This window comes from Bos taurus, chromosome 1 (genome assembly GCF_002263795.3).
Source record: "Bos taurus isolate L1 Dominette 01449 registration number 42190680 breed Hereford chromosome 1, ARS-UCD2.0, whole genome shotgun sequence".
NCBI classification, from domain to species: domain Eukaryota; kingdom Metazoa; phylum Chordata; class Mammalia; order Artiodactyla; family Bovidae; genus Bos; species Bos taurus.
This window is the reverse complement of record NC_037328.1, coordinates 135,468,502-135,570,131: the sequence shown is the minus strand read 5'-3', so window position 1 is coordinate 135,570,131 and position 101,630 is coordinate 135,468,502. Positions and strand designations below refer to the sequence as shown.

Here is a 101,630-nt window from a genome sequence, read left to right as displayed (position 1 = left end):
TGACTACCATACACTTTTTTTTTTCTTTCTTAAAGCCTTTACTTATGAGACATGACAGAAAAATCTTGTAGGTACACATGGAAAAGTAAATCATAATCATAGTTGAAAGTGAAAGCAGATTGATCGGAAAACTTACTTTTTAATTTCAGTTCATGTTGAGTTTTTATTTAATAAGAGCCCTATTAATACACATTTAGGTTTTTTGTTATTACAGTCTTGCTTTTACAAATGGAGTTGCAGTAGAAATCTTAAAGAGTGTATATGAGTATATTTAAGAAATACCAAGAAGAAATCATGAGGAGGACTTTTTATGTACCTGTATGTCTCTAGAATGTAGACAGTGACTGCCAAGCTGATTTTACTGCTTAATAAGTATTTAGTGAGGGATCAAAGATAAAGAGACATCCTTTTAAATGTCTTACGGATATTTTTTCTTTTTTCAGTAATGACAGTGTTTCTAACTCAGACCTTTTTAAATTCTCAAGGATTCAGATTTTGAAATTTAAGATCTGAGAGAACTTTAATTCTTAGGACACATGTACTAGATATTTTAAGTAGAGTATTCCAGGGTATGGTTTAGACCTGTGCTTTCCAACGCAGTAGCCATTGGCTGTTTGTGACTAATGAACATCTGAAATGTGACTAGTCCAAATTGAGGGCTGCTGTTAAGTATAAAATATACACCCAATCTTGAAGACTTGGGATGAAAGAAAGAATGTAAAATATCAATTTTTTGATTTTTTTATTATATGTTTAAAAAGATAATTTAGATATATTAGATTATATAATATATATTATTAAAATTTTACCTGTTTCTTTTTACTTTTTTTAATATGACTATCAGAAAACTTAACATTACATATGAGAGTTGCATGTTTCTATTGAATATGTAAAGCATTCTTCTTTTTAACTTCTTTTCCCACCCCTTTTATGTTTTAGATCAGCAGTCCCCAACCTTTTTGGTACCAGGGACCGGTTCCGTGGAAGACAGTTTTTCCACGCACTGGTACTGTATCCCTGTACCCAGGGTTCCCAGTTTTAGATCTTGTCTCTCAAAATAGTAATGTATGTCTTTTTTTTTTAACCTTTTGAATTCACACTTTTTATTTTTTTAAATAGTCAGAATTGTTTGATGCTCTATTCAGTTCAGTCGCTCAGTCGTGTCTGACTCTTTGCGACCCCATGAATCGCAGCACGCCAGGCCTCCCTGTCCATCACCAACTCTATCACTCAGACTCACGTCCATCGAGTCAGTGATGCCATCCAGCCATTTCATCCTCTGTTGTCCCCTTCTCCTCCTGCCCCCAATCCCTCCCAGCATCAGAGTCTTTTCCAATGAGTCAACTCTTCGCATGAGGTGGCCAAAGTACTGGAGTTTCAGCTTTAGCATCATTCCTTCCAAAGAAATCCCAGGGCTGATCTCCTTCAGAATGGACTGGTTGGATCTCCTTGCAGTCCAGGGGACTCTCAAGAGTCTCTATTACACAAATACAAATGAAATTACTGTTGATGGGAACTTGACATGAACATAGACAGTGCGTTTGACTATTTTCTGACTTTTTTTTGGACATTTCTATATTTATTATTACACAATAAAAATGTTTTCAGTTACCCATTGAGAATTCTTAACTGATATTTTTGTTAATTGCTACCTCTGATTTCCCTAGTCTCCAATATTGGGAGATTGTTAAGAAAATTTTTATTGGAGTATACTTGATATCAGGACTTCCCTGTTAGCTCAGTTCATAAAGAATCCGCCTGCAGTGGAGGAGACCCTGGTTCGATTCCTGGGTTGGGAAGATAGCTGGAGAAGGGATCAGCTACCCACTCCAGTATTCTTGGGTTTCCCTCGTGGCTCAGCTGGTAAAGAATCCACCTGCCATGTGGGACACCTGGGTTCACTCCAGGTGAAGTTGGGAAGATCCCCTGGAAAAGGGAAAGGCTACTCACTCCAGTATTCTGGCCTAGGGAATTCCATGGACTATAGTCCATGGGGTCGCAGAGTCGGGCACAACTGAGCGACTTTCACTTTCACTTTTATACTTGATTTATAATGTTGTGTTATTTCAGGTGTAGTAAAGTGAATCAGTTGTACATATACATATAGCCACTCTTCTTGTTTTTATTTTTAGATTATTTTCCCATATAGGTCATTACAGAGTATTGAGTAGGATTCCCTGTGCTATACAACAGGTTCTGACTAGTTATCAATTTTACATATAGTAGTGTGTGTATGTCAATCCCAGTCTCCCAGTTTTTTCCTATCCCCCCATTATCCCCTGGTAACCATAAGTTTGCTTTCTACGTCGTGATTCTACTTCAGTATTTTAAATAAGTTTATTTCTACCCTCTTTTTAGATTTCATATATAAGCAATATCATGATATTTGTCTTTCTGTATCTGACTTACTTCACTTAGTATGACAATCTCTAGGTCCATCCATGTTGCTGCAAATGACATTATTTTGTTCTTTTTTTATAACTGAGTAATATATCTTATGGATTGTTTATATTGAAAGTATGTGATGTGATACTGATTATGCAGTGTGATAGTGGGTCCAACCCGAGGTCCCTAGACTTACTGGTATTAAAAAAAAACAAAAAAAAGTCTTACATACTTTGTATATTACCTATAAAAGATCACACAGGCTAAATTACAAGTCACAATGTATTTAGCAGTAATTATGTCAAATCTATGCATAATGCTGACTCCTTCCTCCTAAATAGTGGTTGAGGCTCGCTGTAGAGAAAGTAGGAACATCTGAGAAATGATCCATTGGTCTGATACATGTACCAGGGCTATACTCAAATCTTAGCATTGAGCATGGCCTCATCTGCCTTGAACTTGAGCTCAAGAATGAAAGCTTAGAATGAGTAGCATGTAAGTGGGCAATAGTCAGTCTGCTCAGTGGGGCACAACTCTGCCTTGTTCAGTGATTGTCACCTGAATCAACAATTGACACAAAGTATTAACAGAACAAAAAAATGGTGTGTCTGGTGGACATATATTTTAAAATTAGATTGCAGTAGAAATATAAAAAGGTGTTTTGTTTTTATAAAGGTTGGATGTCCTGTAACATGCTATCTGATAAAGTATAGGTTCTTCTATCACATTCTTTAGCTTGTGAGTATTTGTTACTGTTTTTCACATGTTTTTGCTTTTATTCATACTGGTATATTTCCCCAGCTCCAGATGGACTTTCCTGACTTCCCCATACAGGGTCAAGTCTCTCACATACCCTTAGAACATTTATCAGAGTTGTAATTTTACATTTTCCACAGCCTTCTGTGGTTTATAGAGGATGCTCTGTGAACATTTGATTCATTAATCAATTGCATTGACATTTTTGATTAATTAATTCGGTACCATTCACATACCTGAGATATGTTGTGAAAAATTTATGTTGTGAATGTGAATCAGTACCAAAACATTAATATTACTGCTGCTGTCCTTAGGGCACTAACCTGACCTTGATTGACCTCCCTGGACATGAGAGCCTGAGACTTCAGTTCTTGGAGCGATTTAAGGCTTCAGCCAGGTATGTTGGAAGTGGGATGGGCTTGTCTGAAATCTGTGTCTCAAGGCCAGCCATGTAGTTTGCCCTTGTGGTATGCTGGAGGCAGCAGCCTGGTGTCCTGGAGTACGAAGAGCATGCACCCTGGGGTCAGCATTTCTGGGCTGCAAGCCTGCCTTCACTTGGATTATATTAATGTTTGAAAGTATTTCTCAGGAGGTTCAGAAAGTATTTACCCCTTTTATCGTGTCAGTAAATTTTTCATTTACTCTGAGGACAAATTTAATAATGTGTAGAACTATTAAAATCTGAAAAAGAATTTAAAAGCTAGATGGAATCCTAGAAGATATTAAAATCAACATTATATATTTCTATCCTTAAATTACCTAAAATCGATGGTTGAAAAGTATGGAAGAATATTTTCATATTTCTTTTAGTATTGTCCTAATGTTACTGTCTCTTATTTCCTAAATTTCTTTTGTTTCAGTTTAAATGCTTTGTTCTTATTTAGTCTCCAACACTGATAGAAACTTGAAGAAAATCAGAATACTACATTTCATTGATTTTTAAAATCTATGACATTGGAATGCCACTAACAGTTGATGGTATCATAGTTCAGTTGGCAGTATTTTCTTTCTTAGTCAAACCTGAAATAATGTCTTTTAATTGATGGAAGCTTTGTTTTGATGGAATAAGTGAAAATTTCCTTATTTTTGAAAATGTCATATATTTTGTTGTTGCTTCCTTGCCCACAAGGTGGTGATGATGAGCAGTCTGTCAAAATTGAGATTGTTACTCGATTTTTTTTTTTTTAAACCTATTTTTTAGAGAATTTCAGGTTCACAGCAAAATTGAGCAGAAGGTACAGAGATTTCCCATATAACCCAACCCCTACACCTAGCATCCTTCGCCTATTATCAGCATCCTTCACCTAGTGAAATTACAAATGTTCACCCATTTGTTACAAATGATGTACCTACACTGACATATCAAAACCACACCGTCTGTATTTTACATTAGGGTTCACTGTTGGTGTTATATGTTCTAGGAGTTTGAACAAATGTAGAGTGATACGTATTCTCCATTATAGTATCAGAGAGTAGTGTCACTGCCCTGGAAATCCTCTGTCCTCTGCCAGTTCATCCCTGTCTCCCCTAACCCCTGACAACCACTCATCTTTTTACTGTTTCCATAGTTTTGCTTTCTTTAGAATTTCAAATAGTTGGAAACATACAGTATGTTGCCTTTTCATGTTGGCTTCTTTCACTTAGTAAAATGTGATCAAGTCTCTTCCATGTCTTTTCACTGTTTGATAGCTTATTTCTTTGTGGTGCAGAATAACATGTATTGTCTGGGTTTACCACAGTTTATTCATTCATCTATTGAAGGGCACTGTGGTTGTTTCCAAGCTTTGACAGTGAATAAAGCTGATTTTGTGTGAATATACATTTCTGGGTAAATATCAAGGAGCACAATTGCAGAATCATATGGTAAGAATATGTTTAGTTTTGTGAGAAATTCCCACACTGTCTTCCAAAGTGGCCGTGCCATTTTGCATTCCCACCAGTGATGAATGAGTGTTCCAGCTGATGTGCATCCTCACCAGGATTTAGTGGTGTCAGTGTTCTGGATTTTGACTATTCTAAATGGGTATATCAGTCAGTTCAGTTCAGTTCAGTCACTCAGTCGTGTCCGACTCTTTGCAACCCCATGAATTGCAGCACGCCAGGCCTCCCTGTCCATCACAAACTCCCAGAGTTCAGTTGTACCTAATTGTTGTTTAAATTTGCATTTCCCTAATGACACAGGATCGGAGAAGGCAATGGCACCTCACTCCAGTACTCTTGCCTGGAAAATCCCATGGACGGAGGAGCCTGGTAGGCTGCAGTCCATGAGGTCGCTAAGAGTTGGGCACGACTGAGCGACTTCCCTTTCACTTTTCATTTTCATGCACCGGAGAAGGAAATGGTAACCCACTCCAGTGTTCTTGCCTGGAGAATCCCAGGGACGGGGGAGCCTGGTGGGCTGCCGTCCATGGGGTCGCATAGAGTCCGACATGACTGAAGTGACTTAGCAGCAGCAATGACATAGGATATGGAGCATCTTTTCGTATACTGATTTGCTGTTTACAAATAAATTTGCTGTTTTAAATCTTGTTTGGTGAGGTGTCTGTAAAGATCTTTGACCCACTTTTTAAATTGGGTTGTTTGTTTTCTTACTGTTGAGTTCCAGAAATTCTGATCATCTAATGCTTTTTACACTGGTGTTTCAACACTGGTTTTCTCCAGTGTGGAGTTTTATAGTTTTGGTTTACATTTAAGTATGTGATCCATTTTAAGCTGTTGCTACTGCTACTGCTAAGTCGCTTCAGTCGTGTCCGACTCTGTGCGACCCCATAGACGGCAGCCCATCAGGCTCCCCAGTCCCTGGGATTCTCCAGGCAAGAACACTGGAGTGGGTTGACGTTTCCTTCTCCAATGCATGAAAGTGAAAAGTCAAAGTGAAGTCATTCAGTTGTGTCTGACTCTTAGCGACCCCATGGACTGCAGCCTTCCAGGCTCCTCCATCCATGGGATTTTCCAGGCAAGAGTACTGGGGTGGGGTGCCATTGCCTTCTCCGCCATTTCAAGCTAATTTTTGTGAAAAGTATAAGTTCTGTATCTAAATTCATTTTGTGTGTGTGAGTAGCTGTCTCTTCCAGCACTGTGTGTTGGAAACACTATCTTTTCTTCATTTGTTGCCTTTGTTCCTCTGTCAAAGATCACTTGACTGTATAGATGAGGGTTTCTTTCTGGACTCTGTTCTGTCCTGTTGATCTATTCTCTCATCAGTACCATGCTGTCTTCATTACTATGGTTTCAGAGTAAGTTGGTAATGTCAGCTCTCCAACTTTGTTCTTCTTCAGGATTCTCTTGGCTATTCTGGATCTTTTGCCTCTCCATATAAACTTTAGAATCATTTTGTTAGTATCCACAAGCTTAGTTGCTGAGATTTTGATTGGGGTTGCATTGAATCTATAAATCAAGTTGGGGAGAACTGACCTCTTGACACTATTTAGCTTCCCTATCCATTTTCTTAGTTCTACTTCAGTTTTGTGGATCAGAGTTTTATAGTTCTCATGTAGATCTCGTATGTATTTGTATCTCTTTCATGTTGTAGGATGCTAATGTAAGTGATATTGTGTTTTTAGTATTAAATTTCATTTGTTCATTCCTGATATTTGGGTAAGCAATTCACTTGTGTATCAACCTTGTATTCTGCAATTCTGCTATAATTGTGTGTATTAGTTCCTAAGCTTTTTGGTTGATCATTTTCAGATCTTCTACATAGACAGCCAGTTCATGTGAGAACACAGACATTTTATTTCTTCCTTTCTCATATACCTTTTCTTGTCCTAATGAATTAGCTTGAAATTTTAGTATTATGCTGCAAAACCAATAGTGAGATTGGGACATCTTTGCTGTGTTCCTAGTGTTAGCAGGAAATCTTCAATTTTTTCTACCATTAAATATATTAGCGCTATGATTTTTGTAGATATTCTGTATCATGTTGGGGAACTTCCCTTTTAAGTTTACTAGGAGTTTTTATATCATGAATGTTTGTTAAATTTTGTCAAATGCTTTTTTGGATCTGTTGATATCATGTGAGTTTTCTCTTTTAGTTTATTGATGTGATTATGTGAATTGATTTTTGAATGTTGAATCAGCCTTGCATACCACTTGGTTGTTTTGATACTGTGATTTATAATGAGAAGTATGTATTTGATCTTTGTCCCTATTTCTGGAGCAGAGCTCCTAAAATCCTTGAAATTTCCTAAGTGATGAGAATGATAAAGTTGTCTTTTGTTATGTTATTGAGGTGAGTTTTGGATGGGGGCTGGGTGCCAAGAAAACCAACCATGTGAGTGAGAACTTTTCATTCCCATCCAGGGAAGGGAGAGGAGAGAGACTGGAGGTTGAATTGTGGTCAGTTTTTCAGTCAGTCATGCCTGTATTTATTATGCCCTCTGTAAAATCACCAAAGGATGAGATTTGTAGGGCTTCTGTGTTGGGGAATCAGAATGCTTCCACGTGCCACCCTGCAAGGCCCAAACTCCATGGGGATAGAAGCTCCTTTGTTCAGGAACTTGCCATATGTGTCTCTTCATCTGGCTGTTGATTGATATCCTTTAATAATTTTGCAATTAACTGGTAATTTAGTGAGTAAATGAGCTTCCTGAGTTCTGTGAGCTGCTGCTGCTGCGTTGCTTCAGTCGTGTCTGACTCTGTGTGACCACATAGACAGCAGCCCACCAGGCTCCTCTGTCCCTGAGGTTCTCCAGGCAAGAACACTGGAGTGGGTTGCCATTTCCTTCTCCAATGCATGCATGCATGCAGAGTCCTTTCAGTTGTGTCTGACTCTGGGCGACCCGATGGACAGCAGCCCACCGGGCTCCTCTGTCCACCGGATTCTCTAGGCAAGAATACTGGAGTGGGTTGCCATTTCCTTCTCCATCTGTGAGCTGCTCTAACAAATTAATTGAATCTAAGAAGGGGGTCATGGGAACCTCTGATTTATAGCCAGTTAGTCAGAAGTACAGGTTAACAACATTGACTTTTGACTGGCTTCTTAGGTCCTTTCTACCAGACTAACCAAACCAAAGGAAGGAATTGTGAGACCTTCCAATCTGTAGCCCGTTACTCAGAAGCACAGGTAAAAACCTGGACTTGTGATTGGCATCTGTAGTGGAGTCAGTCTTGTGGCACTGAGCCCTTAGGCTGTGGAACCTGATGCTATCTCCAGGTATCAGAATTGAGTTGAGTTGTAGGACACCCAGCTGGTGTCAAGAGAATTGCTTGGTGGTAGGGGAAATCTCCATCCACCACATTGATATTGGGTCCAAAACCTGTTTATCATGGTGTATAATTCTTATAAATTGTTGGATTTGATTTGCCAGTATTTTCTTGAGGATTTTTACATATATGTTCATGAAAGATGGGCTTCCCTCATAGCTCAGTTCATAAAGAATCCGCCTACAATGCAGGAGACCGTGATTCGATTGCTGGGTCGGGAAGATCTGCTGGAGAAGGGATAGGCTACCCACTCCAGTATTCTTGGACTTCCCTTGTGGCTCAGCTGATAAAGAATCCACCTGCAATGTGGGAGACCTGGGTTCAATCCCTGGGTTGGAAAGGTCCCCTGGAGAAGGAAAAGGCTACCCACTCCAGTATTCTGGCCTGGAGAATCATGGACTGTATAGTCCATGGGGTTGCAAAGAGTTGGACATGACTGAGCAACTCTCACTTTCACTTTCATGAAAGATATTTGTATATAGTTTTCTCGTAATGTCTTGGTTTGTATTTTAAAGTAATTCTGACCTCATAGAATAAACAAGAAAATATTCCTTGTTTCTATTTTCTGAAAGAAATTGTAAAGAATTGGTGTGTTTTCTTCCTTAATTTTTTAAATTGAATATATTTGACACAATAACATTGTATAAATGTCCTTAAATATTTGGTAGAATTCACTAGTGATCCCGCTTGTGCCTAGTGCTTTCTGTTTTGGAAGGTTTTTAATTTTTGATTCAGTTTCATTAATAGATACAGGGCTATTCAGATTGTCTGTTTCTTATATGAGTTTTGGCAGATTGTATCTTTCAAGGCATTGGACCATTTCACCTAGCTTATCAAATTTGTAGGCATAGAGTAATTTATAATATTCCTTGATTATTCTTTTCACGTCCATTTTGTGTCCTCTCTTTTTCTTAGTTAGACTGGCTCAGATCAGATCAGATTATTTGCTCAGTCGTGTCCAGCTCTTTGCGACCCCATGAATCGCAGCACGCCAGGCCTCCCTGTCCATCACCAACTCCTGGAGTTCACTCAGACTCACGTCCATCGAGTCAGTGATGCCATCCAGCCATCTCATCCTCTGTCGTCCCTTTCTCCTCCTGCCCCCAACCCCTCCCAGCATCAGAGTCTTTTCCAATGAGTCAACTGTTCACATGAGGTGGCCAAAGTAGTGGAGTTTCAGCTTTAGCATCATTCCTTCCAAAGAAATCCCAGGGCTGATCTCCTTCAGAATGGACTGGTTGGATCTCCTTGCAGTCCAAGGGACTCTCAAGAGTCTTCTCCAACACCACAGTTCAAAAGCATCAATTCTTCGGTGCTCAGCCTTCTTCACAGTCCAACTCTCACATCCATACATGACCACAGGAAAAACCATAGCCTTGACTAGACGAACCTTTGTTGGCAAAGTAATGTCTCTGCTTTTGAATATGCTATCTAGGTTGGTCATAACTTTCCTTCCAAGGAGTAAGTGTCTTTTAATTTCATGGCTGCAGTAACCATCTGCAGTGATTTTGGAGCCCAGAAAAATAAAGTCTGACACAGTTTCCACTGTTTCCCCATCTATTTCCCATGAAGTGATGGGACCAGATGCCATGATCTTCGTTTTCTGAATGTTGAGCTTTAAGCCAACTTTTTCACTCTCCACTTTCACTTTCATCAAGAGGCTTTTTAGTTCCTCTTCACTCTACAAGTTTATAAATTTTATTGATCTTTTCAAGGACCAGCTTTTGGTTTTGTTGACGTTCTCCATTTATGTCCTATTTTCAATTTCATTGATTTCTGCTCTTTTATTCTTTTTTCTATTTACTTTAAATTGCTCTACTTTTTCTAGCTTCCTAAAATGGAAGCTTAGATTATTGATTTTAGGTCTTTCTTCTCTTCTAATAAATGCATTCAGTGTTATCAACATCACAGGGTATACAATTGTAGGTTTGGGGATTTTTCTTTTAACACTTAAATATTTCTCTTCACTTGCTTCTTGCTTGCATGGTATCTGAGAAATTGGATATAATTCTTATATTGCTCATCTATACATAATGTCTTTTCCCTTCTGGCTTATTTTGAGATTTTTTTCCTTTATCTTTCATTTTCTGTAGTTTAAAAATGATACGGCTAGCTATAGTCCTTTGGTATTAATCCTGCTTGGTGTTTCCGGAGCTTCCTGTGGTTTCTGTCGATCTGTGGTTTGGTGTCTGACGTTAATTTGGGGAAGTTTTCAGCCAATATTGTTTTATATATTTCTTCTTTTTTCTCTTTCCTCTCTTTCTGAAATTCCCTGTACATATATGTTACACTTTTTGTAGTTCTCCCACAGTTCTCAGGTATTCTCTTCTGGTTTTTTAAGTCTTTGTCTTCTCTGCTTTTCAGTTTTGGAGGCTTCTATTGAGATATCTGAAGCTAGAGGTTCTTTCCTTCAGTTGTATGCAGTCTACTAACAGTTTCATCAGAGGTGTTCTTCATTTGTTAGTTTACTTTTGATCTGTATCATTTCTGTTTTTATATATAATTTTATTTTTTTACGGCTGTGCTGGGTCTTTATTGCTGCACAGGTTTTTCGCTAGTTGCGGCGAGCAGGGCTCCTCTCTAGCTGTGATGCACGGGCCTTTGGTGGTTTCTCTTGTTGCAGAGCACAGGCTCTAGGCACATGGGCTTCAGTAGTTACGTCCTGTGGGCTCAGTGGTTGTGGCATGTGGGCTCAATAGGTGCAGCTCCCCTATTCTGCACAGGCTTGGTAGTTGTTTTGGGCCAGCTCAATTGCTCTGCTGCACATGGGATCTTCCCAGACTAGGGTTTGAACCCATGACTCCTGCATGGCAGGTGGATTCTTTACCACTGAGCCACTAGGGACGCTGTGTAGCATTTCTTTTTAGTTATTTTTTTGAATTTCATCTCTCTCCTTACGTTTCCCATCTGTTTTTGCATGTTGTCTTCTTTATCTTCTAGAACACTTAGCACCACAGTCACAATTATTTTAAATTCCTGGTCTGACAATTCCAACGTGTCTTCCATATCTGAGTCAAGTTCTGTTGCTTGCCCCTTCTCTTCAAACTTTTTTACTTTTTAGTGTGTCATGTAATTTTTCTTGATAGACATGCAGTAAACTGGGTAAGAACTGCCATTAGTAACGTGGTGAGGTGTGAGAGTAAAGAAAGCGTCCTTTGACTAGATCTTAGTCTTAATGGGCCTGTATCTGGACTGTGAGCTTTACACTTGATTCTCAATTGATTCCCATTGCCCCCTTAAATCAGAGAAGGCAATGGCAGCCCACTCCAGTACTCTTGCCTGGAAAATCCCGTGGATGGAGGAGCCTGGTAGGCTGCAGTCCATGTGGTCGCTAAGAGTTGGACACGACTGAGCGACTTCACTTTCACTTTTCACTTTCATGCATTGGAGAAGGAAATGGCAACCCACTCCAGTGTTCCTGCCTGGAGAATCCCAGGGACGGCGGAGCCTGGTGGGCTGCCGTCTATGGGGACACGACTGAAGTGACTTAGCAGCAGCCCCCTTAAATGGGATAGGATTGGTAGTGTAGGCGGGAGATGGGTATTTTTCTTCTCCCACTTGGAATGCTAGAGCTGTGTGGAGTTGGATGTTTCCCTTTCTGCAGGTCAGTTAGGCTCTTATAAAATCCCAGCAAATTAGGCTCTGGTTAAATAGTTTCTCCTGAGAGTAGACTTCATTTGTAGTTGTTGTTTAGTCGTCTTATCCTACTCTCTGTGACCCCATGGATTGTAGCCCACCAAGCTCCTCTGTCCATGGGATTTCCCAGGCGGGAATACTGGAGTGCATTGCCATTTCCTTCTCCAAGACCTCATCAAGGTCTGGCATATTTCAAAATGATTTCTTTTCCCTTCCCCCTGCCAGAAGCATGAGGGGATTTTTCTCTACTATATACCACAAGAACCTAGTCAAGCTTCTGGAGGTAAAATTTACAAAAGTGTGGGTCTCCCTGGGGTTTTATAACTCCGACTTGTTCATGCTGACCTTCTAGCAATTCATCAGTTACGGATCAGGTTTTCACACTAGGTGCCACAGAGATTTGTGCTCATGAGTGTATACTCCAGTAAGTTGTACTTTTCCGTGTATATATGTTGTTTTCTCCAGTTTGAGGGGGCAGTGCTTTGCCCTGTAACCTCACTTCTCTGATGAACTTAAGTGCTGTGGATTTTCCAGTCTGGTTAGCTCTTTACTTCTTAGAGTGCAGTGGTGACTTTCAGCTTCTTTCATCCCAGACTGGAAACTGGAAGGTGTGTGATACATTTTTTTTTATTCCTCAAACAATTGATACAAATCTAGAACTGGTAAATTTTACTGTAATTGGGTTTTAATTTCTAATTAAAAATTCTTTTCTCACTTTCAGCTACAAATTTTTTACATTTCACAGTGTAATTATAATTACTCTTTGATCCAAGTATTTTGGGTTACTAAAACATTCAAAGTATGAAGATACAAATGAGCTCAAATCATAATCACAATAAATACAAATTCAAAAGATACTGCAATGAACCCTTGAACAAAATGGGTTTTAATTATGTGCATCTGCTTATAGGAGGAATTTTTTCACTTAAAATTTACCACCCAATCTGTGGTTGCTTTGAATCAACCAGTGTCAAACCTCAGATATGGAGGGCCAGCTGAAGTTATACACAGATTTTTGATTAGAAGGTCAGGCTCCTAAACCCCATGCTGTTCAAGGATAGGTATCATATATTGATCTGTGATTTCTTGTTTTTTAATTGTACCTTCTGAGTTTTTAATCATACCTGATGATCAGGTTTCCCTAATCATCTCATTTTTCTCCCTCAACTGATTTGAAACTATGTTGTTATTTTTCATTGTTATCCTCTACACTTCTTTTTTTAAACACTGACCGCTTAACAAAAGTTAAAAATCAATAATACTAGTTTCTTTAACTGAATCTTAAAATACCTTACTTTGATCTTCCTTACATCTTTCATTTTAATTTTCTTTCCTTTTTTTTTAGCCCCCAACAGTGATTTTTTTTCTCCTCCATTCAGTGACTGCCTAGAATTACTAGGATGTTTATGGATTTTTTTTCAGTCCATTGCATTTTGCCTCTTACTCTTTCCTTTTGATTCAATTTTCTTTCACATATTTCTTTTAGATATGTTTGCAGAATGGTGAACAAGAGATAAAATTTCTCATTTTTGTTCATTTGAAACTTTTTTCATTGGCCTTCATTTTTGAATAATTTTCTTAGCTCTGTTTTCACACTGAAGACATTACTCCTGACTTCAAGTATCTATTGTTGTAGATTAGAAAGCACTGCTCAATCTACTTGTCATTTCATAATATAGAATCTTATTTTTATCCTGTGTTGAGGGGTAGATTCTTCTTCTGTTCAGGGATGATTTAGCTTTATTGAGGTAGGAATTCAAGTGTACTATTTCAGTTGAAATATTTGCATCTTCAGTTCTGGAAAATTCTCAGCAGTATCTTTTCAGGTAGTTCTGTTTCTACTCAGTTTCTTCTAGAACTCTCATTAGCATCATTAAGCCACATCTTTTCTGCTCTTCTTATCTCTTCTCTGTCATACCTTCCAGGTCTTTTCACCTTGCATATATTAAGATATTTTTACCTTTATTTTGTAGTTTACTATATCCTTTTTAGCTGTAGAAGTCTCTGCTTATCTGTTCCATTGCTGCTGCTGCTAAGTCGCTTCAGTCGTATCCGACTCTGTGCGACCCCATAGACGGCAGCCGACCAGGCTCCCCTGTCCCTGGGATTCTCCAGGCAAGAACACTGGAGTGGGTTGCCACCTCCATCCATTAGTTCAGTTCAATTCAGTTGCTCATTCGTGTCTGACTCTTTGCAACCCCATGGACTGCAGCAAGCCAGGCTTACCTGTCCATCACCAACTCCTGGAGCTTGCTCAAACTCATGTCCATTGAGTCGGTGATGCCCATCCAACCATCTCTTCCTCTGTCATCCCCTTCTCCTCATGCCTTCAATCTTCCCCAGCATCAGGGTCTTTTCCAAGGAGTCCGTTCTTTGCATCAGGTGGCCAGAGTATTGGAGTTTCAGGTTTAGCATCAGTCCTTCCAGTGAATATTCGGGACTGATTTCTTTAGGATTGACTGATCTGATCTCTTTATAGTCCAAGGGCCTCTCAAGAATCTTCTCCAACACCACAGTTCAAAAGCATCAATTCTTCAGTGCTCAGCTTTCTTTATGATCCAACTCTCACATCCATACATGGCTACTGGAAAAATCATGGCTTTGACTAGTTGGACCTTTGTTGGCAAAGTAATGTCTCTGCTTTTTAATATGCTGTCTAGGTTGGTCATAGCTTTTCTTCCAAGGAGCAAGTGTTTTTTAATTTCATGGCTGCAGTCACCATCTGCAGTGATTTTGGAGCCCCCAAAAATAAAGTCTGTTACGGTTTCCATTCTTTCCCCATTTATTTGCCATGAAGTGATGGGACTGGATACCATGATCTTTGTTTTTTGAATGTTGAGTTTTAAGCCAGCTTTTTCACTCTCCTGTTTCACTTTCATCAAGAGGCTCTTTAGTTCTTCACTTTCTGCCATAAGGGTGGTGTCATCTGCCTATCTGAGGTTATTCATATTATTCTTGGCAATCTTGATTTTAGCTTGTGCTGCATCCAGCCCGGCATTTCATATGATGTATTCTGCATATAACATAAATAAACAGGGTGACAATATACAGCTTTGACGTACTCCTTTTCCAGTTTGGAACCAGTCTCTTGTTCCGTGTCCAGTTCTAACTGTTGTTTCCTGACCTGCATACAGATTTCTCAAGAGGCAGGTTAGGTGGTCTGGTATTCCCATCTCTTTAAGAATTTTCCACAATTTGTTGTGGTCGACACAGTCAAAGGCTTTGCCATTAAGCCACTTAATCTTTTCTATTAAGTTGTTATTTTGTTCTTTGCTTCTAAAAACCTATCTTTTAAAATTAGTCTAGTATTTTTTTTAGTACTATGTTTATTCTTTTCTTATGGTATCTAGTATTCTATTAAATAGTTTAAAATATTTTATTTACTACTTATTATTGTCTTTGTAGTTTAGATCCAGAACCCCTGTTCAAGGGGATGAGATTTTGTTGTTGATATTGTGGTTGCTGGGTTAGTTTTGTTCTTTTTTTTTTTGCTTTAGGTTATAAAAGCCTCTCTCCAGAAAGGATTCATATTTCCTTCTATTGGAGGCCATGGGGGTTCATTGAGGCTGGCCCAGTCTTCCTGCCTCAGGATCTTACACTGTGAGAAAATGTAAATTCATACTGTGTTTCTGTGTGTGGCACAAGAGGCCTAGTGATTCAGTTCTTGGATTATTTTCCCACACCACCCTCTGTTAGACTGCTTTTAAGTTCTAGGCTTTACACAGAGCATTCATGTGTTGGTCATTGCACATCTCCTAGGCATTCAAATACTTGTCCCTAAAGTCTCTTGTCTGCTCTTTTCCTGGGTTGCTTTGCTTTAGCTCTGATGCCTCTTTATTTCTGGCAAATGAGGATTCTCATGTTGCTGCCTTAGGTTAGGCCCTGCCTGATCACTCTGCTTCTAGTTTGATTATCCTCTTAGTTTTATCTTTCATTTAGGCACCAATATTCTTTGTAAGAGGCAGTAAAGATCCACCTGCCAAAGTGGGAGACACAGGTTCAATCCCTAGGTCGGGAAGATACCATGGGAAGGAAATGGCAACCCACTCAAGTATTCTTGTCAGGTAAATCCATGGACAGAAGAACATGAGGGGCTACAATCCATGGGGTCACCAAAGAGTTGGACATGACTTAACAACTAAACAACAACATTCTTTGTAAGACAGAAAAACATAAACTCTGTAGGTCAGTATGTCACATCCCTCTTCTCTCTGACCTGACTTTCCTTCATTTCCCCACCTATCTGCATATTAGCTTACATTGAGTTCTCCAGAGCATTTGTGCCTTGCACAAACTACTTTCTAGACAACCTGTGCCACAGTGATATTTTGTCTGGCTAAAATTCACTCAACTATTACACTCTCCTTTAAGTCATCTTGATCTAGTTTTATGTAAATGATTTTCTTCTCTGTTTCCTAGCAGATACAATGTCTGTCCTAGTGTCTTACCACATGATTTTGTATATGACAATTTCCTGGACTTGAGAGGATGCATCATTTCCTATTGTCTTTTTAGATACAGTCATTGATTCATTTTTGTTATTCAGTCGTTGAGTCAGGTCCAACTTTGCAACCCCATGGACTACAGCATGCCAGGCTCCTCTGTTGTTCACTGTCTCCTGGAGTTTGCTCATATTCATGTCCACTGAGTCATTGATGGTATCTAACCATCTCATCCTCTGCCACCCCTTCTCCTTTTGCCTTCAATCTTTCCCAGCATCAGGGTCTTTTCCAGTAAGTCGTCTCTTTGCATCAGGTAGCCAGAGTTTTGGAACTTTAGCTTTGGCATCTGTCCTTCCAAAGAATATTCAGATTTGATTTCCTTTAGGATTGACTGGTTTGATCTTGTAGTTCAAGGGACTCTCAAGAGTCTTCTCCAGCACCACAATTTGAAAGCATCGATTTTTCAGCACTCAGCATTCTTTATGGTCCAACTCTGTACATGACTACTGGAAAAACCATAGCTTTAATTACATGGACCTTTGTCAGTAAAATGATGTTTCTACTTTTTAATACACAGTCTAGGTTTCTCATAGCTTTTCTTCAAAGTAACAAGTACCTTTTAATTTCATGGCTGCTGTTACCATCTGCAGTGATTTTGGAACCCAAGAAAATAGAATCTGTCACTGCTTCCACTTTTTTCCCCTTCTGTTTGCCATGAAGTGATGGGACCAGATGCCATGATCATTTTTTGAATGTTGAGTTTTAAGCCAGCTTTTTCATGCTCCTCTTTCACCCTTATCATGAGGCTCTTCAGTTCCTCTTCACTTTCTGCCGTTAGAATAGTGTCATCTGTGTATCTGAGGTTGTTGATATTTTTCCTGGCAATCTTGATTCCAGCTTGTGTTCATTCAGTCAGTCATTTCTGCATATAAATTAAACAAGCAGGGTGACAATATACAACCTTGATGTACTGCTTTCCAATTTTGAACCAGTCCATTTTTCTATGTCCTGTTCTAACTGTTGCTTCTTGACCTACATACAGGTTTTACATGAGGCAGGTAAGGTGGTCTGCTATTCCCATCTCTTTCAGAATTTTCCACAGTTTGTTGTGATCCACACAGTCAAAGGCTTCAACGTAGTCAGTAAAGCAGAAGTAGATGTTTTTCTGGAACTCCCTTGCTTTCTCTATGATCCAGTGAATGTTGACAGTTTGCTGTCTGGTTCCTTTACCTTTTCTAAACCCAGCTTGTACATCTGGAAATTCTCAGTTCATGTACTGCTGAAGCCTAGCTTGAAGGATTTTGAGCATGTGAAATGAATGCAGTTGTATGGTAGTTGGAACATTCTTTGGCATTGTCCTTCTTTGGGATTGAAATGAAAGCTGATTTTTCTAGTTCTGTGGCCGCTGTAGAGTTTTCCAAATTTGCTGACATATTGAATGTAGCACTTTAACAGGATCATCTTCTAGGATTTTAAATATCGATATGTGGTAGCTCTGACTAGTCCTTTGTTAAATACATATGTTTTATGATTACTTGTGCACATACTTGTATGTGAGCTTATTTTGTGTTATTCATTAGGATTGAATTGAACAAAATTAAGGATATCGTTTTTTCAACATAGTGCTGCACTATTGCATGCTCACATGCCAGTTTTTCTCTTTTTCCCCTCCAGGGCTATTGTGTTTGTTGTGGATAGTGCAGCCTTCCAGCGAGAGGTGAAAGACGTGGCTGAGTTTCTGTATCAAGTCCTCCTTGACAGTATAGGTCTGAAGAACACACCGTCATTCTTAATCGCTTGTAATAAGCAAGGTACTGTCATGTTTTCTGGCAATAATAATTGAGATTTTTTTCTGGGATTCCTACTGTGAATTAATAGTTATCTACAGTTGTTATTACTGAGGATGAGAGACAATTGCTAATAAACTATAAATTCAGGATTTTAAATCTTAAAATTTGCTTATACTCCAACATTTTCTTTAGTCTCCTTTACCAGGCTATTCTAAAGAATGACAAAGGAATAATTATTACCATTCATTTATACAGTGTTTTCTTTTTTTTAATCATAAATAATTTTAATTTATCAAGTTCATCAGATCAGCAGTATGTCTTATCAGATACACAATCGAGGAAGGACAGGGTAGAGTCTCTCCTTTTAAATAAGTTTGCCATGTAGCACATTTCGTCAAGGAGAGTTTGCAGAAGTGTTTTTCTTTAGCTTCATAAGAATGAAAAACTATTTAGTCTCAGCCAATAAAACTAGGCTTTAGTTTCATTACTTTTAAAACCAGATTAGAAGTGATGTCAGCATCATGAGGTATTAGACACCCTCTTTGCCTCTCCCCTTCATTCTACAACTTGTAAAACATTTGATAACTCAACAAAGGTTCCTCTGCCTAGCACACTAGGACCGGAGAGATCCAGAAGTCTACTTCTGAAGGTGGATGGACTGGAATACATAAAGGAGGTAGAACTCAGGGAACAGTGAGGCAAGTGCTGGCAGTCTTGGCTCTTGGCCACAGTGGCTGAGCCGGAAGCCCTAGAGATCCCTGTAGCAACAGGGAAGACAGCACACATGACTCCAGCCTCCTGGCTGCAGTGGCTCCTTTGACCACAGGGAACCTAGTAGCAGCAGTGATGGTGGGTCCTGTGACCATAATCCCCTGGGTCACAGCAGTGGTAGGTTGTAAACCTGACAACCCTAGATGTGGAGAAGGTGCCCATGACCCTGCCTCCTCCACCTTCGCCAACCCCTCCCTGTAGCAGCAGTGGCCGTCCAGGCCACCCTGGAGCACAAGCAGTGACAGTGATGGTACAATCAGGCAGAGGTAGTAGAGGGTGGAAAGTGTCAATTCTCAAATATAGCCAGAGGCAGCTCAAGTATGAAAAGGGAAAAACTTGTGTTATAGCAAGAAAAATAAAAGAAAAGCCTCTAATTTCCAACTTAGAGGTGATAAAAACAAAAACCCTTTACCTACATAAGAAAGGTATTTGCTACTTTAAATGCACTGGCAGAGGAATAACTTGTCAAGTACCATGTGAAACCACGTACACAGTGCCACAAAAAGTTATGAAAGTTCTTCAGAAACCAAACTTAAGTCATGGAAGATTGCACTCTTAACTGATAGAGAATTCAAAATAGTTGTTATGAAAAAACTTACCAAGCTACAAGAAAACTCAGGAAGGCAGTTCAGTGAGCTTAGAAATACAATTAATGAAAAGATGAAATACTTTGACAAAGATATTAAAAGTCTAAAAAAAAACCACACAGAAGTTCTGGAGCTGACTGTGTCGATAAATGAGATGAAGATGCATTAGTAAGCACTGGAAACTAGAGCAGACCTATGGAAGTGTGAATTAGTGAGCTTGAAGATAGATCTAGAATCTTACGTTAATTCTCCTACTTCATTATCCTTCATAAGAATAATGGTTATCCCAGAGGAAGAAGAGAGAATGGAGCAGAGAGTTTACTTAAAGAAATAATAGAATTTCACAAACCTGGGGAAGGAACTGTATATACAAGTCCATAAAGTTAATACAACACTTAATATCTCAATGGTAAAAGACCTTCTCGAGGGCACATTGTGTTAAAATTGTCAAAATTCAATGATAAAGAATTTTAAAGGCATCCAGGGAAAAAAACAGTAACCTACAAAGGAACCCCTATTAGGCCATCAGATTTTTCAGCAGAAACTCTATAGGCAGGAGAGAATGGAATGACCTATGCAAAATATTAAAAGATAAAAACTGCTGAAAATCCTTGTAGCAAAGTTGCCCTTCAGATATAAAGGAGAAATAAAGCTTTTCTGAGACAAAAGCTGAAGTAGTTCATTACCACTAGGCTTGTCTTACAAGAAATATTGGAAGGAGCTTTTCTACCTGAAATGAAGAGGCAAAAGTAAATAAAACTTAAGAGTAAGATGATAGGTAGGTAGATTCAGAAAACTGCAACTTTACATCAGAATAGGCTGCTAAACAATTATTGCATAAAGATTAATGGAGAAAAAGCAGTAAAAATACCCACAGCTACTGGAATTTGGTAATGAACTCACAGTATAAAAAGAGATAATTTGAGATGACAAAATATAAAAGGGGAAGAGAAAAGGAACTCATAAATGGCAAATGAATATTAGATGCTATCAACAGAAAAAGGACTAAGTTATCTATGAGATGTTTTATACAAATCTAATGGTAACCACGAAATATAAGTCTGCTGCTGCTGCTGCTAAGTCGCTTCAGTCGTGTCCAATTCTGTGCGACCCCAGAGATGGCAGCCCACCAGGCTCCCCCGTCCCTGGGATTCTCCAGGCAAGAACACTGGAGTGGGTTGCCATTTCCTTCTCCAATGCATGAAAGTGAAAAGTGAAAGTGAAGTTGCCCGGTCGTGTCCAACTCTTCACGACCCCAGGGACTGCAGCCTAAGGGGCTCCTCTGTCCATGGGATTTTCCAGGCAAGAGTATAATAGAGGAGGAAGCTAAGAAAAACATGATAGTAAACCATCAACTAAGATATCAGGCAGGAACAGTGGAGATATAGAACAACCAGAAAACTAAAGATAAAATGGCAGTACTAAGTCCTCATTTACCGGTGAAAAAGTGAAAGTGTTAGGTCACTCATTCATGTCCCAACTTGTTGCGACCCCATGGACTGTAGCCTGCCAGACTCAGTCTATGGAACTCTCCGGGCAAGAGTACTGGAATTGATTGCCATATCCTCCTCCAGGGTATCTTCCTGACCCAGAGATGAACTTGGGTTTCCTCCATTGCAGGTGAACTCTTTACCTACTGAGCCACCAGGGGAGCCCCATTCATCAGTAATCATACTAAATATAAGTGGATTGAATTTACCAATCAAAAGATACAGGCTGGATGTATTGAGAAACAAGATCCAACTACATCCTGCCTCCCAGGCTCTCTGCTCTGAAGAAGAAACATAGGCTCAAAGTGAATGGATGGGAAATGATACTCCAAGAAATAGCAGGCAAAACAAAGCAGGTGTAGCCATCTCAGATCAGATCAAATTGACTTCAAGTCAAACAAGAGAACAGGATGAACTTATATAATGATGAAGGGGACAGTCCATCAGGATGTAATTTTTATTAATATTTAAGCATGTAAGCAGAAGCACCAGAGTATAAAAGGAATTATTAACAGATATAAATGAAGAAGTCAACAGCAATAACAGTAGGGAGCTTTACTACCGACTGACATCAATAAATTGATCATCTAGACAAAAAATTAACAAAGTACCATTGGCCTTTAAGTGAAACGTTAGAGCAGAACACGAAACATTCCTTTCCAAAGCAGCAGAATATACATTGTTCTCAAGTGCGTATGGAACATTCTCAAGAAGAGACAATATGTTGGGATACAAAACAAGCTTCAATAAATTTAAGAGTGAAATCATATCAAGCATCTTTTTGAACCACAAAGATATGAGACTAGAAATCAACTACAAAAAGAAAGCTGATAAAATCACAAATATGTGAAGAATAACTGTTATGCATTGTTGAACTTTGCTGTTTGATATTGGAATACATTCTTTATATGTGGTTATCTTATACATCATTTTAATCTGCATTTCTCACTTTATTATTATTTTTTACTAATGACATTACTTGCTGTTTATATTTAGTTTAAACTAGGGAAGTGAGTGTTAGACAAAAAGCATATTCAGGCTGTTTTCTTATTTGAGTTCAAAATGGGTTGTAAAGCAGCATAGATAACTTGCAACATCGACAACACATTTGGCCCATGAACTGCTAGCAAACGTACAGTGCTGTGGTGGTTCAAGAAGTTTTGCAAAGGAGACAAGAGCCTTGAAGATGAGAAATGCAGTGGTCAGCCATTGGAAATTGACAGCAACTAGTAGAGAAGATCATTGAAGGTGATCCTCTTACAAACAACTACACAGGGAGTTACAGAAGAATTCATTGTCAACCATTCTACAGTTATTTGGTGTCTGGCGCAAATTGGAAAGGTGAAAAAGCTTGATAAGTGGATGCCCCATGAGCCAACTGAAAATCAAAAAAATCATCGTTTTGAAGTGTCATCTTTTATTCTATGCAGCAACAACAAACCATTTCTCAATCAGATTGTGATGTGCGATAAAAAGTGGATTTTACATGACAACCAGTGATGACCAAATCAGTGGTTGGACGGAGAAGAAACTCCAAAACACTTCCCAAAGCAAACTTGCACCAAAAAAATTTATGGTCACTGTTTGGTTATCCACTACAGCCTGGTGAAAGCATTGAATCTGAGAAGTATGCTCAGCAAGTTGATGTGAAGCACTGGAAACTGCAACGCCTGCAGCCAGTATATGGGTCAACAGAATGGGCCCAGTTCTTCACAACACCAAGCACATGTTGCGCAACACTTCAAAAGTTGAATGAATTGGGCTACAAAGTTTTGCCTCATCCACCATGTTCACCTGACCTCTTGCCAACTGACTACAACTTCTTTGAGCATCTCGAGAACTTTTTGCAGGGGAGATGCTTCCACAACCAGCAGGAGGCAGAAAATGCTTTCCAAGAGTTTGTTGAATCTCAAAGCACAGATTTTTATGCTACAGAAATAAACATTTCTTGTTGGCAAAAATGCATTGACTGTAATGGTTCCTATTTTGATTAATAAAGATGTGTTTGAACCTAGCTTTAGAATGGAAAGACTAGAGATCTCTTCAAGAAAATTAGAGATACCAAGAGCACATTTCATGCAAAGATGGGCTCGATAAAGGACAGAAATGGTATGGACCTAACAGAAGCAGAAGATATTAAGAAGAGATGGCAAGAATACACGAAGAACTATACAAAAAAGATCTTCACAACCCAGATAATCACGACGGTGTGATCACTGACCTAGAGCCAGACATCCTGGAATGTGAAGTCAAGTGGGCCTTAGAAAGCATCACTACAAACAAAGCTAGTGGAGGTGATGGAATTCCAGTTGAGCTATTTCAAATCCTGGAAGATGATGCTGTGAAAGTGCTGCACTCAATATGCCAGCAAATTTGGAAAACTCAGCAGTGGCCACAGGACTGGAAAAGGTCAGTTTTCATTCCAGTCCCAAAGAAAGGCAATGCCAAAGAATGCTCAAACTAGCACACAATTGCACTCATCTCACACACTAGTAAAGTCATGCTCAAAATTCTCCAAGCCAGGCTTCAGCAATACGTGAACCATGAACTTCCTGATGTTCAAGCTTGTTTTAGAAAAGGCAGAGGAACCAGAGATCAAATTGCCAACATCCGCTGGATCATGGAAAAAGCAAGAGAGTTGCAGAAAAACATCTATTTCTGCTTTATTGACTATGCCAAAACCTTTGACTGTGTGGATCACAATAAACTGGAAAATTCTGAAAGATGTGGGAATAGTAGACCACCTGACCTGCCTCTTGAGAAATTTGTATGCAGGTCAGGAAGTAACAGTTAGAACTGGACATGGAACAACAAACTGGTTCCAAATAGGAAAAGGTGTACGTCAAGGCTGTATATTGTCACCCTGCTTATTTAACTTATATGCAGAGTACATCATGAGAAACGTTGGACTGGAAGAAGCACAAGCTGGAATCAAGATTGCCAGGAGAAATATCAATAACCTCAGATATGCAGATGACACCACCCTTATGGCAGAAAGTGAAGAGGAACTAAAAAGCCTCTTGATGAAAGTGAAAGTGGAGAGTGAAAAAGTTGGCTTAAAGCTCAACATTCAGAAAATGAAGATCATGGCATCCAGTCCCATCACTGCATGGGAAATAGATGGGAAAACAGTGGAAACAGTGTCAGACTTTATTTTTTGGGGCTCCAAAATCACTGCAGATGGTGACTTCAGCCATGAAATTAAAAGACGCTTACTCCTTGGAAGGAAAGTTATGACCAACCTAGATAGCATATTCAAAAGCAGAGACATTACTTTGCCAACAAAGGTCTGTCTAGTCAAGGCTATGGTTTTTCCAGTGGTCATGTATGGATGTGAGAGTTGGACTGTGAAGAAGACTGAGTGCCGAAGAATTGATGCTTTTGAATTGTGGTGTTGAAGAAGACTCTTGAGAGTCCCTTGGACTGCAAGGAGATCCAACCAGTCCATTCTGAAGGAGATCAGCCCTGGGATTTCTTTGGAAGGAATGATGCTGAAGCTGAAACTCCAGTACTTTGGGCACCTCATGCGAAGAGTTGACTCATTGGAAAAGACTCTGATGCTGGGAGGGATTGGGGGCAGGAAGAGAAGGGGACGACAGAGGATGAGATGGCTGGATGGTATCACTGACTGGATGGATGTGAGTCTGAGTGAACTCCGGGACTTGGTGATGGACAGGGATGCCTGGCGTGCTGCAATTCATGGGGTCGCAAAGAGTCAACACGACTGAGCGACTTAACTGAACTGATAGTGATTTAAAGTTCACTGTCTGAAACCGCAGTTACTTTTTCACCAACCTAATACTAGGTTAATGAGGAAATCAAAGAAGGAAAAAGTACACCTGAAGATAAATGAAAATATGGAATACCAAAATCAGTGGGATACATCAAAAGCAGAACAAGTTTATAGCAATACTTGCCTACCTCAAGAAACAAGAGAAATGAAAAAGCCCCAACAGTCCTTACACCTAAAGGAACTATAAAAAGAACTTCAAATTAAGTCCAGAGTCAGTAAGTAGAAGGAAGGAAATACTAAAAGTCAAACAATAGTAAAGATGAATGAAACTAAGAGCTGGTTCTTTGAAAAGATAAACAAAATCAATAAACCTTTAGCTAAATTCACTAAGAAAAAATGAGAAGACTCAGATAAATAAAATTAGAAATGAAAAAATAGAAATTGCAAGAGGTCCCACAGAAATGCAGAGAGTCATAAGAGAATACCGTGAGTAGCTATGTGCGAACAAATTAGACAACATAGAATAAATGAATACATTCTTAACAATCAGCCCTCCAAGATGGAATCTTAAAGAAGTAGAAAATCTGAATAGATGGATCACTAGTAAGGAGGTTAAAACAGTCATCAAAAACCTTCCAAAAAACGAGAGTCCAGGACCAGACAGCTTCACTCTACCAGATGTTCAAAGATGACCTAATATCTATTCTTGAAAGTGAAAGTGAAGTCACTCAGTCATGTCGGACTTTTCGGGACCCCGTGGGCTGTAGACTGCCAGGCGTCTCCATCCATGGGATTTTCCAGGCAAGAATACTGGAGAGGTTTGCCATTTTCTTCTCCAGGGGATCTTTCCAACCCAGGAATCGAACCTGGGTCTCCCACACTGCAAGGCAGACTCTTTACCATCTGAGTCAAACTCTTCCAAAAGGTTGAAGAGGAGGGAACACTTCCCAACTCATTTTTTAAGGTCAACAGTACCGTGATATCAAAGCCAGACAAGGATAATACAAAAAAAGAAAATTACAGGTGAGTATCTTTGATGTACGTAGATGCAGAAACTCTCAACAAAGTATTAGCAAAGAAAATAATACATTAAATGGATCATACAATATAATCTAGTAGAATTTATTTCAGGGTTGCAGGGATGATTCAACATCTGCAAATCAACATGCTACAACATTTTTAAAATAGTGATCAACTCAATAAATGCAGAGAAAGCATTTGACAAAATTCAACATCCATGTGTGATAAAAACTCAATGAAATTGGTATAGAAAGAATGTATGTCAACATAATAAAGGCTATGCATGTCAGACCCACAGCTGACATACTCAACTATGAAAAACTGAAAGCTGTCCCTCTAAGATCAGGAACAAGACAAGTGTGCCCACTCTTACCAGTCTCATACCTGAAGACTCCACCAAAAGCCTGTTAAAAATAATAAATGAGTATGGTAAAGTTGCACGATGCAAAATCAAAATGCAAGATCTGTTGTGTTTCTGTACACCAACAAAAAACAAGCAGAAAGAGAAATTAAGAAAACCCTATCATTTAAAATTGCAGCAAAAAGAATGAAAAAATACCCAAGAATAAATTTAATCAAGGATGGGAATTTCCTGCCAGTGATTAGGCCTCTGTGTTTTCACTGCTTGAGGGCGCAGGTTCAATCCCTGGCTGGGGAGCTAGGATTCCGCAATATGCTATAAAACTTGGTTTAAAGAAATGGAAAGATAAAGGATGTTTCATGCTTATGGACTGTAAGAATTAACATGGTTAAAAATGTCCATTTTTTTCTATAGCAATCTATAAATTCATTGTAAAAATCCCTATCAAAATCCTTGATGACATTTTTCACATAAATAGAACAAAAGTTCCTTACATTTATATAGAACCATAAAAAACTATGAATAGCCAAAGCAATTCTGAGAAAAAAGAACAAAGCTGGAAGAAGTGTCACATACCCTGATTTCATATACTGCAAAGCTATAGTAACCGAAACAACATGGTATTTGACAGAAAAAAAGGTTAATGGAACAGAATTGAGAGCCCAGAAATAAACCCACACATATAGGGACGATTAATTTACAACATAGGAGCAAAGAACATACAATGGAGAAAGGACAGTCTCTTCAGTAAATACTGGTGGAAAAACTGTACGGCCACATGCAAAAGAATGAAACTAAGCCAGTTCCTTACACCATACACAAAGATTAACTCAAAATGGATTAAAGACTTGAACAGAAGATCTGAAAGCATAAAACTCTTAGAAAACAGGAAATTCAGACTGTGACATTGGGTTTAGCAATTTGTTTTTGGGTGTATCTCCTCAGTCAAGGCAAACAAAAGCAAAAATAAACAAGTGGTACTATATCAAACTAAAAAGCTCTGCACAGCAAAGGAAACCATTAACAAAATGAAAGAGAGAGTGTACTCAATGGGAGAAGATAGTCAAGTATATCTGATAAGGGAGAGCACATATAACTCAACAACAACAAAAATGAACAGCCTGATTTAAAAATGGGCAGAGATCAGAATAGATGTTTTTCCAAAAAAGATAAACAGATGGTCATCAGGCACATATGAAGATGTTCATCACTAGTGAAGATGAGTATCATTAATTATTAGGGAAATGCAAATCAAAGCAACAGTTAGACATTACCTCCCACCCGTTAGAGTCATTGTTGTCTAAAGGAAATGCGGTAGTGAGGATATGGAGAAAAGGGAACCCTTGCTGTGCAGTGTTGATGGGAATGTAAATTGGTGTAGCCACTGTAAAAAACAGTGGATATTCCTCAAAAAGTTAAGAATAGAACTACCATGTGATCCAGTCAGTCTGCTTCTGGGTATTTATCCAAAGATAACAAAAACACTTGAAAATATAGATGGAAACTAAACTTTTGGTAGTAAGCACAGAATAGTGTATATAAAAATTGAATCATAATGTTTCATGTGAAACATATAATGTTGTAAACCAGTGTGACCTCAATAATAAGATAAACTTCTTTGCTAAAAAAAAGTTAAAATGAGATAGACTAGCTGATCTCTGTTGGCCTTTTTCATACCTATTCTCATTCTATGAAGAGCCCAATGCATTTCTTAAAGGGGAGCTAGTAATAACCCTACCAGTGACTAATCAGGAACAGTGTTAAGGTCATTAACTGACTTCTTTGTTTCTTTTATTCGGTATAAAAAGAGGAAGTAATATTTGGCTTTTGCTGGTGCCACACCAGTGCCTTTTATTACCAGAGTGCACTTGATGCTGTAACATACTATTTTAGTATCAGCTGGAAATGTTAGTTTAGTTTCTTATTACAGGTGGAGTATTTCTGTTGGAGTGAAAGCTTTTGTTAAAATCACAAAGCAGGTAGCTATTCTTTTTGCAACATTGGCTGGACTTATATGTGTTGATTTAAAATGTCTGTAAGATGTAGAAAACTTTTAAGAAAGACTAGTCAATTTTAGGATCACCAGCTTAATATATTTATAAGCATTATTATAATATAAATATTTGTGCTTACTTTAATAAAGGGAGGGAAGGATAAGTTGGGAGTTTGGGATTGATATATATACTTACTACTATGGACTTCCGTGGTGACTCAGATGGTAAAGAATTAACCTGCAATGTGGAGACATGGGTTCAGTCATTGGGTTGGGTTCTGTCCCTGGGTAAGGTCATGGCAACCCACTCCAGTATTCTTGCCTGGAGAATCCTCATGGACAGAGGAGCCTGTTGGGCTACAGTCCATGGGGTCACAAAGAGTCAGACGTGACTAAGCAACTAAACACAAGCACACTACTATATTTAAAATAAATAACCAACAAGGATCTATTGTCAGGCCCAGGGAACTGCTTAGTATTCTGTAATAACCTAAATGGGAAATAATTCGAGAAAGAATAGATATATGTATATGTGTAAATGAAACACTTTGTTGCACACCTGAAACTTAACACATTACAAATCAACTATGAAAGTGAAAGTTGCTCAGTGATGTCCCAACTCTTTGCGACCCCAGGGACTATAGCCCTCCAGGCTTCTGTCTGTGGGGTTTCCCAGGCAAGAATACTAGAGTAGGTTGCCATTTCCTTCTCCAGGGGATCTCACCGACCCAGGGATCGAACCTGGGTCTCCTGCATTGCAGGCGAATTCTTTATCACCTGAGCCACCAGGGAAGCCCATAAATCAACTATAATCTAATATAAAATAATTTTTTTAAAAAAATGGTGCGGCAAAGAAACCTAAATTTAAATGGGGATTTTCCATATGTGCAGGAAGTCTTGGGAAAAGACCCTGTTTTAAACAATGTCTTTTGTTTCTTTACAGACATTACAATGGCAAAATCAGCAAAGTTAATTCAGCAGCAGCTTGAAAAAGAAATGTAAGTAAAAATAAGTCCTGCTGGTTAATTGTATATCTTATCACTTTGGAAATATGTATATATTGCTTAAGGTCTTTGGTTTTGTGTGATTACCACGATTAACCTGAAGATTAGTGTGAAATGTATTTGTTTAAAAATTGACAACAGAATTAATGGAATTATAAAAAGTATTAATGGGATGTTTATAGATATTTAACATTTTCATGGAAAGAAAATCTCAGGTTTATTGAAACTGTAAGCTCAATTTGTTTTCCCACTAGTTCTAGCTATAGCTTATGGTAGATATGAAAGGTTTCAAAAACAAAAACTTTGAAAGCCATGGAAATTTTTGTTGACAGAATAAGAAAGGAACACTTCAGAAACATACAAAAATCTGTGATACTATTTTGTAACAATTTTTTTTTGTTTTCAAGATGTGTGACAGTATCATTTGGCTTGTGTTTGACAGGTTTTTGATTCCACACATAAGTGTAATCATACGATATTTGTCTTATTCTGTTTATGTTATTTCACTTAGCATAATGTCCTAGGTTCATCCACGTTGTCACAAACGGCAGAAATTGCTTTTGTAGGGCCCAGTAATACTCTTGTATATATGTTCCACGTTTTCTTTGTTCATCCTTCAGTGGACATTTAGGTTGCTCCCTGTATTGGCTGTTGTTAGTAATGGGGCAGTGAACGTAGGAGTGCACGTACGTACATCTCTCTGAGATCCTGATTTCAATTCCTTTAGATAAACGTCCAGAAGTGGAATTGCTAGATCATGTGGTAGTAGTTCTGTTTGTGATTTTTTGAGAAATCTCGGTGCTTTTTTTATTACAGCAGTACCGATTTACACCCACCAACAATGTACCAGGGTTACCTTTTCTGCATATCTTTGCCAACATTTATCTTTTTTTTTTTTTTCCCTTAATGTTAGTAATTCTGTCTCATTATGGTTTTGATCTGCATTTCCCTGATGGTTAGTGATGGTTAGCATTTTTTTCATGTACTTGTTGACTGTATGTCCTCTATGTCTGTTCAGATCCTTTGCCCATTAAAAAAAAAATTTATTTATTTAGTTACTTTTGGCTGTGCTGAGTCTTCGTTGTTGGATGTGGGCTTTCTGCAGTTGTGACGATCGGGGCTGCTCTTTGTTGTGGTATGCAGGTTCTCCCTGCAGTGGCTTCTCTTGTGGAGCATGGGCTTTAGGACTCAAGGGCTCCGTAGTTGCTGCATGTGGGCTCAGTAATTGTGGCACGTGGGCCTAGTGTTCTGTGGCGTGTGGAATCCTCCTGGACCAGGGGTCAAACTGATGGCCCCTGCATTGCAAGGCAGACTCCCAACCACTGGACCATCAGGGAAGACCTTTTGCCCATTTTTTAAATTGAATTATTTGTTTGTTTTTTTACTGGGTTGTATGAATTCCTTATATATTTTGAATATTAACCCTTATAAGATACATGTTTGCAAATATTTCCCTCATTCCATAGGTTATCTTTCCATTTTGTAGATAGTTACTTTTGCTTCGCAGGAGCTTTTTAGTTTGATGTAATCACACTTGTTTATTTTGCTTTTGTTTGCTTTTAGTCTCATATCTTAAAATAACTGCCACAGTGTCAGTGTTTTCTTTTTGGATTTTTATGGTTTCAGATCTTATTATTAAAGCCTTTAATCCATTTTGAGTTGACTTAGTATATAGTATAACATGAGGGTTCAGTTGCATTGTTTTGCATGTGGATACCCAGTTTTCCCAGAGCTGTTTATTGAAGAGACTGTCCTTTTCCCATTATATACTCTTGTCATCTTTGTGGAAGATTAGTTGACTGTGTATGTGTGGGTATGTCTTGGGTTGTCTATTCCATTATTCTGTATGTCTTTTTAAAGTACCATATGGTTTTGATTACTATAGGTTTGCAATATAATTTGAAATCTGGGAGTGTGATGCCTCCAGATTTATTGTTTTTACTTGGTCACTTTGAGCATTATAGTTCTTTTGTGGTCCCATATGAATTCTAGCATTGTTTCTTCTATTTCTGTGGAAAATTCCATTGAAATACTGATTGAGATTCCATTGAATCTGTCAGTTCAATTCCTTAGGTGTGTCCAACTCTTTGCGACCCCGTGTACTGCAGCACTCCAGGTTCCCTGTCCATCACCAACTCCCGGAGCTTATTGAATCTGTAGGTGGACATTTTAACAATGTAAATGAAGAAGGGATGTCTTTCCATTTATTTGTGTCTTCAGTTTCTTTCGTCACTGTTTTACAGTTTACAGTGTACAGCTCTTTGACCTGCTTTGTGTTATGCCTAAGTATTTTATTGTTTTTGATGCTGTTATAAGTGGACTTGTTTTCTTAATTTCTTTTTCTGATACTTCATTAGTAGTGCATTGAAACAGAACTGGTTTTGGATGTTGATTTTTGTATCCTGCAATTTTACTGAGTTTATTAGTTCTGTTTTTTGGTGGAGTCTTTAGGGTTTTCTATATTTAAGATCATGTCAGCTGAAGTCAGAGATAATTTTGCTTCTTCCTTTTTGATTTTGATGTCTTTTATTTCTTTTTTGCCTAATTGCTCTGTCTAGGACTTCCAGTACTGTGTTGAATAGAAGTGGCAAGAGTAGGCATCCTTATTTTGTTCCTAGTTTTAGAGGAAAAGCTTTTAGCTTCTGACCACTGAGTATGATGTTATCTGTGGACTTGTCATATATGGCATTTTTATTTTGAAGTATATACGTTCTATAACTGTTGAGTTTTTATCATGAAAGGATGTCAAATTTTGTCACATGCTATTCTGCATCTATTGAGATAATCATAAGATTTTTATCCTTCAGACTGTTAATGTGGTGTATCTCGGTATTTACAAATGTTGAGCCATCTTTGCATTTTGGGCAAATCCCACTTGATTATGATGCATGATCCTTTTAATATACTGTTGAATTTGGTTTGCTTATATTTTGTTGAGGATTTTTGCACGTATGTTCACAGGGATCAGTTCAGTTCAGTCACTTAGTTATGTCCAACTCTTTGCAACCCCATGAATTGCAGCACACCAGGCCTCCCTGTCCATCACCAACTCCCGGAGTTTACCCAAACTTACGTCCATCGAGTCCATGATGCCATCCAGCCGTCTCATCCTCTGTCGTCCCCTTCTCCTCCTGCCCCCAATCCCTCCCAGCATCAGGGTCTTTTCCAATGAGTCAGCTCTTCGCATGAGGTGGCCAAAGTACTGGAGTTTCACCTTCAGCATCAATCCTTCCAATGAACACCCAGGACTGATCTCCTTTAGGATGGACTGGTTGGATCTCCTTGCAGTACAAGGGACTCTCAAGAGTCTTCTTCAACACCACAGTTCAAAAGCATCAATTCTTCGGTGCTCAGCCTTCTTCACAGTCCAACTCTCACATCCATACATGACCACTGGAAAAACCATAGCCTTGACTAGACAGACCTTTGTTGGCAAAGTAATGTCTCTGCTTTTGAATATGCTATCTAGGTTGGTCATAACTTTCCTTCCAAGGAGTAAGCATCTTTTAATTTCATGGCTGAAGTCACCATCTGCAGTGATTTTGGAGCCCAAAAAAATAAAGTCTGACACTGTTTCCACTGTTTTCCCATCTATTTCCCATGAAGTGGTAGGACCAGATGCCATGATCTTCGTTTTCTGAATGTTGAGCTTTAAGCCAACTTTTCCACTCTCCTCTTTCACTTTCTTCAAGAGGCTTTTGAGTTCCTCTTCACTTTCTGCCATAAGGGTGGTGTCATCTGCATATCTGAGGTTATTGATATTTCTCCCGGCGGTCTTGATTCCAGCTTGTGCTTCTTCCAGCCCAGCGTTTCTCATGATGTACTCTGCATGTAAGTTAAATAAGCAGGGTGACAATGTACAGCCTTGATGTACTCCTTTTCCAATTTGGAACCAGTCTGTTGTTCCATGTCCAGTTCTAACTGTTGCTTCCTGACCTGCATACAGGTTTCTCAAGAGGCAGATCAGGTTGTCTGGTATTCCCATCTCTTTCAGAATTTTCCACAGTTTATTGTGATCCACACAGTCAAAGAGATGTTTTTCTGGAACCCTCTTGCTTTTTCTATGATCCAGCGGATGTTGGCAATTTGATCTCTGGTTCCTCTGCCTTTTCTAAAACCAGTTTGAACATCTGGAATTTCACGGTTCACATATTGCTGAAGCCTGGCTTGGAGTGTATACAGAAATTGTAAACATTGTGTATCCATTAATAAGTTCTTGTAGTCATAGCTACTTCACCTTGAAGATTCACTCGCTTTAGCATTTGTTATGAGGTAGGACTAGTGGTGATGAACTCCTGCAGCTTTTGTTTCGGAAAGCTTTTATCCATCTTTCATAGCTGAAGGACAGCTTTTCTGGGTATAGTACTATTGGATGGCTGTTTTTTTTCCCCCAGCATTTTGAAAATATCATCCCACTTTCTACTGACCGGCAAGGTTTCTGCCATCAGATCCACTTTTAGTCTTGTGGAGTTTCCCTTGTTTGTGACAGTTGACTTTTCTCGTAATGCTTTGAGCAGTTTCTGTGTTTGACTTTTGTCAGTTTGATTATAATGTGTTTCATTAAAGCTCTCTTTATGTTTAATCCATTTGGGTTGTAGCAGCTTAGTGGATCTGGACGTTCATTTCCCTCCCCATATTTGGGGATATGCTGTCATTTTTTTTTTTAAATAAGCTGTCTGATTCTTTGTCTTTATCTGCTCTTTCTGAGAGCCCCATAATGCATACATTGGTTCCTTTTATGATGTCCCACAAGACTTTCTTCTTTCTTTTTTTACAGTTTCTTTTTGGTTTTATTACAGAGTAATTTCAAATTACCTGTGTTCAAGCTGTCTGGTTTTTTTGTCCTGCTTGGTTGAGTCTGCTGTTGAAGCTCTCTGAATTTTTCACATCCAGTCATTGTGTTCTTCAGCTCCAGAATTTTTGTTTTTCATGATTTCTGTATCTTCATTGGCTTTTTTATTTTTTCGTTTATTCTTTCCCTCATCTTGTGGAGTTGTCTATGTTCTTTTATAGCTCACAGGACTCTCAGATGATTATTTTGAATTACATGTCAGGCAGTCTGTAGATCTCCATTTCTTTAGGGCCAGTTATTGGTGCTTTATCATGTTCCTTTAGTGGTGTCATGTCTCCCTGATCACTTGAGCCTTATGTCCTTACTTTGGTGCTGCACATTTGAAAGAATAATCACCCCTTCTAGTCTTTATAGACTAGCTTTGTCAGAGAAAGTACTTCCCTAGTCAGTCCAGCCAGAGATCTGGATGGGCTTGCTGCTGGATTTCTTGGGCAAGTTGGGCTTGTGGGTAGATGGGGCTGCTGCCTGGGTCCATGGAAGCTAGCCTGGAAACTGAACCTGTCTTGGCTGGACAGGTGCCTGTGTCTGCTGGGGCTGGCCTGGTGGGTGCTGGGTTCCATGACAAAGGGGTGCTCGTTTCATTCTCCCTCTCCTGTGTAAATCATAGGTCTCCACGCTACACTGTGCAGGCTTGCAGGAGCAGTAACATAGTGATTTGAAACTCCCTTCTGCCCTCTTCAGTGCGTCTTTTCTCACTTCTGTGTTACACCCATATGCTGTAATCTCTGACCTGGATTCCTTAGCTCCCATGAAAGTATTCTGTGTGGATGATTATTTAAATTGATGTTTCTGTGAGAGGACTTGTACTGAAAACTCCTATTCTGCTGTCTTGCTGGTGTTACTCAATGGTTTCTGTCCCTTCTGAAACCGCATGTTCATCATCTATTCTCCTGTCTTGATGTTCACTCTTTTGAGACTGCTAAAATCAAAAAAAAGGGAGTTAGATGATTTTTTTTTCTAAAATTTCTGTTGCAGTTGTTGAGCATTATCTTTGGGGAAAAATAATATTATTTGTATATCCATTTTTTGAAAATTGTATAGCATTTTAACTTTTTTATTTTGTGTTGGGATATAGCCAACTAACAAGGCTGTGGTAGTTTGAGGTGAATAGTACAGGGATTCAGCCATACATATACATATATCCATTCTCCCTCAAACTCTCTTCCCATCCAGATTGGCACATAACCTTGAGCAGAGTTCCGTGTGCTGTACAATAGGTCCTTGTTGGTTATCCATTTTAAATACAGTGGTGTCTGCGTCCACCCCAAACCCCCTAACTATCCCTTACCCTCCACCCTTTCCCCCAGCGACCATAAGATTGTTCTCTGTGAGTCTCTTTCTGTTTTGTAAGTAAGTTCATGTGTATCCATTAAAAAAAAAAAAAAAAAGCATAGTTCAAGTCTTCCCATGTTTAAAACATGTTTTCCTTGATTCATTTGCTTTTCATTCCAAAGAGCCATAGAAAAACAATACAGAAAGAAATGCTGTATTAGAAGGGCAGTGAAATAAAATGTTAAAAAGTTATAAAGGTAATATCAGTTAAATTTGGAGTCTAAGTTTAGTTTAATCCTGTGTTTGTGAGAATTAGGCCTTATCAGCTTTGAAGCATTTCATAGTTTTCTGAATGAAAAGAGCTGAATATAATGTTTGGGTTTTTTTTTCCTTTTGAGTTTCTTGTAAAATAGTTTACATTTAAAAGAGCGTATGTGACACATGTATTGAGTTTAAAGAATCAGTGAGATGAAGACCCATGGACCTAACATCTTGCTTAGAAGGCCCTTTAAGGTGCTCCTCCTCAAATGCTTTTCCTCGTGTTAATTGTTTTTAAAATACTTTTCCCATATGTGTGTCTTTCTGAACAAGATACTTAGTTTTTTGTATGGATTCTGCACTAGTTTTCATGAAATCTTACAGTACTAAGTCATCCTTTATTTTGTTAGCACATGTTCCTCTGCTTCTGGGGAGAGAAATAGACCCAGTGAGCCTTGCGTTTGCACTTCTTATTAAGGCCTGCAGGTGGCAGCTAAGTGACTTAAATTGGGAAGGTGTTAGTAGCTAAAGAGATTGGACTGAATATGAGAACCTGCAGTTTGTAGATATCTAAGCTCTGTATCCAGGTAGACTCAAGGTAAATATAAATATCACCTACCCACACTTCACTTTCAGAAACTTAAGGTTGAAACCAGCAGGTAATGTAAAAATATATCTTAAAAAAGCATCATGCAGGCGATCCTAGGGAAGGGGACACTGTGCTGAGAGAAGGTTGGTGTGACCTTGGTTCATTGCTGTCCTCTGGCCATGTGGGCGTCCCTGGCGGCTCACTTGGTAAGGAATTTGCCTGCCGTGCAGGAGACTCCTTTCAGTGCAGAAGACCTGTTTCAACCCCTGGGTCAGGAAGATCTCCAGGAGAAGGAAATAGCAATACACTCTAGTAGACTTGCCTGGGAATCCCATGGACAGAGGAGCCTGTTGGGCTATAGTCCATGGGGTCAGAGAGAGTGAGACATGACTTAGCAACTAAACCACCACCATCTGGCCGTGTTAGGTTGGACTGCTATCCTGTCTGTCTGAGAGAGTGACCTATAACTGGTAAAGCAAAGGATTATTTAACAATCCTAATAGCATAATTGATACTTTTATGATTCAGTATTTAAGTGAGTGTTGAAATATTTAGGAATTAATGTGATTTTCTAAAGGGCTTTAATTGTTATATAAGAATTAAGGTCTTTTTGCTTCCTGATTCATTTTCCTTTTGTCTCACAGCAATACTTTACGGGTTACCCGTTCTGCTGCCCCGAGCACACTGGACAGTTCCAGCACTGCCCCTGCTCAGCTGGGGAAGAAAGGCAAAGAATTTGAATTCTCACAGTTGCCCCTCAAAGTAGAGTTCCTGGAGTGCAGCGCCAAGGGTGGAAGAGGGGATGCTGGCTCTGCTGACATCCAGGACTTGGAAAAGTGGCTGGCTAAAATCGCCTGAGGACTAGATCCAAACACAAGATGTGAATGTGGGTATGTGTGAATGACAGTTTTGGAAAAGGATTTGGTAGTCTGGAGGGAATATTTCAAATGTAGTTAGGAACTTTTCCTTATTCTGGAAACAAATTATTGTTGAACCCAGTGTGGAATTTTTTTTTTATTAAGTTCAGTTCTCCCATACTGCTTTCAAGCTAGTTATTTGCTTTGCTTTGTGTCTTCCCTTTTTAAAGTGTATGTAAGATCCCTTTAGTATATGCTTGGTGTAAGGTCGAGGTCTAACAAGTGGACCTCACACAGAGAGGATACTATCATGAGAATATGATGTCATCTAATGTGTTTTCTTATCCTCTGCTTCTGTGCTTTGGCCCCCTTATCCTGGAAACAAAGCTGTCTTGTGTGGGTCTGGGTGATTTCCAGTTACCCTTCATGGGCAGTACATGAATCTTCAGATTTGTTGGTACAGTTACAACATGGTCTCTGGACATGTAAAGGCAGGTTGAAAACAGCAAGGCCATGCTGACAGTAGTCTGTTCTTCATCAGCTCAGTTACTTGTCCACACTCTAGCCTTGTAACACTTAGGTTTCAGAAACGTTATGAATTCTTGGAGTCATTCCTAGACGATGGAACTGTAAGTGCTAAATCCCCAAATGCTACTAAAATGTACACTAGAAATGACCATTCTAGTGGTTTCCCTTAACTACGGAACATGTGGAGATTTAGAAGCTGTTCTGTTTTTCTGATGCATGAGTGCTCCTGGGCTATATCTTTATGTGCTGTTTGATGAGCTCCTATTTTGTACTCATAGCATGAATGCTGTGGAACAAATACAAGATGAAAAAAGTTGTCTGTAGATTGTTAAAGTGCACATTCACTGATGGTTTTTTTTTAAAAGCAATTTCAAAGTGATGTTCTTTGCTATCTTTTTAAATGTATGGCTTTATAAATGGCTTTTTATAAATGATTAATATATAGGCTTCCCTGGTGGTTCAGTCCATAAAGAGTCCACCTGCAATGCAGGAGACCCACCTGAGTACAGGAGACTCTGTGCACTGAGTGCAGGAGAAATGATTAATATATTTCTTGGTAAATAAAACAGCCTGTGTATGGGGCTTCCTTGGTGGCTCAGTGGTGAAGAATCCGCCTGCCAGTGCAAGAGACACAGATTCGATTCCCTGATGCAGGAAGATACCACATGCTGCAGAGCAACTATCGAGCCTGTGCTCTAGAGCCCAGGAGCTGCAACTGCTGAAGCCTACACGCCCTAGAGCCCGCGCTCCACAGCAAGAGAAACCACCACAGCGAGAAGCCCGCGCACTGCAGCTAGAGAGTAGCCTGCTTGCCACAACTGGAGAGAAGCCTGTGCAGCAACAAAACCCATCATAGCCCCCTGCCCCCAAAATAAAAACTGTCTAGCGCAAAGCATTTACATAGAATGGTAGAGTGAATACAGGTAGGCGCACGTGTTAGAATTCAGGCCTATCTCCACATTTCTGGGGCCTAATGATGGTAACGTACATAGAAACTTCAGTCCCTACTTCAAACACTCAGAGATAAGCCAACTAAAGATTAAAAAGGAGACAAAGGTGGCTGTGGTTAGGTGAAACGCTAATCCCAGCACAGTGAGGGAAGAGCCATAAAAGAGGAGGTGCAGGATGCTCCAGGAGTATGCAGTGGGACCCTCGTAACGTTGCCTTGAGGGTCAGGGAGAGGTGACGGAGAATGGCGTGGAGCCAGTGGCATCCCAGTGAGTGTGGTCCCCACATACATGTGCTGTGGCCCAGGCCTCTGCCTGCTGTCTTCATTCCTGTGTGTCACTCTGGCTCTGCCTCAGAGCCCCTGCCCCTTCCCCGCTCCCACGACCTGCATCACATAGCTTGCTGCTGGAGTATGAAGTAAACCCCGGCTGACACAGAGATGCCATGAGTCCAGCCCTGGCAGGTTCTTATTGGGACGTGTCTCTGCTGATACGTCTTCCTGTCTTTTGGACTCTTTCTTGCCTTTTCCTTATTAGCCAAGTAGTTTTAGGAAGTAGGTAAGAAGAATGAACCAGAAACTCAACAGGTATGTGATAAATGTGACATGTTCACATAATCAAAGGCAGTGCTCACCTAAATAAACATCAGTGGCCGATGCTTCCATTAAGAGGTATGCGTGTGCTGTCGGCTGTTCTGTTGCTTTTTCTAGAGGTGAGAAAGTGTTTCACTTCATTAGAGGAAGAAATACCTGAAACAAGTGACTGAAGAAGGGGAGCAAGGTTGAATTTTATTCAAGACCTTAAAGATGATCTTTTGGAAAAGGAAAGTTATATCTCAAACAGTGATTCTCAGATGTTAGCATGCATCAGAATTAAGTGATGCTTGTTAAATAGCTCATCTGAGGACCCCACTTCTGAGCATTCAGTTCAGCAGTAGGACTCATGTGGTCTCGGGAATCTGCATGCATGACATGACCAAGCACCTGGGACTCCTGGGAGCAGTCTCACAGGTGACCTGGCCTCCTGGAGTATCGCATATGCCTTCAGTGTGCTTTGTTACGTTCTCTGGGCCACGGGCCATGTTTGTTTATTTTACGGTGCCAGGTCTTGGTTGTGGCACGCTGGGTCTTTAGTTGTGGCATGCAAACTCTTAGTTGCAGCACGTGGCATCTAATTCCATGATCAGGGATCAAACCCGAGCCCCTTGCATTGGGAGCACGGACCAGGTCTTAGCCACTGGACTGCCAGGGACGTCTCAGGCCCTGTTTAGTTTTACTCTCTGGTGAAGTAAGCAGGCAGGTTACATAGTCCTTCTGGGCGCACTCATTCTGCCTCCTAACTCTGCCACAGATATCCCATTGTTGTGGGTCTGGGCCACCGTGACTCGTCCTTGGGAGCTTGGGTTATCAATGGGAGGTCAAATTATCTGCCTGTGGCCCTGAAGCCATTCAGCCAAAGTAGGCCCATTTCTTCTTGGGCTGGGAGCCAAGTATGGCTAGAGTAGAAAGAGGGCTGTCAGGTCACAGGGCCAGCAGACTCAGCCTGACTGTGTGTCACAGATGGGAACATGGCAGTGTCTGAGCCACTGCATGTTGGAGGCAGAGACTGCTCTCTGGGCCTTTGCCTCCTGATGGGAAAGAACCTGTGCTCTGCGAGTGCAGAGGTGCAGATTGCAGTGCAGTGTGCACTGACTGCCCTGGTAAACACCACCCACTTCCAGAATGGAGTCTCTAGTGGTACAGAGCACACCTGCAGATCGAGGCTGCCCGTTCATTCCAGCTCTTTAAACACTTTACAGACATTCTGGGGCCTTCGTAGCCCCTCTTCCTGCCTGTTTGCTGGAGTTTAATTTCTGATCAGCGTTAACTGCTGTTGCTGGGGACTACCTGGGGTCTGCCCTTAGATTTCCCTATGCTCTCTGTCTCAGTGCTCCTTCTGTGAGGAAAAGGCACTTGGCTGTGTTCTGTTGGTTTGAGATCATTTCAGCCAGAATATTGTGCTTTTTCTTTTTTTTAAAGGTTTGAATTTAGAATGAAATCAAGGCTTCAATTGGTTTATGCCCGTTCTCACCTAAAGGTGTATTAGCAGCAGTTACAATGCTTACCTCTTCCATTCCAGCCCTTTGAGTACTTAAAGAAAGGTGGTTACCTCACCTGACTTTTGCACAGGAAAGTAGTTCCACTTCCTTTTTCAACTATGAAGTCCTGACCTGTTGACTACTGACACGAGCTGTGTATGGCGTTCAGAAAATGCCAAAATTCATTCGGAAAATGACAAGCACTGTGCCCAAATCTGGGAATTCTAAGTGTGACATACTTCCTGCTTTTGTGGGCATACAGTCACATTCTCAGGTGAAGAAATAGCCCCTGCTTTCCCCTCTCATTAGCACAGGCTCCATCTTGGCTGAACCAACCAGTCCGCAACCCCCTCCCCTGCCCCCGGCCATCCCTCCCACCATGCTGCATGCCCAGGGTGAGCTGCCTCAGTACCATCCTCACTTTGGCCCTTCCTTGTCTGGATGCACCACCCATGCAGCCCCAGCATGGCCTCAGTGCCTCCTGGGATCCTGGCGTTCCCCACCCTCACCCCATATGTGAGACACTTGGTGTTCTTTTGACTTCAGATATTTTTGTTTCAACTGAAATATGCTTTTTTTAAAAGAAAAATTGGGGGTTATCATAGGATTATCAAAGCTCCTTTCTGCACCCTTGGTCATTGGGTGACCAAAACACAGCTACAGTGATAGAGGAGACGACCTCAAGCAACATACCTTGATGGCTTGCAGGCGCTGCAGGTAGGACATTCACAACTCCAGTTTTAACACTCAGTCTGGGAAGCCCCAGCATGCTTCCTTCACCTGCTGGATGTTGTGCGTGTAAGCAGGATGCTCAGGGAGACAACCCACTCCCTTTCCTGTCTGTAGTCACATTGCCCTGAATACCAGTCTTGGGGAAAAGCTGTCTGGAACAGCATTCCTCTGGCTTTGGTCTGGTCCATACAGGCATGTGCACTTGGGCTCTCAGGCCTCAGCCCCTCGACTTGCCTGGTAACGCCTCCACCTCCCAGTTTACACCTGGCACCCAGGGAAGTTAGGCTCAGTGGGCAGGGAATCTTAACTGCCTAGCCCTCCTAATCAGAGATGGCTTCCTTGAGGTGGCAGATTGGAGGGTGTTCCAGAAACCTTTAGAACCTTTAAAGGAGAAAGACAGTGAAGTTGAACTTGATGAAGAAAACCTGGTGGTCTTGGCTTTCCCTACGGCCCCAGGATTCCCAGCATTCCCAGTCCAGGGCAGTGGTGGGTCGGCTCTTGGCCTCTGTGTTCTCTTTGGGTTGGCCCCCTGGCCTTCAGGGCCCCTTTTAGTCTGGAGGTGCTGAGACCTGAAGGGCTGTCTTAGGGATGTTCTCTAATTGGTGTGAGATGCTGCTGGAGGGCGTACGAGGTAGCTTCATGTCATCTGAAAGGTGATTGTGGTTCATCTTAAATTCTTACCTTTAAATACTTTCCAGAAATCATGGGAATAGAGATCCAGCCTCTATACCCACCCTTCCTAACCCTCAGCCATTGCAAGTGGAGAGCAGGGATGACAGGAGATAGCACAGAGCCCTGAGTCTCTCAGTTCTGCCTGGAGTTTCCCTTTCCATCAGCCTTCAGGCAGAATGGAGATTAAAGTTCAGCATGTCCTGCCTTTTCCCCTTCTGAGTTGAGAGCCCAGTGAGGAGCAGGAGGGAAAAGCAAAAGGTGGTGGTGAACACACCACCACCCAGACATGAGGAGGGTCTTCTTCATGGAGCATGCATTTGAAGAAATCTGTTTTTCCACACCCCTTCCACCAATATATAACCACACCACTGAGAAACATGAAACAAGAGGCTTTGTGTTGAGAATTAGGACAGTTTATTGTTTGATCAACATGCTGAGTCTTCCACATTTTACACAGTTTTATGTAAAGTCAATGTGGCCATTTAAGCCTGCTGAGCCAGTGAGATGGGAATGCCATCCTCTGTGCTCCTCATGGCCAATCACTTCCATGGGGCCGGGTGAGGAGGAAGGTGACACACACCTTGTGATACACGCTGGCCGTCAGCCTATGGAGATTTCCCACTAGAAGGCGGCTTCCAATCCCACTGCAAGGATAAACCACACCCCACCATGAGCATCAGCAGGGGCGCGGTCAGGGGGTTGTCTGGTGTCCAGGGAGTTTATGCATTGAGAGCTCAAGGTTTTGGATCACTGAAATAGTTTATTTCAAACAAAAAATCCAAAGGGTGCCCTGGTGTGACAATCAGAGTGGACTTGGGGGCTGGCCCTTCTTTGCAATGGAGGAGCCTGAAATGTCCTCAGATACGCCGGTCTGAGGAGCACACGTGCCCTGTAGCCCTGTGTGCCAGTGCACAGTCACATTTGTTACACACATGTCAGCGACAGATGAGTGAAAACACCTTGATTCTGACTGCTTGCAGTTCACTGGGTAATCATAAGCGAGTCACCCTTCTCGGACCTGGTTTTCCTGCATTTCCTGCAGGAAGGGTTGTGAGCCTTCCGCCTCACTCTGCTGTGGCCAGGGGACAATGTCTCACATTCTTGGGGGAGAGGTAGTTAGGAAACTGGTGCGCACTGGTTGATGCCCAGACACTTCAGCTCGGCTGCCCCTCGTGTGGCTCAGACACGCCTCACAGCCCTCAGCTACCTGTTCTCACATTCTGACACCCTCACCTGCCTTCTGCCACGTGGAGAAATGAGGCTTCTCTGCCTGCAGGACACCGAAGCCAGCGGTGCCATTATTGTCACACCTGGTACTTGAGGGCAGGGGCTTCCAGCACTGCTGCCACCGGGAAAACGACAACATCACATCCAGTATGTGTCCGCACTCTCGGCTACCACCATAGCAATCCTCGTTTCTGCTGCCTGAAACACTCAAACTGATCTGGCCATTGCTCCTCAGACCTGGGCCATCTCAGACCAACTGAGGATGCTGACAGGAAGAGTGCGGTGACAGTGACGGCAGGGAGGCCTCTGACCGAGTCAGCATGCTTGCTAACCTTGGACCACACGGCTGCAGCTCTAGCACCTGAGATGCCGAGACCACCCCTTCGCTCTGGCACGTCTGCATTCATAAACATGCTTTCTGCTTTCTCCACCATATGCTCGATTTTTCAGATGACCACAAAACAGGAGCTTTACTGACAGCATTTTTTCCTTTTTTTTTTTTTTTTTTGAGATTCCTCAAAGTAATAGAGAGGGCCACAGAAGATGAGCCTGCTGTACTCCCAGGTCAAGGGTGCTCTGTAGAGAGACAGACTGAACCACGGGCTAAACTGAGATCATTTCCTAAAAGGGTCCCTCCTCTCTGCCTCGTGCTAGCCCACTTGGATCCAGCAACAATGGGATACTCTCACCAGGAATGCTGAGGAATTTCATGACATTCTCTTCAAGGGAACCTGATCATTTCATTATTGAACCTTAAGTCTGAGACAAGATCCTACCTACAAGCAAGAGGACAGTGATGTCACCTGCCCCCAGTGGGAGCCAACGAGCCAAAGCCCTTCTGTGCTGGAGGTCTGGCTGCCCTGACAGATCCAGGAAGAGGGGTGGAGATGAGGCCCAAGGAGGGCACTCATGGAACAATGTGGCGCCACCAGGATAAGAGGATAAGGGGAGGCAGTTGCCCTCCCCACCTCCCCTCTCCTACAGGGCTGGGAGAGCTGGGCTCAGGAGAGAGGATGTCATGTATGTGTTGGGAAAGGAGGGCTCATGGAGGCCACATGAAGCCACATTGTATCTACTTCATCTCTTACTCTTATTCTAGGCTGTGATGGGAAAAAGAAACATGAGAAGGGGGCTGAGTTTCACCTTTTTAACAAAAATTTTAAAGAAAAAGTACTCTTTAGTACCAAGAAAATAAAAATCCACCATCCATTCACTGAGACCCAATGAGATCCCTGCAAATTGGGCTGCCCTAGGGGCCACAAGCAATGGCCCTCACTGCCAGCCAGGCTTGGTGCTGTCACCTGGACTCCTATGAATTCTCACGAGGTAAGTAAGCACTCTTCCAACAAGCACCACTTGGGGGTGTGCCATGGTAGGGGTACTGGCCCACATGGGCATGCACACTTGTGCATATAAGTACAGACAGAAACAGTGTGCATGTTCCCAGGGTCTATTTTTGCCTTTAGTTAACACATCTATGCATTGTTTTATTGATGGCAAGACAATCACAAGTTTTTGGACAATATTAAGTATTTCTTATTTCGACACATTGCAGTACTTTTGGATTTCCAAAACTGATATCACAATGCAAGTTCCAACTTGAGAGCAGGAAAAACAAGAATATACATCGAGCACACGTATCTTTGTGAGAATGTGTGTGGAAGGTGTATACACAAGTCTATCTCTATATATAATTATGTACACACATATAAAAACTCAACATGTGACATTGGAATTACGTTCGTACGTTGGTCTTTACCTTCTGGAAGAGGAGCTCAGTGGGAATTCTGCTTCCTCTTTGCTTCACCTGAAGATAAACTTCTCTCTAAAGATCAGCTCTGACACACAGTCCCCTTAGCTGAGTCTGTGACAGGCCCACTGGACACAGTTATCAGTGAGTCCTGCCAGGTCCCTGCTGCACTTAGTAGCTGCCATTCTGGATTAGTTTCTGAGAAGTTCCAAACTCAACATAACAACTTGTTGGGATCCTGCTTGATGGTGGAATTTACTCCCTACCATACGCCAGATAGTCATTTAGCTCGTCTATGACAAGCCTAACAGCAGCCTGGAGGAAGAGCCAGGGTTCACTGATTTTGGCCAGAGTGGTACCCTCCGCCTGGCTCTGTGCAGACTCGGAGTTGGTGAGTCTGGATCTATTTGGAATGCTGGTCAAGTGGGCAGCATCACTTAGTGAAAGAGAGTTCTTTTCAAAGATTTACAGATAGGTCCTCAAGACTAAGTCCTTCTCAGAAATGAGTCAAAAATGGCCAGGACGGCTCTCCGGAAAGCCTTCTGGGGACCCCACCTCAGCTCTACCCTCAAGCGACCAGAGTGCTGCTACAATATCTGCAAAGGTCTGTGCACAAAAATGTCAACTCCCGGCACCAGGGAGACAGAAACACGTCAAGAGGTCAGCTTTTCCAAAACAGCACTCTGCAGTAGTAGCAACCAAGGATCAGCAAAAGCATCTTCCTGGTGGCAGGTCTGCAGACCCTCCCTTCCCCCACCACAGACAGGCCAATCCTGTGTGCAACAGGCTCCAGATTCCCTGGCATCCAAGGAGGAGGGCTTCAGTGGCACACACTGAGGTTCCTTCTGCCTTTCCCTTAGCTTCAAACCAGACACGTTTGCTGATCATTGGACGGCTTGGTTAAAACATTTTCATGACTACATATGGTGCCCCCAATCTATAAACTACACCTTGCCCAGCCCACAGTTGCCAACAGCACCCCGTCCTTCCTTCCTGCCCATGACCTCTTGCTCTGCCAGTCACTGGGTGGACCACAGAGCACAGACGGTTGCCTGTGGCAAGTGTCCTCCACCCCCTTCAAGGCTTTTCAGGGAGGGGAAAGAGGCAGACGTGATTCCAGTGGGCCTGGCCTGGGCTCCCTGCAGTTCACAGGCCTTACTTCAGCTCAGGGCTGTGGCTCGTGTCCTACTCTGGCCACAGAAGGACGGAGTCAGAGCTGCCTCTTCAGAGCCTGTTTCCTTCCATCAGTGTTTGATTTAACTACAGAGGGCCTGTTTGGTGAGGCCTGGTTGGTCTGGGCCAGACAGCCTGGGGATTGGAGCCTAAATAAATTGCCCAGTTAATTGTTTAAATTTATTGGTCTGAGGGTGGGAGGAGGGCAGAGGTGATGAACCATTAAAAGAGGACAGGAAGGAGGAGGTGTGTGGAAAAGGTTCTCTGTAAGTTTACAAATATACAAAAACAAAAAGCACATCTTTCAAATAAAAATGACTACATTTTTATCTGGCAAAAAGTTGTATACACATGATTTAAATTTTTTTTTTAAATTTTAAGTTTTTGGCAATCTTAATAAAGTACAATATATTACAACCAAACCAAAAAATAGTTGTTTAAGTAACAGCTGTTAAGAGTGACGTGATCCCTGATGCCCAGCCTCCCTCCCCACCCACCCGACTCCTAGAGACAGAGAGAAAAGAAAACTCCTCCCATCTGGATAAGCTCATCTCCCACCCCCCGTAGGAAGCTAACCAATAGGAAGCAACACAACAAGCGAGTAGTGTCAAAGGAAGCCGGGGTCAGGCTGCATTAGCAGGAGCAGCCGCCCTCGCTGGCCGGGGGCTCCTGGGGTTTGTCCAGCTTGATGTCAATCACTGCAGGAGCGGGGCTAAGGAAGATGACTCGCAGAGAAGCTCCCACCTGACTCCCGCCCCGGTACCCACTCAGCTGCCCTGCACAGCCCCTCTGTCCCTCCCCAAACACCCAGGGGCTTGCACTTCGCTTAGCCTGGGTGGGTAAGATGCAGGGTCGCCAGGTCCCGCCCTTCCTCCTCTTCCCGGACCGTCCCCCACAGCATTACCTCTGTCTACCAGAAGCAAAGCTTGTCCTGGGGCTGTGGGACCACTACCTAAACACAGGCTTGACAGACCCTTTCTCAAAAGCCTTCCTGGTGGGGAGCCTCGGCCTTGTTCCCTGTCAGCCGCACCCTGAAGTACACAGGAGGTGCAGAGCCTGCCGGCGGGCGTACAGCCCACCTCGCCAACCTCAGGGCTACCTCACTTCAAGCTCCAGTTAGAGGGGGTCCTAGACTCTGAGCTTGCTGCTGTGAGAAGCCACACCCCTTCTCTAGCCCTTTCCATGGATGCCCTGGGGAGTGTGGGTTGGAGGAGCACCAATAGGAACTGCCAGAGTTGGGTGGAACAGTCCTTCTATGGGATCAGTTGCCTGCGTCCCAAAGAGGTTTTGTGGCCCCTATGTAAGGGCAATGGGAGAGGTGCTTCAGGAGTCAAGCAGTATAAAAAACCATGCTCCCCTAAAGACACCTTGCCTTTTCCCTCCTTACCACTTTTTTTGCCACTGGCCATGGCATATATTCTGAGTATGACCTTGTCCATGACTTTTCCTTATTTTTTTTTCTTTTTATGGTCCCTAAACCTCAATATTCTTTTGTATATTTTTATCTTGTTTCATGTGTATGTAGTATTACATATACATAAACATACATTTTTTATAACATGGCAAAGTATAGATAAACTAGTAAAAAGACAAGAAACAACTGACTTCCTTTCCACTGGGCAAATCGGACCACCTGTCTGAGCCTCAGTTTCAGCCTCTGCGTGTGGCCCAAGGTAGAGTGGACTGGGTGAGTGGTGTGCAGACCCTGTCCCCGGGGCAGTGGGGAGGCCCCAGGCTGTGCCGGGCTGGGTTGAGGAGGCAGTTGTCTCATGTAGAGGAGGCTGAACCATGCTGAGATCATCTCTGAGTGTACCGAAGTGGAGATTCTGCTTGTCCACATGAAACACAAATCTGTGTTCACTAGAAAGAAGGGCACTCACTATTTCTCACTCCCTGCCCCGCACTGTCACTCCACACACATCCCTCTGGCACCCCCACTCTGTTTTGGAAGCTTGTTTGGTTCAAGCTGGACGGGGTCTTGAAGACCTCGGAGTTCAGCCTCATTCCTGTACATACGAGGCTCCACAGCACAGCTGCCCATCAGGAAGGCTGGCCTGGGGACCAGGCAAGGGTTTGTCCACTGTTCTAACATATCATGTGATAAATCCATGAATAAATGAGTTCTGCAACATCTTTCACTCACTTGTCAAAGGAAAAGGATACTCCCTTCTTTGCTTTTCTCCTGGACATTCTCCATTCCAGGCAGAGCCGAGGCCACACGTCGGAAGAGCTAGGGAGAGGGGAGATGCAGCATGAGCCCCATCCTTCCCCCTCTGCTCCTGGCATGCCCACCTTCTGCCTCTTCTCACCCTGGCCTCAGGCTCTACTCCTGTCCTGTCCTGCTGACTGCCTCCTGGACAGCAGAGACTGCACCCTTGACGGAAGGGACTGCACCTAACTTCTCCCTCCCACGCCCTAGCACCCCTCACGGCACTGGGCCCCAGCAGGCCTCTCACCCAGGCAGGCTGGCCTCGGGGTCTCGGGGCCTGAGTATGGGTCATGGTGATGGCCAGGGATCCACCCCCGGGCAGAAAACGATCTAGGCCCTGGAGAGCTTCTGTCCCACTGGCCACCTGGGGGCCAGGTGTGGGGAAGTGGCTTTCAAGTGCCCTTATGACAATGACCCTCTCTTCAGGGAGTCTTGCGAGTCCACAGCATCGAGGCAGCTGGCTTCTAGGAGCCAGGGCCACAGTCAGAGTGGAGGAGACTTTTCAGAGGGAATAAGGACGTGGGAGTGTGTGATATTGTGGGTTTGCTTGGGCGTGGGCGAGTGTGACTGTGTGTCCTGTGTGTAGAGGAGTGTGTGTGGTGTGGATGTGGATGTGCAGCAAATGTGTGTGTATGTGGGGGGGTGCGTGTGTGCGACATGTATGTGCACATGCGGGGTTTCTGTGCCTGTGTGTTTGTAAGTGTGCATGGAGAGCTGTGTGGTGTGTGTCTGCGCGCATGCGCTCACTGGGGCAGGGGTCAACAGGGGGGCAGGGGTCAACAGGGTGTCAGGGATGCTGGCAGGACCTACAGGGATGGAACCCAGGGGGATGACAGCAAGTACAAGACAGAAGATTCTGAATGCTCTTCCCATCTCTTGACAAACACCAACTGCAGGAACTAGGTGAGCTCTGGCCTTAAAACGTCACTGCCTGAGCTCTCTGAAGACAGGGTGAGGCTCATTCATGGTCTCATGGCAGAGCCCAGTCACGTGGGACCACCCAGGCTGGGTGACAGGACCCAACGTGGTGAGGGTGAGGGCCCAAGTCGGGAAGACGCTGGTGGGTGGGGTGCAGAGATGGGTAGGAGGGGGTGCAGAAGTCCAGTCAGTCACTTGCCAAGCCTTCCTCCATGATGCCCCAGCAGCCCCACTCCGCCTGTCTGGCTGTCAAAATAGTCACAGCCTCTGTCAGTGGCCAAGTTGTCAGTCAAACAGAAGCTCTAAGGGTCACATGGGAGCCTCTGAGAGCAGACAGGCTCACATTCAGAGTCCAGGAGCCTGCACTGCATGGAGACTCCTCTGAACCACCCAGGGTTGAACTGACTATACACAACTCTTGCTCAGACCATTGCCTGGCTTCCAGAATGTTATGGAAAGGGGGCATCAGCATCTCTGTCCACTGGGGGCAGAGGCCACCTGCCCTCTGGACCACTGACCTCTGCTTCCCCGCCCTCCAGGCCTTTCCATCAGGACCGTGCAGAGCCACAACCTGGTGTCTCCTGTAGGCCTCCAGGGACAGGGGAGGCTGGTAAGGGGGTGTGAGTGAACAGAGCAATGCTGAGGCCCTCCAGCTGGGGCGGGGGCATCCCCTGGGTCTGGGAGCTCATTCTGTCCCTTCCCGCTCCTCTGCTACTTCCCACTGGCACAACACTGCCCAGGCCGGGTAAACCTTCAAACCCTCACTGCGTGTGGCCAGCTGCTGCATGGCAGCTTGTCTAGTGCTCTTGGACACTGCTGGGGGTGCCCGGGCAGAAGTGACCCCGGCAAGGCCCCAGCGCCCCTCCAGCCCCACCTGTGCCCATGCCAGTCCCCTGCCCAGGCAGCCCCCTCGTCATCAGCTATCCAAGTCCTCTTTTCCTTGAAGACACAGGATCCTCACGTTTTTTGAACCCAAAACTCCTTTGGCAGGCTACTGAAGGCTATGGCCTCCTTTCAAGCATGTGAAATGAATGGTCAACTGTCCATAGAATTCTCCAGGCACGAATACTGGAGTGGGTGGCCATTCCCTTCTCCAGGGGATCTTCCCAACCCAGGGATTGAACCTGGGTCTCCTGCATTGCAGGCAGATTCTTTACCATCTGAGCCACCAGGAAAGCCCAAGTTTTATGTAAAGGAAACTATGTAGTATTGAAATAAATTTCTAAACTCTTTAAAGATACAGACTCTTGACACAGCAACACCTATGCTTCCTCAGGAATGTGTTAAAGAGCCGGAGCTGGCAGAGGACCCCCTGAGATACTGAGGGGTAAACGCTCAAGAGACGAGACACCAATAAAGCCAGGGGAGCTACTAACACACGGAGTCCTGTTGCTACGCTCGTGGCCACAGAAAATGCTGCCAATCTCTCAGGGGTGGTGCAGAGACAGGTGCAGTTGTTTCCACCCAAGTCCACTGATCTGCTGAAGGCCATCTGTGAGAAGCCTCTTGCTCCGAGGCTCAGCCCTAACCCCAGCCCTTCTACGGCTCCTCTGAGGAGTCTGACTCTGCAGGCCCCCCTCCTGTGAGCTCTAACCTCACTGAGAGTGGGCTCTTTTCCCCAAGTCTACCTGGCCCAACACAGCCCCAGGTGCTTGCCAAGCACAATGCAGGAACCCCAAAATGCTGAGTGGATGGACTCTCCTGCATGCCCATCCCAAGTGAGGGAACAGGTAGGAAAGTGCTGCTTCTCGGCTGCCTAGAAGCTGGGGGCTGGACAGCCACGGCAGCTCAGGGGCCACGGGGCTGGCTGCTGGGTGCAGCTGATCCCATAGCCCCCGATACCCTGAGGGCAAGCAGTTAGCTCTGGAGGGACTCACTCCCCATCAGGTGGGCCACCTGGTCACTAGCCCCTGGCACCAGAAGCCCAGTGTGGGCCCCTGGTCAAGGCGGCACCTCCCACCTGCTTCACGTTGTAGCCAGTCTTCGCACTGGTCTCGATGAACATGACGCTCAGTTCTTTGGCACGCTGCTCGCCCTCCTCTATGGTTATCTGCCTGGAGGGGAGATGAGGGGAACCAGTTTTCAGTAGAGAAGGAGCCCCCAGTTGGGGTGGAGGGAGTGGCCTCAGATGATGAAGGCACTTCGGTTGGCCTGAGACCAGGGCTGAACCTCAGGGTTCCCTCAGGGCACATGAGGTGCAGAGCAGAGCAGGAAGCCAGCATCCCCACTCCACTCCTTGGCAGTACTGTCCAGTCCAGGAGCTGGCCCTGTGGCTGGTGGGCTGCTGGCCCCTACCCACTTTTCCCAGGATCACCACTGCCAGAGCACACATTTGTCACACTCCGCCAGCTACAGACCACCTCTCTGGGTGGTACCACTAGCCCCATTTGCCAAATGAGCACATTGAGGTCAAAAGTAATGGCCCCAAGGTCATCTACTGCAAAGAAGCTGGGCTTTGAGCTCTGTTTTCTTCACTTCAAGGACAAGATTTTAATGAAGCAGCTTCTCATTCAGAATACTCCCTAAATGGTCAGAGTGCATTTCAGGAGGCCCTCAGTCCATGATTGGTTGCTTTATCTGCCCCAGGAGATATGGAAAGGGTGCCGAGGTGAGCCCTATTCCTGGAGGGCAGCCTCTTTAGGGACAGTGTCACACCCAGACACAGAGCTGGACCAGGAAACTCTGTGTGTTCACGCCTGGGGACCAGGCCCTTCACACTCACTCCAGCATCAGCACAGGCGTTTCCCGGGGCAGGACCAGTGGGAGCCCGAGGGCCACTGTGTCCATGACTGAGCTGAGGCCAGGCCCAGACCATGCGTTGCTGGGCTGGCCAGGAACATGTGAGCTTTCAAAGCCTTTGGGGCCCCAACGGGGCCCTTCCCAGATGCAGGGGGCCAGGTCAGACAGGGCACTCACCACCTACAAGTCCCAGGACACCCCATCCAGGAGGTGTTGCAGAGGAGGGCGGGGGGTGGCCCAGACCACCTACCTCTTGTCGGCCAGGTCCGTCTTGTTGCCCACCAGCATGATGATCACATCACCGCCCCTCTCTGTCCTGACATCATCAATCCACTTAGAGGTCTGCTGGAAGGAGTTGAGATCTGGAGGTGGAAAGCAGGGATAAAGCTTGGCATGAGAGGTGGCCCTGTGGGAGAGGGGAAGGGTGGGTGGGGAGAGCACCCTGAGGGTGCACCCTCAGATACCTGGGCAGGGTAGCTGGGAGCACAGACCAGCAGGCCTGGACCTAACGTCTGGGTGTATTTGTGGAACTGTGCTGCGGGCCCCCGAAACCCCTCACATTGCTGAGCCACTCACTGGGGGGAGGTCATGGCACCTGAAAGACCACTGGGTCATGATTCGCTCCATGAATTAGTGGTTTTCGGGCCCATCTGAGAGTCAGATCTGACTTTGCAGCTCAGAGCAGAGTGAGGTATGAGTGCAGTGGGCTTGGCTGAGCTGGAAACACTGTGACGCTGCGTGTGGGAGAGACCATGGCAGCCCTGGCGCAGGAGGGCCCTGCAGGGTGGCCTCCCACTGACAGGAGCTCACAGGGGTTTCCGAACAGCACCCACAGGCCCTGCAAGTAAGGGGAGTGCGAAGTGGGCCCAGGAGCAGACAAAAGCCAGGAGAGGCCAGTGTTTTCAGGGCAGTCCCCTCCTCAGTCAGAAGCTGAGACAGGCTCCCAGAGGAACAGCCATAGTGTGATGCCCACCACTCAGCAACCTGCAGGCCCAAGGGGAGGCGAAGCTCCCTGTCCTGGGAACCTGGGCTTCCCACAGGCATCAGGGGCCCAGGCCTCCTCAGGGCCCTGCTTCCATGCTCTCAGGTGTGCAAGGAGCATGTGGTCAGGGAGACGGTGGGAGTAGGAGGTGGGGAGGGCTAGAGGCAGCAGGCTGGGGCATCCTCTCACCATAAGCTTGACTGCTGCCCAAGGGTTTGCGAGGTGTGTGCCATGACACCTGCCTGGGGAGTGGGGCTCTGCACCGGGCCCTAGCCCTCACCCCCAGCACACAAGTCTCCCTCAGAGTTGTGTGTCTCTCTCTAGAACAGCTGATTTGGTCAGAAGAGCCACAGGGCATGAGATAAACAGCCCACCCACGGCCCCCAGGGACCCACTGGGCCTCCCCTCCCAGAGAGCCCTGTAAGGACCTGGGGTGCTGCTAATAGAACCACGGTTGCCAGGCCAAGGCTGGTCCACGGACCAGCATCTTTTCACACGTGCACGTGTACACACACACACCATACGAAGAAGTTGCTCCCTAGGGGTCTTTCTGACAGCCAGGGCCCAGGATGGTGCTGAGGGGCAGGAGAAGGGCCAGCCCTGTGAGCATCTGCTCTGCTCCACACACAGGCCTCTGCTCTGAACAGGGCCATCCTGGTCCAGTATGCCGTGGCTGGTGCAGGATGGGGGAAGGCTCAAAAGCAACTCACTCTCCACTCTGAACACCTGCCTCTCTGCAGTCAGAGGACAAGCACACACACGTGTATATGCACACACACACACACACGCTGCACCCTGGCTGGGGCCGCATCTGGCCTCTAGAGCCCTGTGAGCTGTCCCCTGCCCAACACCCAGGCCCCATACTCACTTGTGATGTCGTACACCACCACGGCCACGGTGGAGTCCCGGATATAGCTGGGGATCAGGCTGCGGAACCTCTCCTGGCCGGCTGTGTCCCAGAGCTGCAGTCGCACCTGTTGCAGGGTGGGCAGGAGGTTCAGGGCATGGTGAGGTCCTCAGGGTGGGAGCGGGGGGCTGAGGGGAAGTTCTGCAGTGCTGGCACTGCCAGCTCTGGGCAGGTATGGGCTCTTAGTGGTGCCCAGTACAGGCCCCAGGTGATAGGTCCCAGGGAGCCCTCCCTGTCCTCCCAGGTCTCCAGTCAGGCACTCACCGTACGATCCTCCAAGTACATGGTTTTTGACAAGAAGTCAATCCCAATAGTTGCCTGTTAGAGAAGAGGATAGAACAGTCAAAACTGAAAGGTCTCAGGCAGGAGGGCAAAAGCTGAGTCATCCAGGCAGGGACACAGCCAGCAAAAGGGGTCGTCACCCAGGCCAAGCCTTGGGTGGGTTCTATTTTGCTGTCCCACACCCCAACTCAACAGTGAATCCTCTTGTCCCTCTCAGAGGAAATGAGATAAATAAGGATGAGGACAGGTTGTTTTTTAAGAGAGTGACACATTCTTTGGAGAGGAAGAGAAAAGTGCTTCAGAAAAAGGATAAGAGAACAGGGGAGGAAGCTTGCTTGGGAACAAGGCCACTGGATCTCCTGCCCCACGCAGGTGGGGGCCTGGAGGAGCAGGAGCTGTGTGGTCTCCCTGTCCCAGCCTGCTTGTGCCCTGACCACCTCCTTGCCTCCCAGCCTCCCCTGCAAAAGCCTCTCTCCTCAGACCTGGACTTCAGGTGCCTGGCTTGGGCTCACTGCTGCCCAGGTGGGTGGGGGTGGAACGGGAGCAGGGCAGCTTGCCGGTGTGGGGACAGAGAGCAGCTGGCTTCCCACAGGAGCATCACATCCAGCCACAGCAGCATCTTGCTGGGAAACCCCACTGGCTCTTTTCTACCCAAACCAACACACTGGAAGTCAACTGTCTGTGTCACGCCTGTGCTTCCACTCTCCAGCATCAGGGGAGGCCACTGGACCAGAGGGAAGGACCCAGCACTCAACTGCTGTATGGCCTGAAACAGGCCACCCAAGCTTTACGGGCCTCACCAGCACTCAGTGTTTGTGACAGGAGCCAAGATGCTGTCAACGTGGAACAGTCACCGCCACGCAATTAATAACAAGGAAGACTCAGACACAGCGTGAATGTCGGGGCACCGGTGAAGTACAGTGTGGTCCACCCATATGATGAAAGCTTGGCATTCATTAAAAATCACATTCTTGAAAATATTTAAGGATTTCAGGAAACAGTCATTAAGTAGAAGAAAGCAGATTACAAAACATCAGCTTGATTAACTGAAGTAGAGATACAAGCATTTTTCTTGTTTTCCTAGATGCGGAAGTGAAGGCACGACACACTAAGGCCTTAACAGTAGCAGAGTCCAAGTACTGACACTATGGGTGATTTCTGTTTGTTTGTTTCCTTCATTATACTTGTCTCCATTTTCTACAATGAACATATAATAGTTCTAAAAGCAAAATTTAAAGTATTGTTTTAAAATATAAGGTTTAAAAAAATAAGCTTAGTTGAATGGAAAATTGACTTCTGGCTACAAAAACCACAACCAAAGAAACCGAAGGAAATAGAAAAGCCCAGGTCTGCAGGCCCCCAGCTGACTGCAAGCAGGTGTGTGTATACCTCCGACTCCCTCCCATTTCACAAAGGAGTTAAGGTGACTGTGTCCTCCTGGGAGCTTGCTTTAGTGCAAAGACAGGGAGTGTCAAGGAATCACACAATCCTAGAACATTCATGCTAAACAAATACCTTAGACACAACTCAGTCCTCTACTCTGGAGACCAGGAAAGTTAAAGCCCATGCCTACTGTGACTCTGCCAACCAATGGCAGAGGTAAGAGGATCGGCGTAAATTCTTGGCATCACTTGGGCACTTTCAACCCCAGCTTTGTACACCTTTCCAGCATGGTGTAGCTGCTGGCGAATGTGGAATTGATGAGCTGCTTGTGGAATGAGCTTTGTTCCTTAACAGCTACATTAGGTCCGTTTTATTAGTATATGTTAGAGCAATGATCCTTGTCTGCTGATGCCCACAAAGAGAAATGGACAGAGCAGTTGGACATCCCTCAACTCCAGTGCTCAGTGGGCTCCCCAGCGCCTGCCAAGCTCCTTCCATAAAGTGACCCTTGAGCTAAAAACCAAGTTCATGACTTCAAGATTGGTGACAGGGACCGGTGGCTGTCCCCAACATGAAGTCTCCCTTTATACAGTATTAGGGCTCCAAACATAAAAATGAACTCATAGCTGCAGCTGGGTGGCTAAGTTCTGGTCAATGGGATGTGAAGGTGACACGTGTACCTTCTGAGATGGGTCCCTCGTGGGGAGGCGGGATGGACCCATAGCTGCCCCTTGCCCTTTCCCGCTGCTTGGAATAAAGACAGGTGATAATAAGTCATACTGGCCCATCTAGATGAGAGTGACAGAGTAGTGATGACCGGTGAACAAGACAGAGGAAGCCTGAGTTCCTGCCCTGTAGAGCTTGTCTCTGCAGCCTGAGACTCTTAGACTATTGTGTGACAGAGAACTGAACTATCTTGCCTAAGCCACAGTTATTTGGGGTTTCTTTTTAACATGCCTTAGCTCTGACCTAACGAATAGAGCAAAGAACCACAGAGAAACATGCCCCTAAAAGGTTGGCAGCATGGATGGTGATGGTGATGGTGATGTTCCTGATGATAATGTAACAACGATACCATTTCAGCTCATATGTGCTTCCATGGAGGACAGAGAAGTCACCAGATGACACGACAAGGATTGTGCCATGTGGGTCAGGCCCTAGTAAGCCTGATCAATGGCCTCCATAATCATAAAAGCCATCTACTGAACACTCACATACTTTACTACCCCTAACAACAGTCTGACCAAGTCAGCAGTAATGATGAGTCAGGCTAAAAGGACCAACTTCCCACCTCTCTGGCTCTCTCCCACCTTTAGTCCCACTTTCATGCTTCTTTTCATATCAGAGAAATATCTGGTTCCTTAACTGCCCACTCTCTTAGACCTCTTCTGGCCACACTTTCCACCCAACCAGGCTGCGGAGCCACTGCAACAAGACCTTCCTGCAACCTGGTGCCAAAGCATGTGTCCTTGGGCACAGCTGAGCCATCAGCTCTGCTCAAAAACATCTCCCTAAATTCTGCTTCTGATGATGATTAAATAGCTTGTTTTAAACTAACCCACCCAAGCTGCTGCTGCTGCTGCTAAGTCGCTTCAGTCGTGTCCAACTCTGTGCGACCCCATAGACGGCAGCCCACCAGGCTCCCCCGTCCCTGGGATTCTCCAGGCAAGAACACTGGAGTGGGTTGCCATTTCCTTCTCCAATGCATGAAAGTGAAAAGTGAAAGTGAAGTTGCTCAGTCGTGTCCGACTCTCAGCGACCCCATGGACTGCAGCCTACCAGGCTCCTCCACCCATGGGATTTTCCAGGCAAGAGTACTGGAGTGGGGTGCCATTCATTGCCTTTTCTGAACCCACCCAAGACAACTATTATAAACCCTGGACAAGTACAAGAAATAATTTGCAATCACTGAAAATTCAGTGACCAAAACAGGCAGACAAATAGAGAGGTTATAATCTCTAAAGGAAACAAAGAAAACAAAGTGAGATCCTATGCTTAACCAGTTTTTCCCCTGAGGTAGCTTTCTAGTCCTACCAAGTTAGAAGGACTTGGTAACACCTCAGGCTTTTCATTAGAACCCCAGAAGGGTCAGCTTTAGGAGAAAGGACATCATCTCAGAAATAAGGGTTATATCAGAGGACTAAGGGAAAAACAAAGAGAGACCTATCTTATAAAAAATTTAAACGTGGTAAGTGAACCCTTCAAAAAAAATTAGTTGCACATAATTTAATGCCCTGCTGCTACTGCTAATTTAATGCCCTACTGAAATAAAATTCAATACTTTTCAGAGGAAGGTAATAGAATTCAAGAATCTAAAACTTATTATTCACAATGTCCACTACACTATGAGAAAGGATTAGACATGAAGAAGCAGGAGATTTAAGCCAATAATTGAAGGTAAAAAAACCCAATAGAAACATATCCAGATGACCCAGACATTAGATTAACAGACAAGGACTTTAAAATAATTATTATAAATGTGCTAAAAATGGAGAGGAAAAAGATGAATATAATGGGTGAATTTCAAGAGATATAGAGAGACTAAAATAAAACCCAGAAATCTTTTTTAAAAAATATTTATTTATTTGGCTGCACCAGGTCTGAGCTGTGGCCTGTAGGATCTTTTAGTTGTGGCATATGGGATCCAGTTCCCTGACCCAGGAATTGAATCCAGGCCCCTGCACTGGGAATATGGAGTCTTAGCCACTGGACCACCAGGGAAGTCCCCAAATCCATAAATCTTAACACACACAAAAAAACACAATACCTGAAATAAAAATCCCCTGGGTGTGAATAATAGCAGCTAGGACACTTCAGAGGAAAGGGCAGTAAACTTGAAGACAGGTCAAAAGAAATTGTTCAAATTGAAGCACAGATTTTAAAAAGATAAATTAAAAATGAATAGAAGTTCAAGCACAATATAAGACCTGATAAATATATATGCATATGCACTTGGGGTTTCAGAAAGAATAAAGGCAAAAACAAAACAAAAAAGGCATCGTAGCCAGATACTTTTTCAATTTGACTAGAAACATCAGCACACCACTTCAAGAAGTTCAGTGAACCTAAAACAGGATACAGACAAAGAAAATCACACCCATCCAAGTCGTAGTCAAATTGCTAAAAACTAAAGAGAAAGAGAAAGAGAAAACCTTGACAGCAGCTAGGAAACAATGACAGGAATGATGGTTGATTTCCCTTCAGAAACAATTGAAGGCAGAAGACAATGGAACATCATCTTTAAAATTCTAAAAGAAACAACCACCACCATCCCTATCATGTCAGCCCAGAATTTTGCAGCTAGTGAAGATTTCCTTCAACAGTGAGGGCAAAACAGAAACATTTTCAGATAAGGGAAAGCTGTGATGCTTGTCACCAGTGAGAAGGGAAATTTTACAGATGGAAGTTCGCATCTTTAAAGAAGGAATCTAGGAGCACCAGAAAAGGTAAGTCTGTGGGTAAATATAAACACAAGTGACTTGTCCTTGACCACCTCCTACTTCTATCCATATTAGCAATAATTCACAACATCCTCCCCTCCGCTTTGCCCCATTTCATCTTCAGTGAGACTTACTCTCAGAAGATGGCCTCAAATCTTACTTTACATTAGGTACAAACCACTTCATCCCTTGCTTTTTCCCCTCTTATATAATAATAATAATTACTGTTGTTATAATGACTAAACATCTGAGTGCTTATCATGTGCCAGGCATTGTCCTAAGTGCTTTATATATATTAATTAACTTATGTTAACTTGTTATGAGTTATATTCTTTAGTACTTGTACATTTCTGCTGAGAAAACTGAGTAAAGTTGATCCCTTAACAATGTGGGGGTTAGATTTCCACACAGTGGAAAATCTGCATATAACTCATAGTTGACCCTTGGTATATGTACTTCGATTCCTCTGTTCAACCAACAGCAGATGGTGAAATTCTGTAGTACTTAATACTGAAAGCAATTGCATAAGAGTGCACCAGCCCAGTTCAAACTCACATTATTCAAGGGTTAACTGCATTTGAGGCATTAAATTCTTTGCCCAGCATCAACAGCTGGAAATGGGAGAACCAGGATTCAAAGGTATTTGCAAAGATGTCTATGTGTGTCCACCTGTATTCCCATCCCTCCAGGTGCTGAGCATTTGCTCCTTCTATCAAAGCAAGCCTCTCCCTGGGTTCTCTTGGCTCTGGCCCTCTAAGCCATCAAGGATCTTTTCTCTGTCGGCAACCTTTCATTTTCTACTCACTCTTTCCTTTCATCCAAGAAACATTCTTCAAATTCTTGCATCTTTAAAAAAAAATCAGTCCCTATCACTAAGTGGCTCTCTAGCTTTCTGCCAATCTCTCACCTCCATTCCATTGGTATGCTTCTTGGGAAAGGGCCCCAAACCAGCTATCCCCACCTCTTCTCCTCCCACCCACTGCTCAGTCAAGGTGGTCTGGTTCCTGCCCCTCTGCCCACTGAGGCTGCTCTGGCTGTGGTCGCCATGGCCATTCATCTCCAAATTGTAAGGACACTCTATAGGCCAGACTCTACTAGTAATAGATGAACTTGACCCAGTGGAACAGTCCTCTTCTTTGACATTCTGGCTTCCTTTGCTTTCATGACATGACTCATTTCTGGCTCTCCCTGCCTCTCTAACGGCTGTTCCTCATTGGCCTCTTACAGGATCCTCTTCATTAAAACACTGGCATTCCCAACTGTTTTGTGTTGGGTACCTCATTTACATCCCAGTCTACATCCCAGGCCTCACCTCTGTCCTGAGCCCCAGATCCAGGTAGCCTATCACATACTGAACATGTCCATCCATGTGTCTTCTAGACCCCTCACTAAACTAGCCCACTCTCCCCTCCTGGCTTACTTCTACTTTCCCCATCTCCATGTAAGGCACCTCTACCTCTGTAGGTGCCCAAGCCTCCGGAAGCCCTCCTGAGTTCTTCCCTTGTTCTCAAATCTTCTTCCCTTATTCTCACAGTCCACTCCCTCACAGTAGAGAATCACTGAGCTGACACTTTGCCTCCAGAGTGTTTTCAACTGCCCGTTTCTCTCCATTCCCACCATCACTGCCCCAGTTCATTCCCACAACCTCTTTTACCTGAATAGCTGCACAGCTTCTTAACTCATCTCTCTGCCCCCAGGTGCTCCCCTGGATAATTTTTTAAATTTATTTATTTATTTTTGGCTATTCTGGGTCTTCATGGCTACATGCAGGCTTTTGCTAGCTGTGGCGAGTGGGGGCTACACTGCAGTTGCAGTGTGAGGGCTTCTCACCGTGGCATCTTCTCTTGTTGCAGAGCACGGGCTCTGGGTGCACAGGCTTCAGTAGTTGTGGCTTGTGGTCTCTAAAGTATCTGTGGTGCACGGGTTTAGCTGTTCTACAGCATGTGGAATTTTCCCAGACCAGGGATCAAACCCATGTCCCCTGCATTGGCAGGCAGACTCCTAACCACTGGACCACCAGGGAAGTCCCTCTCCTGGATAATTAATCTTTCATGTAGCACCAGCGTTATCTTCCTAAAACATAAATCTTACCATATGACTCCCCCTACTGCCTCCAGGAAACCGTACAAATGCTTGAGCTTGGCCTGCACAGGGTCTGCTCCTAGCTTCCCCTCTTTGATCTCATTCCCCGCTTGCCCAGCTTGTACTTTACACTTGAGCAATAAGACTGTGGTCAGGACTCTTACACACATGTCATTTTGTGTTTCTGTACATTTGCTAATGCTGTTCCCTGCCTTTTCTAATGCTCTTTCACAAGGTTAAAACTTATTCAGAGATCAAGATCCACTCCTTTGCAAGTCATTTTCCAAGCCCTCAAGTTGGCCTCAGGGCCCCTCTTCTAACAGTTTCTTTACTAAACTGGAAAGATCTCACGTTGGTCAGTTTCTCCCACTGGCCAGTGATTTGGTAATTCTCAACATGTAGTCCATGGACCACTTGCCTCAGAATCACATCAGAAGCTTGTTAAATATGCAGGTTGCTGAATCCAGCCCAGACAGATAGAATCATAATCTCTGGGATGTCAGTCTAGGAATCAGAATTCCAGACAAGCCCTTGGATAACTCATTTGAGGAATAAAGTTTGCAAATAGCTGTGCAGACTCTGAGCTCCTGCTATAATTGGTCTGAGGAGGCTATGGTACCCAGAAGGAGGGGCAGATTCCCTGCCCGAGGTGAGAGACAAGGAGATGCCCATGCCTGCAGAAGAAGGGACTAATCATGGATGAAGAAACCAAGGCTCACTTAGGCTTGAGGTCGTCCAGGTGGGGTGGTAGAGGCAGGGTTAGGGCCCAGGTTTCCCTGACTGCAAAGGAAGGAATGATGCTAAAGCTGAAATTCCAGTACTTTGGCCACCTCATGCGAAGAGTTGACTCATTGGAAAAGACTTTGATGCTGGGAGAGATTGGGGGCAGGAGGAGAAGGGGACGACAGAGGATGAGATGGCTGGATGGCATCACTGACTCGATGGACGTGAGTCTGAGTGAGCTCCGGGAGTTGGTGATGGACAGGGAGGCCTGGCGTGCTGTGATTCATGGGGTCGCAAAGAGTCAGACACGACTGAGCGACTGATCTGATCTGATCTGAAAGCCCCTCCTCCTGACACTTGATCTGTATTCCCTCTGCTTCCTGAAGTCCCTTCATTTCTGAAGCTCTCATTGAGTGTGTGTGTGGCAGTCACACCCTGTCTGGCTCCTTAGTGTCAAAATCTGTGGTCATTGGCCATAGCTAGGCAGAGTCCACCTAAGAGGAAGTTCATTTGCATTTCAACAACAAGAAAAGCCAGCTAAGGGCAGAACAGAAACAAGAACTTTTAAGATGGCCTTGATTACCAGAAATTTTCTAGCTCCTCAGCATCATTTATTTTTCCAGACACAAGGCACAAGCAGCTGGCCCTACACTACTGCCAGCTCTAGCCCATCACTCCCAGACAGGCCAGATCTACAGGGGGAAGGCAGTGATGGTCTTCCCTGGGCAGCTCCTTTCTGGCATATGGTATAAGTAAGCAGGTAAGACTCATTCACTTATTACTCTTGAGTGCTTACTATGTGTGATTCACAGACCAAAATAGACTCTGGTCCCTGTGTATAAGGAGCTGTTCACTCTCCTGGAATGCTCTTCCACATGGTTAACACCTATTCAGGGTTCAGGCTTCAGCCTTGAATTTCCAAACTTGTGGAGGAGCTAAGATGAGCACACAGAACTAATCAGAACACAGATTAGACAAGATGGGAGGGGCTATTGTAATTGAGGGGCACCAAGAGGAGGGGGCTTCCCATGTGGCACTAGTGGTAAAGAACCCGCCTGCCAATGCAGGAGACATAAGAGATGCAGATTCAATCCCTGGGTGGGGAAGATCCCCTGGAGGAGGGCATGGCAACCCACTATAGTATTCTTGCCTGGAGAATCCCATGGACAGAGAAGCCTGGCGGGCTACAGTCCATAGAGTTGGCACAACTGAAGCAACTGAGCAGGCGTGCATGCATAAGGAGGGAGAAGTAGTGGATTGGAGGCATGGGGGAGTAAATCCCAGACAGAGGGAAGAGGCGTTCTGATTTTGGCAATGGCAGAATTCCTATCAGACCAACCCTCCTGCAGACTACAATGATAAACTCTGAGCAAAATATAACGACTACCTGAAGGCACTTACAAACAGGAGACTCTAGAGGGGAGTCAAAAACTTAAGAGAACGGCTCTGGGTGAGCCTCCTGCTTTTATGATTGTTTATTCACCCGAAGGCAGTCCCAACTGGAGCTGAGGGGTGGGGGCTAACACTTGGCAAGAAACCCATAGTTTTATTGGTTAAAAATGAAAGAACAGGTCATAAAACTATCACAGCAGCTAGAAAATGTGGAAAATCCTGGAGATGAGAAAGCCACAGACAGGGCACCCCAAATTCTGCCTGAAAATGCTACTCAAGTCCCTGGCCCAAAGAGACCATAAGCAGCTTAAGACTGAAAACCAAACAGACAGGCAAACAAAGCTGAACAGAACTTTAAATTGCTGCCTACCACAGGGAGGAGAGTTGAAAATCTGGGTTCAACGAATATTATTTCAAAGGAACAAGCAGAATCCATAGTCTTAATCACAATGTGTAGTATACAACTCAAAACTACTCTAAAGTGAAAGCCATATTCAATAAAAAGAAAAAAAAAAAGAATAAATGGAGACCAACCTTGAGGTGACCCAGATGCTGAAAGCAGCAAGCATTTTTAGATAGCTAATTATGCTCAAGCATATAAAGAAATATATGCTCATAACGAACACCCAGATTTTAAAATCTCAGCAGAGAAAGAGAAACTATAAAGAAGCAAAATACAAATTTAGAACAAAAAATACAATATCTGAAGTTTTAAATCGTGTCCAACTCTTTGAGACCCCATGGACTGAAGCCTATCAGGCACCTCCGTCCATGGGATTCTCCAGGCAGGAATACTGGAGTGGGTTGCCATTTCCTTCTCCAGGAGATCTTCCCAACCCAGGGATTGAACCCGGGTCTCCTGCATCGTAGGCAGACGCTTTACCATCTGAGCCACCAGGGAAGTCAAAATGCTTAACAGTAGACAGCAAATGACAGATGAGTCACTGAATTTGAAAACAGATCAACAGGAATTGTTTGAAAGGATAATATGGGAACACCAGACAAAAAGAACAACTAGCTACCCAGGAAGGCCATGGGCTTCCCTCATAGCTCAGTTGGAAAAGAATCTGCCTGCAATGCAGGAGACCCAGGTTCAATTCCTAGGTTGGGAAGATCCCCTGGAGAGGGAAATGGCAACCCACTCCAGTATTCTTGCCTGGAGAATCCCATGAACAGAGGAGCCTGGCAGGCCACAGTTCATGGGGTCGCAAGAGTCAGACATGACTTAGTGACTAAACCACCACCACAGGCAGGCCACGTCCTCCTAAAAAGGCCCCAGAAATCGCCCTGTTATGTGCCACAGCCTCCACTCCCTCCAAAGTTCAGTAGAGGTCATACAGTGTGTGTGTGCTGATGGGAACATGTGTATGAATATGTGTGAGTAGACATATGAGTGGAGACACACAGGTGTGCATGCAACTATGTATGTGCAGGTGGAAAGAAAAAGATGTAAAAAGACTGTGAGGCATGAGTGTGAGGTGAGATGAGGAGGAAATCATTTCTGCTTTGAAGGTAAAGTGAAAGTGAAAGTGAAGTCGGTCAGTCATGTCCGACTCTTTGCGACCCCGTGGACTGTAGCCCCCCAGGCTCCTCTGTCCATGGGATTCTCCAGGCAAGAATACTGGAGTGGGTTGCCATTTCCTTCTCCAGGGGATCTTCCTGACCCAGGGATCAAACCCAGGTCTCCCGCGTTGCAGGCAGACACTTTAACCTCTGAGCCACCAGGGAAGCCTCCTTTATGTTGAAGGTAAAGCCCAGATCAATGATACGCACACAGCCCTGGTGATGCCAGAGGCCAAGGGACTGAGGTGACCAGGAGCCTCCATGGGGGAGAAGGACAGATTTCTGACAACAAACCTAGACGCTCTGTCAATGCCTCCTGGGGTGGAGCACGGCCAGCCCTGGAGGATCTGGCATGCAGCTAGCCGAGTGCCTCATCCAAATGGGTCCTTGGTCTGTTTTCAGGGACCTCTGCCGCTACCTTAATGGGCTTGTCCTGAAATAATGACAGCCTCTTTGACCCTCAGTTTCCCATCTCTAAAATGGGGACAATCATAACTTCCTTCAAGGACTCTTGGATCAAGTGAGTTAGACTATGTGAAGGTACTCTGTACAAACAAAATGAGGACTGACCAACCGACGGTAGGATTTCCAAAAGAAGCTGTAGAAGAAACCCACCCACTCAACCTACAGGAGACCCTCCAATAACGTTTCTCAGGCTGGTTTTGTGGAACATAGCCTCCTGAGAGAGGCCATCTACAAGGATGAAAGTGAACTGTGATCAAGTGTTTCTAGGAAAGGTTTCATGTTCCAGCCTGTAATGGGAGGCCATAAAGCACAGTGACATAGTAAAGGCTCTGAGAAGTCCTGCACGGAAGAATCAGGAACGATTTCATGTAATCTGATGTTTCCCAAACTCTTGGTCCCAGGAACCTTGATGCTTATAACTGCTGTTCACATCCCAGTAAATGAGTGTTCACAGAGCCTCAGGAAAGGCTGGCCTTCAGAGAAATGAGTTCCAAAGGAACCACAGCATTCATTCTCTGTATTCTGTTTCCTCTTATGAAGTAGGCAGTGAATTATTCTTGCTGGAAACTATTCCACAAAGATGTAAAGAGGATATCAAGATAACAAGAGCAGCAGGCCTGCCTCTGGGGACTCTCCATGACCCCCACGATCCTTCCCTCCCTTCCCCTCCTTGGCTGTGCTGGGTGAGCCTCCTCTACTGCCTGATGCCCTTCCAAGGAAGCCAGACTGCATCCTGCTGTGGTTAGATCACCCCAAACCTGGCAGTGCTTATTTATTCCTTTAATATTGCCAACTGTACTGCTTATGAAAAATGGCAGGCACTTCATCTTATACAAAAAAGGAGGGACCTTAACAAGGCAGATTTCATAGTTGCATCACGTTTATCTTCTTCCGCAGGTATGTTAACTAGTGTTAACAGGGCTCAGACACACAGTGAAGAATGATGGCACATTATACGCCTCCCTCTGCACAAAAGCTCCCATTGGCCCAGCACATGCCCGAGGAAAGAGATGTTTCCTGAGGCACTTGTTGACATTGTTTTTGCTATGTGCATTTATTATGAAATGTAATTTTGCATCCACTTTCTGACAAGACACAGTAATAAAGTCTGTGGTAGAAATTTGCATGGTAATTTGCATAAGCTGACTCGAGATTCTCTTCTCAGGAAAAGAAATCATGAAAAGGAATGTATGCGTATCTTCTTTCAGCCTTGGCCAGGCCTTGGCCCGTGGCTGGGGAAGCATCTTGGCAAGTGGCAGAAAGCAGCTGGGCATGGCAGGCCCTTGACAATGAAGCTGCTGTTTATGCCCTGCACCACCAACCCTCAGAGGAGAGTATCAGGGTAAAGTCATGCAAATGAGCATGCAAATGAAGCTGGTGAAACTTAGGGATTCAGACCAGCAAATGGGTGCGGTGGGGGAGGGAGACAGCAGCTTCTGGAAAACATGCTGGGCAGGGTCTGGCCTGGCCAGCAACTCAACCAAGTACCTTGGGGGAGGGGCGGTTGGCTGGAAGGCCACAGGGCAGGTACCTGGATTCTTTCCAACACTTTAGCCTCAAAGGTTATACAGTCCCCATGACCACTTTTCTCCCAAAGGGAACTGGCTTGTGCTAGTCACCAACCAATATAAATATGTATTGATTGCTCTTTCATTTCCTGACTGTGCTCTAAAACATCAACCAACAATATATACTTTCCAACTTTAAACAACGGGTTGTATGTGTACATGCAAGTCGCTTCAGTCATGTCCGACTCTTTGCAGCCCCATGGACTGTAGCCCGCCAGGCTCCTCTGTCCGTGGGATTCTCCAGGCAACAGTACTGGAGTGGGTTGCCAGGCCCTCCTCCAGGGGATCTTCCTGACCCAGGCATTGAACCCACGTCGCGTATGTCTCCTGCATTGACAGGCAGGTTCTTTACCACTAGTGCCACCTGGGAAGCCCAAATAAGGGGCTCAGTCAGTCAGTCAGTCGGTTCAGTCGCTCAGTCGCGTCCAACTCTTTGCCACCCCATGAAGTGCAGCATGCCAGGCCTCTCTGTCCATTACCAACAAATAAGGGGTTAAGTTTCATCAAAATTAGTCAATTCTTCCAAAGGCTACCCAGATGCCGAGGGATGTGTGGCCTGAAGCTCCCTGAGAGCTCTCCCACAGGCTCACAAATGCACAAGCCCTCTCCTCGGCTCTCAGGGAGAAAGACTTTCTGGGGGGAGGACTTTTAAGTGCATCTACAAGTAACCCACAAAGTAAATTAGGAAGGATTACTAACCTGGGCCAGAGTTGCATGATGGGGCCACTTCACTTATGAACACTAGCAGGTGCTATTGGACTCCCCTAACACCAACTGGCAACCTCCTACTCCCTTGCAGGGCTGGAAACTGTAAAAGAAAAACTCTGCTTTCCCAGCCTCTCTAGAGGGTAATGGTGATCAGGTGACTCAGTTCTGGCCAATAAGACACAAGCTGCAGTCTGCTGGAGGGGGATGGGATTCTAGGGATGTTCTTGCTATCCTTTTTTTTCCTGCCTTGAATGCAGAGGTGATGTCTGAAGCAGCAACAGCCAAGATGCATGAAGATACGAACCCACAGAACAAGAAGCCAGAACAGAATGCCCAGGGGCCTGGGACACGCCTGATGGCATCACCGCACAGCTGGGCCAGCTCAAGGCCCAGTGACTTCTGGCACCTGAAAAACCGAAACCCTCCCTTGTTTAAGCCAGGTTAGGCAGCCTTCTGTACTAGAGGCTGGCCACATACCTAATTTTAATATGCTTGACAAAAGAGTGGAAGAGAAGCCAGAGGAGAGGAGGGAGGGAAAGAAAAGATGTCACAGTCAGTCTGCCCTCCGACCAGTCCTAGGTAAATGTCCAAATGGAGCACCTGGATGACTGGTGCTGCTCCAGGGGGTGTCTGAGGGCAGAGTCATCTTGCCAAGCTGCCTGGCATTTAGGGGTATTTCACTGTATAAGAGTGTTGCCTCACATTTTGACCACAGAACCCAGTATTTGTGAAACATGGAACTCTTTCTTAACTGTATTAATATGATAAAATCATCGTGTTGCTAGAGTTGGCCAAAGACAGAGTTCAGGGTTCTGCCAGAAGCCTGGGGACCCAGCAGCACCCGGCAGAGTGCCAGAGCTCTGCACAGATGCACACGCAGGCATGGATAGGCGGGCCGCGGTTTCCCATACAAACACTCTGTGAGCAAGTTATTGTTAACTTCACTTCATCATCATCAACTTCATCTGCAGTGGAGTTGTTTAGTACTGCTCTCTGTAGAGTATGTAATTCACATTGGTATCAACAGTATTTCTGATCTAAAATTTCCCATCATCTAGGCTTTAAGGCGTCCATGAGCTATGCTTTAAATACAAATTGACCACATTCCTACTGCTGAAGTTTGAGGCCACTGATCCAGGTGATGTAGGGGTTAAGTGCCATCCAAATAATTTCTGGATTAAAAAACGCAATGCTAAGAAAGTAGGATGCTAGCCCAGACTCTCAGCTAAGTGACAGCGGTGGGATTTCAACGCAGGCCTCTGAAGGCAGCATTGTTTTGGAGAAAAAGGAGGAGCTAATATGAGAGGATGTGCTGACTCAGTGTGTGACTCAGTTCTCCTTATGTGTGACCCCACTCTGAGCACCTCGACAGGGGTGAAGACCCTCCCCTGTCTCCTCAGGTGCCAGGTGGTTACCTGAACACCACCTAAGCACACATGGCCTCTTGGGTTCTGTGGAGAAAGGCTTTTCTTCCTGGCCCTCCGCCTGCTGTCTACAATCCGACCCAGGAAACTCATCAGCTCTTGAGGCTTCAGGGATCCAGATGCTGCCAGCCCTTCCTGGGCCCACTCACGTAATGCCATTTTCAAGCATCTGCACTTGGCTGTTCCACCATTACTTCCCACTCGACTTTTCGTTTTCCTTTGTGTTCACGGTACTGACACTCTTCCGGGGTGTCTGGACAGAAACCCAGGGCCACTCAAGCCTCTCCCTCCTCTGCACCCCACAGGCCTAGTCTGCTCGCTCGCCCCTCCCACGGTTCTGTGTGTCCAGCCCAGGCCCCTTCACTCAGCCCTGCATGACTGATGCGTGATGCCCCTCCCTGCCCTTCCACTCGCAGAGCTGCCCCAAGTCTGTGGGCCCTGCTGCAACTGCCATCCTGCCCTGGCCCAGGCCCCCAGGCCTGTCTCCTACAAACTCTGGCTTCTTTGATTCCCATGAGAGCCAGCCTTCAGGAAGCCCCACTAGCTCTCCACTCTGCCCCATAAGCCCAAACCCCACAGAGCTTCTAGGGCCGCTAAAGCCTCATCAGCAGGATCCCAGAGAGGTCTGGTGGGGAACCCCACTCTGCATGCCCAGGTCCTCATGCCAGCCCCTTGGGGCCTCAGGCAAGTTCAGCCCCAGACATGGGGGTAGGAGGGGGACTCGCTGTCACACAGGATGAGGTTGAACACCCTCTACCGTCCATGCCCTGCCTCAGGGCACAGCCAGATTCTGTGGCAACACAGAGTAAGCATGTGGCAAACGTGTTGTCAGAGTACGTGAGCAGCGGAGGGGGGCAGGAGACAGAGCCAGAGGCACACAGCAAAGGTGGGAGTGAGGGAGTCAGTCCTGAAAACTGTCTGGGCACCTCAGCCAATGAAGGTGAGGTGGGAGGGCGCTGCTGGGCTACAGGGCTGATACATGAGGTATGAGTGGGCAGTGCCGGGAGTGAGCACCATGCAGGGGACAACTGGGAACATCCCCAGAGCCCTCGGGGCTGGTGTCTACTTCCCAAGTGCCTCTGCCATCATGTTAAGAAAAACTAACGTTTCCCTCTCTCCATCTCCAGAGAATTTATTAAAATGGGCCTGTGTATGCACAGAATTGGAGCCCCAGCCTCCCAGCCTAATTACCATGTTAGAAGGTATTAGGAAAGAAATTCCACCTGCAGTCAAAAAAAAAGAAGTCAGAAGAGCCTGCGGTGGGGAGGGCACTTGGGCTTTCATTGCTTGTTTCCACAACACTGGACATTGACACGGGGCCACTGTGGCAACTTAGTGTGATTGGGTCTAAAAATCAAGGCAGACAGTCCCTCCTGACGCCACTGTGGCAACTGACACCAGCTGTGGGCAGGCCCTGGGAGGGCCCCTGAACGCGGCATTGAATCTGAGGGGTCCAAGCCTCAGCCAAGCCGAGAGCCCATCCAGCAGCCAAAGCAGGAGGCGTTCCTGTAGAGCCAGGAGGACGGCGTACTGGGGAGAGGGAGCTGCAGAGGGGCACAGAGCATGGCACAGCCCAACCATGGGGCACAGAGCATGGCATGGCCCAACCATGGGGCACAGAGCATGGGCACGGCCCAATCATGGGGCACAGAGCATGGCACGGCCCAACCACGGGGCACAGAGCATGGCACGGCCCAACCACGGGGCACAGAGCATGGCACGGCCCAAACACGGGGCACAGAGCGTGGCACGGCCCAACCACGGGGCACAGAGTGTGGCACGGCCCAACCACGGGACACAGAGCATGGCACGGCCCAACCATGGGGCACAGAGCATGGCACGACCCAACCATGGGGCACAGAGTATGGGGAAAGCCCAACCACAGGCACAGAGCATGGCACGGCCCAACCATGGGGCACAGAGCATGGCACGGCCCAACAACAGGCAGACATGCACTTGAGCCTTGGTGAGTCAGAAGAACATTTCACAGCAGAGAGGAGGAATGGGAAGGGCATTCCAGCAAAGCTGACACCATAAACCCAGTGTTGGAGGCCTCAGAGTGTCACTGACTTGGGAGCAGCAAGCAGGGAGGCCCCTGGACCACAGGATATAGGACAAGCAGTGGGTCATGGGAGATGACACTGAAGATAGAGGTGGGCTGAGATTTTGAGGGACTCAAACAACATGGGGAGAAGTTGAGGCTTTGATCCACAACAAAAGACCACTGAGGCTATTGAGGGCCACTGCAAAGACCTTGAGGCCTCCTCTGCTGCCCATCACTGCCAGGAATACCAACCAGCCAGGAGTGTCACTATTATCAATGGGGCATCAACAAGTATTATAAGTATTACAACACTTGAAAGATCAAATAATCAAAATAATCTCTGTGAGATCATTCATACACACACACAAGTGAACACCAAGTCAGACTTAAGAACTGAAGTTAAAGAGCTGTGATTCAGATGTAAAGTGATGCAGGAAGACTCCCCTTGCAGGGAAGAGAAGCCTCTGGCAAGCCCACCCTGGTAGAGAGCGTGGCCTGTACCAAACGAGACAAAGTGTGGCTGAGACAGTCATCCCAGAGCTGATGTCCAGGGTTGTGTACATCACTCGGGTCACCCCTCTAGTCAATTCTTACCAAGTCTACTAGTTATCTGGCATTTCAAATGACAGCAGAAGAAAAGAAGGGATAAGAGGGAGGCAGAGAAAGGGGCTGTATTTTAGACAGGCATGCTGACTGGTCCAGAGTGAGACAGACTAAAGAATAGACACAGAACTATAATTGGCAGTGAGCTGTGCTCTGCATGTTCTGTAAGTCCGGGAAGGTGGGGAAACCTCTTAGCACAACAGTCCTCAGGGTGTTCTATAAATATTTATCCTTTGAGGACTCAATGACAGAAGTATTCCACGACCAAATACATGTGGGAGATTCTGCACACTACATCTTTCAGCAGATCAAAACCATGCACTGATATGGAAAAGGCCCTGAGAAGTCCTGCAGGAGAATTCTGTTCACCAGTGATCCTCAGTCTCTTGCCCCCCAAACACCTACTAACATCCCTTAGAACTACTAACTCCCAGAACCCACTGGCTTAGAAAAATGCACTACTACTTGTCTGTCTTAAGACAGAAAACAATACATTTTTTCTTAAAAATAGTTGAAATGATTAAGTTTGGTGCCTTATGATAACAGCTATAATTACAGGGGAAATTCGCTTCATTTGACAAACCTCGCCACTCACCCATGGTGCCAGAAAAGTGAAATGATACTGACCTTCAAGAGCTCAGCCTTTGGCTCCTGGAGCCATTTCTGTTTGACTCCAGATCTCCCTTGAGAGCCAGGGGCACTCAGGTCACTTCACCTAGCCTCCTGCCCAAGTAGAACAGTGTAGGCCCATCACACTAGTCTCTCCAGGGAAGGAAGGGCCCCAGCAACCACGTGTGTGTGTGCACACACACGAAGGTCCAGCCAACAGCCACGTTAGAGAACCACATTCCCCTACTGCTCTTTCACGACCCTCATTTAGAATCTTGTCCATCCACCTCCATATGATGACTCTCAAGAATCCAAACACTGTAATGATTTAGACCTGCCATGGGGGCAGGAGAACACAAACTGAAAGCTGTCCTTTCTCTCCTGGAAACATTTTCTTACTGAGGTTTGGAGCTTCAGAAGGGCTCAGGGTCTTTACTGGTGGGCTGGGACCAGGGTGCAAATGGGAGGCTCCTCCAAGGCAACATAGATGCCCTGGACCCCATGCACACCCTACTCTCCTCCAGCATCAGCAGTCCTGGGAGGGTGGCTGGCATGGTGTCCAGGCAGCCGTCAAGGCTACAAACACCATGAGGCTTAGTGAGGGGCAGGGACCCAGGAACTCACCTGGTACGTGTTGTCGAAGCTGTCGTACATGAACCGTGTGATCAGCGATGTCTTCCCGACTGTAAAACAAGAAGAGAGGGTTTCAGCTGTGATCCGGGCCAGGCTCCTCTAAACACATTTCATGCCATGAAAACAGATAATGAAATCAAAAAGCCCAGAGGAAAAGATGAGATTCAGAAACAGAGTGGGAGGTAGGGACACTGAGGTCATTGGGTGGGCTGCAGGGGACTCCCTGCCCTGTGAACTCTTACCACACAAATCCAGGTCTTCCTTGACCCATAAGAGCCATATAAGAACGATCAGAGAAAGTGTGTGCATTACAGAATGCTTCTGTCACAGGCCTACATTCACCTGGAAATAACACTTTGCCCTTGGTCACAGGCTGGGATAGAGGCACGCCCTTTTATTTTAGCCTGGAGACTGATGAGGAAGGTGACTCTCCAAGGAACCAGAGGGCAGGGGAAGTAAATGGATCATTCCCCAGTGTCTCTCATGGGCAGAACTATTCTTCAAAATGTGTACCTGACTGCCCAGCTCCTCATTGGATATTTAACATCCCTGGACCTTGCTGGGTAAGTGCCAGCGGGATCCCCAGTCATTGTGACAAGCGAGGACTCCCCTGCACATCTGCAAATCCCCCTAAGGGCATTAACATGTCCAACTGAGAACTACTGGTAGGACTAAGGGAAAAAGGAAGTCTCTGTGGAATCCCGTAAATACTTCTAATTTCCCAAACTGCAGGATTTGGCTTCTGACCTAACCCTATGCAGGGCCTCTGAGGCCTGGCAGTGGCAGTAGCAGCATCTCTGAGCATCTGGGTGGGGAGGAAGGGTGATAAAGGAACATTTGTTGGGTCAGGCCCAGTATGGAATGCTACACCGTTCCACCAAGCCTCTGCTATGGCCCTGGGAGGCTCAGAGGTAGACTGGACCCGCTGAGCTTGGCTCAGAGTCCCTTCTGCTCTGGGCTGTGAGAGACAGGTAACTCTGGCAGGGAGAGCAAAAGATCCAGCGCCCAAGATTTCTCCATTCTGCCTCTCCCCAGTTCTCAGATGGGATGTCCACAGGCCGAACCTAGCAGTGTGGCTGGTCCCTGGTTAGACGGAGCCAAGGCAACCCAACGGGGCTCCCCTGGGAAAGGTCCCTTTCCAGTTCGGAAGCCTCAGCAGTACAGCAGACAAGGGCAGCCCTCTCCTGGCAGCCGGCATTTGTAATGAAAGGGCAGTCGTCTTCCACAGGGAGAAGGCATGCAGCTTGGTTCCAGGCTTGCCCAAACTCCACCCTTTGTGTCTCTTCACTGGGCTGTTCCTGATTCCTATCTTTTGTGGTAAAACTATAATTGTAAGTAAGAGTGCTTTCCTGAGTTCTGTGAGTTGTTCTGGTGAATTATGGAACCTGAAGAGGGCTGGGGGAACCCCTAGATTTGTAGCCAGCTGGTCAGAAGTGCAGGACCCTGGGGACCTCACTCACAGCTGGTGTCTGAGGTGGGTGTCAGTCTAGTGGGGAACTGTGAGTCCCCCACTTAAACCTGAGCAGTCTGATACCAGCTTAGCTCAGGTAGTGCCAGGACTGAACTGCAGTATATCTGCTGCTGTCAGAATAGCCCCACTTCTCTTCTGAACATCTCTGGGGTGAGCAGTAATAGACCCAGGATCTCTTGGCTAAGTTTACCTGGAAACTGCCCTTTGAGCGTCCAGTACAAATTAAATCTGTAAAGTGCTTTCCAATTGCTTTAAATCTCTGCTTAAATTCACATCATAATGAGAAGTGGGGGCTTCCGACGCTAGGAGGATTGACTCTGAGGCCACAGAAAAGTGTGGCTGTTAACTGCTTAGGGGAACCCAGAGTGAGAAGTGGAGCAACCCCAAGCCAGCAGGAAGAGGATGAAATCAGGGAGTGCATGGATCTTCCTCTTCCAAGAGCAATGGCAAGTTCCTGCAGCCTCAGGTAAAGAGGCACTGCACAGCCTGCTGGGAGCTCCCGTCTGTGGTGACACGCAGCACCTTACACCTCGGGGAAGGGACACAGTCCTTTCCTCCAACACGCTCCTCCCCAGGACAGGAAGGAGAGACAGCAGAATCCCCTAAAAGCCACTGAGGGAACAGGAGGCTCATGGAGGAGCTGAGAGAGCAGAAATCTCTGCAAGGCTTCTCTGCCAAGTCCCTTCTAGGGGCACCAGCCACAACCAGTGGCTCCCCAGTGGCTTGCAGGGTAATGGCTAGGCAGGAGGAGAAAATGCCCAAGAAACAAGCAGCGTTTTGGGGACCGCACAGGACAACCTTTTAGGCATGGGGTCCTGGCCAGAGTCAGTATTTTCTCGGCTTTCTCACAGACCCATAAAAGATGACCACCTGAACCATGTATTTACGGAGGTTGTGTCACACACACCGCAGGGGCTGTGCCAGACACAGATTTACACGGCAGCAATAAACGGGGGAGACGGGATACCTGCCTGCCTAAAGCCTGTAGGACTTCTGCGCTTGCAGCAACAGTAAGCCCCCAAGTCCACCCTGGTTAGTCCTCAACTCTGAGTTGGGTACTTATGCATCTCCATTTTACACAAGGGGAAACAAGCTGCCAGCTCCTTGCCAGGGCCAAAGCTGAGTGGGGCCAGGATGAGGCGGTCAGACCAGGGACTGAGTTCCTATGCCTCATGCTCCTCAGCATCTCTGGATCGTGCTGGGTTGCAGGATTCTGCCAGGTCATCACTGCCACCACTGTAGATGTCATGGAACCCCAGGAATGGCTTTGCCTAAGCCAAGGAACCTTTTTCTTGGATGGGCAGGAGGCAGGGTTTCCCCCTACTTGGGCAGTGCTTGATCCAACCTAGAAGGCCAGAAACTAGGAATTTAAGCAAAAGGAAGGCTTAGAAAATCAAGGATGGATGGGTTAAGACACGTGGGGTACAGCACCCCAAACTGAGGCCCGTACTGAATGACAGCCTCATTATGGATTTGATGCAAAAGGGAATGTTTTCTTCCCACCATTCTTCCAGGTCAGTTTTTTTCATTTCTCAGAACAGAAGCCCTCCTCTTGCCTGCCTCAGAGCTTCCCCAAGACCACCCATACTCTTTCCACGGCTGCCGGGCCAACGTGGCTCAGACTCTGTCTGAACCTGTCCACTTGGCCTCCCTACTTGGAGGCCTCCTCCTCGCCTGGGCCTGGGTCTGCACCCTTCACTGCAGGCAAGTGTGGCCGGTGTGTCTGTGGCCAGTGCGTCCTGCCCGGCCCCAATTTGGCTAAGACTGACTGCCGGGCCTCCACCCTGATCCGTGGCCTCGGGGCTCTGGGGCGGGGCTCACCAGCCTGAAGGGGACTGATCACCTCTCAGAGTAGAACCCCAGGCAATGCTGTCCGGCAACAGCAGCTGGAAAGGAGCCTCCACACTTTGGCCCCAGGGCCCTGAGACAGAGCTTTACCGAGGAGCCTCTCACCTACTGCTGCCCTGTGTCATGTTGAGAAGTAGGGCGGGTCAAGGGGCCCCTGCGTCCACACTCCTCTCCCCTTGAAGGGCAGAGGCCTCTTCCTGACCCCACACCCCGCCTTCAACAACTGCCCCAGGTGGAAGGTGCTGGAACCTGGATACGGAGAACCCACCTGCCGGGTCACTCTCAGGCTCGCCACAAAGAGCAGCAGGACAGCTGGAACCATCACCTGACTGGGCACTGCCACTGGGCTGTGGCCAAGGGGAGGCCCCAGAGGGGCCACACATTCAAACAGCTCAGACAGGGCTGGGTGGGGGAGGGGAAGGAGGGGTGGGGGAGGGGAAGGAGAAGGAGGGGTGGGGGAGGGGAAGGAGGGGTGGGGGAGGGGAAGGAGGAGGGGTGGGGGAGGGGGAGAAGGAGGGGTGGGGGAGGGGGAGAAGGAGGGGTGGGGGAGGGGAAGGAGGGGGTGGGAAAGGAGAAGGAGGGGTGGGGGAGGGGAAGGAGGCCCTCCCTTGAGGTGCCCCCGATCCTTCTGCGGCCCCCTGCATCCTATTGGAGGGCCGTCCTGCCCACACAGCTCTGTCTCAAGGTCACACTGCCCCACTGCCCTAAGGACAGCTCTCAGATACCACCACAGCAATGCAGAGCTCTTTTCAGGAGCAAAGATTCAGCTCTTCTGGCAGGATTTTATTAAAAATAAGCAAGCAAATCATTACTGAGCTTTTTCCTCTCTGCTCACAGCTCGGTAATATTCTCGTAATCTTCTGGCGGTTTAGGCCCACAGGATTAAGCAGGGAGATACATTTTCCCTCTTTCACCCAAATGAGGGTGAGAAAATTCATCCTGAGCACTTACTAGGAAGCTCCAGAAAGAAGGAATGGAAACGTTCTTACTGATCTTCTACTCAGCACCACACAAGAAATTCTTAGTTTTCCTCATTAATCTCATCGGTATCCAATAAGGTGGTTCTTATCTCCACGGTCATGTGGCTGGGAAGCACTGGAGCTGATGTGGAAACCCAGGTATGACGCCTAAGACTCACCGCGTGCAGGACGTTGCGCTGGCTTATGGAAAGGTCTGGCCAGCAGCAGAGCAGGAGGTCACAAAGGGCATGGGTTCTGGGGTGTGGCTTGGTAGTCAGGAAGGCCACAAGTGGTGGGGAGCAGCCCAGCGGGAAGCGGGGGTTTGGAGGGGAACAGGTATTTCAAGCAGAGGGAACAGTGTGAGTGCTGAGGCAGGGAGACAAGACACTTGTGTGAGGCGACGGGATGGGAAGCAACAGGCTAATTACAGTGGAGGAGGGGCAGCAGCCTGGCCAGGAGCCCTGGGGACACACTGGGGCCCTCCAGGTCCACGTCTGACCTTGGTCTCAGGGGAAATGGGGCCCAACCAGGTGTGTGAGGAATAGATAACAAACACTGTTCAAGGGAGCTCTGTATGGGCACCGGGTTGACTTAAACCCAAACCAGAAGCAAGCCCAGTGGGCCAGGGCTAGATGGCCAGGCCTGTGGCCACACTGCAGAGCACAATTCCCTCCCAGGCATGGCAGGAGCTTCCGAAGGGTCTTACGCAGAAAGGCGGTGGGAAAGGTGTGGCAGATCGTAATGTCCATGATGGCTCACAAAATATGCCCCAGCCCACACGCTCTCCTTACAGTGCACCGCTGTCACTCTCTCCGGGGCGAAATTTGCGGGCCTGTGACTATGGTAGAAATGGCACTGTGTGTGACTCCAAAGGCAAGGTCAGAAAAGGCAGCACAGCTTCTGTCTGGAGCGCTCCAGCTTCCACACTCTGGAAGCTAGTCCTCCAATCCTGTCGCCATGCTGAGAGGACGCCGAAGGCAGCCTACACACAGGAGGACCACATGGAGACACCCATATGGCAAGAAATGGAGACCCCCAGCCAGCAGACCTGTGGGTGGGGGAGCCTTCAGGTGACTCGAGCCCACCCTTGGAGCCATTAAAGTGGATCAGAGACACCCTTTCCCTGCTAGGACCTGCCCAAACTATAGATTCCTGAGCAAAGAATATAGCCTCATTGTCTTGAGCCACTAAATTTTGGAGTGGTTGCCAGGAGAAATATCAACAACCTCAGATATGCATAGGATACCACTCTAATGGCAGAAAGTGAAGAGGAACTAAAGAGCCTCTTGATAAGGGTGAAAGAGGAGAGGGAAAAAGCTGGCTTGAAACTCAACATTCATTCAAAAACTAAGATCATGGCATCCGGTCCCATCAATTCATGTCAAATAGAAGGGGATAAAACAGAATCAGTGACAGATTTTATTTTCTTGGGCTCCAAAATCACTGCAGATGGTGACTGCAGCCATGAAATTAAGACACTTGATCCTTGAAAGGAAAGCTATGACAAGCCTAAACATCATATTAAAAAGAAGAGTATCACTTTGCTGACCAACGTCTGTATAGTCAATGCTATCAAAGCTATAGCCAGCAGCATTCACCTGGACCTCACCCATGGGGCCATTTACTTCCCCAGTCTCCCATGACCCCCACTCCCCATCTCAGTGCAGGTCCCAGGAAAATGGATTTTTGTACTTTCAGGTGGCTTCTAGGTAGCAACAGAGGATGTGAGGCATCTCTACTTGCTCAAACACCCACCAGGGGCTCATTCTGTGCTAGACCCAGGCTAGGCACAGAATCCACAGTGGAAAGCAGATGACCCTCTGCCCTGCAGCAGCGGCCTGGCTAAGCTGACGGAGCCAGAGTCAGGTGCAAACACCCAAGAGGCAACGCAAGTTGAGACAAAAAAAAAGGCAAGGTCACTCTCTGCTGGGGAACTGCAGAGGTGTCCTGTAGGAAGTTGTAACAAACCTAGACAGCGTATTAAAAAGCAGAGACGTTACTTTGCCAACAACAGTCCATATGGTCAAAGTATGGTTTTTCCAGTAGTCATATACAGATGTGAAAGTTGGACCATAAAGAAGACTGAGTGCCAAACAATTGATACGTTCAAACTGTGGTGCTGGAGAAGACTCTTGAGAGTCCCTTGAACTGCAAGGAGATCAAACCAGTCAATCCTAAAGAAAATCAACACTGAATATTCATTGGAAGGACTAATGTTGAAACTGAAGCTTTAATACTTAGGCCGCCTGATGTGAAGAGCCAACTCAGTGGAAAAGACCCTGATGCTGGGAAAGACTGAAGGCAAAAGAAGAAGGGGGCAGCAGAGGATGAGATGGTTAGACAGCATCACTGACTCAATGAACATGAGTGTTAGCAAACTCCAGGAGATAGTGAAGGACAAGGGAAGTCTGGTGCACTGCGGTGTACGGAGTAGCCAAGAGTTGGACATGACTTAGTGACCAAATAAGAACAACATGATGTGCTATGAACATTTGTGCCCACATTTTTTTATGGATCTATGTTTTCATTTCTCTTGGGGAAAAACCTAGAAGTAAACATTTCTAGATCAAAGGGTTTGTGTATGTGTAACTTCATAAGAAACTATTAATACCTGTTTCCAAAGTTGAAATGGAAGCAGAAAAATCCAGTAATTACTTCTTCTGTAGAGCGCAAGTAATATTAACCATAAAAGAAAAGACCTGATGCTGGGAGAGACTGAAGGCAGGAGAAGGGGACGACAGAGGATGAGGTGGTTGGATGGCATCACTGACTCAATGGACATGAGTAAGCTCCAGGAGATGGTGAAGGACAGGGAAGCCTGGTGTGCTACAGTCACTAAGAGTCAGACACGACTGAGTGACTGAACAACAACCCGCAGGAGGTGGCACTCGGGCTGGGTCTTGACGGGTGGAGACGACACATCAGGGGAGTGACATTCCCAGGGGAGTGACCAGACAGGTCTGGTGACATGAGGCTAAGGCGTCCTCTGCACACAGCTATCCCTTACCCACATCTCACCACTGCTACTACCTGAAGCCACAGACTCCCAGGAGTCTGGGGTCCGTGCCCATGAGAGCTCCTGGGCACAGCTGGTACCCAGGTCACAGGCTGACACCTGAGTAGGCTGTGAGCCTCCAGACCCCAGTGCAACATCATCTCCCTCTGTGAAGGACTCCTCTCTGCCCTGTCATCTCTACAGTGGTGTGGGTGGAGGTAGAGAGATATCCATGAGGGCCAGAAATGGGCCTAAGAAATTAGCTGGAGACTTGATGGAGGGTCTGCCAAGGCCTGGCAGCACATGCCCCACCTGAAGAGGGTCCCCCTTGCTGATCCACGCCCGAACCTTGCCCCAAAATCTGTTCTCTGTGGCATGCTCGTGTTTACCGCCCACACCAGTGCAGGGGGGCCATTGAATGGTCGGTGGGTCCTGTCTGGTCCTCCTTGGGGTCAGAGGGCTGCGCCCAGAGTGGGAGATAGGAAAGCAGGGCTCACTGCCATCTCCAGGCTGCTGTGGCGGGCTGCCCTCCTCTTAGACCCCTGTGTTTTTAGAGAAGGGAAAGGGTCTCTGCATCCTTGGCCCAGAGACCCTATCAGCCAACCCAGGTCGCAGAAATGTCCACAGCTGTCACACGGGGCTGTCACTCAGGGCTAAAAAGGCAAATCTGCTTCCCCAAGGCTCAGGCCAAGCAACCCACTCCTAGGATGGGCCCGGCTGACTCAGATCTCCCATCAGCTCAGTTTACAGAACATAAATGGGAGATGCTGGGAAGGGCTGCCCACCAAGGGGTCCAGTCCTCATCCTGATGCTGGGAAGGTGGCCAGGCCCTCCCTGTTTAGTGTCCCTGCTCTGCAGGGCCTGGGAAGAAGGCTCCACCATTCCCCTGCACACCCTGTCCACAAAGCCCCCCATTACTGCCTGACCATGGGCTACACAGCCCCCAGGCCCTGCAGTGACAAGAACGACAGCTGGAGACACGAGCTTCATCTGTCAGATTCTTGTTTCCTTTTGTTCTGTTTTCACAACCAGAAAACCCAGGCCCACCCTCCTGCAAGGTGGACAAGCATGGGGGCCCAGGGGCCAGGCTCCCACTGCACACACCCTGCCGCCTTGTGCTGAGAAACGCTGCCGCAGAATAGGGCTCTGCCAGCTCCTACCTGAGCCCTGAGGGGCCAGCTGGCTCACCGTAGGCTGAACGAGGAAACACATGAAACTTCCATTTCAAACCATCCCCCAAAGGACTCAAACTGTAATTAAGAAGTATGCAAAGCTCTTCATTGGACACTTTAATTAAGTGTGTTAATTCCCTCTGCCAGAGGATGCTCAGTCACCTGGGCCTCACTGGGGGATCCAGGGAAGACAGAACAGAGGAGGGAGGAGGGGGGAAGAAGCCAAAGAAGGGGTCGCAGGACAGTGTCGGGGGGAGCTGGTCTGGCCCAGGCCTTTCTCCTGCTCCAGTTAGGAGCCTGGTCCATCCCTGATGCTCTTGCTTCCCCGCTATCCTCCACCTGTCCCCATCTGCTCTGTCTGAGCCCAGGACACCAGGAAAGTCTGTCCTGGGTCAGGGGCAGTAGGGTGTCATTCACTCTGTACCCCCCACCAATGTATATCTCAGCTTTGCCACTTACGTAGCTAAGAGGATATTATTCCAATGAGGTGAGGCTAGGTGGTCTTTAAGGGCTGCTTCCACTTTGAGGCGAGTGACAATGATTACCAAGCCTGAAATGCAGCTGGATAAAAGGACCAAGGGAGGGGCTCATTTTCTGCTGTGAGTGAAGTCCCTCTGACCCTTGGTTCTTATTAACCTTCAAACTTGTCACGCCCACTCCCACCTGCATCAACCTGGAGCCCTGAGAGCAGAAGAAGGGTCTGTGCTTCATTGTCTGCTCTGGTGGAAGAACAGAGGATTGAGGGGCCCCGGGAGGGTGCACCGGGCTGGGAGCTGTGCACAGGAGTACCTGCACTCATCTGCATTAACCCTCTCCTGTTTCTCCCCACAAAAGGATCACTGGTGAATTTTGAAGCTATCACTGTTTAAAATAATATCAGGATATAATAGCTACCTATCAATAACAGTAGTGAATAGCTGCCAATCCCTTTGAATGCCCCTACTACACTGGGGAGGTCTAACACCATCCTCCCCAGTCCAGCAGCCTCTCTTGCAGCTCTGTTGGAGGCACCTGACTTAGGCTTCTCCCACTAGATACTCACGTGAGACTCACCAGAAATGAATCTAGTGAGGTGTGGGATGTCCCTGGATTCTGCATGCAGGGGCAGCCATGACGTGGGTTTCAGCATCAGTCTTTGCCAGTTCTCAGCACAGGGACTGTCTCTCCCCCTGGACCAGTCCTGGTATGACTCAGGCTGCTGCTCCAAGCCTGGTCCTCTGAGCCTCCCAGAGACTCTGAGATCCCTAGTCATTGCTCTGATACATTGACTGTCTGCCTGAATCAACTGGAGAGTGAGAATAGAGTTTTCTTATTTGCAACTAAGAACTTTGAGAGCTATATAAGACAAAGGACAAATAAGCTAAAAAGAGAAGGCTGGACCAAAAAAGTTTGTTCACAGACATACATCTTAAAATATATTACTCAATCATTAAAGTCAGACTAAGATATTGCCCAAGACTCCTGACAGTCAAAAAAGTCAAGCAAAAAAAAGTTAACATGACCAACTGTACAATTCACAGTATTCATAAGATACAACCAAACTAGCTTTTAATAATGAGTTTTCAGTAAGAGTTGAACAGCAGAAAGTTCTTGCAAAGATTCTGGAGTACAGAAATCATGCAGCAAATTTACATGTTTATATAATTAATTGTAAAACACTGCAGATGAAAATCAAGGATGCTAATCAGACCAGACAACACCACTGCCCAAGCCAATGTTCTCACTCATAGGCCTAGACTGGTGTCCCCTACAAATAAATGATTAAATGAAAAGCCAAAGACCAAAGGATGTTACCTTCCAGTCAACATCATGTAATAAGGATCAGATTTGTCTTCCCACTGGAAACAACCAAAATACAGACAAAACATAATAAGACAAGACAGTACATCAGGCAATGAAGGTCAATAAACCCTGAGGGATATGAAACAAATGAGGTGAACTCCCTAATTGCTTCAGATTGTTGCTTTGAGAAAATTTCAGGCCATGGGACAGACAGTAGGGAGACAGAGCTAAGAGTCCAGAGAAAACAAGGCAGCTAAAGTTCACAAGAGAAAAAGGAGGTACAGAGAGGGAGAGGGAACACCAGAGGTCTGCAAAGTGACTCCCTTAAGTCTTTGGCTAAGGATTGCTCATTAAAGATGTACCAAAAAAAAAAAAAATACTGCTCAAGACTTGGGAAAGAACCATCCAAATGGGTTAAAAAGGAAACACTGCCTGGCATCCACACAGACCTGGGATAGTGCCTGCTCGTACCAGCCAGAGTGAAAAGATTCCTCATTCATGGGACATTGGGGCAAGAACTCAGAAGGGCTGTGCCTCAACAGTAGGAGATAATTAGCCCCAGACTGAGCACCACCAGTCCCAGCTAACAAATCCTAGGAATATCTATAGAAATACAAAAACTGTACAATACACAACATGACAAGATTCACAATGTCTAGCATCCAATAAAAAATTACTAGGCATGAAAAGAAGCAATAGATCCTTAATAAGGAGGGAAAAAATCAATTGAAACTGACACAAATGTTAGAATTAGCAAACAATTATAAAAAAAAAAACAATTATTATGACTGCATTTCATATGTTCAAAAAGTTAAACAGAGATTTCCCTTGTGGTCCAGTGGTTAAGATCCACCTTGCAATGCAGGACACAGGTTTGATCCTTGGTAGGGGAACTAAGGTCTCACATGCCACAGGGCAATTAAGCTCACATGCCACAACTACCAGGCCTACATGCCACAACTAGAGAGCCTGTGCACCTCAGTGAAAGGTCCTGTGATGCACTGAACACCCCACATGCTGCAACTAAGACCCAACACAGCCAAATAAGTACTCTTTTAAAAAGTTAAACAGAGATATTTAAAAAGACACAACTCATCCTCCTAAAAACTATAATGTGGGAGATGAAAAATATGTTAGATTGGATTCGGTTCAGTTCAGTCGCTCAGTCATGTCTGACTCTTTGCAACGCCAAAATCGCCACATGCCAGGCCTTCCTGTCCATCACCAACTCCCGGAGTTCACTCAAATTCACGTCCATCGAGTCGGTGATGCCATCCAGCCATCTCATCCTCTGTCGTCCCCTTCTCCTCCTGCCCCCAATCTCTCCCAGCATCAGAGTCTTTTCCAATGAGTCAACTCCTTCGCATGAGGTGGCCAAATTACTGGAGTTTCAGCTTTAGCATCATTCCTTCCAAAGAACATCCAGGGCTGATCTCCTTTAGAATGGAGTGGTTGGATCTCTTTGCAGTTCAAGGGACTCTCAGGAGTCTTCTCCCACACCACAGTTCAAAAGCATCAACTCTTTGGTGCTCAGCTTTCTTCACAGTCCAACTCTCACATCCATACATGACCACTGGAAAAACCCTAGCCTTGACTAGACGGACCTTTGTTGGCAAAGTAATGTCTCTGCTTTTCAATATGCTATCTAGGTTGGTCATAATTTTTCTCCCAAGGAGTAAGCGTCTTTTAATTTCATGGCTGCAGTCACCATCTGCAGTGATTTTGGAGCCCAAAAAAATAAAGTCTGACACTGTTTCCACTGTTTCCCCATCAGATTAATCCCAGATTAACTACAGAAGAAAAGATTAATGAACTTGAAGACATATTAATATCTAAAATAAAATTCAGAGTTAAAAAGAAAAGAAATAAATTATTGGAGTATCAGTGAGCTATGGGATGACATCAAGTAGACTAACATACATGTAATTGGAGTCCTTGAAAGATTTGAAGAAAGTTTTACTGCAAATCTCTGAATTTGAGAGAAAATATAAACCCATAGATCCCAAAAGTTCAACAACCCCCAAGCAAAGGAAACATAAAAGAAACCAAACAAAGTTACATCATAATCAAACTGTACCAAATCAGTGATACAGAGAAAATCATAAGAAGAGCCAGGGAAAAATAACACATTATATACAGAGAAACAAATATAAGGAAGACAGGAACTTTTCCTCAGAAACAATGCAAGCAAGAAGACAATGGAGCAATACCTGTAAAGTGCTGAAAGAAACATGTATTAATCTAGAATTCTGTAACTTTAAGATATATACAAGCTAACATCTTTCAAAAACAAGAATGAAATAAAAAACTTTTTCAAATATTCAAAAGCTGATCAAATTAATCACCAGAAGACTCTCATAACAAGGAATGTTACAGGTGGTCTTCCAGGAAAAGGTGAAATGACACCAAATAGAAATGCGGATCCACATAAAGGAATGGTGAACACAGGGAATGGTCACTACATGGCTAAACATGTAAAATGTCTTTCATATCAGTTAGATATCTTTAAGAGACACCTGACTGTTTAAACAAAAATAAGAAAGTTATTGGATCACAGACCTAAGAGAACACAGAAGAAAAATCTTTGTTACCTTGTCAGAAGCCATGCAAACAAGAAGAAAATGAAGCGATACATTTGAAGGACTGGAAGAAAAATACTGTCATCACAGAATTCTATACCCAGCAAAGATCTTTCAAAAACCGAAGTGAAATAAAAAAAGTCAGGTACCAAGACTATTTCTAGTTAGCAGACCTACAACACAAGAAAGGAGGTTCTGGGGACAGGGGAAGCAGGACAGCAACACATTCACACACCACACAAGGTTAGTACACCCACTGACAGTCCTAGATCTTAACCCTGGCTCTGCCACTGTGTGGTCTTGAGTTAGTCACTATCTTCTCTGAGGCTCAGAGTCCTTATCTGTCCAATGGGGGAAGAAATGCCTTACCTCACAGAAGTGCCATGAATACCATGAGACGAGTAAAAAGTTATCATTCTGGGTAAAAGGCATATGGAAAGTCTTCATAATATTCCTACAACTTTCTACAAGCCTAAACTTATTTTGGCATAATTTTAAATAAAATTTTATTTAAAATAAAATTTTAATAAAAAGTTAAAGGAAAAAAATTAACAAGATGATTTTTTTAAAAGTATGCACACATATACATATAGTGCATAACGCTATATCCAAGTCTCTCAGATTCTGAACACATTCAGGAAATGGCTTGTTCTGATTAAACATTCTGGTCAACATGAAAATTTCCTAAGGAACTAGAATATAACTGTACTTGGCATCAACAGTCTTCACAGAGAACCAGGACCTCGCTGGGTGGGAATTGCTGTGAGCCCTTCTAACCACAGACTGGAGAGGGAGCAAGCCTTGACAGGCCAGCTTGGTGGGCAGAACCCGGCAGAACCACACAGGCACATGCTCACCAAGATGCATGCAATACACACACACACACACACTCACACTCACACACACACACACACACACACACACACACACTCAACCCAGCAGGTACCAGAAGCCCTGGTGTGTGAAGAAACTCTCTAGTCCTCCTGATGTCTTAGCTGCGAAACTGAGAAATCATCAGGATTTCTTAAAAACTACTTGAGATCTGACCACACAGTGATCAGCCCACCCACTGTCTGGACCCTCTGCCTCAGAGAACCATCTCAAACACTCTTGTCAGCTTTAAAAGGTGCTGAATCTCCCCTCCATGTCCCCAAAGCACCAGCACCAGCGAGCTTTGACTGTTAGCTACCCTCCATCCCCAGCTAGGATAGGAGCCCTGCTCACAGCACACACAGTTACCCCCTGGCCTGGCTTCCCTGGACAGCCAGACCCTGGGTGGGCAGAATGTGCTCCATTCCAATCAGCTTGAGGCTCAGCCCAACTCCACACAAACCCTGCACTGGCCATCGTGTCACATGTCTGAGAGCTGCATGGGTGCTATGGAGAATTCACCCACAGTGAGGATATGCACATTTGAGAGCAGGAAGAAGGACACACTGAATTCCCACCGCCAGCTGATCTGTTGACAAGGCTCATGTTAATGCAACTTGCTAGTTTATTTAACTGAGAAGAACACTTGGCCACAGCACGGAGGTTTGCAAAGTAATATATGTACATACTCACATTTACATTTTTCTCCCTCAGGCAAACTGTTGGTGGCATTGCTGTTAAAAGCCCCATTCTAGGGAGAGGAGAGCAGGATAGTGACAGAGTGGGTAGATAGAGTGCAGAGAGCCATGGCTTTTGTTTCCCAGATTATCAGCTGAGGTCCAGTCAGAGAGGCCTTGTGACAATGGACCCACAGTGTCCATGCATGGAGGCCTGGTCATGAGACCAAGCTCCCTTGGGCAGGTAGAAGGTGGCCTCAAGGTCACAGGCTGCTGGAGACAGGGCATCCTTCTGAGGAACCCTGGGCTGGCTGATCAGGAGTGCTGACTCCAAGGCTTCCCCTTGCACAGGGGCTGCTCCCAGCACTTTGTGGGCCCAACACCCCTCCCTGTCCCTGCACACCCTCACACAGTCTGCTCACCCTGAGCACCTTGATGCTTTGCCACAGAAGAAACAGGCAAAATCGCAGGCCACTGCACATTCAGGGGGCTGGTGAGGAAAGAGCGGACATGGAGACCTCCCCACTCAATCAACAGAAAGAAGATCCCTCCTTCCTTCAGGATGGGCTCAAGGGCACCTGCTCAGGCTTCACCCAGGGAGTAGGGATGGACCTGCAGGTGAAATTTAGAGACAAGGACCAATGTTTCTGGGGTGGAAGATGCATTCTGTATCTCTGTGCCCCTAGGCCTGACAATGAGCACAGTAACACTCAGCAGGCAAGGAAGATTCTGCCTCTAGCCCCGTGGACCAGAAATGACTGCAGGCCAGGCACTGGGGTGCTTACAGGGCCAGGCTTGGGAAACAAGGAACTGGTGGCTATCCAGGTCTCCTCCTGGACTTGGATGCCTGGGTACCAGAAAAAAATGTAGCCTGCCTCACCTGTCTGCACCCAACAAGCTCCAAAGCGGCGCCACAGAAGAGTGGGAGCCATCGAGAACCCTGGAATTATACTCGACTGAGCCTCTCACCGAGCTGAGGCGATGTGAGGCCAGAGAAGAGGGGCCATTTGCCCAGGATCGCATAGCACAAGGGTCACAGTCAGATAGTAACTCTCCTGGTGCACAGCCCAGAACTCCACCTCGGAGGTTTGTCTGAGCCCATCAGGCTTACCGAAGTGTGCCCAGGTCAGGAAGGTGCTGCCTCTTGAAGCCCCGGGAGAAACACAAGGGAGGAGCAGCAGAGATTCAACTGCAGTGAGGCCCTGAAGCCTGGCTTCCAGAAGGATGACAGATCAGAGTGGCCTCAGAACACCAAATCATGGCAAGAAGGCACCTAGAGATCACCCGATCCAGCCCTTCACACAACAGAGGAAAAATCAGAGACCCAGGGAGCAGGAGGGTCAACGTTGCACGAAGGAAGAGCAGTAGCAGAGCAAGAACCAGGGTCCACATCTCGGGCTACCCCAATGCCTGCTGTGGGGGGCTCCAGCCAGCTGCTTAGCCAGGGGCAGGTCACAGCCCCTCCTGGAAGCTCCAACTCCTTGTCTGCAAAAGGAGAGCATCTCTGTGGTGTGTCCTCCCTGGAAACATTTTTACCCCATCTGTACTAGTTATGTGTTGCTGTGTAACAAACCCATGAAGTGGATCAAAACAATATATATTTATTATATCACACTCTCCTGGGGCAGGAGTCTGGGCCTGGCTTTCCTGGACCCTCTGGTTGGAGTCTCACAAGGTTACCATCACAGTATTGACTGGGCTACATTTGTTTCTGGAGCTCGGGTCCTCTTCAAGACTCCCATCTGTGGTGGTTGACAGAATTCAGTTCCTCGTGGCTGGAGGACTGAGTCTCCATTTTTTAGGGAGCTCTGGTCAGGGTCCGCTTTTCCTCTAGAGGAAACACCCACAGTTCCTTGCTGTATGACCCCTCACTACTCTCTCCCCACACAGAAGCTCACTCCTTCAAGGCCAGCAGAGGAGTCTTTCAGAGCTACAATCATGGGAGTGACAGCTATCATCCCTGCCATACTATATTGGCTAGAAGCAAGTGTTGGGTTCCATCTGATTCAAGGGACTACACAAGGGTGACTCATTTAGGGTCACCTTAGATCCTTATCTGCCAAACCATCTCACATTCCTAAAAGATGCCCCCTCTCCTCTTGACTTAGCCTCCGCCTCCTCTCCTGCAGTGGTGTCAGTGGCTGGGCACCTGCAACAGAACCTCACAGGTCTCTCTGTTAGAGGCTGTGACTACCTCACCACACATTTCCCACAGCACTGCCAGCCCTCCAGCTGAGGTGGACAGACGAGCAGACACTGCTGTCTGGGCTAGACCTCTGGTTTAGATGACCCTTAGCTGCACAACAGAGGAAGGAGCCGAGTTGTTCTGGCCCAGCCTCTGGAGTTCTGCTCTCTTCTGACGCAGGTGGGAGACAACAGGGTGGGTGGGCTAGCTGGACACCTTCCCAGACCTGCATGTCACACTCTGACGTGGGCAGCAGCCTGCAGTGCTCCGGCTGGATGTGGGGGAGTGATGGATTAGAATCAGGGGAGAATTTCCGGATGCTGGTGCTGCAAGTAGGATCTGTTAATATCCCAAAATAAGTGGCTGATCTGCAAGTGGCTTTTTTATTTCCCCAAAAAGAAACCCTTCTCAGAAATGCTCTTAACACAAAGAAGAACAGAACCAAACAATCTCCTGGATCCAAGGCTTGACCCCACTTGCAGCCACCCAGTCTGGGAACCGCGGTGGCCTAGTGGGGAAGAGATTTGTGGAGGCACCAGTATGTTCAAGGAAGCCTGGAGTCGCAGCACTGGCGCAGTGAGCTGACAAATGCCTCCCTCATCCCCCGGGACAAGTGAGAGCCCTTCTCTCCACTCCTGCTCTGCCTGGTGAGGGGTCATCACCCTCCTCACAGCAGCAGGTCCCGACCTCTCACCTCATCCTCCACCTGAATACAGAATTAGTCCCATCATTCCTGTGCCCAACAGGAATCAGTGTCTCCACAGGATCCTTTAATTCTCCTTGGTCAGGACATCGAGGTGGACAGCACCACTGCCTAGAGCCTACACCAGCCGAGCTTCCCCAAGGCCGCAGCGTGAGGCAGCCAGAAGCCCCATGATGGTGGCACTCTGGAGTCTGTGTCTGGTGGGGGGCCTCCCCTCAGTGCCTCCATGGTCTTCTCTTTCTGGCACCCCCTGATGCTCCCAGTTTCCTCCCGTCTCCCCCCACTCACTGGATGGGGAAATACACAAGAAACGCGTGTTCCGAATGCTTCACTTGATTCTCTCCGTCTGTGTGATGTCTGTTCCCCACTCACCAATGTGGTCAGCACAGAACATTTTCTCTGCCTCTCTCTCCGTTGCCCCCTCCCCCAGAGGGACCCGTCCCCTGTGCGGAGGTCACACTTGCAGTTCTGCAGTCCCAAGCCAGGGATGTGTCTCCTGGTCCCACCTTTACCCCAGAGAGGAGGGCAAAGGGGGTATGGAGCAGGGTTTTGCACGGGTCAAAGCTGGGCTGAGCTGCTTGCTGCCAACTTCCAGGTTGGTTTTTTCTGGGCCAGCAACCTGGGCAGAGGTGACACCGCTGGTGAGCACCAGCTGAGGGCACAGGTCTCCCTATTCATGCTGACCTCACAGATGGTGAATGTGGCCCTGCCCACTGAAACGTGCAGTGACCGCTGCTGCTGCTAAGTCGCTTCAGTCGTGTCCGACTCTGTGCAAGTCCATAGACGGCAGCCCACCAGGCTCCCCTGTCCGTGGGATTCTCCAGGCAAGAACAGTGGAGTGGGTTGTCATTTCCTTCTCCAATGCATGAAAGTGAAAAGTGAAAGTGAAGTCATTCAGTCGTGTCCGACTCTTAGCGACCCAATGAACTGAAGCCCACCAGGCTCCTCCGTCCATGGGATTTTCCAGGCAAAAGAGTACTGGAGTGGGGTGCCATTGCCTTCTCTGGCAGTGATCACTGATGATTCCCAATTAGGATATTCTCCTGACACCAGCTACACTGACAAAGGAATACCAAGGTGGGGCTCAATAACCTCCAGGGCCAGAAGACAAGAGGGGCAGGGAGCCGAGGTTAACAGGGCTTTGGAGGGTGGTATTTCAGGCCTTGAGAACAGACTATGAGACCATGACCTGGCCTGTGGGTGGGGGCTGGGGTCAGGACGGCAGGACTTTCTTCCATGCTGGCTCCCTGGCTCCCAGCTTTGCTTTTTGTGCAGCCCCCTCAAGACTGGGTTTCTGTTTCCCAGGTGGGGAAGGAGGCTCTTCTCCACATAGGCCTCCCTCCAGTCCTCAGAGATCCCTGGGCTTGCTGGGGAGCTGGAAGCCACAGAGTAGAACAAGGGGAATCCACGGAAGAAAGCAAAAGAGGGAGTCAGGTGTCTGCTGGATGGAAAGCCCAGCAAGGGAGGTAGTAACAGGAGGCTACAGGAGGGCTGGGGCACGCACACACCCAGCAGCAGCTTCTCACCAGGTGGTGAATCCTGCCCTGAGCCGGATGGGAAGAGCCTGGAAGGGCAGCCAGCAGTCCAGGGGCACCCAGGGGAAGTAGGGGCCGAAGGACTGAGGAGCTTAAGGCAGCCAGTTTGGGTACATCTGAGGACAGTGTGCTCTTGCAGAGGACAAAACCCCCTCCTCCCCATCCCTTGATTGTTTCCGAGTCCTCACTCAACAGAGAAACAATGAAGAAAATATACATCCCTAGCAGAGCTGAACGTGAGGCCTAGAAGAAAGCTCAAGTTGACACCTGTCACAAGCCCTTCTCCAAATTTCATCCTCTGAATGTTCCCAGTGGCCTGGTTCAGGACACATGCTTGCAACCAGATCATATCTCTGTCTTTCAACCTATAGACACACCCTTCCTTGGTTGAAGCCCCCCAGTGTGTTCTGGCTACCTGTGGGGAAGGCTCAGATCCTGGCATGTGGCCTGACCCTGCTTCCCCAGGTAGAACTCCTCCCACCACATTCCCCCCACCACACCAGAGCCCAGCCACGTGAAGCACACCCAATTCCCTGGAACACCCATGCCCATCACAGGCCTTGGCCTTGGCAGAGCCGGGCCCTCTCATGATGAGCCAGGAGGTTCATGATGCCTCCCCTCACCTGCCAGTGAATTCTTGCTCACTGTATACCACCTCTTCCAGGAAGCCTTCCCTGACTCCCCAGCAGACCACACCCACAGGTTTGCTTGTGTACTTAATATTCCCATCAACACTGGCTGAGGCTTACAACCCACTTACCTTGGGTCAAGCACTATTCCACTCACAGGGCAGAACCTCTGGCCTGCAGTCCCCGGGCCATGTCCTTAGCGAAGGACAGTAGCAGTGAAGTTGAGGTACTTAGCCTGTGAGCAACTGTGGGGCCAGGGGGTTCAGGGTGAGTTTGCCTGGCTCCCTGCCAGGCTGGGAAGCAGGGAAAACACTACCTTGGGGTTTTCAGGGCCCTTGGGGTCCTTCCGAGCTTGGCGGTAGCAGCTTGTCGGCCCTGCACACTGTGTAAGTGCCTCCGCCTCTCAGAGCCTCACTTCCCCCCTCTATAAAATGGGATGGGCAGCTCTACCTTTCAGATCAGGGATGCGTGCCCTGCAGCTCACTACACAAAGAGAGTCTATGAGTGACTCTCCAAGCCTTGAACCCTTACTTCTCTCCCCCTCACACATCTGCAAGGGGAGATCACCATTACTATTCATTAACAAAATGACCTCCTCTGGAGCACTCAGCATTGTCATGTATTGATGCAATCAGTACATCATGAAAGTCATGAAGACTCTACTGTCTTGGGGAGGGAAATGAGCACAGGGGGTCCTGTTCCATCCCAACACCCAGACAGTAAGGGCCAGGCCGGGGAGGAAGCCCAGGGCTTGAAAGGACAGCGCTGGTGATGGGGCTGGAGTGGGAGCCAGGACTGGGTCAAGAAGCCTGACTGGTCTGTGGTGGACACTGCATACCCCCCTTTGGCTCTGGGCCTTTCCCAGCCATCCCTGCTTACCACTTGCCCACCTGCCTGCAGAAGGAAGTGTCCTGGAGTAGGCGTACCTGAGACTGTCCTCATCATGGGTCCTCTGTATGGAATAAATGCCTCCCGGCAGGAAGGACAAGACAGCTCCATCCCTGTTGCCTGGCAACCTGAGCCAAACACATCATCAGCAGGGATGAACCACAGCAGCCTGAGGGCACAGCAGGGAGGGCTGGACCCAGGTGGGTGGGCCTAGAATGCCGGCCAAGAGAAGAGGTGGCGGACTGGAGTGGACCCTGCCCTGGAGCCCAGGGCAGCTGCACAGGAGACAGCTGGCAGAGGCCCTGATCCCATGCCTTCATCCTTGCAGCCCCTCTATCCTGTGCTGTGTCCAGGCTGGGAGTGTTACTGGCTTGGCATCCTACTCTAAGCTGGTGCTGAATAAAAAACCAGTTAGAGCTCCACTGGCCCATGATCACCAGATCCGCTAGCCTCCAGGGGGATATCGCGAACGCCAGAGATGGGCTAGGACTAATCCAACCACATGGCCAGCTGATGGCAGGCACCGGACAGAATCAGGGTCTCCAGGGCCCTGATATCTCCAGGCCTATGAGGGAGGAGGAAGCCAAAGGAAGGGTTACCCCCAGAGCTGGTGGGAACCAGCTTCTCAGAGTGACTGGTTCTTCCCTCCTGTGTAATTAGTTCTCAGCTAGAACTTGGGGAATATTCTTCCTCCATGGCAGTAAGGCTGACTTAGAGGACTTTAGTGACACCATCCCTATCAGCTCCCTTTAAACCATCCCAGATAAGCAGCTCACACTGTATGAGAACAGAGGGCCTGCTATGCAATCCCAGCTCCATCGGACTCCCTCGAGGAGACCCTGCTTCCTTCCGAGAGCCCTCCTCCCGCTCAGGGCCTCAGCATTGCTACCAGTCCGGGGAGTTAAAGGCCACCCCCACCCCCGCACCCCACACCGGCCATGCTGTTTGCCAGCTCTGCCTCAGCAAAGAGCCTGGCATGTGATTGCCCAGGAGGCACTTACTGTGGACCCCGTTTCCACACAACCTCAGTGTTCTTCTGTCTCCCCGCCCCCCTCAAGCCTGGGCCTGCCTTTGAGGCACAAGGCCCAACAGCTCACGGTTTCTCGTGGCGACCCAGGTTTGGATTTCCAACCTGCCACATAAGCAGGCAGTCGCTGGGCGTGACCAGCTCTCTCAGAGCCTCTGCCAAACAGGATGAATCCCATGTCTATGGCTCCCTGTGTGGAGCCTTGAGCACACTGGGTTTTCCCAAATGCCACTTGGGTTAACTGGGGGAGGGCACAGGAACCCAGGAGGGTCAACTCCATTTTGTCAGAAAGGGCTGGCTGGGTCTGGACACCACCTTCCCTTCCTCTCCACGCCTCTAGAATAATGGATCCTTCCCCAGTAAGCTGACCAGGCCACCCCCCAGCTGAGGATCCTCTGCCAGTTCCCCACCACCCTTGGGAGAAAGTCCCAGCTCCCGGCCATATCAGTCTCTGTGACCTGACCTCACCTCCTCTCCAGCCACAGGGGAAACTGAGTCAGTCTGTGACCCCCAATATTGGAAACCTCTTGCTCCAGGGAAACCCGTGAAGGCAAGAAGCCCCACCCCAGCTGCCCAGGCCCTGGAAGAAAGCTGAGGTCTGCAGCACAGAACCCACCAAAGGAAGTCCCCTTCTTCACCTGCCCACTGCACCCAGCTCCTGCTGGGGCTCCCGGCTGCCATGCTTTTCGAGCATTTTATGGAGGCAGCCTTTACTTTAAAGGCTCCATCCTGCCCTCAGGAGTGAGGAATAATCTGCTTTCTCCTGCACCCGGGCCTGTCCTTTGATTATGTTACCCCCTAGGAACGACTGCTACCTGGTCCAGGATGTGTGGTTGAGCCACCTGGGCTCCCACCAACCTTGTTACCAAGAGATCAAAATAAATATGCCTTTCTATTAAAAATAAATCATTTTACTAAAATAATAATGTATCATGGTAGTGAAAATTTACTTTTCAAAATGATCTCACTTAGTTCAGGGCCAAAGTTACCGAAATAATAAAGGGAATTGGAAATATCAAGTTTGGTATTAGAAGCTCTCTTAGGAGTCCTCAGGCATTAGGAACCTTCATTCTTCCCTGCCCTGTTCCAGGAAGCAGAAACTGGCTTTCTCATCCTCAACAGTCCCCTCAGGGCTTAAGTGCCTAGCCCTGCCTACGGCCTGATTTTCTGGCAGCCTGTCTTTCAGGATCTAACAAAAGCTGGCCATCTCAGGGTGCATGGGGTACTTCTCCCTGGCAACCTCCGCCATCTTCTCTGTAGTGAGAAATAGAAAATGATGACAGACACACAGACAGCAGTACAGAAGAAACACCCAATACAGCAGTCCACTCCCGACGTTTATGAATTCTGCAGTTCGACCTAACCTTTCATCACCTTCTGCAACGCGGCTGTCCATCTTGTTTCTCTAAATTATTTACACTGAGACCAGACAGCACATTCAATGGTTCATTCATTCCACGACAGTGGAAGACACGGTGGGGAAGACAGGGACACTATGCAGCCTGGATGGGACACGGATGGTACCACCCTCAGGTCTGCCCTGGGTGGACTTGCAATGCCAAGATAACACCTATAAGGATAACTATTCATGGGCTAATTTTAGGGATGTAATAAGTAACAAAAGGACAATGAGGTTGTTATATTTTAATGGTATTCATTACAATTTGGAGGCTACAAATGATAATGATAATCAGACCATGTAATTATTGTTATACCTGCACCACCAAAACCAGATCTCACAGTTTCTTGTTTCTCTTCTGGCTGGTTCTTGAGATTTATCATCAGCACTGAGGATATCACTTTTATCTTATGCCAGAAAGAAGAAGAAAGCATACACTAAGTTGTATCTGACTCTTGTAACACTATGGACTGTAGCCTGCCAGGCTCCTCTGTCCATGGGATTCTCTAGACAAGAATATTGGAGTGGGTTGCCATTTCCTTCTCTAGGGAATCTTCCTGACCCAGGAAAAGAACCCAGGTCTCCAGCATGGCTGGCAGATTCTTTACCCACTGAGCTACACGGGAAGCTCTGTTTCTTATGCTGAGTACAGGTTAACTCTTGTCTTGGTGTCTGTCTGTGTGTGTCTGACCTCATATACCCAGTTGTTTAATCAAATAAAGCAAAGGTTCTGGATCTGTATCCAACATCCAAGGTACCCTCTCTTACCCAGCCACTAAGGCAGGGAGAAAACTTGGGAAGAGAAAAAGCAGGACCAAGAAACTGAGTCTCCTGGTGACTCAAACTGGATCTCACAGAAAGCCAGAGGTGTCCCTTCTGCCCCATCTCTGGGGGCCTTGCTGCTCTCTCACAGTTCTTCAGAAATGGTAGTAGGGACGGGGGTGCCCTAAGAAATTCAGGTTCTATAAGATGAAGGGTGAGTTGAGCACAACCAAGGATGAAATGAGCCAATCCTCTACGAAGACTCAAGTGCTGTGGATAAAAATCCTCTGGCTTGACAAAGTGGCAGGTGTCAGGAGGAAGAACCTTATTTCAAAGCCGCCTTGACTCCTTTCACTTTCAATGTACTGATGGGCCATCGGCAAATCCCACACAGCAAAGATCTCTCATCATTTTCAAATGAGATATTTAATAAGTACAAACCTCCTGCAGTTGGACAGGTGGGAAAGGTGACTAGATCTTAGGTGCTGAAATTTGCTCTTAAGGGGCTTAAAATTCAGGTAGGGTTTTTGTACCTCAAAAAAGTTAGTAAACATTTTAAAAATCCTAAATAATCAACACAACAGAGGTCCGGGGCAGCATATGATTGTTTTTTAAAATGTTCAGAAAAAGCAAAGCTCTGCCATGGCAAGTGCCCAGCTAGACTGGGCACAGCAGGGCCAGCGGGTCTGGGAGGAGCAAACCTCTGGGGTTAGGCACAGTCACCAGGCCAGTGGCAGGCTTCCGGGGTGGCTGTGGCAGTGTGCATGGTGGGAAGGCAGGGGTCCAGGGTGGGCCCGGCCATGGGCAGGGAAGGAGCCAGCAGTGAGGACTGGGATGAAAGTGGATGGACAGCTCCTTCCTTCTCAGCAGTAGCAAGCCTGAGGGTCACCTTCAGCATCCTGCTCCCCACCCCACACACTTATTCTACAAAGTGGGGAGAAGAATGAACAAAGCTTCCCAGAGAGGATGGGCCCCTTGTGAGACCTACTCCCTGCGCTCAGCCCAGCATGCTGCCTGTAGAAGCATCTCCTCCTCTTCTCCTCTGAAGCCTTTAGAAAGCACCGTGGTCACCTGACCCCTGAAGGTGGGCAGGACACCCCGCTATGCGCTTCCACAGCAGCTGTTCCTCCCTCGTCACGGCTCTCGCAGACCTTTACTGGAATTATACCCGCAGACATCTGCACTCCCCAGTGGACTATAAGCTCCATGAGGCAGGGATCCACTCAAAGATCTGACGGAATGAATAAATGGATGCTGGGAGGAGGAAGGGAGATGTGGGTGGGGGAGGGAGAGAGGGATGGCTAAGCAAATGACTAAACAACAACGCTGCCTGCAGGGTCCGCAGGGTCACTGTGCGGCACGAGTCCAGGGACACCACTCACACTGCGTCTAGTGTGTGGATGGCACCTCCAGCAGCACCACTGCCAGGGGGAATGGGGGGCACCCAGTCAGAGGGGGCAGCTGGCCTGCTGGCCTCAGCCTGGGGAAGTAGACCAAACTCGGGTCCACCCGTCTTCCTGCTCTGGCTGGAGGAGTCTCGGGGAAGGGAGATTAGCAGAGGCCAGCGTGCAGCAGACACAGCACACTTCCTCCTCCAGGCCACACACACTTGCAGACGCTCTGAGTGAAGCCGGAGACCCCTTAGAACTCCAGCAGAACTCAGAAGCAGGGCTGTGTCCCTGAGGTGTGCGCCTTCCTCAGATATCTGCTCATGCCTCCCTTCTCTGGATGCCACCAAGTGCCCAAATCAGGACTAGTGTGCATCACCCCCTCTCCCCAACAACTGCCAGTGGCATGAGAGCAAGGCCAGCAGGCTCAGAGAGCCATCTGAGCCCCAAGAGGATTGTTCAGCCTCCCCACTGCAAGGAAACCCTTCATCCTGGGTCTACAATACTCTCTGCACAATCCCTTCCCCTGCCAAGCTGACAGTGGCCAGCCCTGTATTCCACAATCCAGGGCAAGCAATCATTCTGCGCCTGGAGGGGGTGCTCTCTTATAGACTAGAGGTATTCTCTCTAGAGTGGCTCCTCAAGGTGTCCCAACCAAACCTGGTCCCTAGTATATCTCTGAAGGCCCTATGCCCCTGGTATTATCTGGTTCAGGGCACCCTCCTCATCACTAGGCTCCAGGGTGGGTACTCCTCTCTGGGACCCAGCTGTCCTTGCCCACTGGCCTAGAGAGATGCCACCATTATGCCAGGTACAGGAAACAAGAGAAGGCCATAGCCCTCCACTTCCTTCCCCTGGCCCGCTTCCAGGAGGCTCAGCTTATACAGGCCAGCCCACTGCTGTTCTAGAAGTCTCTGCTGTGCTCAGCAGACCTGAGTTCCCCATGTACAGAAGGGGAGGGACCTCCAACGTCACACAGGGAGGGAGACCCAAGGTGGAGGTGATGGCCAGACTTCAGCGGCTCCCCCCACCACACAGGCTGTGGAGGATGAGGGCACGAAGGACCAACATGTATAAAAGCGCGTGCAGGCGAGATGGAAGTCTGTTTCGCCAGGCTCAGGGATGCACATGTCCCCTGCATAACTCCGGGACCCCAAAGCTCTGTAAAATTGAAGGTAAATAACCCACTAATGATATAACAAAGTGGGAGGAGTCTTCAGGGCCTTAGAGATCCCTGCCAGAAAGAACCAGTGTGGCTAACGGCAGTGCCTTTTCCCCTAATGACCACGTTCAAAGGGCCCAGAAACCATGATCCCAAACGACTAGCCTGGCATTCCCACCAGGTCACCCAACCCAGCCACAATCCTGGCCAGAGTAGAGTTTGGTAACCACCACCTCCTAAGAAGTAAAGATTCCCAATTCTTGTCTTTCCCAATTCAAGGTCACCTCATTTCCCAATGGCACGTTAGTGACTGGGAACAGGAGACATGAGTTCCAGTCCCAGAAGTGTTAACAACTCACAATAGACCTCTGGGTCCACACCCCATCCTGGGGTTTGAACTTCCCTTATAAACATGCTGAAGAGGTGGGGGCTCGCTCTCTGAGGCCCTCAGCTCTTGTTTCTGTGATTTTAGGTGCAAAAAGGGTTTGCAGAGCTCATCAGGGGCCTCAGCCCATCAGAGGTTCTGAGGGAGCCCAGAGTTTTCACTCAAACACACCAGATGCATTCTCCTTATCAAACCCCTGGCCCTTCACTGAAGCATGTTCAGACTTGGAATAAAAACGTGTTTATTGACAGCCTCTCTGGGTCCAGCCCTTTGAGAGACACTGAGGAAACATGAAGGGGTAAGAGAACAACCGTCAGGCAACCATCTTACAGAGACAGAAACTAAGGCTCAGAGAGGCTTTGAAATCTCCTCAAGGGAACACAGCTAAGAATTCAACTCCCAGGGCTCTAGCACTGGTAAGATTAGCACTGTAATGTGAAAACCAACCCGGCTACTCCCAAATCCTTTTAGGCACAAGAAAAAGTTAGTTTTGTGAAACTGGAATCTACTAAGATCAGAAACTCAAGAGTCCAGGACACAGGGCTGGCTGGCTGAGTTGTCTTGTTCAGAAATGCCCAGCTTGGCCCTAAAACCCATGTCAGAGCTTGGCCACCTTCTGACACCCTTCTCTGAGCCATCCCTCCATCCCAGGTAATGAGCAGCGGCAGGCAGGCGACTGTCATGTGACCTCCACAACCAATATGTACACACGCATCACAGCAGCTCCTGGAGCTCACCAGGTCCTCCCAAGGTTGTGTGTGTTGCGGCCCCTTGTACAGACAGGCACTAAACCAGGTGAACTGGACTGGTTTGTAGAGCTACAGCTGGTGGTCTTCCCTCCAGAGACAGCCTTCTCCCAGAGCAGGTCAAGGTCCTGCCTGTCTCCCCGCAGCCTCAGGTGAGAGGCCTCTGCAGGGATGCTCTGAGAACCGCTCCTTCCTACAAGTGTCAGAGGCTCCAAGCTCTTCAGTCTGGTCTTCCCTCCTCAGCACTAACCTGGCTTTCAGAGATGCTTTCCCCAGGGGAGCTACCAGACAGCAGGAAAGCCGTTTGTCTCCCCGTCTCCCTGGCCCCTGGCCCGCTGCCACGGTGGCCTCCCCTCCCCCAAGAAGGGCGGTGAGCTGGGAGGTGGGGGTTGGAAGAATCCGCCGAGAACGCTCTTGGGAGGGGTGCTGGGAAGCCAGGCAGGGCGTGTCGCCTGGTCCTTTCTCTGCCCAGCGCCGGGCTTCGCGGCTCTTGGTGCAAGGCGCCACGGTACCATCCCCCAAATCTGCCCTGCGCTGGGAACCCCTGTTGTCATCGCTCAGACCCCTGAGCCTCAAAGCGGCTAAAACACAGCAGCGAAGGGCAGCGGGTCTAGAACGTTCTGTGCCCAGTCGGACATAAGTCAGGGGAGGTAGGCGCCCTGTGCCCCCACGATCTGCACCTGGCTCTTCTCAGAAGAGACAAATGTCGGTCTTCTCCCCCGCGGCCGTCTGCCCCAGGGCCTGGACGTGTCCGCAATTACGGTTCCCGTCAGGGGCCCCAGGGAGCCCCTCCGGTGCCGCGGTTTGGGGAGCGGCCAGACGCCAGTGCCGTCTCGTTCTCTAAAGAGGTGCACTCGCCCTCCCTGCGACCCTCATCGGCGCCCCGCCACCTGCGCGGTCGCCCGCAGCCGGTGCCGCAGTGCGAGCGAGCCAGCGAGCCCGGAGCCTTCACGCCCGCGGCCGGCGCCGCCGAGCGAGCCGCCGCCCTCCGGTCTCCCCGCCGCGCCGCACCTGCACCGCACCCCAAGCCCCCACCCCAGATCCCACCCTCACCCCCACCTCTGGCCCCAGCGCCTCGTCGGCCCTTACCCTTGGAGCCTCCCCTGCTGGCCCCTCCGAGCCGGCCACGACCGCCCCATCCCCAAACCTCTCCTCTACCCCGGCACCGAGGGGCCTTTTCGAGCCGAGGTCGGGGTCCCAGTGGGGTGGATGATTTGGCGGCGGGGGTGGGCTCGACTCCAAACCCGGGGAATAAGCGGGGTACTTACCGCTCTGCTCCCCCAGGAAGACCAACTTGAATTTTCTCAGTGGGTTCCCAAAATCTCCCCCTGCGGACATGGTGCTGGCAGCTGGGGCTGGGAGAGGAGGAGGAGGAGAAGCGAAGGAGCAGGGAGGGGAGAGGAGGAGGGCGAGGGGAGGCGGCCGGCGGTGCGGGAGCCGGAGGGGGAAGGGCTGGCTGCGCGCGTCCCTGACTCCCCAGCTGCGTCCCGGCCCCGGCCTGCGGCTGCGTGTCCGGTGGCGGAGGAGGAGGAGAAAGATAAGGAGGAGGAGGAGGAAGGATGGGGCTGGGCGGCCGCAGGCGGCGCTTGATGCGGCGCGCTCTGGACGCCCGAGGCGCGGCGCGGACTGCGAGGATCCGGCGGAGCGGGGCTCAGGCGCGCGGGGCGGAGGAGCGCTCTCCCGAGCC

At 46.6% G+C, this 101,630-nt stretch overlaps 1 protein-coding gene and 1 non-coding gene across 3 annotated transcripts; both read right to left on the bottom strand.

The window, feature by feature from the left end:
- Nucleotides 1-42,348: 42,348 nt before the first annotated feature.
- On the bottom strand, nucleotides 42,349-101,404 carry RAB6B (RAB6B, member RAS oncogene family). Of its 2 annotated transcripts, none has more exons than XM_059884889.1 (8): nucleotides 77,052-77,244; nucleotides 72,773-72,831; nucleotides 54,127-54,180; nucleotides 53,824-53,929; nucleotides 52,224-52,335; nucleotides 51,195-51,288; nucleotides 48,271-48,337; nucleotides 42,349-46,805 (listed from the first exon to the last, which is right to left on the bottom strand). In XM_059884889.1, exons 2-8 carry the CDS (start codon nucleotides 72,800-72,802, stop codon nucleotides 46,741-46,743), a joined length of 528 nt encoding a protein of 175 aa, XP_059740872.1. In that variant the 5' UTR covers nucleotides 72,803-72,831; nucleotides 77,052-77,244; the 3' UTR covers nucleotides 42,349-46,740.
- On the bottom strand, nucleotides 63,994-64,065 carry TRNAR-ACG (transfer RNA arginine (anticodon ACG)). The gene has a single exon. It is a non-coding gene; the product is annotated as a tRNA-Arg (tRNA).
- Nucleotides 101,405-101,630: the final 226 nt, after the last annotated feature.

What these genes read in the sequence shown, in the direction of transcription:
- RAB6B (XM_059884889.1), bottom strand. Translation starts at nt 72,802, where the DNA reads ATGTACGACAGCTTCGACAACACGTACCAG. An exon ending in ACGGACCTGGCCGACAAGAG is followed by an intron (nt 51,289 to 52,223) that starts GTAGGTGGTCTG and finishes TCTCCCCTCCAG; the next exon opens with GCAGATAACCATAGAGGAGG. An exon ending in CTGGCTACAACGTGAAGCAG is followed by an intron (nt 48,338 to 51,194) that starts GTGGGAGGTGCC and finishes CCCTCTCCCTAG; the next exon opens with CTCTTCCGACGTGTGGCCTC.